We start from the raw sequence: 128,435 nt of genomic DNA on the forward strand, positions 1-128,435 counted from the left end.
GCAAAACTGATAGAGACATACCCCAAGCGACTTACAGCTGTAATCGCAGCAAAAGGTGGCGCTACAAAGTATTAACTTAAGGGGGCTGAATAATTTTGCACGCCCAATTTTTTAGTTTTTGATTTGTTAAAAAAGTTTGAAATATCCAATAAATGTCGTTCCACTTCATGATTGTGTCCCACTTGTTGTTGATTCTTCACAAAAAAATACAGTTTTATATCTTTATGTTTGAAGCCTGAAATGTGGCAAAAGGTCGCAAAGTTCAAGGGGGCCGAATACTTTCGCAAGGCACTGTATATTTGTAATAATTATACTGAACACAAATATAAGCGTAACGCGTAAATTGTTGGTCCCATGTTTCATGAGGTGAAATAAAACATCCCATATGTACAAAAAACATATTTCTCTCACATTTTGAACAAAAATTTGTTTACATCCCTGTTCGTGAGCATTTCACCTTTACCAAGATAATCCATCCACCTGACAGATGTGACAAATCAAGAAGCCAATTAAATAGCATGATAATTTTAAAGGTGCAACTTGTGCTGGGGACAATAAAATGCCACTCTAAAATGTGCAGTTTCGTCACACAACACAATGCCACAGATGTCTCATGTTCTGAGGGAATGTGTGCAATTGGCATTCTGACTGCAGGAATGTCCACCAGAGCTGTTGCCAGATAATTTATGTAATTTTAGAGAATCAGGCAGTACGTCCAACCGGCCTCACAACTGCAGACCACGTGTAACCATGCCAGCCCAGGACCTCCACATCCAGCTTCTTCCCTTGTGGGATCGTCTGAGACCAGCCAACAGGACAGCTGATGAAACTGGGTTTTCACAACTGCATAATTTCTGCACAAACTGACAGAAATCGTCTCAGGGAAGCTCCTCTGCGTGCTTGTCGTCCTCACCAGGGTCTTGACCTGACTGCTGTTCGGCATCGTAACCGACTTCGATAGCCACTGGCATGCTGGAGAAGTGTTCTCTTCACAGATTAATCACGGTTTCAACGGTACCGAGCAAATGGCAGACAGTGTGTATGGCGTTGTGTCGGTGAGCCGTTTGCTGATGTCAACTTTGTGAACTGAGTGCCCCACGGTGATGGTGGAGTTATGGTATGGGCAGGCATAGGCTACGAACAGTGAATGCAATTGCATTTTATCTATGGCAATTTGAATGCACAGAGATACCTTGACAAGATCCTGAGGCCCATAGTCATGCAATTCATCAGCCGCCATCACCTCATGTTTCAGCATGATAATGCATGATAATCCATCAACTCTATGCGAAGGAGATGTGTCGTGCTGAATGAGGCAAATGGCGGTCACACCAGATACTGACTGGTTTTCTGATCCACGCCCCTACTTTTTTTGATGGTATCTGTGACAAACAGATCCATATCTGTATTTCCTTCTCGCTGTTTGTTGTCTGCAGCTGGCTCTGATCATAGTTTAGGCTAATGAAACAGGCAGCGAGAGTGAGCTTGTCCGTGTTGTTCGGCGAACCCAAGTCGATTTCCACGTTTTTAAACACAGGGTTGCTACAGTACAGGGACAGCCGAAGAACCCTTAAAGGTTCTAGATGGCACCTTTTTTTCTAAGAGTGTACTGGCAAGTGACAATATGTCTAAAGATAAGCAGTTAGCTACAATTGCACTGCCTTCAATATTATGGGATGAAGATGTAACATGGCAAATTGATGAACATATTTGTGAGTAAGAACAGAGCTACCCAGCTGGCAATGAGCAATGTTCAGGCAGGCTGCCCTCAAAAGTGATGGTGCGGTGCAGACAACATGCTTTCCATCAGATCCTGCAACCTCTGCTACAAGTAGGTCATATGATTTTGCTTGCTCTGGACACCAGAAAAGTGACATGATATATCCCTAGTTGATAGTGACTGCTAACATAAATAAGTTGCAGCTCCAGTTGCAGTTGTAAAACACAGTTTATTCATCTAGTATATCTTGCCTTTATAAAGTCTCAGTTTATGGCTGTAATGACAGGCTACATTTGCACGGTGATTAGTGTGTGCACGTGTGTGTACACTTGCACATGCATGCGCGGGGGTAGCAAGTTCTGTACCACTCCTTTTTGAAGGTCTCAGGTCAAAAAGTTTGTATGGTCAAAAAGTCTATATGGTAGCTACAGATGTAGCTACCAGTATTTCTTAAATCTATTTTGACTGGAATTGTGTTGGTCATTGCGAATTGGAATTGTGTTGGTCATTGCGAATTGGAATTGTGTTGGTCATTGCGAATTGGAATTGTGTTGGTCATTGCGAATTGGAATTGTGTTGGTCATTGCGAATTGGAATTGTGTTGGTAAGTGCAGCATTTATTCCAGTTCAAAAATAGTTTTGTTAAATACTTTACTCATCAGATTGTGCGGCTTTCCCCTCTTGTAATAATTGCTCAACTAGTTTGTGACTGCAGTTACAGTTCAGGTGAACTTTTTTTTGTTTGAGCACATGCCCCTCAAACGGTCTGTGCATGGCCCTGGACAAAATGGTGTTCTAAGAGGACCTGACTTGTGAGTTATTTTAATAATACCTCTATAAGACTAAAATGTATAATAATAGTAAGAAATTGATTAATCTGATGGTATGAAATATTTGGTGTTCTTTACAAAAATAACAAAATACTTTATTTTTTATTCAATCATCATTTAATAATGCTAATGAAGAAGTAGGAAATGGAATGAAAGATAAGAAGAGACCTGGAGATATCTGACTATTAGGATTGTTACACTCAATCGGTGAGGAAAGTGTTTGTTCTCTATGTGGCCAAGTGTAACGGATGTGAAATAGCTAGCTAGTTAGCGATGGTGCGCGCTAAATAGCGTTTCAATCGGTGACTTCACTTGCTCTGAGACCTTGAAGTAGTGGTTCCCCTTGCTCTGCAAGGGCCGTGGCTTTTGTGGAGCGATGGGTAACGATGCTTCGTGGGTGACTGTTGTTGATGTGTGCAGAGGGTCCCTGGTTCGCGCCCAGGTATGGGTGAGGGGACGGTCTAAAGTTATACTGTTACACAAGGATCAAAGGTTGAAGATAGCTGTTTGTGCATTGGTCCTGAGTTGAATTTCTTCTGTGCTCTTTTCCTCTCCTCGGAGTTTGGGGCTGCTTAATCCTTCTTTGGGTTGTGTCCCTTGTTTGCTCTGCATTTTGCTTACATAACAACCTAAACTAGCCTACATGCAGGGTTTGTACTTTCTAATGTAATCCGTTACAGTTACTAGTTATCCGACACAAATTCTAATCAGTATCTTTTGGATTACCCAAACTAGTAATGTAATCTGATTAATTTCAGTTACTTTTGGACTACTTTCCCTTAAAGAGGCATTAGAAGAACACAAAAAGGATCCATCAAACGCATTTGCTGTGTCATCATAGTGGTTTCAGCTGGAACAAACTTAAAAGTGCACTTTTTTTAACACTGAATTTAATTTAATTGAGAAAACAAAGGTTGCATAATTATTTTTTTTCCCCGCAAAAATCCTTTCTGAATTTAAAAGTAATCCAAGAAGTAATCATATACTTTTTCAAAAGTATCTGTAATCTGATTAAAATATTTTTGCTGGTAATGTAACAATTACAGTTACAGTTTTTTTTGTAAAGAGATTACATTACTCCCCAACAATGCCTACATGTAGCCCAGCCCTGTCTGCAAATTGCATTGGGGCAGAACAATCTGCGATTTAACAATAAATAACATACAATTGTTAGTTTGCTTCTCAGTGACCAAGCAACACTGCACTATTTGATGGACAGCACATCATTGAAATTTGCCAGAGTAGCCTACTGTTCCACCTCTGTGCAACAAGTCAATCATGTTGTTTCTTATCAACAAAAAGGTTGTTTACAGTTAGAACAGACTAAGAAGTTTGTACAACGTCAAAGTTTTTACAGCAGACAAAGAGATCATTGCCATGGGAGGTGAGGGGAACAGGAAAGAGGGGGAAGCAGCAGTGGAGGGATCAGCATCTACGTATAAAATTGTGTCCATAAAGCAGCACATGCTCAGAAAGTACGGTTGTTTAGCTATCGTTATTAATATTCAATGTGCATTTACGGTAGTATGCTATCTAATGGTAGTTGATCTTTCTTTGCCCAGAGGAATTCCTATTGAATCAGAATTCTGTACCTGCCAGATTCATGTCTGAGTGGAAGGGTCAGATGTACGAGAAGGATGTTCAAATCAAATTGAAAGAAAAGGTGAGAATGTTTGTGTGAAAACCTTCTCACCAGCAGAGAATCATGCTTTGAGATGGCCATGAGCAGGCAGGAACTCTATCAAACATGCCATAGCAATGTTTATGCAGTGTCTAGGCTTACACACTTTCACCCAAATACATGTAGTTACTTTTTATTCATAAAGCTGTAAGCATCTGCCTGTGAGGATGGTCTACTTGCTAATACAAGTAGTAGTAAGTCTGGAAATTACTTTAACCTCTCTAGGGTTTGTGGGACGCTAGCGTCCCATCTGGCCAACATCCAGTGAGGTTGCAGAGCGCCAAATTCAATTACATAAATGCTCATTGTTTAAATTCAGAAAACAAAACATATTTTACATAGGTTTAAAGATTAAGTTCTTGTTAAACCAACCACAGTGTCATATTTATAAAATGCTTTTCGGCGAAAGCATACCGAGGCCAGAACATACCTTGCCCAGAACATAGCCCAGTTGACAAATTATTACAAACAGTAACCAGCCAAGCAGAAGTGTTACAAAACTCAGAAATAGAGAGAAAACGAATCCCTTACCTTTGATGATCTTCATATGGTGGTAATCAGAAGACATTCATTTACTCAATAAATGTTCCTTTTGTTTGATGAAGTCTCTTTATATCCAAAAACCTTGTTAGCGCAGTTTCTTCAGTAATCCACAGTCTCAAACTCAGTCAAAACAATCAGAAAAAAAATCCAAATTGTATCCGTAAAGTTCATCGAAACAAGTCAAACGATGTTTATATTCTATCCTCAGGTAGTTTTTTAGCCTAAATTATATTTCAACCGGACAATAACATCATCAATATTTACCTTTATTTAACTAGGCAAGACAGTTAAGAACAAATTGTTATTTTCAATGATGGCCTAGGAACAGTGGGTTAACTGCCTGTTCAGGGGCAGAACGACAGATTTGTACCTTGTCAGCTCGGGGGTTTGAACTTGCAACTTTCCGGTTACTAGTCCAACTCTCTAACCACTAGGCTACCCTGCCGCCCCGCTCCAAAGGTAAACAAGAAATGCACATGTGCCTGAAAAAACTCTGCATCACGTTAGGGTCCACTCGTTCAGACTGGTCTTACTCCCTCATTTATAAGAATACAAGCCTGAAACGATTTCTAAAGACTGTTGACATCTAGTGGAAGCCATAGGAACTGCAAATGGATTCCTAAGTCAATGGATACTGTAATGGCATTGAATAGAAAACTACAACAACAACAAAACGACTTCCTGAATGAATTTTCTCAGGTTTTCGCCTGCTAAATCAGTTATGTTATACTCACAGACACTATTGTAACAGTTTTGTAAATGTTAGAGTGTTTTCTATCCAAATCTACCAGTTATATGCATATCATATCTTCTGGGCCCGAGTAGCAGGCCGTTTAATTTGGGCATGCCTTTCATCCCAAATTCTGAATGCTGCCCCCTACCCTAGAGAGGTTAAACCATTCCACAATCTGATTCGTCCATGGGCTATAAGAATAAGAGTTACGGAGTGAATACCACAATGATGGGTTCTCTGAACTCTGACAGTCTCGGTTCCTTTTTCACAGAGGGAGAGCTGTATTAAGGATGCAGAGGAAGCTGAGGGCATTACAAACTACAAGGAGGCTGTGACTAAGAACTTCCTGTGTACAGGAGGGACAGAAGACAAAGTTGAGGACATTGCCTGCAAAGGTACATTCAATCAATGTATCAAAGAAATGTATCACTATGGAAACTAAACACAGTATTACAGGAAAATTCTGCATTTTTATACAGTCATTTTTATATTTTCTAGCACATCCCATAGCTGTGTAACCTTTATGAATGTTCATTTACATGTATGGTGTCTCACCTGGCAGTGTGAAAATACAGGTAGGCTATATGACATTGTATTACATGTACAGTATGTGTGCATTTAAAGGTGACTCTGGTGGCGCCCTGTATCTGAAAAATCTAAAACGTCGGATTCAGGTGAGTGTACATTATATAACCTATACTTCCACGTTTAAATACTATGTTTATTTTATCAGCATCGTACTGGTTGTATCAAGATAAACAGGAAATTGCACCGGTGACATTCTCGTGAAATGTGCAGAATTAGGTTTCTCTTGAAATGTTGGACCTCTCTAGATGTTTTAAGGCCTTTTTAGTTCAAACTCTCAATTTGTGATGTACTACTATTCCTTTGAATGTGTTTTTGGGAGTTAAACTTGGCCACGTTAAAATAACAATGTCTGTATATCATTAAAGTAATCAACTTATTTTTGTCTTAGGTGGGTGTGATCAGCTGGGGGGTTAAGGACCTGTGTATGGGTAATATCCCAAAGCCTCTTTCAACTGCAACTACTAGAGATTACCACATTAACCTATTCCGAATGCAGAAGTTCCTCAAGGAGCACCTGGGAGAAAAAAAATGAAACTAATTATGAGCCATTAAAATTTGTTGACTGATAATCATATGTGTAACTTGCATACATACTTGCTAAATACAGTAGGCCTATATCAACAATTCAAATAGAATGTAGAAGTTGTGCCCATGCAGAAGTTGTGAAGAGTAGTTCGTTATTTTCAGTCAATGTGATGTTGTTTGTATGTTTATTGTAGGAATATGAAATTAATGTCTGCAACGGTTTAGATTTTTACTACAAATTAACATGATTTGGTTTAGTTCAAATGTGTGTTTGTTGACAGTTCAGTCAAATATCAAATGAAAATCTGCCGTCTTTGACCTGTTGTGTAGTTAGTTATGCATCAAAACACAATGATTGTCTTTGGACTTTACTTTGGTCAAGACCCAAAAGATAGTTTTATGGTAAGAGCATGTCCTGGTTAATTTTCAACCCAGTCAAGTGTTCCGAGAAATGATTTTGAATTTTGCTAGTGGAGATGACAGTTGTGACAATGATGTTTTGTGTGTCATTGTTAGATTACAGTGGCTTTTGGGCATGGCATATTTTTTAAATCCAATACATTTTTCATTTTTTATTTCAATCTATGTGGGTACATCTTCTCATTCTAAATCAGGGATGGGCAACTTTGATGGGGGTGGGGGCCACAAATATCCGGCACTCATCATGAGGAGCTACAGTGGTTCGTGGGTTTGCATACCCACATCCATACTCCCCCCCCCCCCCCACCTTGCGAAAAAAACATTTTAGCAGCCCCCCCCCCCCCCAATCAAATCAAATTGTATTGGTCACATTCACATGTTTAGTAGATGTTATTTGGAGGCTCTGCAGTTGTGGGCAGTGCAGTTGCCGTACCAGGTGGTGATGCAGAACAACAGGATGCTCTCAATTGTTCATCTGTAAAAGTTTGTGAGGGTTTTAGGTGACAAGTCATATTTCTTCAGCCTCCTGTCTGTGTGGGTGGACCATTTCAGTTTGTCATTTAGTTCAGTTACCTTGCGTTCTTGGTTAATGACAGGGAAGAGAAACATTTTCCGTTTTAAAGTTAATTTCCAATTCTGCACACTTGGCCATGGGGCAAAGAGAAAGTTTTTCCATTTTAAAGCAAGTTTTCTGCAATTCTACACATTTTGCCATGCGGCAGAGAGTTAAATGTGTAGTTTTACAGCTAATTTCCTGCAATTCTACACATTTTGCCATAGGTTGGAGGTAAATGTTTGCAGTTTTTAATATGATAACTGATGATCAATGGGTCCCACCCCTGTCGGTAATTCTGCCATGCTTACTACAAGTTTAGATAGCTGGCCGCAAGACTAATTTACCAATCTAAAAATGTTTTGCTGACATGGGCTAAATAAGTGACTGCTGATGCACAACCAAATTTCGAAATTGCACCTTGTGTATTCTATTATTATTGAATAAAATAAAATGTGTCAAATTGGTCCACGGGTCTACAAAAGGGATAGGCCGCCAGTTGCCCATCCCTGTTCTAAATCAACTAATATGGCAGTTGAATTTCTCTAAGTCATTTCTACCATTATGAGAACATTGTGTCACCAGCAAGATTAGTAACACCAATGATGGGAACACCAATGACAAATCTGCGGTAAATTTAGTAACTCCAACAACACGTTAGATTTAGACATATCAAAATGTCACGACATGATATGAAAGCATGCGATTTATTGGGCTACAGACAAAATAAGTTAGGATGAACTTCACAGGGTGGTGAAAGTGCACAGTGATGAACTGGATGCTCCTTTCAATAAATATTAAGGGTCTTATTCTGGTACCATGAGGATTGATGCTTGGCTGCTGTTTGACAAATAAAGATAATCTCGCACTTTTGTCCATAATAATCTCATCATGTACAGTATACCGCACTGTATCTGCAAGCTGTTGGCTATTTAATTTTTTTTTTATTTAACCTTAATTTAACGACGCATGTCAGTTAAGAACAAATTCTTATTTACAATGATGGCCTACTTGTAAAGCCCCCCCCCCCACCCCGGCCAAACCCTCCCCTAACCCGGGCAAAGCTGACAAATTGTGTCCATAAAGCAGCACATGCTCAGAAAGTACGGTTGTTTAGCTATCGTTATTAATATTCAATGTGCATTTACTGTAGTATGCTATCTAATGGTAGTTGATCTTTCTTTGCCCAGAGGAATTCCTTCCTTCAAATATTATTTAGCCCATGCAGAAGTTGTGAAAAGTTGTGAATTATTTTCAGTTTGTGATTTTGTTTGTATGTGTATTGTAGGAATTTGAAGCAAATTTCTGTAACAGTTAAAATTTTTTATTACAAATCAACATTAGGATTTGGTTTGTTGACAGCTCAGTCAAATATCTCATTGAAATCTGGCATCTTTGACCTAGTTGATTGTGTGTCAAAACACAACGTTTGCCTTCGGACTTTGCTTCGGTCAATAACCAAAACATAGTTTTACGGTAAGAGGCATGTCCTTGTAATCATTATCCCAAGTAAGTATTGCGAGAAATAATTAGGGATTTGGCAGGTAATGACAGTTGTGAAAATGATCTTTTGTGTTTTACAAGCATCTTATTATGTATTCTACTGTGGAAATTGGATAAATACTTCTGTGTCATTGTACATCATGACACTGTACTCAACTTAGTGAAACCCACATTGCAACCAGTTACAAATAGGCCTTATACTGTAAATATATAATTACGTTGTCAAATAAACTGTGAGAGAGAGAGAGAGCTGCTGCATCATTTGGGAGATTTGGATTTGGGATTATACTTTTTGACAATCAAAAGTGATTTTTGCAGTATGCGGTTGATAGAATGAATCCATCAGATTTAATTTTTGAACACGTGAGATTTTTTTTTGCAATTGTTGAAAATTGGGGTGCGTGTTTCTGTCTGTCTGTCTGTCTCAGTCTGGTCCAGGTCATTGTTCCTTTGCTATGGTAAACAGTCGTAGGTTAGGTCCTCACTCCAAGTTAAAAATTAACACTGACTGAGTACATTAGAGGGGACTAGGCACTTCATCTGGACAGTGGTTTCATTGCTGACAACATGGGGTATTCAAAGCTCCTTGCAGCTTTCCTTCTCATCCTCTCCCTCTGCCGTTCATCTCTGGGTCAAACGTAAGTCTCTAAACCTGGTTTTGTCTCTCGGGTAACTGGTTACATGATGACTTAGTTATGATCTTATACATTTCTATAATATATTAAAAACAATGTTTTAAGTGAGAATAGGCATTGGTCTGAAGCCGAAAAAGAAATCAATTTTACACGAGCACCACAATGCCTACCAAAGTTTTCCAGCACACAGCTTTGACCTATACAGTAGCTATGTTGGTATTGTATTTCAAGCTATGTGTAAGCATGTTGATGAGGATTCAAACCTTCTCAAACAGCCTAATTCATACTCTAAAGATTGATAATGGACTTTACAGTGTCGTGCTATTAAAATTATGTATACCGGTGTGTGTGTGTGTATATGCACACACTACATGACCAAAAGTGTGTGGACACCTGCTCATCGAACATTTCATTCCAAAATCATGGGCATTAATGGTACCCCTTTTGATGTTGGAACATTGCTGTGGGAACTTGCTTCCATTCAGCCACAGGAGCATTAGTGAGGTCGGGCACTGATGTTGGACGATTAGGCCTGGCTCACAGTCACCATTCCAAATCATCCCAAAGGTGTTCGATGGGGTTGAGGTCAGGGATATGTGCAGGCCAGTCAAGTTCTTCCAAACCGATCTCAAAAAACATTTCTGTATGGACGGGGACATTGCCTTCCTCAAACTGCTGCCACAAAGTTGGAAGCACAGAATTGTCTAGAATGTCATGCTGTAGCATTAAGATTTACCTTCACTGGAACTAAGGGGCCTAGTCCAAACCATTATTCCTCCTCCACCAAACTTTACAGTTAGCACTATGCATTCGGACAGGTGGCGTTCTCCTGGCATCCGCCAAACACAGATTCGTCCATCGGACTGCCAGATGGTGAAGCGTGATTCATCACTCCAGAGAACGCGTGTCCACTGTCCCGGAGTCCAATAGCGGCGACCTTTACACCCCTCCAGCCGATGCTTGGCGTTGCGCATGGTGATCTTATGCTTGTGTGCAGCTGCCCGTCCATGGAAATCTATTTCATGAAGCTCCCGACTAATAATTATTGTACTGACATTGCTTCAAATCAAATTTTGTTTGTCACATACACATGGTTAGCAGATGTTAATGCGAGTGTAGTGAAATGCCTGTGTTTCTAGTTCCGACCATGCAGTAATATCTAACAAGTAATCTAACCTAACAATTTCACAACGCTCTGGATAAGAGCGTCTGCCAAATGACTTAAATGTAAATGTAAACTAGCTTATACACACAAGTGTAAAGGAATGAATAAGAATATGTAGATAAAAATATATGAATGAGTGATGGCCGAACGGCATAGGCAAGATGCAGTAGATGGTATAGAGTACAGTATATACATATGAGATTTTTTATTTATTTTAATTTAATTTATTTCACCTTTATTTAACCAGGTAGGCAAGTTGAGAACAAGTTCTCATTTACAATTGTGACCTGGCCAAGATAAAGCAAAGCAGTTCGACACATACAACAACACAGAGTTACATATGGAGTAAAACAAACATACAGTCAATAATACAGTAGAAAGAATAAGTCTATATACAATGTGAGCAAATGAGGTGAGATAAGGGAGGTAAAGGCAAAAAAATGCCATGGTGGCGAAGTAAATACAATATAACAAGTTAAACACTGGAATGGTAGATTTGCAGTGGAAGAATGTGCAAGGTAGAGAGAGAAATAATGGGGTGCAAAGGAGCAAAATAAGTAAATAAATACAGTAAGGGGGGGGGGGTTGTGGCAGAATAAGAATTAGTTAGGTAACATTGATAAATAAGATGTTTTATCAATTTTCATAAGTATGCTTATGTGGGAAAAGTTACTCGGGCCCCAGAGAGGGGAGAGGTCAGGCTTGTCTTCATATGTGAATGCATCTTTTAAACCATGTGAAGAGATGATTGAGGGGGAACCAATTATCTCTTGGCTCCACAATGTCTGTGTGCTAGTCACTCCCTACTTTTTCCATTTGGGGGAAGAGTTTGGCAGTGTCTGGAACCATTGTATGTCCCCTCTGATGTTGACCTAGTATATGACCTAAGAGGCTCACTGTCTTTTCTGATCTTGTCCAGGAGGGGGTGTATTTGAGATGGGAGTATCTAGAATTGACAATTGATATATGCCATTGGATGAGGTAATGGTTTGGTACTATGTTGTACCAAGAACGAGATAAGAACTTCGTTTTTGAAGAGCAAACCTGTGTGGATTGTAGACTCCGTCTCATGCTACCACTAGAGTGAAAGCACAGCCAGCATTCAAAAGTGACCAAAACATCAGCCAGGAAACATAGGAACTGTGAAGTGGTCTGTGGTACCACCTGCAGAACCACTCCTTTATTCGGGGTGTCTTGCTAATTGCCTATAATTTCCACCTGTTGTCTATTCCATTTGCACAACAGCATGTGAAATTTATTGTCAATCAGTGTTGCTTCCTAAGTGGACAGTTTGATTTCACAGAAGTGTGATTGACTTGGAGTTACATTGTGTTGTTTAAGTGTTCCCTTTATTTTTTGAGCAGTGTATAACTCTGACTTGTGTGTGGTTTGCTCTCTCAATGTTTAGTAATACAGGAAATTACCACGACAGGAGGTAGTTGTTTGGGCTAAATTATAGATGGGCTATGTACAGGTGCAGTAATCTGTGAGCTGCTCTGACAGTTGGTGCTTAAAGCTAGTGAGGGAGATAAGTGTTTCCAGTTTCAGAGATTTTTGTAGTTCGTTCCTGTCATTGGCAGCAGAGAACTGGAAGGAGAGGCGACCAAAGGAAGAATTGGTTTTGGGGGTGACCAGAGAGATATACCTGTTTGAGTGCGTGCCGCAAGTGGGTGCTGCTATGGTGACCGGCGAGATGAGATAAGGGTGGACTTTACCTAGCAGGGTCTTGTAGATGACCTGGAGCCAGTGGGTTTGGCGACGAGTATGAAGCGAGGGCCAGCCAACGAGAGCGTACAGGTCGCAGTGATGGGTAGTATATGGGGCTTTGGTAACAAAACGGATGGCACTGTGATAGACTGCATCCAATTTATTGAGTAGGGTATTGAAGGCTATTTTATAAATGACATTGCCGAAGTCGAGGATCAGTAGGATGGTCAGTTTTACAAGGGTATGCTTGGCAGCATGAGTGAAGGATGCTTTGTTGTGAAATAGGAAGCCAATTCTAGATTTAACTTTAGATTGGAGATACTTTCCATATACTACCCGCTCTCGTTGGCTGGCCCTCGCTTCATACTCGTCGCCAAACCCACTGGCTCCAGGTCATCTACAAGACCCTGCTAGGTAAAGTCCAACCTTATCTCATCTCGCCGGTCACCATAGCAGCACCCACTTGCGGCACGCACTCAAGCAGGTATATCTCTCTGGTCACCCCCAAAACCAATTCTTCCTTTGGTCGCCTCTCCTTCCAGTTCTCTGCTGCCAATGACAGGAACGAACTACAAAAATCTCTGAAACTGGAAACACTTATCTCCCTCACTAGCTTTAAGCACCAACTGTCAGAGCAGCTCACAGATTACTGCACCTGTACATAGCCCATCTATAATTTAGCCCAAACAACTACCTCCTGTCGTGGTAATTTCCTGTATTACTAAACATTACGGATGCAGGCAATGAGGCAGTGACCGCTGAGATCTTGGTTGAAAACAGCAAAGGTGTATTTAGAGGGCAAGTTGGTTAGGATGATATTTATGAGGGTGCCCGTGTTTACGGCTTTGGGGGGGTACCTGGTAGATTCATTGATAATTTGTGTGAGATTGTGGGCATCAAGCTTAGATTGTAGGATGGCTGGGGTGTTAAGCATGTTCCAGTTTAGGTCGCCTAGCAGCACGAGCTCTGAAGATAGATGGGGGGCAATCAGTTCACAAATGGTGTCCAGAGCACAGCTGGGGGCAGATGGTGGTCTATAGCAGGTGGCAAAGGTGTGAGACTTGTTTTTAGAGAGGTGTATTTTTAAAAGTAGAAGTTCAAATTGTTTGGGTACAGACCTGGATAGTAGGACAGAACTCTGCAATATAGCTAGCTAGCTTTCCTTGTTTGTTGGTTAGCTACCTAGCCAACGTTAGCTCTCATCTGACTGGTATAATGTTACGTTTGCTAGCCAGCTACCAAGCTAAATAATCAAAACAAAAGCACATTCATTGGCTTATATGCCTGTTCGCTAGTAGCTAGCTTTCAGGTGACTGTTGTTTGCTAGCTACAGAGGCGAGCTGCTGGACTTTCTACTAGCAAGCTAACGTTCGCTAGTTAGCTACCTAGCTAATTAAAATATATGCTTGCATTTATTAAATTAAGCTTGAATACCACCATATAGCTAGCTATATACAATAGCATAGGTTTGTTCGCAAACAATTCTTTCTTTTTTATAATATGTTTATTATTTTACAATAAAAAATCAAATAAAAAAGACAGCAATACTAACAATGACATTCATTGTACTGTTGAATGGGATAGCCAATTTAGAGGACAAAACAAAACTTAACTCACAGATACACAAAATAAAACAAAATCCTATTAGGTGGTACATGTATAAGAAGACAGCATATAGTCATTACAAGCAGTGTAGTTAAGCCAAAAATAAATATTGAGTGGAGTACAGCATAGAGTAGCAGCGGATCGTCAACCCAGTTATGAAGCGGGACTAGACCATTTATCCAGTATCGGCTGCCATATTTTGTAAAACATTGGACTTCTATTGGAGGTATTGTATCGAATCTTTTCCATATGTATTACATTCCCTAAATCCCGTAACCACATTTCAAAGGTAGGTACAGTCTCCAGTTTCCAAAATTGCAATATGAGCCTTTTGGCTAATAGAGTACAAAGAGAGACAGCTTTCCCTTCGTGGTTATTCCCATCAACTGTACCAAACAGAGCGGTCAATGGGTCTGGGGCTAGAACTCTATCAAAGGCTCTAGATAAGTAATCAAAAATGAGAGCCCAGTAAACATGTCCTAAGTTACATGTCCAGAATAAGTGTGTCAACATCCCCTCATCCTGCTTGCACCTCTCACACAGTGGTGAGGTGTCCGAGAATATTTTATGCAGTTTTACTTTTGAGTAATGTAACCTGTGTATCACCTTAAACTGTACAAGGTTGTGTCTGGCATTCACTGAACTGTGGTTTATATTCCTGAGAGCTTCTACCCAGTCCTCATCTGAGATTTCTGACCCAAGTTCTTGTTCCCAAGCCCTTTTAATGGTGTCTGTGGATACCTCTATGTGGGCCTGTAGCACATCATACAGTCTCGAGACCGACCCTTTTGAATGGGGCTTGACAAGGATCAAGCTGTCTAATGTTGGACTATTTGGCTTCATGCCATACTGTGGGATATGTGTCCTTACAAAATTCCTGATTTGGAGGTATCTGAAAATATGTGTTGTTGGCATGTTGAACTTTACCTGTAGTTGTTGAAATGAAGCTAACTGACCATCTATGTATAGATTATCAATTGTTGTGAGCCCCTTCTACCTCCACTGTGAAAACACCACAACATCCAATGCAGGGTGGAAAGCATGATTCAGGCAAATCGGGCTGTCAATGTATACAGTGGGTATGTTAAGAAAATACCTAATCTGTTTCCAGATCCTAAGCGTATGACAAATGACTGGGTTAGAGTCATAAGTGGATTTTTTCACATATGATGGGCTATTAACAAGTGCAGGGAGTGAGGCACGTTGACAGGAGGCCTGCTCAATCAAAAGCCATGCAGGCATATCCTTCTGTCTCATCGCGGGTAAACTTTTCCTCCAGAAAGACACAAAGTTCAGATTAGCAGCCCAATAATACAGTTTAAAGTGAGGAAGGCCAAAGCCCACCTCTATTTTGTACTTGCATAAATGCTTCTTTGAAATTCTGGCTGCCTTGTTATCCCATAAAACTGGAGTTACTATTGAATCCAGTTTCTTAAAATAGCTTTGTGGTATGAAATTGGGTAGACATTGGAAGAGGTAAAGAAACCTGGGTAGGACAACCATTTTAATAGCGTTTATACGACCAACCAAGGAGATGGGCAGACTTTTCCAAAAATCTATATTTTGTTTAAGCTGATATATTTTCATGTCCCAATTCGCTTTCAATAGCTGATCAAGGTCTCTTGTCACTACAATGCCAAGGCTTGTGAACTTGTCCCTCACTGTTCTAAACGGGGTAGATTGCAGAAATTGCATATCCACAGGCCGTGATATTGGCATCAACTCACTTTTTTGCCAGTTTATCTTGTAGCCAGAGAAGGAGCCAAATGTGTTTATCAAGTTAAGTAAGGGTGTAATAGAAGTTTTAGGCTTGGACAAAAACAAAATAACATCGTCGGCATATAGGGAAATTTTGTGCTGTGTGTCCTTTATTTTAACAGAAGCTATATCGGCACATGCCCGAATGCGAGTAGCAAGGGGTTCCATGGCTATAGCGAAGAGAGCAGGCGAAATAGGGCACCCCTGTCGGCATCCCTTGAACAAGCTGAATGACTGCAACATTTCTTGATTGGTTACCACGGACGCCATTGGGTGTGCATAAATAATTATTATCCAATTAATAAATTCCTTTCCGAACCCGAAGTGCTCCAGAACCGACATCATATACTTCCACTCAATCCGGTCAAACGCCTTCTCTGCATCAAGAGCTATTACCACTGCCTCAACCTTATGATCGTGATACATTACGTTGAAAAGACGTCTCAAATTGTAGTGTATATGTCGGCCAGTGATAAAACCTGTCTGGTCAGGGTGTATGATGTCAGAAATATATGTTTTCAATCGGTTTGCCAATATCTTTGTCAACACCTTGTTTTCTATGGGGAGTAAAGACACGGGGCGATAAGACGACATCTCCATGGAATCTTTTTTCAAGATCAGTGCTGTTGTAGCCTCATACAGTGTTTGTGGGAGTTTGGCATTTTCTTTGGATTGTCCTCTTGGAACTCCCCATCCCGGATCCGGGATCGTGACTAAAGCCTCAGGCTCATTAGCATAACGCAACGTTAACGATTTCTGAAAATCGCAAATAAAATGAAAATAATGCGTCTGCTCTCAAGCTTAGCCTTTTCTTAACAACACTGTCATCTCAGATTTTCAAAATATGCTTTTGAACCATAGAAATTGACTAATTTGTGTAAGAGTATGCAAAGCTAGCATAGCATTTTGAGTAGCATTTAGCACGCAACATTTTCACAAAAACCAGATAACCAAATAAATAAAATCATTTACCTTTGAAGAGCTTCTGATGTTTTCAATGAGGAGACTCTCAGTTACATACCAAATGCGCAGTTTTTCCTGAAAGCGTCTGTGTGTAGGAGAAATCGTTCCGTTTTCTACATTGCATCTGGCTACCGAAACGAAACGAAAATTCAGTCACCTACAACGTAAAACTTTTTCCGAATTAACTACATAATATCGACCGAAACATGGCAAACGTTGTTTGTAATCAATCCTCAAGGTGTTTTTTCACATATCTCTTCATTGATATATCGTTCGTGGAAGCTTGCTTTCCTCTCTGAATCGCATGGAAAAATACTGGCAGCTGACTTTGCGCACCAATTTCGGCGCAGGACACCGGGCGGACACCTGGTAAATGTGGTCTCTTATGGTCAATCTTCCAATGATCTGCCTACAAATACGTCACAATGCTGCAGACACCTTGGGGAAACGACAGAAAGGGTTGACTCACTCCTCTTGCATTCACAGCCATATAAGGAGACAATGGAAAACAGAGCCTCAAAAATCCTGCTCATTTCCTGGATGCCGTCTCATCTTGGTTTTGCCTGAAGCTCACGTTCTAGGGCACGCACAGAAAATATCTTGGTAGTTCTGGACACGTCAGAGTGTTTTCTTTTGAAAGCTACCAATTATATGCATAGTCGAGCATCTTTTTGTGACAAAATATTGCGCTTAAAACGGGCACGTTTTTTATCCAATAATGAAATAGCGCCCCCATAGATGTAAGAGGTTAAACATTCGCAACATAAGTGGAGATAGACTGGCGCAGTACTTCTTATAGAATTCTATTACATATCCATCGGGCCCAGGGGCCTTGCTGTTTGGAAATTGTGCTATCGCTGTGTTAATTTCCTCTAAAGTTATCTCTGCATCGAGTGCAGAAGCTGCCCCCCTGTCTAGTTTAGGAAGTTCACATTCAGTGAGAAAGCGTTCCATAGTTTGTGGATCAGTAGCATCGCATTTTGATTGGTATAGCTCTGAGTAAAACTGCGCAAAGCATTTATTAATATCCTGCGGGTCTGTTACTATTTTACCCGTCTTGTGTTTTATTTTGTGAATAGCTCTAGATGCCTGTACATGCCTTAGCTGTCTTGCTAATAATTTATGTGGTTTGTCACCCAGTTCAAAATAACTTTGTTGCGTTCTAGCAAGTAAAGAGCCCACCCGTTTCGAAAGGATGGTATTGTATTCATATTTTAACTTTGTGATCTTCTCAAGGACTGTATATGAGGAATTCGTCCTAAAAACGTTCTCCTGTTCCCCTAACTCTCTTTCAATTTCTCTCAGCCTAGTATTGGCGCGTTTCTTCCTCTCTGATGTATAAGAAATAATGTAACCTCTAATCACAGCCTTTAGAGATTCCCAAAGGGTGGAGTCGTCAACATCCCCCGTGTTGTTAGTTCAGAGGAAAAAGGCAATCTGCTCCCTCAAATACTGACAAAAAGCCTCATCTTTCAGCAGGTATGCGTCTAAGCGCCACGGTCGCCCACCTGTCGACATAGTGTAGAGTTTCAGCACCATGGACACAGGAGAGAGGTCCGTAATTAGAATAGGGTGATAGGTAACCGACTCGGCTGCTGAAATTAGTTTGGAGTCCAACATAAATAGTCAATCCTGGAATATGATTTATGAACTGATGAAAAGAAAGAGTAATCCCTGTCTGTTGGGTGCGTCAGTCTCCAAATATCAACAACGTTAAGGTTTGTCATCAATGTATTTAGACAGACACTGGCATTTGATTGTTGAAGTGAACTTGATAGCTGTTTATCTAAAAGAGGATCTAACGTACAGTTAAAGTCCCCTCCAACAATAACACTTGTATCCGAGATATTTGGTATGTCCTTAAATACCCTTTGAAAAAATAATGGATCGTTGAAGTTGGGTCCATATAAATTGACTAAGGTTACTGGTTTAGAATTCAGTGTACCAGCCACAATAATATACCGACCATTAGGATCTGAAATCGAGGATGAGTAAACAAACGGAATGTTTTTCCTTATCAGGATTGCTACCCCTCTCGCTTTTGCATCAAAGTTAGACTGGTATATCTGACTGGTCGAGCCGACTCGTAGCTTGACCTGAGCAGAGCGTTTAATATGAGTTTCTTGAAGAAACACTATGTCAGCACCCAGTGATTTAAGATGAGAAAAAACCTTAGCTCGTTTCACCACATGCCCTAAGCCATTACAGTTCCAGCTGACTATCTTTATTCCACCTGGTCTACTCTGTGCTCTGTCACTATGTGGCATTTCTTATTTTAGAGCAAATTGTTGCTGTCATACAAAACTTAGAAGAAAAACGTCCCGCCGTGCGGGAGCCTTTCATGCCACCTGTACTAATAATAAACATAAAACACATACCCCATCCACCCTCCCGTCCCTTTTCTGAGTGACTTCCCCAAACGAAGCACTCCTTGGCTAACACACAAACCTTAGGGTGTCTAGACATACAGCTTGAACTAACTCGTCGTCTATAGATGCTCTGCATATATGCTAATATTAAATAACACTTAACACTTAACTCTCACGTTAGGAGGTGAATGTGGCTAAAAAAAAAATTGAATTGTGCCAAACAAAGCTATATTAGCCACAACATCTCACCAATCATACGTCCCAAATTCTGATCTTCTAATCGAAAAGATATAGTCCGGAAATCCAAACACTTTCCTGGCCTGTATTTGGTCATTTAGCCGGCTGACACAGCCGTTCTGTATCCTCAGCCAGGGAGCTTGCTTGTCAAGAACAGATCGGCCTCTTTTGGGTTGTCAAACATATGTGTTGATCCTTCGACTGTCACCTTAAACTGGGCTGGGAAGAGGAATCCATATCGGATGTTGGCTGCCCTGCATTTGTTTGTGTAACTCATCATACTCCTTCCGTTGGTTCCTCACCTCCAAGGTAAGATCTGGGTAGAAAGACACCCTGGCTCTGTTGAAGTTAAGGGGGAACTTTTGACTAGCCAGCTTGAGGATGAGATCCCTGGTCTGGGGATAGTGCAGCCGTACAATGAATGGCCTTGGTGGCCCGCCCTTGGCCGGCTTCGTTGCCTGAGATCTGTGTGCGCGGGTGATCCGGATGGCCGTTTTGAAGCGTTCACACCCCAGCAGGGCCGGTATCAGCTCCGAGACAAATTCAGTGGGTTTCCCTTTCTCAGTGTCCTCCTGGATGCCACATATTCGGATGTTCTGGCGTCTTGAATGCGACTCAAGCATTTCCAGTCGGGCTTTCAGGGTTTTGTTGTCATTTTTGAACGTTGCGCACTGTTTCTCTATGTCCTGTAGCCTGGCCTCGTGATCGACTGTCGTCTGCTCAACCTCATGCACCCTTCTCTGAGTTGCCTTCACAGTTTCGGCCAAAGTCCCAATACTCTTTGAGATATCAGCCAACCTTGTGTCCACCTTCTTGCTTAGTGAGTTTATGGCAGCCAGTATGTCACTTTGCGTAGGCTCTGTGGGGATCTCTTGGAAGCTAGCCTCTTCAGCTAACTCCTCGTGGGTTGGCGACGTTGAAATTGGTTCGTTGTCTATCTCATTCAAATTATCTTGTTTATCGCTCCCTTTTCTGGTGCCTTTTCCCTTTGTCATATTTGTTTGAAGTTATAGGTCGTGAGAGGTTAAGATAAATGCTAATTTCTTTCAAAATGGAGCGGAGCTCTAGCAAAGCACGTCTACTCCATAGCACGCTCTCTAGCGCCCCTCCGCAAACAATTCTTAAGACTGGCGGCATGGTGCAAGCAGCTCTGTTGTTGCCAAGCAACCTACCCGGTGTTCGAACTCTGAGATTCAGCTGAAAATATGTTGGTATTGTAAAGAAACTTATAAACCCAGGGTCGTTACAGTATCATCAGAAATGCTACATAAAGGTAACACATTCTTGGTTCTTAACAGACAAAAATGAGAGAGAAATTATAAATGTAATCAAAACTACAAACATATTCAGTCCTAAAGCTGGCAAGTCTAATGGTCACTTTATGGATGTTGTCGTCTCCACCGAGGTAAAGACAGATTCAGGTTGGTTATTCGCCTGTAGTTTTCCTTACGCCCTCCAACAGCAGTTAGGGACCGTCAACAGTGACAAATCTAATTTTTCAAATTTCATTATCTATAGCAAACCCGATGGCATAGACACACATTGCACACACTTTTTTGTTGTTGATCTACACCTCGCACTATTTAAAATAATTTATTTAAATGTTTGAATTTCAATAGCTCCTTGGTCATTTGACCTACTAACTTCAAACAAGGTTCAGAATGTACAATCAGTGGGCCTACACATTGTTTGTCCATTTTCTTCTCATGCAATTTACAAACTTTCGAATTTCAATTGCTCCTTGGTAATGTGACTTACCTACCTCAAACAACTTTCAGAATGTCCATGGAGTGGCGGTCACGGGCTCACGAGGCATCCAGTGCGGTAATGTGACCAATCCTGGAGAATCTGGCGGGAGCCCCGGGGAGAGTTCTCTTTTCTTTGTGAAGGGCAGGGCGCCCTGGAATGGGTTCTCCCCGAGAGAGTGTCCCAAGCCCTGGAAAGCGTTGCAGTTTTGGCGGAATCCGATGAGCTCTCCCTGGCCCTTGAAAATCCAGGGGAGATGGTTTAAATCTCACGCAGGGCCGTACCCATATCCGCAACAGGTCTCCAGGGTGAACAGCCTCTGGCATGTTATAACAATGTAGGTAAGGGAAGTTGGCAAAAAAGATCCATAACTTCAGGATAAGGATTGTCTAAGGGCTGGGTCGGTTGGGCTGGTGTGCGAAGCGGGGCTGGGACCGTGCCGCGGTTAGGGGAGCAGTCGCTCCGTCACCCTCCTCTCACCACCATTGGAAGTTTGTTGTGCAGCCCATCTCGCGGTCTCTCGTGTGTGGTCTCGCAAGGGACTGTATGCGGGGGTTCATCGAGGTGGTGTCTGTCGGCGGGCCGAAGGCGGACCGGTGGGGGATTGGCGGCGGCAACTCTGGACGCACGCCAGGCCCTTATCGCGGATCTCCCCAGCTACGGCGCTCGCCGACCCCACACAATGTAATTGGGAAGTACTCCTCTACGCTCACTAGACTTAATGCGGAGACTAAACCCATTGCCCCCACAGTGATAAGGCATTGCATGGATCTGGCTCATGCCCTACAACGTGGGGAGAGGCATCTCCAGCTTGTCTGGGAAGGGAGGCCTACATCTGATGTGGGTAGTACCATCCACGCCCATTGATTTGCTGCTGAACCATAAAACGGACGGAAAAAGCCTAGGTGTCCACTGGGCACAGATCACTAAATGTCAACTTGAAATTCAAAGGAGCGTACCCACCTGTTGCGGTCACACTCAAATCACCCATGGGGTGACTTTGACCCCCCCCCCCACCCCCCAAAAAGTGAGGAATATCGATGAAGTGCTGGTAAAGGTGGTTCCTATGGTTCTGGGCTAAGTGCATGCTTTTCAACCGATCGCTACCAGCACCTGCCCGCCCGTCCAGCATCACTACTCTGGACAGTTCTGACTTAGAATATGTGGACATCTACAAATACCTAGGTGTCTGGTTAGAGTGTAAACTCTCCTTCCAGATTCGCATAAAAAAAAAAATCTAGAATCGGCTTCCTATTTCGCAACAAAGCATCCTTCACTCATGCTGCCAAACATACCCTCGTAAAACTGACTATTCTACCGATCCTTGACTTCTGCGATGTCATTTACAAAATTCCTTGTTTGGCCGCCTTTCCTTCCAGTTCTCTGCTGCCAATGACTGGAACGAATTGCAAAAATCACTGAAGCTGGAGACTCTCTATCTCCCTCACTTGCTTTAAGCACCAGCTGTCAGAGCAGCTCACAGATCACTGCACCTGTACATAGCCCATCTGTAAATAGCCCATCCAGCTACCTCATCCAAATACTGATAATCCAAATAATATTATTTATTTATTTGCTCCTTTGCACCCCAGTATCTCTACTTACACATTCATCTCCTGCACATCTATCACTCCAGTGTTTAATTGCTAAATTGTAATAATTTTGCCACTGTGGCCTATTTATTGCCTTACCTCCCTTATCTTACCTCGACTGTATGTTTTGTTATTCCATGTGTGACTCTGTGTTGTTGTTTGTGTCGCACGGCTTTGCTTTATCTTGGCCAGGTCACAGTTGTAAATGAGAACTTGTTCTCAACTTGCCTACCTGTTAAATAAAGGTGAAATAATGTTATTTAAAAAATAAATAAAAGCTTGACTGGGCAAGCAAATGATTGAAAGGGGATGATTATTTTCTTTTGCTTCTTCCGACACCCGGTTGATGGTGTCGCTAGATACCGAGAGGGGTATTTGGTTCTCAAGCTTATAAGTATTGCGCTGGCACTTGATGTCGATTGGGTGTAAAAACCCAGTTAAAGTCTGCTGAAGGTTAGTAGCGGCAACTGATGTCCAGTTTGTAAGACAGAAAAGCCTCTGATGATACCACCAGGTTTTACTCGGGCTGGGGGCAGCACTCAGGTTGTGGAGGTTGGGTTGGGGAGCGGATAAAAGCGGAAAGGTCACCAGGTGCACAGAGCTTGTTTCAGGTTACCAGGTGCACAAGGAGGCCAAGCAAGGGCAGCCGGACTCGGGCTCAGGCCATGGAGGTTGGAGTGGGGACTTAGACTGTGATCAGAAAAATGCAGGCGGGTCACCAGGAGCACAGAGCCTGTTACGGTCAATGGGGGCCTGCCTGGAGGTCAGGAAGGCCCCAGGGAGAAGGGCCAAGTGAATAGGTGTGTGAGTGACACTGTCCTTCAGGGGGGCAAAGCAGGCAAATTAATGTAAAATCGTGTGAGGTGAAAATGGACAAACTGAAGGGTGTGCAATTTGTAGGCCCACTGAGTATACATTCTGAACTTTGATTGAAGTCAGTAGGACACATGACCAAGAAGCTAGCTATTGAAATGTTAAAGATTTAAAAATTCATGTAAAATCATGTAAGATGAAAATGGACAAACTAACTTGTGTGCAATGTGTAGGCCCACTGGTTGTACATTCTGAACCTTGTTTGAGTCCAGTAGGTCACATGACCAAGAAGCTATTGAAATTCTAAACTTTGAAAAATTAATGTAAAAACGTGTGAGGTGAAAATGGACAAACTAAAGGGTGTTCAATATAGAAGGGTAATCAGTGGACATTCTGAACCATGTTTGAGGTCATTAGGTCACATGAGCAAGGAGCTATTGATTTTTTTTTAAATGTATGTAAGATTGTGTGAGTTGAAAATGGACAAACTAAAGGGTAGGCCCACTGAGTGTACATTCTGAACCTTGTTTGAAGTCAGTAGGTCACATGACCAAGGGGCTATTGAAATTCAAATGTAAAAAAAAGTTTGTACTTTGTTTACGCTCCCTAACTAATTAAACTAGGAATACAAAATGCTGCTCACATTTCCGCATGTTTATTAGCTTTGCAAAGGGAATTAAGGTCCAAATCATGAAAATATGACCTGTGCAATTTTTCCAACATCATGACACTTATTTGGAGTCTGTGGCTCAAGTGGTTTGAAAGCGCGAATATCCGTCTGGCTTTACCTCGGTGTAGTCTCATTCTTATCCAAGGCTAGATATTGAGCTCATTCTGGGCAAAACATTGTCTGACAACCTTAATGCTAAGGACTCTGTTTAAAAATCCGGTATTTGGTTCTCGGTAAAGGACAGAAGGTTCATGAGGAGATGCGAGGAGTGTGTTTTGTATCTCTAATCAAGTTGTCACCGAGATTGGTGTCATATTGGTTTAGATATGATGGTAGGGAAATTTGAGCACTGAGCTTCAACCAATGCCTATATTGTTCACCATAAAGCAATGCTGAACTGATCAATGGTTTGCAAAAAAATAAATAATTGACAACATCTGTAAAAATGTTGCAAATATTTAGCTGTTTTAATATTTTATTTCAAGCCCACCTACATTATAAACTATGAGTACTATTTTGGTAATGTGTCCGTTTGTTGCAGGTACATAATGGTGGCCCCAAACATCCTTCGGGTTGGCAGTGAGGAGAACATATACTTGGAGAGCTCAGTGGGTGGTGAGGTGAACCTTATTGTCATGGACTTTCCTTTGAAAAGATTGAAGCTTTATGAAAAAAAACAGATCCTTGGAGACAACAACCAGGCTCTGCATCAGCTAAAGGTAACACTTTGCATATTTTTGTGGTGCAAGTATGCAGGGAAAACATTTTGTATGGCTGTGTTCTTACATTATGTACTTACATGATGTATACCTTATTATTTTAAATTCCATGCATTGTTTACAGTATATATATATATATATATTTTTTTTAACACTTCCCTTCTCTCAAGGTAATACAATTTAGATTTAGATTGGGGTAAAAATCTCAACCATCCCTTTAATTGTCCCTGTAAGGCTTTGCAGTAAGGCACCCTTTATAAAGGCTTCATACAAGATTTATAAGTGGTTAATAGATTGTTCACTATTCTCATTTATAGTTTATAAATCAGTTATAAAGCCTTATTACAGTGATTAGCAAACTCCCCAATGGGTGCTCATTTTGGGGTTTGCAATAGCACTACACAGCTAATTCAGATAATCAAATCGTGATGAGTTGATTATATAAATCAGCTGTGTAGTGGTAGCCCTTTGGTGTCCCCAGAACCGAGGTTGGAGAAACGCTGCCTTATTACATATTGTTAAGGTTATTAACAAATGTGTGCTTGTCATTTTGGTCCTTTTGAAATAGGGAGATAAAACATAATAAAGGGTATGTTACTGTAATTTAATTATACCAATATGTATTCATTAATAGAATTCCCTTCATCTATTTTATGAGAATTTGTAAGATTCTTGTTTGCATAAAATAGACGGAGACCAGTCTTTTCAATAATAGGTAACAGAATTTATTCTCGGAGCGCGCTGCCACGTTACCACGAGCAACAGTTTATATACAATAACATGACGTCATTTCATTGCTTCAAGAATGAATCCCCTCCTCCCGACCTAGAATCAAGTGAGGTTAAAAGTTAATTCTAACTCACTAACACACTCACAGGACACCCAACATAAGTGAATTAACTTTTGACCCCTCAACATTATCCATCACCACTTAGCTGACAGTTCTAATTAACAGAAAACCTAGGAATGCACTCACTGTCTTATCTAAAACACCCCAGAGCTAAGTTTCGTCAGTTCAACCATAGGTTAACTACCTTATCTGTTTACTTAATCCACAACCCATTTCTTTCTTCCTAGTTGGAATGCTGTTCATTAACTTTAATTACTCCTTGTCCATGTCACACAATCCCATCTTATGAACTCATATTGTTAATCAGATATAATAAAACAGAGTATAAGTTTACTTAGTTACAGTTCCATTTAAAATGATTTGTTCAGTCATTTAATCATAATTTTCCTAACAGGGTACCTTATGTGTAGTGCTACTGTTACCATTGTGGAAAAATGTTTTGTTAGCTATTAATAATTATCATGCCTTTGAACAAGCTTCACTAACATCCATTCTCTCTCCCTCGCTCTCTCTCTCTTGGAAGCTTGATCAAAAATACTTCAAAAGCAATGTTAGAGGCAATCAGTATGTGCACCTGACAGCAGAATTCAGAGGCAGACATTTGGAGACAGTTGTTTTGGTGTCCTTCCAGGCAGGTTATGTCTTCCTCCAGACAGATAAACCTATCTATAACCCTGGAGAGGACGGTAAGTATGCAGCAAACCTATCCCATGCCTCATTCAAAGTGCTCCATCATTTTGCATATACAAAATGTGTTTTTTAGTGTATTCAGTCAACAATGGCAGAATGTCTTAACACATACATCACCATATTATTAAGGTGCAATGCATACAAAAAATAATCATAGGCAGTTATGAAGCCTACAAAGGTAATTCATATCAAGAGAGCTTCACATTAGGTTTAATTTGAGACTTTACTTGAGTAATCCTCCCATTTGTGCATAATAAAAATGTGGTTTCCCCTTTTCAGTTAAGTACAGACTATTTGTCACAAACCTTGACGCAAAGGCAGCAAAAGGTATTGTTGGTGTTGGTTTAAAGGTAAGATAAAATTATGCAATAGCCTACTTTACAGGTATCACATATTTGGAAAAGCACAGTGAAATATAGATCAACACAGAACAATTTTTGAAAAAAATCAGATGAATGTAGGATAACTTTATGAGAGCGATTTTGTAAGTCACTGTTGTTACTTCTAAAATATGTTGAATCAGTTGTTTGGAATTAGAATAACAATTGATTATCTAATTAGCAACTACTTAGCTCTAATCTGATTGGTCAGATGTTTGTTAATTGTTGCAAGAGAAAAGGAAGTAGGGCAGTTAATTCATGACTGTAACAGGGTATTGACTAGATGGTAGTGCTGAGCGATAAATGCTTTTTCAAGTCAGTATGGTTTAGGTTCAATTCAATAAAAAGATCTTGGTTTTCAGTTTCCGTTTAGATTAGTATTTTTTAAAAGAAAACGCATTATCATAATAATTATAATTAATAAAAGTCCCATGATGGTAGTGACTGCCCATTACTGCTAATCACTTATTAACCATCATTTATTCACATTATTTTACTGTACTTTAATCAAATATTTCAGTTGTGTATATTACTTTTTTTTATGACTTTATTTAATTCCAAGTCATCTTATCTCTGTTGAGCTGCTGCCTATGCTGGCTGAAAATCAATATTTTATAAGTTGTTCAAAGTAAATAAGGCATACTTGACTGCTAAATGAATATCAATCACTTCGATCATGTATTTTCAGGTAGAGATACCTCCGAAGCAACTGCTCTCTATCCCTCTTGATTTAAGCGTTCTTCTGTCTCCTCTCTGTGTCTGCCCCACACAGACCGGACAAGAAGAAGCACAATGGAGTTTGGTCTTTGTAGTTAATTACCACATTTTTTGCACTAAACTATGGATACTATTAGCCTGTTGGAAACTACAACTCCCTACTACATCGCTCAGATCGGGCTTAATCTGATTTACAGTGAGCTCTAAAAGTATTTGGACAGTGACACATTTTTGGTTGTTTTGGCTCTGTACTCCAGCACTTTGGATTTGAAATTATACATTGACTATGAAGTTAAAGTGCTGACTGTCAGCTTTAATATGAGGGTATTTTCACTCATATCGGGTGAACCGTTTAGTCCACCCATTTTAGGGGACCAAAAGTATTGGGATAAATTAACTTATGTCTATTATAGTAGTCAAAAGTTTAGTATGTGGTCCCATATTCATAGCATGCAATGATTACATCAAGCTTGTGACTCTACAAACTTGTTGGATGCATTTGCGGTTTGCTTTGGTTGTTTCAGATTATTTTGTGCCCAACAGAAATTAATGTAATGTATCAGTTTGGAGTAACTTTTATTGTAAATAAGAATAGAATGTTGGGCCTCCCGGGTGGCGCAGTGGTTAAGGGCGCCGTGCTTTAGCGCCAGCTGTGCCATCAGAGACTCTGGGTTCGCGGGATGTCCTTGTCTCATCGCGCACCAGCGACTCCTGTGGCGGGACGGGCGCTGTGCGCGCTAACCAAGGTTACCAGGTACACGGTGTTTCCTCTGGCATATTGGTGCGGCTGGCGCTGTGTTAAGAAGCAGGGCGGCTGGTTGGGTTGTGTATCGGAGGACGCATGACTTTCAACCTTCGTCTCTCCCGAGCCCGTATGGGAGTTGTAGCGATGAGACAAGATAGTAGGCACTACAACAATTGGATACCACGAAATTGGGGAGAAAAAGGGGTAAAATTCAACACAAAAAAAAGAATAGAATGTTTCTCAACACTTCTACATTAATGTTGATGTTACCATGATTACGGAAAGTCCTGAATGAATCGTGAAAAATTATAAGTGAGAAAGTTACAGACCCACAAATATCATATCCCCCAGTTATGCTAACCTCTCACCATTACAAGCAAAACATTTTTTGGGGGTATGATATTTATACCGGAGTAGCTTTCTCACTCATCACTATTCATGATTGATTCAGGAATTATCCGTAATTATGGTAGAATCCATGTTAATGTAGAAGTGTTCAGAAGCATTACATTCTCTGGTGGACATCCCTGCAGTCAGCATGCCAATTGCACAACATTTTAGAGAAATACGCTTTTTGTGCGTATGGAAAATGTGTCTGGGATATTTTATTCCAGCTCATGAAACATGGTACCAGCACCTTACATGTTGAGTTTGTTCAGTGTTACATGAATATCACGACACAATTGTTCTGATCTCTGAACATTGTAACTGTCGGCCTACTGTCGGCCGACATATACAGTGGGGCGAACAAGTATTTGATACACTGCCGATTTTGCACGTTTTCCTACTTACAAAGCATGTAGAGGTCTGTAATCTTTTATCATAGGTACACTTCAACTGTGAGAGACGGAATCTAAAACAAAAATCCAGAAAATCACATTGTATGATTTTTAAGCAATTCATTTGCATTTTATTGCATGACATAAGTATTTGATCACCTACCAACCAGTAAGAATTCCGGCTCTCACAGACCTGTGCTCTCCACTCATTACCTGTATTAACTGCACCTGTTTGAACTCGTTACCTGTATAAAAGACACCTGTCCACACACTCAATCAAATAGACTCCAACCTCTCCACAATGGCCAAGACCAGAGAGGGTGTAAGGACATCAGGGATAAAATTGTAGACTTGCACAAGGCTGGGATGGGCTACAGGACAATAGGCAAGCAGCTTGGTGAGAAGGCAACAACTGTTGGCGCAATTATTAGATAATGGAAGAAGTTCAAGATTACGGTCAATCATCCTCGGTCTGGGGCTCCATACAAGATCTCACCTCGTGGGGCATCAATGATCATGAGGATGGTGAGGGATCAGCCCAGAACTACACGGCAAGACCTGGTCAATGACCTGAAGAGAGCTGGGACCTCAGTCTCAAAGGAAACCAGTAGTAATACACTACGCCATCATGGATTAAAATCCTGCAGCGCACGCAAGGTCCCCCTGCTCAGGCCAGCGCATGTCCAGGCCCGTCTGAAGTTTGCCAATGATCATCTGGATGATCCAGAGGAGGAATGGGAGAAGGTTATGTGGTCTGATGAGACAAAAATAGATTTTTTGGTCTAAACTCCACTCGCCGTGTTTGGAGGAAGAAGAAGGATGAGTACAACCCAAAGAACACCATACCAACCGTGAAGCATGGAGGTGGAAACATAATTCTTTGGGGATGCTTTTCTGCAAAGGGGACAGGACGACTGCACCGTATTGAGGGGAGGATAGATGGGACCGTGTATCGCGAGGTCTTGGCCAACAACCTCATTCCCTCAGTAAGAGCATTGAAGATTGTTCGTGGCTGTGTCTTCCAGCATGTCACTGACCCAAAACACACAGCCAGGGCAACTAAGGAGTGGCTCCGTAAGAAGCATCTCAAGGTCCTGGAGTGGCCTAGCCAGTCTCCAGACCTGAACCCAATAGAACATCTTTGGAGGGAGCTGAAAGTTCGTATTGCCCAGCGACAGCCACGAAACCTGAAGGATCTGGAGAAGGTCTGTATGGAGGAGTGGGCCAAAATCCATGCTGCAGTGTGTGCAAACCTGGTCAAGAACTACAGGAAATGTATGATCTCTGTAATTGCAAACAAAGCTTTCTGTACCAAATATTAAGTTCTGCTTTTCGGATGTATCAAATACTTATGTCATGCAATAAAATGCTAATTAATTACTTAAAAATCATACAATGTAATTTTCTGGATTTTTGTTTTAGATTCCGTCTCTCACAGTTGAAGTGTACCTATGATAAAAATTACAGACCTCTACATGCTTTGTAAGTAGGAAACACTGCCGATTTTGCAGGTTATCAAATACTTCTTCTCCCCACTGTATATTGTTTACCGGATCAGCTGGTGTAAGAATAATTTCAAAAAATATTTTTATAATGTTAATTATTTTATTTTCTGCTTTTCAACAGAGTGTTGATGGCACTATAGTCTCGCAGAGCAAAATGAGTCTGAGTGTCGATGGACTTTATGCCCACCAATTTTTGCTCCCAGATATCGTCAAGTAAGTTTAATCACCTTTTTGTGTGTGTGTGTGTGCAGGGTTACTATACTATATATATTTTTGACAACTTTTACTTTTACTCCACTACATTCCTAAAGAAGATAATGTATGCTTTACTAAAATTTTCCCTGAATTACTTGTTACTTTTCGAATGCTTAGCAGAACAGGAAAATGGTTCAATTCGCACCTTTTCAAGGGAACACCCCTGGTCATCCCTACTGCCTCTGATCTGGCGGACTCACTAAACAACAAATGATTTGTAAATTATGTCTCAGTGTTGGAGTGTGCCCATAGCAGCTATCCGTAAATATATATATATATATATATATATTTTGTTTACAAATAATGCCATCAGTTGTTGAATCTTATGTTCATACAATGTTAAATTTGCTGAAATTAAACGTAGTTGACAGTGAGAGGACGTTTCCTTTTTTGCTGAGTTTATTTTGCTGGGTGACTTTTACTTTTACTTGAGTCATTTGCTATTAAGCTAACATGTGGAATTTTAAGATGGTCATACCAAAGATCATTTACATTTACATTACATTTAAGTCATTTAGCAGACGCTCTTATCCAGAGCGACTTACAAAACAATCACAGCCAAACCCGGACGACGCTGGGCCTATGGGACTCACAATCACGACCGGTTGAGATACAGCCTGGATTCGAACCAAGGTGTCTGTAGTGACGCCACAAGCGCCTTAGACTGCTGCGCCACTCGTAAGCCCAGGTAAAGTACAGCGGGGGATCTGGACGGTGCTGTAGGGGGCTCGGGACCCTCGGTGCTGCTCGGCGATAAAGGAACGTCTTCATGCAAGAGGACGATTTCGGAATCCAGGGGTTCCATTTCGTGCCATAGGAGTGGTGTCGCCACGGGTGTTATCGGTGACAGCAAGGCTCGCGACAGGAACTCTTCAAATTCCACAATGGTCAAACTTATCCCGGAGTCATGACCCTCAACGGTTGATGGTTCTGGGGTGAACTTGCCTAACTGCATCTCACGCACTTGGTCAGCTAAACTCATGTAAGGCGGTAGGTCTTGGAGTTGACAAATCATAGCGTTCATACTCCCACTTGTATTTTTTTATAGCCCAACAGTCTAGTGTCTGATAACGATCAGAATGTCCCAGAATAAAGAACGCTGGGTCTGAACTGAACTCATCATTTAGCTATTATATTTTCAATTTTAAAACCCCTCAAGTTATAAAAAAATACATTAGAAAATGATTGTATGCAACATTGAATTTGGCATTACTGATATTAGCCAATAGAAACACATTGAATAACAGAGTCACCACATGGGAAAACAGATAGTCCCCCCCAAAAAAATCTAAAGGAAGTATGTTCTGAAGTATCTTTCCTATATCACAGAGATATAAGATCAGGAAACAAAAATATATATTTTTCAAAATATATTTATCCCCTTATTTTAGTGCCTAAAATATCTCCATTTATACTTCCATTCATTTTTAGACTGGTACCTGGACCTTCAGATTAGGCTTGTGGGCGTCCTAGTGCAAAATGGAGAACCCCATCGTGTTCGTGAGAGTCTCAGCTTTCAATAGAGTGGTCATTGTAGGCAAAAGCGTTTGTATGCTACAGATGTGTTCGTGAGAATAAACGATTTTCGGGATGTCTTATGTTTTGACAAACGCCGCTCTAGCTCTGCCACCTTTCACCCCAGATGTGGAAGGGCAATATTGGCGGATGAGATGGATTGAGACGCAACCCATGCAAAAAAAACATATCTCTCACTTAAACAGACAGATTTTTAGGGGGATTTTTTTGTATTATGTTAATTCAATTTCCCGCCGTGCGCGACCATTGTATGCCAATGGTTAAGGGTATCTTTACTTTTACTGAAGTATGACAATTGGGTAGATTTTCCACCAGTGTGTGTGTGTGTCTGTGCACCCATGAATGTGGCCAAAAAGTGTTCCATTTATTTTGTTACTCCACATTGCAAATGTGAAATTAGAAGTGGAACATTATTTACAATGTGTAAATAATCTCATGTATTCTATTCCCTTCAGGGAGGAAGGAACGTGGACCATCGAGGTGAAATTACAGAGTGAACCTGACAGGGTCTTTAACACCTCATTTGATGTGAAGAAACATGGTGAGACATCCATTCAAACACAACAGTATAGATTATCCATCTAACGGCAGGATTTTTTATTTCATTTTTTTACTGTCCGCTGTCATTATGTCATTGTATTTTTTGTTTTTGTTATAGTGTTGCCAACATTTGAGGTCACATTGAAAACCAGGAAGCAGTATTTACATGTTCTGGACGAAGACTTTCAAGTGGATTTAGAAGCTAGGTGAGTTTGAAAAACAATATCCAGCCTGGGGTGCTTGATCTGATGCCCTCTGGGAAATGTATTTTATTTGACATTTAATTTAACAGATAGTGAGCAAAGATGATAATGGGGAGAGAGAGAGGTTGTGTCAAAGGGCAGTAGGTGAGATTTGAACCGATGCTTACACTGTAGATATGTCAGAGACTAATATACAGTGCATTTGGAAAGTATTCAGACCCCTTGAATTTTTCCACATTTTGTTCCGTTACAGCCTTATTCTAAAAATGTGTTAAATTGTGTTTTTCCTCATCGATCTACATACAATAACTGATAATGACAAAGCAAAAACAGGTTTTTATTAATGTTTGCAAATGTTTTTTTAATAAAAACTGAAATATCACATTTACCTAAGTATTCAGACCCTTTACTCAGTACATTGTTGAAGCATCTTTGGCAGCAATTACAGCCTCAAGTTTTCTTGGGTTTGACGCTACAAGCTTGGCACACCTGTATTTGGGGAGTTTCTCCCATCCTTCTCTGCAGATCCTCTCAAGCTCTGTCAGGTTGGATGGGGAGCATTGCTGCACAGCTCTGTTCACATCTCTCCAGAGATGTTCGATGTTCGGGCTCAAGTCTAGGTTCTGGCTGGCCATTCAAGGACATTTAGAGACTTGTCCCGAAGCCACTCCTGCGTTGTCTTGGTTGTGTGCTTAGGGTCATTGTCCTGTTGGAAGGTGAACCTTTGCCCCAGTCTGAGGTCCTGAATGCTCTGTAGCAGGTTTTCATCAAGGATCTCTCTGTACTTTGCTCCATTCATCTTTCTCTCGATCCTGACTAGTCTCCCAGTACCTGCCGCAGAAAAACATCCCCACAGGATGATGCTGCCACCACCATGCTTCACCGTAGGGAGGGTGCCAGCTTTCCTCCAGACGTGACGCTTGGCATTCAGACTAAATAGTTCAATCTTGGTTTCATTAGACCTGAGAATCTGGTGTCTCATGGTCTGGGAGTATATTAAGTGCCTTGGCAAACTCCAAGCGGGCTGTCGTGCCTTTTACTGAGGAGTGGCTTCAGTCTGGCCACTCAAATTAGCAACATGTTTTTTAAAACTGTTTGTCATCTTTGTTATCATGGAGTATTGTGTGTCGATTGTTGAGAAAATGTTTATATTTAATCTATTTTTGAATAAGTCTTTAACGTAACTAAATTTGGAAAAGGTCAAGTGGTCTGAGTACTTTACGAATGCACTGTACGTTTTATATTTAAATAATCTGGTCAACAGTCATTTCAAATCTTGATATTTACCCCATTGATTTAAAAAATAATCATAAACTTGCCATGAGCTTAACACACATTTCTTTCTCCATCATAACCCAAAATAAGTCTTTACAACAATATGCCATTGATAATATCTTGAAATAAACATTGTTAATATTGAAGTATACATTACATAAAGCATTAAAATTGTATTGACTTTAATGAAATTCTATAATAAATAAAATATTGACATCCTATAGTATGTACTCTATTTCCATTTTAATTCAAGAAGTAAATCTCAATTGACCCTTCACTAAGCCCCACCCCAGACCTTTGGGAAACTAATCGCAGTGCTCCAATGTATACCAACTCTTGTCTAGTCCGACACCTCGGACAAGCTTATGTTTAAATCGCATGGAAGCTAGTGAGGGCTATGGCAAGAATGGAGTTTCCTTCAAAAAAATAAATGTTTAAATTACTAAATAGTCGAACAGTACATGTTGTGGAAAATCTTGAGTCAAATATTTACACAGATTCCCGGAACTTGTGAATTCAATTTAGACTTTATTACACACGTAACAGAGCCGAGCCCTTCCATGGAAAATATTAAATTCTCATGTTACAGAGTCCTGCCTTTATAGTATTCTGTCTTTGCATAAAGTATGGAGTCCCCTCCCTCTATATGAAAATAGTTTCCCTTGACCTTTCTCCACCATTATCTTTTCATCTCAGTTCTTGCTTGTTAATGCCCACATCTGACAGCTGTATAGGTTATAATGGTAGCGGGGCCCTGGTCCTGTATGTTCCATTCCTTATATAGCCATCTGTCTCCGCTCTTCAAAGTGGACAGCCTAGATGCTGCTAATAATGGAAATGTAATCATAGGCATGAGTTTTGCTCCCACATGCACCATAAGCACTTGCTCCTGTGATTCCTGAAATGCAGAGTCTTTTGGAGTATTTTTGCAATCCAAAATTATACTTTTGTTACTTTGCTTGCTAAGTCAGCTGGTTATCTAGCTTGCTCCCAGTCTCATTGACCTCCAAACATTTCAAACACTAGCCAGCCACTTAATATAACTTGTTTTCTCAAAATGTATGTTGGCTAAGTTAGCAATGCTATGAATACAACTCCCATCTGCTGTCAACATCTGGATACGATTAGAGAGCACTAATTAGCTCCTAAATTGTTATAGCTTTGACTGCATGCATGCTGAAGGTGAATTCAGAGCAATTCAGTGGCTAGCCACACAACAAACATAATTTGACAAGGTTCCCGTGAATATATTGTAATGACAGTCCACCACAACATAAGCAAAAGTTTCCTGATTAGCAAGAGGTAGTCTGTTTAATTTCATTGTGTATTAAAAACACAGTTTGAGATCATTGGGGAGGGCGATTCGCCAATGGTTGAATGTGGAATTGGGTTTCCCGGGGAAATGTCTGAGGTTGCAACAGTAACTAAGGGCGGCGGAGCTTAGCGAAGATTCAGTTTAATTTATAAGACTGCTACACACTTTTTCTCAGGTACTTCTCTGGAACGGAGGTTGTAGGCTTTGCATATGTCATGTTTGGATATGTGTGCAAAAATGGCACAAAAATCCAGTTATCCACCTTACTACAAAGGCACCAATTACAAGTAAGTTTTTCTTGAACTGTGCTTTACTGATGATGCCCTTACAGCAAAGTTATTATGATCACTGGAATGTTTCCACAAGGTATGTTATGTATTATTTGGCAGCATATTATTGATCAAGTAATTGTACAATCTCTCAGCAATTCAAACTCAAATTCAAAGCAGTGACTTAGGGCAGGATTTACAATGCCATGATAAAGTATTGCCCCCTTTCTGATTTTCTGTGTTGTTGTATATTTTTGATACTGAATGTTTTCAGATCTTCAACCAAAACCTAATATTAGGTAAAGGGAACATGAGTTCACAAATAACACAAAAAAAGTATACTTATTTTATTTATTTAATTAACAAAGATATACAACACCCAATTTCCCTGTGTGAAAAAGTAATTGCCCCTTTACACTCAATAACTGGTTGTGCCACTTTTAGCTGCAATGACTCCAACCTAACGCTTCCTGTAGTTGTTGATCAGTCTCTCACATCGCTGTGGAGGAATTTTGTCCCATTCATTCATGCAGAAATCCTTTAACTCAGAGACATTTGTGGGATTTCAAGCATGAACTGCTCGTTGGTAGACATTTGGTGAAAACCAAACACTGCATTCCACAGTAAGAACCTCATACCAACGGACAAGCATGGTGGTGGTAGTGTCATAGTTTGGGGACGGTTTTCTGCCTCAGGACCTGTACGACTTGCCTTAATAGAAGGAACCATGAATTCTGCTCTGTATCAGAGAATTCTGTGGGAGAATGTCAGGCCATCCGTCTGTGAGCTGAAGCGCAGCTGGGTCATGCAGCAAGACAATGATCCAAAGCACACAATCAAGTCTACATGAAAATAGCTAGAAAGCAACAAATGTAAAGTTTTCGAATGGCCTAGTCAAAGTCCAGACCTAATCCCAATTTAGATGTTGTGGCAAGATTTGAAATGAGCAGTTCATGCTTGAAAACCTACAAATGTCGCTGAGTTACAGCAGTTCTGCATGCAAGAGTGGGCCAAAATTCCTCCACAGCGATGTGAGCGACTGATCAACAACTACAGGAAGTGTTAGGTTGCAGTCATTGCAGGTAAAGGTGGCGCAACCAGTTATTGAGTGTAAGGGGGGCAATTAACTTTTTCACACAGGGGAATTGGGTGTTGCATACCTTTGTTTATTAAATAAATTAAATAAGTATGTAATTGTTATGTTATTTGTTCACTCAGGTTCCCTTTATCTAATATTGGGTTTTGGTTGAAGATCTGATTACATTTAATATAAAAAAATATGCAAAAGTAGAGAAAATTAGAAAGGGGGTAAATACCTGTTCACGGCACTGTACCCTTAGAATACAGATTTGTCCATATTCTACATTTAACCATCTTTTTGATTTTGTCTCTCAGACAGGGACAACCACAGCCATACTGACAGTTGCTCAAATCATTGCTGCCGCTAAAGACGTTAATAGTATTGATGATATCCTTGAATGTTCTCTCTATGCAAGAGCTACTGTCTTCACTAGCTCAGGTGTGGTAATACCTATTGTGAATGCTATATGGATTAATCCATTCATATCCATCAGACCAAGGTCAAATACTTATGCAAAATACTTCAAAATTCTTGAAAGTATTTGAGGTGTGCTTGAATTAGCTTTGTGTATGCATTTTTGGAGCTACTCTATTGGTTCCATGGAAAACTAAATCAAGCACAGCTCAAGTATTATATAATCATTGTTGTGTGTTCATAATCCCTTTATTACTGTTGCATGTTCAGTTTAATAGATTAAAAAAAGAACATGGAAACACTTAGTAAGGCCGCATTGGGTGTCTTTGTTTTTGGACGATACATAATTCAAAGAGCATCTTCAATCCAGCCTGTGATGGGCTGTTCTACTAGTGACTTTTACTAGTGACACCCATCTTTTTTTCTGTAAATATACATAAGAGCATTTGGAATGTGTATTTGACCCTAATATCCACAGATTATATTTGTTACATCCCATATAACACCTTGTTTTCTCCTGGTCCGTCTCTTTCCTAGGCAGTGACATTGTAACAGCAGAACTCACAGGCATCAAAGTGGTTAAATCTCCTTACTCAATTTATTTTACCAAATCCTCCAGATTCTTCAAGCCAGGCCTACCATTTAATCTTTATGTAAGTTGCATACGTCACAAGGGTCAACTTTTGTCTTTAGAAAGAAGCAGAATTATACCCTTACCAAGTCCTTAAATGTATATTGTATGTTAACTCTAAAAAACTAGAAACAACACATTTACTTATTATATGTCTAGCAAACACTTTACTTGACACCCAGCGTCATAACACGCTATGACACTGTCATAACCATGTCATAATATGTCATAACAGCCTACCTGTGTAATTACCTGTTATAATATGGCCATAACACTGTCATTACATATTTAGACCTGTTGTGACATATATTTCATTATTATATGGCTGGTTATGACAGCTACATAAGAGTGTAAAAACCCACAAAACCTACGATTGTAGTTATTTTGTAGCTGGTTATGACACCTATATAAGAATGTCAAAACTCACAAAACCTACCACACAAGTCAAAACATTCCGTTACACCATAGCCTACGTATCAACAGTATGTTTGTTATATATGCTTTTTAGAAATTGACCATGTTAAATTATAATTGTAATTGTGCAAACATTGATGTCAGACATGCACCTACCCCAATGCTCTGCTGCTGATGACTGGGATGAATGCAGGAGCAGGTTTCAGGAGCAGGACAACAAACCCTCTTTCTTACTGATGACTGATATAGGGCATGTACGTGATAGGCCTATCTGGGTTATATGGTTATGATGGTCATAATGCTTCTTGACATTAACATAAATTGTATTTTCTTAGTCCAAGTAAAAGTGACACATGATGGTCATAATGTTTCATAACAGGGGCATGAAGTTATTTAAAATACAATGAAAAAAGTGTGACTAATGAATTCATTATAACAAAAACTAAAGATTAAAAAGACAAACTTTCAAACAAAAGGGAACTTATTGTCAGGGAAAAAACTAATTTGAATAACTATGGGTTTTGAGACTTATGTAAGTGTCATAACCAGCCATAAAATAATGCAATGTATGTCACAACAGGTGTAAATATATGGGTCATGACAGTGTTATGACCATATTATGACATGGTTATGATCGTGTCACAACTTACACTGGGTGTCAAGTAATGTGTTACCTATGTTTATTTCTCTTTCAAATATCAAGGAATATATTACTTTCGCTATAAAATTGTGTTTTCATGCACTTTAATGTTGCTAAAACTTCACTCTGAAAAAGTTAACTTGGAGCATAGTTTTTCTATATTTAAACACATACTGTATACTTTCAGTATATTATTGAAGTATACCAAATTATTCTACAAATTAGACAGTGTGTGGAATTCTGAAAAACATGCATTTTCAAGGACACTTTTATTTGTTATGTATTATGTGTATGCATAAACGATATTATTCAAAATATTAAAAAGAATACATATGAACAAAAAATACACTAAAAGTAATCTATCTTAAGACATGAAGTACATATAAACCAAAAAAGTTCAAAAACACTTATTTAAATAACATTTCAAGGACTTTTTATTTAAGCAAAATGATACATTAAAGTACAGTATATATTTTTTTTATTAACTTAATTTACATAAGGGTAACTCAAACACATTAACACAAACGGTCATGCAACCTTTCTCACACTCATGCCCTCTCAACCCCTGTTAAACACACCCTCTCTCTTTCTCTCTCTCCAGGTGTACTTGACTGACACTTCTGGCTCTCCTGTAAAGGGCATTGAAATAGAGCGTGAGGGACTGAAATACTTCACAGACAGCCACGGAATAGCTGTCATCACCATTAACACTGTTCGCACAGACAAAACAAAACATGTCCAAGTGACAACCGCTGTCTCTGGTTTACGTGATTCTAGTCACCAGGCACGAAAAGACATCACACTTTTAGCGTACGAGACAAAGACAGTCAAAGAGTACATCCACCTTTCTGTGGACAAATCTGTTGTGAAGAAGGATGAGTCCCTCTACGTTGCCATTAACTTCCTTGGAGAAAATGGGGCCAAGGTTTTTCAACATGATTTCATTTCATACATGGTAAAACAACTGTAAATTAACTGTTTTTCTTTATCGTTTTGCAATTCTATATTTTTTATTTTTATTACAGTCCGGTTTAAATGTTATATTAGGTGGTCAGCAAAGGGCGGATCATTGAAATGGGGAAGTGGAATTCAAAGGACAAAGCTCTCCTCAAAGAAACCTTGAAAGTAACTCCAGACATGCTCCCTTCCTTCCGCCTGGTGGCTTTCTACATCGTGCCATTGCAAGGTTATGACGTGGTGGCTGACTCACTGTGGGTGGACGTGGAGGACCAGTGCATGGGACAGGTAAACTCTAAACTATAACTTTTTTAACAATATTTTAACATATTTTTGTTGTTTTGGAATTGAAATGATACAATGACTGAGGTTAAACTGTCAGTTTTAATTTGAGGGTATTTCCATCCATATCAGATTAACTGTTTAGAAATTACAGACCTTTTGGTACATAGTCCCCTCCATTTTAGTCAGAAGTTTACAAACACTTAGGTTGGAGTCATTAAAACTTGTTTTTCAACCACTCCACAAATTTATTGTTAGCAAACTATAGTTTTGGCGAGTCGGTTAGGACATCTACTTTGTGCATGACACTAGTAATTATTCCAACAATTGTTTACAGACAGATTTAATTTATAATTCACTGTATCGCAATTCCAGTGGGTCAGAAGTTTACATATACTAAGTTGACTGTGCCTTTAAACAGCTTGGACAATTCCAGAAAATTATGTCATGGCTTTAGAAGCTTCTGATAGGCTAATTGACATACTTTTAGTCAATTGGAGGTGTACCTGTGGATGTATTTCAAGGCCTACCTTCAAACTCAGTGCCTCTTTGCTTGACATCATGGTAATATCAAAAGAAATCAGCCAAGACCTCAGAAATAATTGTAAACCTCCACAAGTCTGGTTCATCCTTGGGAGCAATTTCCAAACACCTGAAGGTACCATGTTCATCTGTACAAACAATACTATGTAAGTATAAACACCATGGGACCACGCAGCCGCCATACCTCTCAGGAAGGAGATGCATTCTGTCTCCTAGAGATGAACGTAGTTTGCTAACAAGAAATTTGTGGAGTGGTTGAAAAACGGGTTTTAATGACTCCAACCTAAGTGTATGTAAACATCCGACTTCAACTGTATATTTATATATGTGTATATATACATGTGTATTAAAGTAGTAAAAAGTTAAGTATTTGGTCCCATATTCATAGCAAGCAATGACTACATCAAGACTGACTCTGCAAATGTGTTGGATGTATTTCCTGTATATTTTGATTGTGTTTCAGATTATTTTGTGCCCTATAGAAATTCATGGTAGATAATGAATTGTTTCATTTTGGAGTCACTTTTATTGTAAATAAGAATAGAATATGTTTCTAAACACGTCTACATTAATGTGGATGCTACCATGATTACGGATAATCCTGTAGGAATCATGAATAATGATGAGTGAGAAAGAGGAATAAATATCGTACCCCCTGTCGTGTCTTTGGCTATGCCGGATTAAGTGATATGACATGCTATTCTATAAAATAATTTCTCCGTAATTAATATCACCTGATTGAGCTAATCATGTAAATGTAATTAACGAGAGTCGGGCACCACAAAATAATATTTATAGAGCTGTTATCTTCCGAATAAACTCTTAAAGAATTAGTAATATTTTACATCAATAGCAGTCAACATTAATCTTTATCTTACTTCAATCTCATAATCTGAAAGTTGTAAATTATTTTATCTGCAAGAACCCTGGCTAACAATTTGAATCAGCAATACAAAACTGGGTTTAATTATTTATTTACTAAATACCTAACTAATCACACAGAATTCACATACACACAATTCATCATAACTTGATTACAAATTACGTCATAAAGGAAAACGGCCCTGGCGGGCGGAACAGATATGACAGCTGGTTACACAAAGGAAAAGGGGCTGGGTTGAGTGAAAGAGCGGGAAAACAGGAACAAAGGCGAAGCTGTGCTATCGTAAATACAGTATCTTATGCATTCTAAATTACCGCCCATTTGGAAAAGGAAAATGCAATAAATATTTACTCTGAGCTGTGCTTCAGTAGGTTGGTGGTAGATGGAAGGCCGTGTTGCCAAACCAAGTCCTCTGTCCTTTGAAGAATGTATCTGGTTGTCAATTGGATACGTTGTAGTAACGTTGTGTGTGATAGACGGGATACTCTGTCTGTTCCTTCCGAACCTGCGTTTGCAGCTGTGGTCGCTAACTCAACAGCTAGTAGGTATCACTTCTGTAGTGAATAAGAGTTCAAAAGTTCATACCATTCGCAACCAAAGCTCATGCTGATGTTGGCTTTGTTCTGTAGTTATTATCTGAACCATTCTGACATAGGAAGTTATGTTGTCGTCAAGGGCTTATATAGGAAGGGAGAGGAGGGTTTGTTTCAAAAGTTTTATAGCCCTTGTCCCTTCACAGGGGAGGGCCACTGATTGAGCAGCCCTATCTTATGAAAACCCAAATGTCACATTTTAGAAGCTAAAATCACATTTTATCCCATCACAAATAATTTCATATTCAAACATTTACATTGAACAACAATTCCATGTGAATCCGATAACTCCGATGTGTAGACTTTCCACTGTAGAGTTTATGTCATCTTAACATTGATGAGAATGTCTCAGATGACAACCAAACTGACATCATATTCATTAAGTACCACCGCATATGTTCAATTGTTCGGATTACCAGAATATACAGTGGGGCAAAAAAGTATTTAGTCAGCCACCAATTGTGCAAGTTCTCCCACTTAAAAAGATGAGAGGCCTGTAATTTTCATCATAGGTACACTTCAACTATGACAGACAAAATGAGAAGAAAAAAAATCCAGAAAATCACATTGTAGGATTTTTTTATACATTTATTTGCAAATTATGGTGGAAAATAAGTATTTGGTCAATAACAAAAGTTTCTCAATACCCTTTGTTGGCAATGACAGAGGTCAAACGTTTTCTGTAAGTCTTCACAAGGTTTTCACACACTGTTGCTGGTATTTTGGCCCATTCCTCCATGCAGATCTCGTCTAGAGCAGTGATGTTTTGGGGCTGTTGCTGGGCAACACAGACTTTCAACTCCCTCCAAAGATTTTCTATGGGGTTGAGATCTGGAGACTGGCTAGGCCACTCCAGGACCTTGAAATGCTTCTTACGAAGCCACTCCTTCATTGTCCGGGCGGTGTGTTTGGGATCATTGTCATGCTGAAAGACCCAGCCACGTTCATCTTCAATGCCCTTGCTGATGGAAGGAGGTTTTCACTCAAAATCTCACGATACATGGCCCCATTCATTCTTTCATTTACATGGATCAGTCGTCCTGGTCCCTTTGCAGAAAAACATCCCCAAAGCATGTTGATTCCACCCCCATGCTTCACAGTAGGTATGGTATTCTTTGGATGCAACTCAGCATTCTTTGTCCTCTTATATTTTGGTTTCATCTGACCATATGACATTCTCCCAATCTTCTTCTGGATCATCCAAATGCTCTCTCGCAAACTTCAGATGGGCCTGGACATGTACTGGCTTAAGCAGGGGGACACGTCTGGCACTGCCGGATTTGAGTCCTTGGCTGCGTAGTGTGTTACTGATAGTAGGCTTTGTTACTTTAGTCCCAGCTCTCTGCAGGCCATTTACTACGTCCCCCCGTGTGGTTCTGGGATTTTTGCTCACCGTTCTTGTGATCATTTTGACCCCACGGAGTGAGATCTTGTGTGGAGCCCCAGATCGAGGGAGATTATCAGTGGTCTTGTATGTCTTCCATTTCCTAATAATTAATTCAAACCAAGCTGCTTACCTATTGCAGATTCAGTCTTCCCAGCTTGGTGCAGGTCTACAATTTTGTTTCTGGTGTCCTTTGACAGCTCTTTGGTCTTGGCCATAGTGGAGTGTTTTTTATACTGATAACAAGTTCAAACAGGTGCCATTAATACAGGTAACGAGTGGAGGACAGAGGAGCCTCTTAAAGAAGAAGTTACAGGTCTGTGAGAGCCAGAAATCTTGCTTGTTTGTAGTTGACCAAATACTTATTTTCCACCATCATTTGCAAATAAATGCATTAAAATTCCTACAATGGGATTTTTCTGGATTTTTTTCTCATTTTGTCTGTCATAGTTGAAGTGTACCTATGATGAAAATTACAGGCTTCAGTCATCTTTTTAAGTGGGAGAACTTGCACAATTAGTGGCTGACTAAATACTTTTTTGCCCCACTGTAGTTCATTTCCCCCCACATTCTGACGTTCCCCGAATCTCTATGTTAACCAAGGGTTTTGCAAATGTAACCTTAGTAGGGTAGAGAGAGGGAAAATGGGGGGAGAGGTATTTATGACTGTCACCAACCCCCCCAGGCCAACATCATGACACCCCCAAAAAGCTAACCTCACCTGTTATTGTAATGGTGAGAGGTTAGCATGTCTTGGGGGTAGGATATTTGTGCGTCTAGCATTCTCACTCATCATTATTCACGAAACATTCAGGACTATCCATAATCATTGTAGCATTCACATTAATGTAGAAGTGATCTGAAATATTTATATTATATTCTTATTTACTTTAATAAGTGACTCCAAAATTACACAATACATTGTTTTCCATTCATTTCTATGGGTGGACTATGTACAAAAAGTGCTGTAATTTCTAAATAGTTTACCCGAAATTGATAAATACCCTCAGTTTATAGCCGACAATCTGCACTTTAACCTCATAGCCATTAACCATTTCACATCCAAGGTGCTGGAGTACAGAGCCAAAACAACAACAAAATTGTCACTGTCCCAATACTTTTGGAGTGTACTGTACATTCAATATGTCACATCACATTTTTTTGTTCTCATTAATGTTCTTTGCATCTGTCCACGTTCTGATTTTTAGCTAAAACTATCCATAAAGAAATCTAATAAACGTCCAGACTTCCGCCCAAGAGAAGCGTTCTCTCTGAACGTGGAGGGAGACCCAGGTGCCAAGGTTGGGCTGGTGGTGGTTGACAAGGCTGCTTACATGCTGAGTAAAAAGGGCAATCTCACGCAGGCCAAGGTGACTCACTGAAATCTTGTTACATTTTTATTTTCTGCTGCTTGAACCATTTTGACACGCCCCTTCTACCTCACTTTATTTCAGATCTGGGATGAAGTAGAGAGGAGTGACAAAGGGTGCACAAGGGGAGGGGGGCGAAACAACATGGCAATTTTCTCAGATGCTGGCCTCCTGTTTGTATCCAATCAAGAAAAAACAGCACCTAGACAACGTAGGAGCAATCTGCATAATATTATTTTATATACTATTACTACATTCCAGATAAGCATACGCTTGTTGAGATGCACTGATCACTGCAGCATTTGAATTACTAAGCTGCTGGACAAATACTGCAGTTGATGTTCTCTTGGTTTCTTCAATTATGTTAGTTAAGATTAGACCCTTTTATCAGCTTCAGTTGCTTTTCAATCATCTCTTAGGATTCAGTTGTGACACAGAGGTACCTAAAAGGAGGCGACGGGCAGAGTCTTTACAGGAAGCCAAATATGAGCTAGGTGAGTAAGGGCTGATGTATCAGATCATAAATAGAATGAGGGTGAATTAACCGATATAGCTGCGTTATGGTATCTACTTCCCAAGCGAGACAGTATGAAGAGAATACGAAGAGATGCTGTCATGATGGCATGATGGACTTTCCCTTGGACTACTCATGTGAGAAGCGCTCGCACTACATCACAGAAGGGCCGAAGTGTGTGGAGGCCTTTCTACACTGCTGTCAAGAAATCCAGAAAGATAAGATACGCTTCACCACCCCAGAACTGATCCTCGCTCGCAGTAAAAGCATTTTTTCTCTCTTTTTTTCAGTCTGTCTTTGTTTGACATACATTTCATAGGCAAATTGATAGATTGTGTAAATATAAATGTCTATCGAGTTCTCTCACTCTCTTTCTCTTCTTCAATCTTGTTTAATTTTTCTGAAGCAAATGAATATTTCTTTGATGACGATGAGGAGGACATTATTATCCGCTCTAAATTTGATGTCAGCTGGATGTGGACCACCATACTGCTGAGTGATAAAGAAACGCATGCTGGGTAAAGACAACATTTAACAGACAGTAACACATGATTGTTCCTCATGTGTTACTGATTATGTAAAATTGATGGATTTAATCAGGTATGAGTTTCAGAATTTGGGAACCAGGTAGGTATCTCACATACTCAAGATCTGACCAACCAAAGATAAGATATTCAAAGGGCTTTCAAATGTAAGTGAAGTCCCAGTTCAATGCAATTGCAAGCAAATGTTCTGTTTTCTATTAGACTACAGCATGATGCATTGTATTCTAATGATGTGGAGGAAGTAGTAGTTTAGATACTTTTGATAATATAATAATAATTTCCCACTGGTTCTGCTAAAGCAATCCCTCACATGTTAAATGCATCCAGCAGATAGAAATGTATATCATTCTCTCTCGCTCCCTTATTCAGTATTGTCACATATGAAAAGACTAACATGGTTCTTCAAGACTCCATCACACAGTGGATGATCCTCGGTATCAGTACCTCTGAAACCAAAGGTGAGTGGCTCCAAGTACCATCTCAATTTCTAGCATGATAGTAAGGTAAACATTTCAGATGGAGACAATGTTTTTTCAATGGGAGTCATCCATTATTGATGAATGACAACCGAGATGATGTCCAAAACAAATCCACAATATATCTGCCTTTAAAGGGTCAATCTGGTTATGCTACATCCATTTTTGTACTTGGTAAAAAACATATGTATGAAAATACACTAGATTTTTACATGCATTTTTACTTATCTTATTTATCTTTCATTAGCCTAAAAATCAATGGTATGCCTATTTCTAACAATAAAGTAAATTATCATCTCTCAAGGTTTTGATTTAAAATTGTTATTTAGTCACAGCATAAAATAAATGAAATATGAACCACCATGACTACACAAACGTGGACTATATAATACAATTAAATAAACAAGTTATTAAGAACCCAGCAATTATTATTTTCGATTATTACTGTTCTCCATGAGAATTAGAGTGAAAAGTGGTTGATCAATCCCCTTAGCCCTCATAGGTAAACATGCCTGTTACATGTTAAGTACACTCAGCGACTTTAAAACATCCAAGTAATAAAATAAACCATCATATCATAAGAGACTATCATATCCATCACATTACCATCCTGCAACCTCTAATCATGGTCACAATGATGTAAAAACAAAACAAATAAAATACGTCAATACCATTGACCCTCTAATTCACATATTAACCTTCAAGAGCTAACTTTCTGCTGATTCATTATCTCAATCAGTCTTGACACTGGTTTAAATAGTCTTCCTGCCCTTGACCTAATATGACCCAGAGTACCTTCAACTGCATAAGGAGTAACAGTGTTGTGTAATGTTGCAATAGTGGGTCTGTCAACACAGTCAGTGCGTAACTGATCAGGTAAGGAATGGTCTGAGTTTGGTAGGTCAGTACGGATATTGTAAGCAGACTGGTCAATTAGCTCACTCACGACACTGTTACGGTCATGGACAGATTCTTGAAGACTCTCTGATCGAGGCAGACCTTCCAGCTGCAGTATATCTTCCACAGAATGCAAAGGTGGAATTTCCTAAACATCCAAGGATTGCACATTACCCTCCAGGCTTGTGTCACCTGTTCCTTCAGAAGGCAACTCCGACACCCACACTTTTATTCTGTACTCAGCATCATCATCCACTGCAGTGTCCATGGCAGCTGAGACCAATAGGCCGTCATTCATGTCCTCAGACTCTGTTAATCCAGACATGTCTGTTCCATCATCAACGGCAGCATGGGGAAGAGGAAGAAAGTTGACTGGCATTATCAGGTTGCGATGTACTGTCTTCTCCTGTCCAGTGGAGCTGTTCTGAATCTTAAAAGTGTGACTATCAGCATTCAATCCAGTGACAAGGTAGACAGTATCCTCCCAACGGTCAGCGAGGTTCCGCTTTCCGCGCTCCCCCTTGTTAGCCAGCAACACTCGATCACAAATCTCCACTGGAGCTCCTCTGACTTTCTGTCATAGAGGTCAGCATGCCTCTTCAACTGCTTCTTCAACTGCTTCAACTGCTTCGCTTCAACTGCTTAGCCTCTTCAACTGCTTCGCCTGTGCTGTATTCATGGCTTCTTTCAGATCTCTCCTCAAGGACTGAACAAACTGGTCATAGTCGACATCTTCTGGAATCTCTATGACAGAGCCAAACTCTATGTCAACAGGCAGTCTTGGCTTCCTCCCAAACATTAGCAGGAAAGGGGCAAAGCCTGTGGTCTCATGGATTGTAGAATTGTACGCAAACGTGAGGGACTTCAGCGCCTGAGTCCATCTGTGCTTTGCTTTCGTCGGCAGGGCCCGGATCATGTTTCCCAACGTCCTATTCATCCTTTCGCAGGACCCATTCTCCATCAGATGGTACGGCATGGTGTGAGACTTCTGAACACCTGCAACACTCAACAGTTTGTCTATTAAAGCACTCTCAAAGTTGGGTCCCTGATCTGAATGTATATGGTGAGGCATCCCGTAGACACAGAAATAGTTGTTCCTCAATTGATGAGCTACAGACTTAGCAGACTGGTTCAGACACAAGAAGGCATGAGCCAATTTGGTAAAGTGGTCAGTAACAACGAGCACATCCAGGGACTTGTTTGAAGAATCTTCTGCCGACCAAAAGTCTATGCACACTAGTTCAAGAGGCTCAGTTGTTATTATGCTCTCAAGAGATCTTGCTTCCGGATCAGGAGTCTCGATCACGACGCATCTCCTGCAACACTTCACATATGCTTTAACCTCCCTATCCAGGCCATGCCAGAAGAACCTCTGTCTTGTCGGGTAGACTGTTCTCTGTTGGCCCTGGTGGCCAGCTTCATCATGGACACCCTTCAACAGCGTTCATGGAGGCTGGAACCACATACAGTTACTTTCTCCTCTTTGTAACCACATTCTTCGAAACACGATACAGTACACCCATCTTCATGGTCAACTTGTCCCAATTTCTGAGAAGACACACGACCTCAACACTCTCATGGGCACGCCATCTCCGGGATGGTCTTCTCCCCCTTTTCACAAAGAAGATCACTCTGCTGATCACGTTGTCATCATGCTGCTTACTCATCAGTAGGTTGTGTGGCATTCCACATTTTGTTAGGTTACAGCCTTATTGTATTTATAGACATTTTTACCCCTCAATCTACAAACAATACCCCATAATGACAAAGCAAAAACAGTTTTTTTTTGCTAATTTATTATGAATAAAATACTGAAATATAACATTTACAAAGGTATTCAGACCCTTTACTCAGTACTTTGTTGAAGCACCGTTGGCAGCGATTACAGCCTCGACTCTTGGGTATGACGCTACAAGCTTGGCGCACCTGTATTTGGGAAGTTTCTCCCATTCCTCTCTGCAGATCAAATCAAATGTTATTTGTCACATGCACTGAAAATATCAGGTGTAGACCTTACAGTGAAATGCTTACTTACAAGCTCTTAACCAACAATGCAGTTTTAAGAAAAAGAAGTGTTAAGTAAAAAATAGATAAGTCAAAAATTGAAATAAAAAGTAACAAATCGGGTTGGATTGGGTTCAAGTCCGGGCTCTGGCTGGGCCACTACATTTACATACATTTACATTTAAGTCATTTGGCAGACGCTCTTATCCAGAGCGACTTACAAATTGGTGAATTCACCTTATGACATCCAGTGGAACAGCCACTTTACAATAGTGCATCTAAATCATTTGAGGGGGGGGGGTGAGAAGGATTACTTTATCCTCTCCTAGGTATTCCTTAAAGAGGTGGGGTTTCAGGTGTCTCCGGAAGGTGGTGATTGACTCCGCTGTCCTGGCGTCGTGAGGGAGTTTGTTCCACCATTGGGGGGCCAGAGCAGCGAACAGTTTTGACTGGGCTGAGCGGGAACTGTACTTCCTCAGTGGTAGGGAGGCGAGCAGGCCAGAGGTGGATGAACGCAGTGCCCTTGTTTGGGTGTAGGGCCTGATCAGAGACTGGAGGTACTGCGGTGCCGTTCCCCTCACAGCTCCGTAGGCAAGCACCATGGTCTTGTAGCGGATGCGAGCTTCAACTGGAAGCCAGTGGAGAGAGCGGAGGAGCGGGGTGACGTGAGAGAACTTGGGAAGGTTGAACACCAGACGGGCTGCGGCGTTCTGGATGAGTTGTAGGGGTTTAATGGCACAGGCAGGGAGCCCAGCCAACAGCGAGTTGCAGTAATCCAGACGGGAGATGACAAGTGCCTGGATTAGGACCTGCGCCGCTTCCTGTGTGAGGCAGGGTCGTACTCTGCGGATGTTGTAGAGCATGAACCTACAGGAACGGGCCACCGCCTTGATGTTAGTTGAGAACGACAGGGTGTTGTCCAGGATCACGCCAAGGTTCTTAGCGCTCTGGGAGGAGGACACAATGGAGTTGTCAACCGTGATGGCGAGATCATGGAACGGGCAGTCCTTCCCCGGGAGGAAGAGCAGCTCCGTCTTGCCGAGGTTCAGCTTGAGGTGGTGATCCGTCATCCACACTGATATGTCTGCCAGACATGCAGAGATGCGATTCGCCACCTGGTCATCAGAAGGGGGAAAGGAGAAGATTAATTGTGTGTCGTCTGCATAGCAATGATAGGAGAGACCATGTGAGGTTATGACAGAGCCAAGTGACTTGGTGTATAGCGAGAATAGGAGAGGGCCTAGAACAGAGCCCTGGGGGACACCAGTGGTGAGAGCGCGTGGTGAGGAGACAGATTCTCGCCACGTCACCTGGTAGGAGCGACCTGTCAGGTAGGACGCAATCCAAGCGTGGGCCGCGCCGGAGATGCCCAACTCGGAGAGGGTGGAGAGGAGGATCTGATGGTTCACAGTATCGAAGGCAGCCGATAGGTCTAGAAGGATGAGAGCAGAGGAGAGAGAGTTAGCTTTAGCAGTGCGGAGCGCCTCCGTGATACAGAGAAGAGCAGTCTCAGTTGAATGACTAGTCTTGAAACCTGACTGATTTGGATCAAGAAGGTCATTCTGAGAGAGATAGCGGGAGAGCTGGCCAAGGACAACACGTTCAAGAGTTTTGGAGAGAAAAGAAAGAAGGGATACTGGTCTGTAGTTGTTGACATCGGAGGGATCGAGTGTAGGTTTTTTCAGAAGGGGTGCAACTCTCGCTCTCTTGAAGACGGAAGGGACGTAGCCAGCGGTCAGGGATGAGTTGATGAGCGAGGTGAGGTAAGGGAGAAGGTCTCCGGAAATGGTCTGGAGAAGAGAGAAGGGGATAGGGTCAAGCGGGCAGGTTGTTGGGCGGCCGGCCGTCACAAGAAGCGAGATTTCATCTGGGAGAGAGGGAGAAAGAGGTCAGAGCACAGGGTAGGGCAGTGTGAGCAGAACCAGCGGTGTCGTTTGACTTAGCAAACGAGGATCGGATGTCGTCGACCTTCTTTTCAAAATGGTTGACGAAGTCATCTGCAGAGAGGGGGAGGGGGAGGAGGATTCAGGAGGGAGGAGAAGGTGGCAAAGAGCTTCCTAGGGTTAGAGGCAGATGCTTGGAATTTAGAGTGGTAGAAAGTGGCTTTAGCAGCAGAGACAGAGGAGGAAAATGTAGAGAGGAGGGAGTGAAAGGATGCCAGGTCCGCAGGGAGGCGAGTTTTCCTCCATTTCCGCTCGGCTGCCCGGAGCTCTGTTCTGTGAGCTCGCAATGAGTCATCGAGCCACGGAGCGGGAGGGGAGGACCGAGCCGGCCTGGAGGATAGGGGACATAGAGAGTCAAAGGATGCAGAAAGGGAAGAGAGGAGGGTTGAGGAGGCAGAATCAGGAGAAAGGTTGGAGAAGGTATGAGCAGAGGGAAGAGATGATAGGATGGAAGAGGAGAGAGTAGCGGGGGAGAGAGAGCGAAGGTTGGGACGGCGCGATACCATCCGAGTAGGGGCAGTGTGGGAAGTGTTGGATGAGAGCGAGAGGGAAAAGGATACAAGGTAGTGGTCGGAGACTTGGAGGGGAGTTGCAATGAGGTTAGTGGAAGAACAGCATCTAGTAAAGATGAGGTCGAGCGTATTGCCTGCCTTGTGAGTAGGGGGGGAAGGTGAGAGGGTGAGGTCAAAAGAGGAGAGGAGTGGAAAGAAGGAGGCAGAGAGGAATGAGTCAAAGGTAGACGTGGGGAGGTTAAAGTCGCCCAGGACTGTGAGAGGTGAGCCGTCCTCAGGAACTCAAGGACATTCAGAGACTTGACCCGAAGCCACTCCTGCGTTGTCTTGGCTCTGTGCTCAGTGTCATTGTCCTGTTGGAAGGTGAACCTTCGCCCCAGTCTGAGGTCCTGAGCACTATGGAGCAGGTTTTCATCAAGTATCCCTCTGTACTTTGCTCCGTTCATCTTTCCCTCTATCCTGACTAGTCTCCCAGTCCCTGCCGCTGAAAAACATCCCCACAGCATGATGCCGCCACCACCATGCTTCATCGTACGGATGGTGCCAGGATTCTTGCAGACATGACGCTTGGCATTCAGGCCAGAGTTCAATTTTGGTTTCATCAGACCAGAGAATCTTGTTTCTCATGGTCTGAGAGTCTTTAGGTGTCTTTTGGCAAACTCCAAGCAGGCTGTCATGTGGCGTTTACTGAGGTGTGGCTTCCATCTGGTCACTCTACCATAAAGGCCTGATTTGTTGGAGTCTTGCAGAGATGGTTGTCCTTCTGGAAGGTTCTCACATCTCCACAGAGGAACTCTAGAGCTCTGTCAGAGTGACCATCAGGTTCTTCATCACCTAACTGACCAAGACCCTTCTCCCCCGATTGATCAGTTTGTCCAGGCGGCTAGCTCTAGGAAGAGTCTTGGTGGTTCCAAACTTCTTCCATTTAAGAATGATGAAGGCCACTGTGTTCTTGGGGACCTTGAATTCTCAGAAATGTTTTGGTATCCTTCCCCAGATTTGTGCCTCGACACAATCCTGTCTCGGAGCTCATTGGACAATTCCTTCGACCTCATGGCTTGGTTTTGCTCTGACTTGCAGTGTCAACTGTGGGACCTTGTATAGACAGGTGTGTGCCTTTCCAAATCATGTACAATCAAATTATATTTTTATATACATTTGCCAGAAAAAAACTGTTTTTGCTTGGTCATTATGGAGTGTATTTTGTGTAGATTGATGAGGATTTATTTTTATATAATCCATTTTAGAATAAGGCTGTAACATAACAAAATGTGGAAAAGGTTAAGTGGTCTGAATACTTTCCAATGCACTGTATATTTCCTTATTGAAGTAATGCAATTAGAACAATACTGAATGCAAACATGTTCAACATATTTAGAAAATATGGGTCAGGCTATTTAACGAATGAGGCTATAGGCCTAACGGACTAACATTGAAATTGGAGTTTATGACAATGCAATACATAAAAGACTGTAAATACACAACTTGAAGCAACCACAGTGGTGTAGTAGAGGGTATACGTCATATACCTACTTATTTTGCAGTAGTGATAGCATATATACTCTCTTCTTAATCCCCACAATGCGTATCAAAGTAGTGTAGGTAAACACTGTATCAATTAATAGGCTGATGGAACAGATCAGAATGTTGAGCTTAAAATGTTGATAAACTATTATTTATTCACATTTTTGGAGCAGCAATGGAAATATCAGTTTGAAATTTAGAAAGAGAGAAGACCTAAAGATACAACTATCATGAGTTGCTAAAATGACTAGGATAATGCCTTTGTCTGCTAGACAATGAAAGAAGGTTGAAAGAAAACCAATAGAACAGGAGAACGCATATGAGGAAGTCTTTATAAAATAATTTCCTCCATGTTTCTATGGTCGAATTTTGGCTATAGGCTACTTTGAAGCAAGGAAAGACATGCCTCATAATATGAACTAAAATGTCCAGGTTTCAAACAACTAAGAAACAGGAAAAATATAACGATGCTAATAATAGGCCTAACCGTCTTCTGGTAGATGAAAAGGCTTTCCCAAAAACCTTCTCAATTAAATGTTAACTTGCTACGAAAGCCTTTTGCAAACTCAATATTATGTGTAGGCACATGCATGGAAAAAGTACTCAATTGTCATACTTTAGTAAAAGTAAAGATACCTTAATAGAAAATAACTCAAGTAAAAGTGAAAGTCACCCAGTAAAATACCACTTGAGTAAAATACTAAAAGTATTTGGTTTTAAATATACTTAAGTATCAAAAGTAAATGGAACTGCCTAAATGTACTTTACAAATTCCATATACAGTGGGGAGAACAAGTATTTGATACACTGCCGATTTTGCAGGGTTTCCTCATTTTTATCATAGGTACACTTCAACTGTGAGAGACGGAATCTAAAACAAAAATCCAGAAAATCACATTGTATGATTAAGAAATCATTTGCATTTTATTGCATGACATAAGTATTTGATCACCTACCAACCAGTAAGAATTCAGGCTCTCACAGACCTGTTAGTTTTTCTTTAAGAAACCCTCCTGCTCTCCACTCATTACCTGTATTAACTGCACCTGTTTGAACTCGTTACCTGTATAAAAGACACCTGTCCACACACTTAATCAAATAGACTCCAACCTCTCCATAATGGCCAAGACCAGGAAGCTGTGTAAGGACATCAGGGATCAAATTGTAGACCTGCACAAGGCTGGGATGGGCTACAGGACAATAGGAAAGCAGCTTGGTGAGAAGGCAACTATTAGAAAATGGAAGAAGTTCAAGATGACGGTCAATCAATGATGAAGGTGAGGGATCAGCCCAGAACTACACGGCAGGACCTGGTCAATGACCTGAAGAGAGCTGGGACCAAAGTCTCAAAGAAAACCATTAGTAACACACTACACCGTCATGGATTAAAATCCTGCAGCGCACCCAAGGTCCACCTGCTCAAGCCAGCGCATGTCCAGGCCCGTCTGAAGTTTGTCAATGACCATCTGGATGATCCAGAGGAGGAATGGGAGAAGGTCATGTGGTCTGATGAGACAAAAAGAGATTTTTGGTCTAAACTCCACTCGCCGTGTTTGGAGGAAGAAGGATGAGTACAACCCCAAGAACACCATCCCAACCATGAAGCATGGAAGTGGAAACATCATTCTTTGGGGAAGCTTTTCTAAAAAGGTGACAGGACGATTGCACCGTATTAAGGGATGGATGGATGGGACCATGTATAGGGAGATCTTGGCCAACAAACTCCTTCCCTCAGTAAGAGCATTGAAGATGGGTCGTGGTTGGGTCTTCCAGCATGACAACGACCCGAAACACACAGCCAGGGCAACTAAGGAGTGGCTCCGTAAGAAGCATCTTAAGGTCCTGGAGTGGCCTAGCCAGTCTCCAGACCTGAACCCAATAGAACATCTTTGGAGGGAGCTGAAAGTCCTTATTGCCCAGCAACAAACATAATATTTGGTACAGAAACCTAAGTTCTGCTTTTCTGATGTATCAAATACTTATGTCTTGATAAAATTCAAATGAATTACTTAAATCCAGAAATGTATGTATGATTTTTTTGTTTTAGATTCCGTCTCTCACAGTTGAAGTGTACCTGTGATAAAAATGACAGACCTCTACATGCTTTGTAAGTAGGAAAACCTGCAAAATCTGCAGTGTATCAAATACTTGTTCTCCCTACTGTATTAAGCAAACCAGATGGCACAAATTGCTTTTAAAATTTTTGACAGATAGCCTGCGGCACGCTCCAACACTCAGACATAATTTATAAACAAGGCATTTATGTTTAGTGAATCCGCCAGATAAGAGGCAGTAGGGATGACCAGGGATGTTCTCTTGATAAGTGTGTGAATTGGACCATTTTCATGTCAAAATGTAACAAGTTATTTTGGGTGTCAGGGAAAATGTATGGAGTAAAAAGTATAATACCACAAAAAACTACTTAAGCAGTACTTAAAAATACTTTTACTTAACTACTTTACACCAGTGGTAGAGCACATGTCTCTTTGCCATTCCAGTCTCCAAAATGCACTTTTCGGTGGTGGTATAATTTCCACAAAAATGTTAAATGGTTTGTCTACATTTTTTGTCATTGTTGTTCTGAACCCACTGCCCGCAAGTCATAGTTAAATTCTCATCTATGCTTCAGAAGCAAAACGTTGTGTCATTGTGTCTTTGGGTTATATGACCACGTATCCTCCCCGTCAACTTCCCTCCTTTTGTTTCTGTCTTAAGTAAGTATACCAAACATAACATATCATAGGAATTGGAAGGACACAAAAAACTACTAAAAAAAAAGGAAAATCTACTCAGAGCAACCAGGCTGAATATTTATGTATTACTTAATTTACAACACCGTAGTTAAATAAACACCACTGTATAAATTATAATCCACATTGTCGAACAAAAGTTTAAAATTATGTCACACTGTGAGATTACAATGAGGTTAAAAGTATTTGTTGCACTTTGCACAATTATTTTGCACTATGACAATGTTTCACTTGTTTTATTTTGAAACCATACAGTGCTGGCTTAAAGGACAAGTTAGCATTTTTTTTTTAACCTAATCTCAAATTTTTTTAATGTGAATGGCATGTTATATAAGTGTCCAGATTTTTTTTTTTTTGGCAATTTCACTTGGTTTTGAGAAATTTAGCCCACCAGCGATAGACTTCCTCAGGCTTGTTCTGCTGTGCCAGTGCACAGATAAAACATGTTCAAAGGCTCCAAAAACACAACATTTCATCCTTTTAGAAACGTCAATGCACTCAGTATAGTGATGCAGGTATGTAGGTGTTGTACACATGAAATTGTGTCCTTCTGAACTTTATCTGCAATGTTATATTCCCTTTTGTTGGAAAGAGCGATACTTTTCCTTGTGCGAGCAGGAGAGTGCTTATAGATAGCACGTGCATGCTCGCTCACAGAAAGTATCGCCAGTATTACTCGCTGGTGGGGTGTCTGAGCACTTCTATAACATGCCATTTACATCAGAAATAGAGATTTGGTTAAAAAAAGCTAACTGTCCCTTAAGGTTGCATTTGGGCCTATTTTAATTATGGTTTATTCAGATGTTAATTGCACCACCAAAAACGTAGGTAAATGTTTGCCCAATAGGTTTGAGTTATGATGAAGTAAGACAGTTATACTGCATAAGCTCATGGGAGACTTATGTTATATTTTTCAAGAATCAAAGGATTCATTGAAATGACCATCGAGCAGCAGAAAATATCACAGGTTGTACCTCTTTGGCCATTATCAAACAACCCCAGATGACAATTAACAACTTGTTATTTATCATGACATGATCAGTCTGAAACACAGTCGTTAAAACTATATTTTTCTGTTTGCAGGTGTATGTGTAGCAGAACCTGTAGAAATGACTGTTGTAAAGAACTTCTATGTGGACCTGCGCCTACCATACTCTGTTGTAAACAGAGAACAAGTGCAGATCAAAGTAGTTATACACAACTACGATGAAGAGTCTCAAAAGGTAGATGTCTTGTTTAAAGTCGCTTGATCAGTAAGGCAGTCACTTTAGGCCGATGACTATATATATATACTGCTCAAAAAAATAAAGGGAACACTAACATTTACATTACATTTAAGTCATTTGGCAGGCTAAAATATCACATCCTAGATCTGAATGAATGAAATATTCGTATTAAATACTTTTTTCTTTACATAGTTGAATGTGCTGACAACAAAATCACACAAAAATGATCAATGGAAATCAAATTTATCAACCCATTGAGGTCTGGATTTGGAGTAGCCCTCAAAATTAAAGTGGAAAACCACACTACAGGCTGATCCAACTTTGATGCAATGTCCTTAAAACAAGTCAAAATGAGGCTCAGTAATGTGTGTGGCCTCCGCGTGCCTGTATGAACTCCGTACAACGCCTGGGGATGCTCCTGATGAGGTGGCGGATGGTCTCCTGAGGGATCTCCTCCCAGACCTGGACTAAAGCATCCGCCAACTCCTGGATAGTCTGTAGTCTGTGAACCTGCTTTCATCTGTGAAGAGCACAAGGCGCCAGTGGCGAATTTGCCAATCTTGGTGTTCTCTGGCAAATGAAAAACCTGTGGACATCGGGCCCTCATACCACCCTCATGGAGTCTGTTTCTGACCTTTTGAGCAGACACATGCACATTTGTGGTCTGCTGGAGGTCATTTTGCAGGGCTCTGGCAGTGCTCCTCCTGCTCCTCCTTGCACAAAGGCGGAGGTAGCGGTCTTGCTGCTGGGTTGTTGCCCTCCTACGGCCTCCTCCACGTCTACTGATGTACTGGCCTGTCTCCTGGTAGCGCCTCCATGCTCTGGACACTACGCTGACAGACACAGCAAACCTTCTTGCCACAGCTCGCATTGATGTGCCATCCTGGATGAGCTGCACTACCTGAGCCACTTGTGTGGGTTGTAGACTCCGTCTCATGCTACCACTAGAGTGAAAGCACCGCCAGCATTCAAAAGTGACCAAAACATCAGCCAGGAAGCATAGGAACTGAGAAGTGGTCTGTTGTACCCACCTGCAGAACCACTCCTTTATTGGGGGTGTCTTGCTAATTGCCTATAATTTCCACCTGTTGTCTATTCCATTTGCACAACAGCATGTGAAATTTATTGTCACTCAGTGTTGCTTCCTAAGTGGACAGTTTGATTTCACAGAAGTGTGATTGACTTGGAGTTACATTGTGTTGTTTAAGTGTTCCCTTTATTTTTTTGAGCAGTGTGTGTGTGTGTGTGTGTGTGTGTGTGTGTGTGTGTGTGTGTGTGTGTGTGTGTGTGTGTGTGTGTGTGTGTGTGTGTGTGTGTGTGTGTGATGTATGTATGTGTATATATATGAATATATGTATGAATATATATATATGAATATATATATGAAAATATATATGTATATATATATGAATATATATATGAATATATATATGAATATATATATATGAATATATATATATGAATATATATATATGAATATATATATATATATATATATATATGAATGGACAAAGCCATCGATCACGTGACACCATTCATTCCTATGTGAAGACTCAATAGCGCATTGAAGCCAAATGAATTCAGTTAAGGTTAAGATGGTGACATAACATACGCAGTTTGACCTAGTCCAGGAAGTGATGTTACAGGCCATCTCAGTGCTGCCTCCTCTCATTGAGTAACTCAAGTTGAAGGCCGACTGGGGTAATGCAGAATGCCATTATCAACTGAATGATCCTGTATGTGATTTAAAAACAATCCGTTCAAGGACAAACATCTGGTGTATTAGAAGCCATTATTGGTACCATCATTGTCTTCAATTTGTATTTTTACACAGATTGTCATTTTTCCATTCACTATAATGGGGGATCCTATTTACTGCAAACAAGGCCTGCAGTACCGCGGTCGGCATTGAACTTTCGTGGCTTCAATGAGAGGGGACACTCTCCCCTGATTTAGACACAACTAAAATAACTTCTCATCTCTATTTGTAGGTCACAGTTTTGTTAAAGGCCAGTGAGGATCTTTGCACAGCAACGAATTACAGAGGATCCTACAGGGAAATAATTAATGTGGACAAAAATTCACAGAAAGTCCTGTACGTCACTGTCATTCCCATGAAACCAGGCAAACACCAAATCACTGTAACGGCCCGGAGCGAGTATTATAGAGATGGCATAGAGAAACAACTTCTTGTTGTGGTGAGGCTGCCTACACCTGCTCGTGATGCTCACAGTTTAGTTGAGGACACATAAAATATTTCTTTAAAATGTTTCTCTCTCTCCCCGTTTCTGCTCATATCATAGCCAGAAGGAGTGGAGATTGCCGAACTAGAGGAAAGGTTGTTGCATCCAGATTTTATGAATGGTTTGGACCAAAACAGCTGTTTACCCTCCATTAGATCTTAAAAAATAACATGGCTTAAAGGAGTGGTTCAGAACTTTACAACTTGATGTGAGATGGTTCCTCACCTTGAAAATATTGTATGGGCGAGAGAAAGTGTAATCCATGGTTCGGCTTACTTTAAACAGCCACTACAAAATTCAGCTAACTTCAGCCACTACAAACTAACAATCAATGGAAGTATGGCTAATGTATGTTTTTACATTAAAATGGCCATATCACCTGTAAGTAAGATCAAACCAAATATGGAGTTGATTTGAGTTGATTTCAGGCGATTTGTTCTGACAAAAAAAAACATGCTCAAATGCCTTCATCACATCCATTGATTGTTAGCTTGTGGTGACTAAATTTAACTGAAGTTTGAAGTGGCAGTTTATTGAAAACCGAACTATGGATTACAAGTTATAAAATCCTGAACCACTCCTTTCAAATGTATTAAGGCCATTGTCGAGAATGTGCCAGAATGTCCTCCTGAGATTACACAGAGGCCTAAATCTATGATATCAACAACATTGGTTGATATTATGTAGGTGTGAACATATAATTGGTTATTTTTGTGTTGTTCCCTCTCAAATGAAACAGGCAAGCAGACAGGAAAAGTTGACATTAACCTGAAGAAGAAGCTTCCAGACACAGTGTCAAGTACTTACATCACTATAGAAGGTATCCTCAACCTAAAAGATTGCTTATTCTAATAAAAATAAGTGTGTTGTGACTACTATATATTTAAAAGAAAACATTAATGAAACAATCCAGTAGTTTTTGATGTTTTGCTGTCAGTGTGTAGCCTGGTGGAACCAGCCTCATTGCTGAATTTACCATTCTGTTTCACGTCATGTATCAGTCTGGCCTTCCTCCAATAGATGGGTATTTGGAATAAGTTAGCAAATGACTGATCAAATCACCATCCTCTCAGAAGCAATGGATGGGTTTATGACAAAATGCCACGTGGCCAAACACTGCTTTGAATTCGGCCGTCCTCTGATTGGTTGATGGTGATCCAATTGCAGACAAGTTCGTTTTGAATAATGCCCCTCATTACAGACGTTGGCTCAAAACAGAAGTAGGCCAGACTGATATGTGAAGAGAAATGGAGTGGTGAAATCCAATCAAATTTTATTTGTCACATGCGCCGAATACAACAGGTGTAGTAGACCTTACAGTGAAATGCTTACTTAGAAGCCCTTAACCGACAATGCAGTTTTAAGAAAATACCAACAACAACAAAAAGTAAGAGATAAGCGTAACAAATAATTAAAGAGCAGCAGTAAATAACAATAGCAGGGCTATATACACGGGGGTACTGGTACAGAGTCATAGTCAATGTGCGAGGGGCACAGGTGTCGAGGTAATTGAGATAATATATACATGTATGTAGAGTTATTAAAGTTAGAGTTATTAAATCAAATTTATTTATATAGCCCTTCTTACATCAGCTGATATCTCAAAGTGCTGTACAGAAACCCAGCCTAAAACCCCAAACAGCAAGCAATGCAGGTGTAGAAGCACGGTGGCTTTCTAGGGAAAACTCCCTAGAAAGGCCAAAACCTAGGAAGAAACCTAGAGAGGAACCAGGCTATGTGGGGTGGCCAGTCCTCTTCTGGCTGTGCCGGGTGGAGATTGTAACAGAACATAGCCAAGATGTTCATAAATGACCAGCATGGTCAAATAATAATAATCACAGGCAGAACAGTTGAAACTGAAGCAGCAGCACGGCCAGGTGGACTGGGGACAGCAAGCTTGTTATGCATAGATAATAACAGAGAGTAGTAGCAGCGTTCCGGGAGCGGAGGTGGGCCTATGAAAATAGTCTGGGTAGCCATTTGATTAGCTGTTCAGGTACCGCTTGCCATGCAGTAGCAGAGAGAACAGTCTGACTAAGGTGGCTGGAAACTTTGACAATTCTTAGGGCCTTCCTCTGACACCGCCTGGAATACAGGTCCTGGATGGCAGGAAGCAAGCTTGGCTCCGGTGATGTACTGGGCTGTGCGCACTACCCTCTAGTGCCTTGCGGTCGGAGGCCGAGCATTTGCCATACCAGGCAGTGATGCAACCCTTTTGAGGATCTGAGGACCCATGCCAAATCTTTTCAGTCTCCTGAGGGAGAATAGGTTTTGTTGTGCCCTCTTAACGACTGTCTTGGTGTGCATGGACCATGTTAGTTTGTTGATGTGGGTGCCAAGGAACTTGAAGCTCTCAATCTGCTCCACTACAGCCCCGTCAAAGAGAATGGGGGCGTACTCGGTCCTCCTTTTCCTGTAGGCCACAATCATCTCCTTTGTCTTGATCACGTTGAGGGAGAGGTTGTTGTCCTTGCACCACATGTTCAGGTCTCTGACCTCCTCCCTATAGCCTGTCTCATCGTTGTCGATGATCAGGCCTACCACTGTTGTCATCAGCAAACTTAATGATGGTGTTGGAGTCATGCCTGGCCGTGCAATCATGAGTGAACAGGGAGTGCAGGATGGGGCTGAGCACGCACCCCTGAGGGGACCCCATGTTGAGGGCCAGCATGGCAGCATGTGTTGTTACCTACCCTTACCACCTGGGGGCGGTCCGTCAGGAAGTCCAGGATCCAGTTGCAGAGGGAAGTGTTTTTAGTCCCAGGGTCCTTGGCTTAGTGATGAGCTTTGAGGGCACTGTGGTGTTGAACGCTGAGCTGTAGTCAATGAATAGCATTCTCACATAGGTGTTCCATTTGTCCAGGTGTGAAAGGGCAGTGTGGAGTGCAATAGAGATTGCATCATCTGTGGATCTGTTGGTGCAGTATGCAAATTGGAGTGGGTCTTAGGTTTCTGGGATAATGGTGTTGATGTGAGGCATGACCAGCCTTTCAAAGCATTTCATGGTTACAGACATGAGTGCTATGAGTCGGCAGGCTACCTTAGTGTTCTTGGGCACAGGGACTATGGTGGTCTGCTTGAAACATGTTGGTATTACAGACTCGGACTGGGAGAGGTTGAAAATGTCAGTGAAGATACTTGCCAGTTGGTCAACGCATGCTCGGAGTACACATCCTGGTAATCCGTCTGGCCCTGCGGCCTTGTGAATGTTGACCTGTTTGAAAGTCTTACACACATCGGCTGCGGAGAGCGTGATCACGCAGTCATCCGGAACAGCTGCTGCTCTCATGCATGTTTCAGTGTTACTTGCCTCGAAGCGAGCATAGAAGTTATTTAGCTCGTCTGGTAGGCTTGTGTCACTGTGCAGCTCTTGGTTGTGCTTCCCTTTGTAGTCTGTAATAGTTTGCAAGCTCTGCCACATCCAACAAGCGTCGGAGCCGGTGTAGTATGGTTCGATCTTACTCCTGTATTGACGCTTTGCCTGTTTAATGGTTAGCCGGAGGGCAATGCAGGATTTCTTATAAGCTTCCGGGTTAGTGTCCCTCTCCTTGAAAGCAGCAGCTCTTCCCTTTAGCTCAGTATGAATGTTGCCTGTAATCCATGGCTTCTGGTTGGGGTATGTACGTACAGTCACTGGGGTGACAACGTCCTTAATGCACTTATTAATAAAGCCAGTGACTGATGTGGTGTACTCCTCAATGCCATCGGACGAATCCTGGAACATATTCCAGTCTGTGCTAGCAAAACAGTCCTGTAGTTTAGCATCTGCTTCATCTGACCACTTCTTTGACTGAGTCACTGGTGCTTCCTGCTTTAATTTTTGCTTGTAATTTTTGCTTGTACGTATCTCTGTGTGTGGAGTAAATGTGGTCTAGAATTTTTTTCTCCCTCTGGTTGCACATTTAACATGCTGATAGAATTAAAACTGACTTAAGTTTCCCTGCATTAAAGTCCCCGGCCACTAGGAGCGTTTTCCTGCTTGCTTATGGCCGTATACAGCTCATTGGGCGTGGTTTTAGTGCCAGCATCGGTCTGTGGTGGTATGTAGACAGCTACGAAAAATTCAGATATACCTAGAGTTTATGATAAGCAGTAGACCACACTACCTCAGGCGAGCGAAACCTTAGATATCGTGCACCAGCTGTTGTTTACATATATGCATATGCGCGCGCCTTGTCTTACCAGAGGCTGCTGTTCTGTCCTGCCGATGGAGTATATAACCCGCCAGTTGTATGTTCTTAACGTCGTCGTTCAGCCACGACTCGGTGAAACACAAGATGTTACAGTTTTTAATGTCCCGTTTGGAGGATGTACGTGCTTTCAGCTCGTCTCATTTATTTTCCAGCGATTGAACATTAGCTAGCAGGACGGAAGGCAAGGGCAGATTAGCCACTCGTCGCCTGATCCTCACAAGGCACCCGGATCTTTTTCCATGAAATCTGTTTCCTTCTCCAGCGAATCACAGGGATCTGGGCCTGGTCGGGTGTCTGTAGTAGTATATCCTCTCATCCGACTTGTTGAAGAATAACCTCAAAATCAAATCAATCTTTGTCCAGTTTGAGGTGAGCAATCGCAGTTCGGATGTCCAGAAGCTCTTTTTGGTTATAAGAGACGGTAGCAGCAACATTATGTAAAAAAACAAGTTTAGAACAACAGGGAAAAAAATAAAAATAATAGCATGCTTGGTTGAGAGCCGATAAGATGGCAGCCCTCCCCTCCGGCGCCATTGTGAATGCAGCGATCGTTCTGGTTCTACCAGGCCCAGTGTATATATGACAAAATAATTTACATGTGGGCTAATAAGCATCATCCGGTATAGGCTGCATATATCGGGTAAACCCGATCATTACAATTTTGTAGCTAGCATGAACGGTGTCAAATAGATTACAGTATTTGGAATTTGCCTTTCTAAAACAAGAAAACACAAGTTTAAAATGTTGTCTTGGATTAGGGGACTCCCTGGCAGATACAGTAATCAACTCCATTGGTGGCGCAGTGCTGAGTAAACTCATTAAGATGCCGGGTGGCTGTGTCGAGCAGAACCTGATTTCAATGACTGCCCCCATCATCGCCACACACTACCTGGACCACGCCAATGCCTGGGAGGAGGTGGGAGTGGAGAGGAGAGCTGAGGCGCTTGAATATGTAATGCAAGGTGAATATACTGTACCATAGAGGCATCACCTGCTTTCTTTGGTGGACATGTGTACATGTTATACCCCTGAAAGGAGGAAATAGATCACATGGAGATGTAGCTTCGGCTTCAAGTTGTTTGTAATGAGTGAGCTGGGAAGCCCTGTGCACCCCTATAAGAATTCCTAGGTATAACCAATCGAACGCAGAACAGACATCAATTGGGTACACAGATCGCATTATCAACATTCAGATAAATGAATAGCTTATTACATACTGGTACGCATTATGATTCTCTATTATTATTTTGTTATTATTAAGGCACTTTTAATTCTATCACATATAATCAAACGTCCTTTTCTCTTCCTCTCTTTCTCCAAATATCGCCCCCACTCTCTCATGTTGTTGATTTCCATAGGCTATCGAAAACACCTTGGTTACAGAAACTCTGATGACACGTATCCTCCATATGAAAATGCTAAAATCCCAAGCACATGGTAAGTGAATTTATCAGTTTCGTCTCACTGGGCCTCAATTGTCATTGGTGTATGCAGTTGCATGAATGGTTGTGTATCATTGTAGATTTACCTGCATTATGGTGGTTAGTTACAATTGTTAAACACATCAGCCTTCTCTTGTGAAACAGAGAGCCACACATCAGCGTTCTGATTCCTAAACTTGTGAAAATCAACCCTATGGATAATCACATTTTAAAACAACATGATTTTCAAGTTTTTCAGTTATTTTAAGAATGTTAATACAATACAATTTAGTTCTCAAATGTAAGCTCTTACAAACTGAGCCATACAGGACTGCTTACATCAGACTGACTGTATGATATGACTCATCAGGCTCCAGAATAGACAATACTGTGTCTTGGTCCCCAGGGTGACAGCTTACACTGCCAAGGTGTTTGCAATGGTGTATATGTTTGGGGACGTGGAGGATATTAGAGTGTGCAAACCTTTGGAGTTCCTTATAAAAAAACAGAACTCTGCGGGAACTTTTCAAGAAGACGCTCCAATCCGAAATTGGTGGCTCACAGTAAAGTTGTTTATCTCATTTATACTTTTTGTCCACTATTATAAATAGAAAACATAAAATCATGTTAAGCAAACATGTTTGGTAAATCCCTTTGAAATGTACTATTTGTCCTGTAGACTTTTGTATGTTTCAGGTTATGTAAGCACAAGTTTTAGCACTAATATTGTACTATGTTCAAAGCTATAATTTCCTTGACTAAAAGCTGTTCTTCCATCTCCACTCAGGGTGGGATACATACGGAAGGAGATGTGGCAACAACTGCTTTTGTTCTGATAGCCATGCAAGAGACCCTCGGGATCTGTAAGGATATACACACGGTAAATTAGGATAAATAACTTTAAGGGGATGCATTGTTGATGGTTTGAGTAGCCTACGTTTTGACTTAGTGAAAATTAGTATTGATCACTACATTTGTAAGTCTGTTAGATGGTCTGAAGAAAAATTACATCAGTTTTTTTCTGCAGTGGACAATTGGGGCGAGGCTGTAATAGTTGGGTACACGGTAGCATCAGTGAAGACTACTGTGCTGCTCAGTAATGGGGACCTCTATTCTGCGATGAATATGGAATTCTGGTTATTGTTTCAGATTTAAGAGGTCAAACTATTAACAAATTATTAGTTATTAATTATTAGTCTCATTATGGTGTCATTCTTCTTCTATGTGTGTGTGTTTCCCATAGGACCTAGATAGAGCCATGAAGAAATCCTTAGATTACATATTTAATGCACTTCCTGCTCAATCCAGTCCCTACTCTGTAGCCATATCTTCCTATGCCCTGGCACTGACTAAAAAACCTGAATGGAAAGAGGAAATCTTAAAACAATTGGATCGAACAAGCACAGGTAATATTTTCAGTGCTAATGTTAGTGTTTCTTTCATCCATTGTTTCCCCCAGTTATCTCTTAAAGCCATTTTACTGTGTTCTCTCAAATACACTGAGTCTACAAAACATTAGGAATACATGTGTAGGCCGTCATTGTAAATAAGAATTTGTTCTTAAGACTTGCCTAGTTAAATAAAGGTAAAAAATAAATAATAATAATAATTCCATGACATAGACTGACCAGGTGAAAGCTATGATCCCTTATTGATGTCACTTGTTAAATCCATTTCAATCAGTGTAGATGAAGGATTTGTAAGCCTTGAGGCAATTAAGACATGGATGTTGTGTGTGAGCCATTCAGAGAGTGAATGACCATGACAAAAGATTTAAGTGCCCCTGAACAGGGTGTGGTAGTGGGTGCTACGTACACTGGTTTGAGTGTCTAAAATTGCAACGCTGCTAGATTTTTCAGGCACAACAGTTTCCTGTGTGTATCAAGAATCATCAGCCAAAGTACATTCAGCCAACTTGACACAACTGTGGGAAGCATTGGAGACAACATAGGCCCGCATCACTATGGAATGTTTTCGTCCACGCCACGTTGAATTGAAACTGTTCTGAGGGTCAAACAGGGTGCAGCTCAATATTAGGAATATTAGTCTTGTCTGAAATGCCTGTTAGTCTTATTAGTCTTGTCTGTAATGCCTTTTAATCTTATTAGTCTTGTCTGTAATGCTTTTTAATCTTATTAGTCTTGTCTGTTAGTCTTATTAGTCTTGTCTGTAATGTCTTTGACCCCGGTAAGACTAGTTGTCGCCATTGGCCGTCAGCTATTTTTTTTTTTTTTACCTTTATTTACCAAGGCAAGTCAGTTAAGAACAAATTCTTATTTACAATGATGGCCTACACCGGCCAAACCCGGACAATGCTGGGCCAATTGTGCACCTCCCTATGGGACTCCCAGTCACAGCCGGTTGTGATACAGCCTGGATTTGAACCAGGGTGTCTGTGGTGACGCCTCTAGCACTGAGATGCAGTGCCTTAGACCGCTACGCCACTCAGGAGCCCAATAATGGGGATCCTTAAACATCAAATTCTTATTTCTTTGATATTAAATCTCTCTTTGTTAGTAATTTTTCTGTACCTATCAGACTTTCACCCTGTACCTGTCTCTTTCCATCTTTCCTCAGAGGGCACTCATTGGGGTGGAAATGATGATAAAGGGGTGGAGGCAACAGGGTATGCACTTTCAGCACTCGTGACACTGGGTGAGCTTAAGAGATCAGAGGCTGTGAGTGACTGGCTGGTGGCCAAGAGTCAAGCAAATGGCCAATTTGGGAGCACACAGGTAACAACAGTAAATGGTACTACTCATGGAAGTAAACACAGCCTTTCATTTCAATGGTTTACGCTCTTGTCTCCCTCCCCCTCATCCCCACCCCACTCCCTTCTATCTCCTCTACTTGCTTCGTGTTTCTCTCTCCAGTGCACCATAGTGGTGTTCCAGGCCCTTTCTCTGTTCCAAAAACAGAAGCCTGCCCCACCGGGTAATGACATAAGATTAAGCCTTTCTGTCAACAGCCCTGTCCGCACGGGCAAAAGCAGCTCTATCGAATGGAATTTAGACCAGAGATCCAGGTTTATGTCACGATCTGAAAGGGTGAGTGAGTTACATTGGATGAGCAAACCAATTTGAACAACACAGGCAAATATGGTGTAGTGGCTTTTGCATTCTAGTGGCTTTATTTTATATGCACTTGATTACTGCAGATACCACAGCTGACGGATTTCACTTTCGAAGCAAAGGGGTCAGGGAGAGCAAAATTAAAGGTGTGTGGATCATTCCAGCTGTATTTGGATATTTGTGCACAATAAATATTTCAGTTAATGTAGTATACTCGATGTGTTTGAATATTCTTCCCATACTCATGATAAAATGATATCTATGACATACTGTAAGAATTCTGATACTGTCATCATTGTGCTCTTTTCAGGTCCTGACAACATACTACGCCATGCTTGTGAAAGAGCAGTCAGTTTGCAAAGGATTTAACATGAGCCATTCAATAGAAAAGATTAGTATGTTCCTGTTTTTCTGAAGAATAGCTTTACTCAACCCCTTTTGTCCAAGTGTCTTTATGTTATCACTGTTATTTGATCACACCATATTTTAATTACAACCATTTTTTTGCCAGTACACTTTGGATGTAACTGCTCTGTTTTTATGCAGATGAAGCACAGGCTCCAGACGGTGTTGTCGGTGTCTACAAACTGACCATATGTGTTAGGTGAGAACTAAGGGAAGTTACAGTATACTGTACGTACATGTGGATGATATGATCCTGTTATGTTAGCAGACAGTGAAGAGCAGACAGTAGAGAGGAAAACTACATAATTACACATTTATCTGCAGCTATATACAAAATATAGATTGAGAACACACATATTTGAGGATCTCAGAATTTCCCTTGTTGTTCCCTTGTGCATATGCTTACAGTATGTATTGTGGTAGAAGTTTTGGAAGTGACTGATGGGTATCAAAGTACTATATGTAAATGTATTTACAGTAGTGTTGGTGGTGTGGAAGATCTGAATTAACATATTACATATGTATCTCTCTCTCTAAATGTAGGCCTCTTGAAGGGACCTCCAACAAGATGGCCATTCTGGATGTATCTCTTCCTTCAGGTTTTGTGCCTGACTATACAAGTCTTAATGAGGTACAGTCATCAAAACAAAGTAGCAGTATGTATAAAGTATCATTTCCATGTTTGTATCTACACTATACACAATAAAAGGATATACTCCTTCACTAATTGATCATGGAACTCTGAGCTACAGATCATTCCATATGTTTCTGTGTTTGTAGTTGTTGTCTCGCAGGGACAAGTTGATTCACTTCTACCAACTGGACAAGGAGCTTTCTGATAAAGGATCTCTCATTATTCACATATACGATGTAAGTAATTTGGAAACCTATTGAGAACACTGGCAAAGGTAGAGAGTAAGGGGCATTCTAAGTCAGATAAAAAAAAACTATTCCTTATTTTTAAACAACCTGCGTTAGAACTACAACAACTAAGAAAGCACCATAGAGCATTATGGATGTAAAAATGTGTGTAGTGGCTTGCAAATTGGAAGGTACAGTTTACTTGACCAGGAAAAGCACTGGGCCCTAAGGTAAGACAAATTTTTCCTGACCTTGTGAACTGATCAGTCGAAAACTTTGTGTCATAACCATAGCCTATACACTGAGTGTACAAAACATTATGAACACCTGCTCTTTCCATGACAGCCTGACCAGGTGAATCCAGGTGAAAGCTATGATCCCTTATTGGTCACTTGTTAAATCCACTTCAATCAGTGTAGATGAAGGGGAGGAGACAGGTTAAAGAAGGATTTTTAAGCCTCGAGACAATATTAGGAAGGTGTTCTTGATGTTTTGTACAGTGAGTGTATGCCTTTTTTCCCATTCTCTTCAGCTATCTCCTAGTCCTAATTCTGATTACTGCGTACCAGTGACTCTGTATCAAGAATTTACTGTGCGCCTTCTACAGCCTTCTTCAATTAGGGTGTATTCCTATTACCAATCAGGTAAGATCCTTTCAATGTATGGGTTGTCCTTGATTCGGCCCACCATTGATTTGGGAGTTCAACACAACTGTTTCAAAAAATGCTCTGAATTTCTATTTGAAGTTCTTGTGTCCAACCACTTATGTATCTTTATATTCCCATTTTTTATATATAAAAACACTAAGTGGACTGTGTGCCCGCCCCACCAGTCAAAAACCTGGAATGTGCGGCTACTTTCCACCGCACTGATAGAGGACTTTTGAATCCCCTGGAATTTATGTAAAAAATCTTTATTTACAACATCGTGTCAACATTTGAGTCTGATGTCAAATTTAGACTGTACAATTATTAAAGGTGCACTGTACAGAAATCGCTCTGCCATTCCTTGGTTGCTAAAATTCTAATAGTTTGCCTAATTTCTGTTTATGTGACAAAATATGGAAGTACGTAAGTATCATTGTACCATCTAAACCTCTGTGAAATATATTTTCCATAACCAAAAATATTGTTTTTTCAACTATTTAAAGCTGGTGTAAAAATCAAATTTGGTTGGGTCGCCCAAAAAAGTTGCATATTGTAACGTCAATAAAACGCTTTCACTTATAGTCGTACAGCCCAGCAACAGATATGGAACCCGAACAATATTGACGGAATGATATTCCTCTGTGTTTCAGAAAAGAGCTGCACCAGATTCTACAGCCCCTTTAAGAATAGCACAGACGAGGACATTATCTGCAGCAAGAATGGATGTGCCTGCATTGACAGTAAGATGCTTCTGGTGGATTTTTCAGGGATCTACTGTAAGATAACTATTGAGTGGCCATTGTTTAGCTATACAACTGTACAAAATTAAATTAGCAACATAATTGTTTACATTTATTTTATTTAACCTTTATTTATGTAGGCAAGTCAGTTAAGAACAAATTCTTATTTACAATGACGGCCTACCCCGGCCAAATCCTAACCCAGATGATGCTGGGCCAATTGTGTGCTGCCCTATGGGACTCCCAATCATGGCCGGTTGTAATACAGCCTGGAATTGAACCAGGGTCTGTTGTGACGCCTCTAGCACTGAGATGTAGTCCCTTAGACCGCTGCGCCACTCAGGAGCCCAAATTATTACTACTAACATTTTTTTTGCAGCCATTCCTTATTTTTATAGTTTCATAAATTTCACGGTGGTGATTATTTTGCTTTTGTAGTATGGACATGTACTATGTTTTCACTTCATGTTTAGCATCTCTGCCTAAGCTTGACTTTTATGTTGCCTGCTTGCCAGTTCTCTTAAGCATTGGGAAACTCTATTGTTTTGTCGCCCCAAGATTGTTTCCAACCTTAAATTTTATCTGACAGAAAATTGTCCATCCGTGAAGAAGGCTGAGTCGATAACAGCTTCTGACCGTGAAGAAGAAGCCTGCGTTGGGACTAACCCTGGTAAAACAGCACTCACATTTCTCTGACTTCCAATAAACCCTTCTGACACATACTACAACCACAGTCGTGGGAAGTAGAAGTGCTGAGGGTGCTGCAGCACTCCCTGATCAATCAGAATAATTTATAGGAAGAAAAACAATAATATATACAGTGGGGCAAAAAAGTATTTAGTCAGCCACCAACTGTGCAAGTTTTCCCACTTAAAAAGATGAGAGAGGCCTGTAAATTTTCATCATAGGTGCACTTCAACTATGACTAACAAAATGAGGGGAAAAAATCCAGAAAATCACATTGTAAGATTTTATAATGAATTTATTTGCAAATTATGGTGGAAAATAAGTATTTGGTCACCTACAAACAAGCAAGATTTCTGGCTCTCACAGACCTGTACCTTCTTCTTTAAGAGGCTCCTCTGTCCTCCACTCATTACCTGTATTAATGGCACCTGTTTGAACGTGTTATCTGTATAAAAGACACCTGTCCACAACCTCAAACAGTCACACTCCAAACTCCACTATGGCCAAGACCAAAGAGCTGTCAAAGGATACCAGAAACAAAATTGTAGACCTGCACCAGGCTGGGAAGACTGAATCTGCAATAGGTAAGCAGCATGGTTTGAAGAAATCAACTGTGGGAGCAATTATTAGGAAATGAAAGACATACAAGACCACTGATAATCTCCCTCGATCTGGGGCTCCACGCAAGATCTCACCCCATGGGGTCAAAATGATCACAAGAACGGTGAGCAAAAATCCCAGAACCACACGGGGGGACCTAGTGAATGACCTGCAGAGAGCTGGGACCAAAGTAACAAACCCTACCATCAGTAACACACTATGCCGCCAGGGACTCAAATCCTGCAGTGCCAGACGTGTCCCCTGCTTAAGCCAGTACATGTCCAGGCCCGTCTGAAGTTTGCTGGAGAGCATTTGGATGATCCAGAAGAAGATTGGGAGAATGTCATATGGTCAGATGAAACCAAAATATACATTTTTGGTAAAAACTCAACTCATTGTGTTTGGAGGACAAAGAATGCTGAGTTGCATCCAAAGAACACCCTACCTACTGTGAAGCATGGGGGTGGAAACATCATGCTTTGGGGCTGTTTTTCTGCAAAGGGACCAGGACGACTGATCCGTGTAAAGGAAAGAATGAATGGGGCAATGTATCGTGAGATTTTGAGTGAAAACCTTCCATCAGCAAGGGCATTGAAGATGAAACGTGGCTGGGTCTTTCAGCATGACAATGATCCCAAACACACCACCCGGGCAACGAAGGAGTGGCTTCGTAAGAAGCATTTCAAGGTCCTGGAGTGGCCTAGCCAGTCTCCAGATCTCAACCCCATAGAAAATCTTTGGAGGGAGTTGAAAGTCTGTGTTGCCCAGCAACAGCCCCAAAACATCACTGCTCTAGAGGAGATCTGCATGGAGGAATAGGCCAAAATACCAGCAACAGTGTGTGAAAACCTTGTGAAGACTTACAGGAAATGTTTGAACTCTGTCATTGCCAACAAAGGGTATATAACAAAGTATTGAGATAAACTTTTGTTATTGACCAAATACTTATTTTCCACCATAATTTGCAAATAAATTCATAAAAAATCCTACAATGTGATTTTCTGGAGAAAAAAAAATCTCATTCTGTCTGTCATAGTTGAAGTGTACCTATGATGAAAATTACAGGCCTCTCTCATCTTTTTAAGTGGGAGAACTTGCACAATTGGTGGCTGACTAAATACTTTTTTGCCCCAGTGTGTGTGTGTGTGTGTGTGTGTGTGTGTGTGTGTGTGTGTGTGTGTATATATATATATCTCTTGTATGAGTGGACCTAAATATCCATCAGCAGCACAGGGAGTATCACGCCCTGACCATAGAGAGGCTTTTATTCTCTATTTTGGTTAGGCCAGGGTGTGACTAGGGTGGGCATTCTAGTTTCGTTATTTCTATGTTTTCTATTTATTTGTTTTTGGCCAAGTATGGTTCCCAGTTAGAGGCAGCTGTCTATCGTTGACTCTGATTGGGAATCATACTTAGGCAGCCTTTTTCCCACCTGTGTTTGGTGGGTAGTTGTTTTCTGTGTAGTTTATTGCACCTTACAGAATTGTTTGGGGATTTTCCACTTTGTTATTTAGTTCAAGTGTTTTGGTTAATAAAGAATCATGAACACTTCCCACGCGGCCATGACTATACCTACAATAGAATAGGGATAGCCACAGATGTATGTTTACCAAAAAATATTTGGTCAAACCCACTTATTTTCACTCTGTTTTCCATCTGCAGTTTACAACATTCAAGTAAAACATATACAAGAGGATGAGAACACCCTGATCAAATATAAAATGGAGATTCAAAAGGCCTATAAACTTGGTAAATACTACAGTTTTTCCCAAAATCATTATTTGTGTTGCCTCGAGAGAATAAAAAAGTAAAGAGAGAGTGATAGAGGAATCATGTAATGGATATTGCTTATGATGTCTTACAGGGAATGATTTAAAAGTGGATGTTAAAACGGAGAGAGATTTCTATGCCCACCGCATGTGCCAGACGTCTCTTGGTTTGAAGAAGGATAAATTGTATTTATTCATAGGCAACCCAAAAGACATAATACTGGGTGATGATGGCAGGTTAGGATCACAATTAATCTGTTTGATTTGTTTCTTACATTACATGCCACATTTCATTTTGAATTAATGATTTGTTTGATTAAACCATTTCTGTTGTTTTTAAGTTATTCTTATGTCCTGTCGGGAAACACATGGCTGGAGGATTTTGAATCTGGGGGAGAACAGGCGACTTTCCTGAATAAGCTTGAGACGTCTGGCTGCAGCACTTGAACACAGTGGTCCAGTTTGCTGGTTCATCCCACATCTGTGCATGTAGATGACCCACACAGTTAACTTAACTAACTTTGAGACATGATGTTTATCCTATATTGCAAAATAAATGAAAATTAAACTGAAATATGCTATGAATTTTATGAATAATGACTAAATGATGTATACATTTAACGTAGAACAATAACTAACAGAATTCTACCATGTCACTGTATGATTGTATGACATTTATTAGAATCATAAATCTAAATCTCATGTGTGTAGTTCTAGTCAGAATTAGAACTAGGAATTTTTGTTCCTTTTTAGTATGTAAGCAGGGTGTAAGTGTGAAACAAATGATAAGAGGAGCTATCGAAAGACAAGCTGTACTACTGTGTTCCTTACAGGACATTCTGTCCCCACCCAGGGAGGGGAGAGATCTTGGGCTTGTAGTATATTGTATAACAGGTGGCAGACAATGTATGAGTAGGAGAAGACTTATGAACTATATTGTCGTTGTTTCTGAGAGGAGGAGGTACATTTATGACGAAATGTGAGGTATATAGACCAATGTACAGGAAATTCTAAACTGCTGACTATGGTAGACTGGCCTCTGACTGTTTTCATTTTAATAAAAACCTTACAAATTCTTAGTAACAGACAGAGTATGTTAATTGAAGTTCAGTTTATGAATATTGAGAACAAGATTCTCATAACACATATCACATTATTATAACAAACATATGTCCTTGTTTTACTTGATCACAATTTATGACATGGTCAGTAGGCTACAAATTTATTACCATTTAGAAAAGGAGAAGTCATGTGTCATACACCAGTTAATACATTTGCACTGTGGGCGTCAATCAATATACTGTGTGCAGTTCACAACCTTTTTCAGAATTTTCAACTGCATGAATGGCGAAAGGGCGGGCCAGCAAGGCAAGTTATTCTGCGTTCATGTGCTAGTCAGAACTAGGAAACTGTAGTTATGCACATTCCACATTCAACCAGATATCATGTCGGAAAACGCGTCATAACGCGTCATAACTCCAGGTAACTCTGGTCCTGGAGAATGGCATAGGTTGACCAGCAAAACTTTTGAGGAACTGAGGACCCATGCCAAATCTTTTCAGTCTCCTGAGGGGGAATAGGTTTTGCTGTGCCCTCTTCATGAGTGTCTTGGTGTGCTTGGACCATGTTAGTCTGTTGGTGATGTGGATGCCAAGGAACTTGAATCTCTCAACCTGCTCCACTACAGCCCTGTCGATGAGAATGGGGGCATGCTCGGTCCTCCTTTTCCTGTAGGCCACAATCATCTCCTTTGTCTTGATCACATTGAGGGAGAGGTTGTTGTCCTTGTACCACACGGTCAGGTCTCTGACCTACTCCCTATAGGCTGTCTCATTGTTGTCGGTGATCAGGCCTACCACTGTTGTGTCATCAGCAAACCCAATGATGGTATTGGAGTCATGCCTGGCCGTGCAATCATGAGTGAACAGGGAGTACAGTAGGGGGCTGAGCACGCACCCCTGAGGGGACCCCGTGTTGAGGATCAGCATGCCGGATGTGTTGTTACCTACCCTTACCACCTGGGGGCGGCCCGTCGGGAAGTCCAGGATCCAGTGGCAGAGGGAGGTGTTTAGTCCCAGGGTCCTTAGCTTAGTGATGAGCATTTGAGGGCACTATGGTGTTGAACGCTGAGCTGTAGTCAATGAATAGCATTCTCACATAGGTGTTCCTTTTGTCCAAGTGGGAAAGGGCAGTGTGGAGTGTAATAGAGATCGCATCATCTGTGGATCTGTTGGTGCGATATGCCAATTGGAGTTGGTCTAGGGTTTCTGGGATAATGGTGTTGATGTGAAGCATGACCAGCCTTTCAACGCATTTCATGGCTACAGACGTGAGTGCTATGGGTCGGTAGTCATTTAGGCAAGTTTCCTTAGTGTTCTTGGCCACAGCGACTATGGTGGTCTGCTTGAAATATGTTGGTATTACAGACTCAGACAGGGAGAGGTTGAAAAAGTGATAGGAATTTTATGAATAATGACTAAACAATATCTACAATTAAATAGAACTGTAACTAATTGAACTCTACCCTGTTTTACAATATCTGATTCATAATGTTAATTCATAAGGAACGGATTATGTAGCATGAACAAGGAGTAATTAAACATAATAAACACCATTTCAACTTAGTTGGAGAGGTATGTGTGGTGTGTTTGAAGTAAGCAAAGGGGCTCATTAACCTATGTCTGAACCCACTCAGCTATAACTCTGTGGCAATTAAATAAGACAGCGAGAGCCTCCCTAGGTTTTCGTTATCTGGAACTGTCTGCTGAATAGTGATAGATAATGGTGAGACTTCAGAAGTTAATCTTGATGTGTTGTGTGTGTCAAGAGTGGGCTAGTGGGTTGGAATAAACTTTTGAACCTGCTTTGTTTTGGTCGAGAGGAGGAGATTCATTCTATAACCAATGAGGTCATATTTTGGATATAAACTGTTGTTTGTGGTTCAATCTGAGCGCGCTCCGAGAATAAATACTATTATCTAATTTTAATAAGACTGGTCCCTGTCTATTTTATGCAAATAAGAATCTTACAAATTCTTAGAAACAGACAGAATTATTTTAATTAATGAACACATATAGGAATTATGAAATTCCATTGACAATTGGTCCTTTGAGCGGATTTCTAAACCTGCCTCTGTCGTCCGAAGGTAGTACGCCGAAAACCGTGCAGCGGCTGGTCTGGACCCGCTATTTAAAGACCTGGCGTCTGAATTGAGGTTCAAAGAACAGGCCGGTATATATGTATATTGTAGCGACCCGCACAGACAGCTGTGTGTTATGTGTTAGGCTAGGAGGTGGTTGTGTTGTACTGACCAGTACCAGGTGTTCGCGGGGTCCGACATGTCAATCTACCTGCTATCTGCCAATCACGGGAATGCCTGGAATGTTCTGATGCCGGGCATCCTGGTGGTTGGCGGAGTGGCGTGGAGGGGGGTTGGGCAGGGTTGGTGGAGCATTGGAAGTTAAGACCAGGTTCAGCCTTTGTTCTCTCTCTCTTACGTCTGGGCTTCCCAAGAGAAGGTCACGATTGGCTTGTGGGTTATCTGTCATCTTTTTGGCGTGTGCTACGGCCCAAACAGTAGCCTGTGTAAAGTTGGTTTAATAAACCGTCAATTCGCAAACTCAAGCCTCTGTCTGGACAATTGTTCATTTATGATCTAGTCAGGTCATTACATTGGTGTCAGAAGTAAAAACGTTGATACAAGTTAGCCAGCTAGCTAGCTGACTTATGTGGCTAGCTACCGTAGGTGAGAACGGGGATTGAAAATGCGTCGAGGGAATCCGAAAGTGAAGGTGGAGGTAGGGGACGATTATGGCCAAGGAGGTGCGTGTGAATGGACGTCGGGGGTTCTGTCTGAGGAGATCGCCAGGGCGTCGGAGCACAGAGGCCGCTTGAGGGAGGACGTTAGAGCGATGGCAGCTGAAGCGGGCATGAGTGCTTCGTCGACTGTATTTCGCGCGGATTCTGGTGGGCGGACCGAAGTGGCGACGTCGACGTGGCGTGCCGAGGAATCTGGGGCTCAGGATGTAAACAAACATGGCGGCGCCCAGTTCCCGGCTGCGTCCGTATCTGTTAAGACCCCGAAGTATTCCGGTAAGGCGGATTGGGAAGCTTTTCATGCTCAGTTTGAACTGTTAGCTCATTTTAGGGGGTGGTCGGATGAAGAAAGGGCACTGCAGTTGGCTTTATGCCTCACGGATGAAGCTCTGGCCTGTTTGATATTGATTAGCCCCGAGGACAGGCATGATTATGGTGCTTTAGTGGGAGCACTGAGGAGGCGCTATGGACAGTGTGTACAGCCCGGGCTACTGCGCTCCGAACTGAGTAATAGACGCAGGCAGCCTGGAGAGCCTCTACGGGTGCTAGCTAATGACATTGAGAGCCTCTCTCGGCGGGCATATGCTCACATGCCCCCCTCCGTGCAGAGCGAGCTAGCACGGGACCAGTTCATTCAGGCGCTCTCTCCTACGGAGCTGCGCATACAGAACCAGCTGGTTCATCCTGAGTCATTGCAGACAGCCTTGGAGATGGCTTTGGAGAGGGAGCTGGTGTGGGCTGGGGCTTCAGCTGGGGCTTTGGTGGGGGTGCAGGGAGACACACCCTCTGTGCGAGCTGGGGGGCAGAGCAGCCCGGAGCCAGAAAAGCCTGCTTGGGTGGCCGAAATGACAAAACTCATTCGGGCTGTGTCGCTACAGGCGGCACGAAACACAAGCCCTGGTCCCAGGGTCTGCTGGGGTTGTGGCCAGCCAGGCCATCTGCGCCGAAATTGCCCCATGTCCCCCAGAGCTCAGGGAAACGGCTCGGGGTCCGCATAGACCGGGTAGTGCGGACCCCTGGCTTTCTATCCCAACCACCATCATCTTCAGGAGGAGCCCACCGGCACAGACGGGGAAGCAAGGCTCCACTTCCCCCAGAAGCAGACGAGGGCAAGCGGATGGAGCCTGTTGTTGTGGTGGGCCGGACCTGTGTTGGGGACTTTTGTCATGTCCCTGTCACTGTGGAGGGGGTGCCCTGCTCCGCCCTGGTGGACACTGGGTCCACAGTAACCCTGGTGAGACCAGATATTGTGCCAGGTTGGACTCAGTGTGAGCCTGCAACTGTGCAGCTCCGCACAGTCACAGGTGAGCTGGCACCCATGAAAGGGAAGGGAATAATGACTCTGACAGTAGGGGGCAGGACTGTGCGTCATCCTGTGTGGGTGGCGGCTGTGCAGGACCCTTGTATCCTGGGGTTGGACTTTCTTAGGAGCACAGGCTGCCAGTTAGACCTAAATAGGGGCACACTGAGCTTCCAGGGAGGGACGGAAGTCACCATGGCTCCCCCTAATGTCACATTCACTCAACCCAACAAACCCTTTACTCCAACAGTTAAAGCAGCAGAGACTCATGGCTGCGCCCCCTCCCCCACAGCTGTGTGTGACTTTTCCCCAGTCCCCCTGTCACCTACGGCGGTGTGTTACATTCCCCCAGCTACCTCCATGACACAGCTCTCTGTGAGCCCGGGCCGCAACCCCCCAGCCCAGCTACCCCAGATGGGAGAGGAGAGGACACTGTCTGCAGTGAGGGAGATATGGGGGAGGAACTGTGTTGGTCTTGACCCCGAGCAGCAGGAACGGTTGTGGCAGTTGCTGTTTGAATTCAGAGACAGCTTTGCGTTGAGTGAGGAAGAGGTGTGTCAGACTCATCTGGTGCAGCATGAGATCGACACAGGTGATGCTCGACCCATCAAGATGCGTCCCCGCCGTATCCCGCTGGCACGCCAGGAGGCGGCAGACAAGGCTGTGTTGGAGATGCAGCGGGCAGACTTCATTGAGCCCTCAGACAGCCCCTGGGCGGCGCCAGTCGTCATGGTTCCGAAGAAGGGGGCAAGCTGAGGTTCTGTGCGGACTACAGGCGGCTGAATGAGGTAACCAGGAAGGACTCATACCCCATACCACGTATCGATGAGTCGCTGGACCTGGTTAGGGGGTCCTCCTGGTTCTCCTCACTAGACCTCCGCAGTGGCTACTGGCAGGTGCCCCTCTCCCCAGAGGCCAGAGCCAAAACTGCGTTCTCCACTAACAGAGGACACTGGCAGTTCAAGGTCCTGTGCTTTGGCCTGTGCAACGCTCCAGCTACTTTTGAGCGTTTGATGGACAGGGTGCTGGATGGCATCCCCCGACAGCAGTGTCTGGTATACCTCGATGACATCCTGGCCCATGGCAGCTCCTTTCAGTCAGCCCTGGGGCGCTACGGCGTGTGCTGGAGAGGGTGGCTGCCGCAGGTCTGAAGCTCCACCCCGAGAAGTGCCACTTCATGAGGAGAGAGGTGTCCTTCTTGGGCCACCGAGTGGGGAAGGAGGGGATCAGCACCATGGAGGACAAGGTAGGGGCTGTCAGAGACTGGCCCACCCCCACCGACCAGCGTCAGCTGAAGAGCTTCCTGGGCCTGGCCTCGTACTACAGGAGGTTTGTACGGGGCTTCTCAAGCGTTGCTGCTCCACTGAACCGCCTGCTGCCGAAGGACAAGGCTTTCACTTGGACAGTGGAGTGTGAGGAGGCGTTCAACACCCTCAAACGTGCACTGATCGAGGCCCCCGTGCTCGCCCACCCTGACCTCACCTTGCCCTTTATCCTGGACACAGACGCGAGCAATGTGGGCATGGGTGGGGTGCTGGCCCAGGTGGGGCCAGAGGGGGAGAGAGTGGTGGCGTACTTCAGCAAAACATTTGACAAACATGAGCGCCGCTACTGTGTCACCCGGCGGGAGCTCTTGGCTGTTGTGGCTTCCGTCAAACACTTCAAGTACTACCTGGGTGGTCTGCCCTTTACTGGAAGGACTGACCACTCTGCTCTCCAGTGGCTCATGTCTTTCAGAGAGCCAGAGGGGCAGGTGGCACGCTGGTTGGAGGAGCTTCAGCCGTATGACTTCACGGTGGTGCACAGGGCAGGGGCACGCCACTCCAACGCCGACGCCATGTCCCGTCGGCCCTGTACTGCAGACGGCTGCCGCCACTGTGAACGGAGAGAGGGACGGGAGAGAGAGCTGTGGGCAGTGGAGGGTGTCTGTGCCACAGTGTGTCGGGCGAGCGGGCCTGTCTGCTGCGAGCTGCAGACTGTCGACGTGGCTGAATGGCGGCAGCAGCAGGGACGGGACACAGACCTACAGCCAGTGCTACAGTGGGTAAAGGCGCAGGTGAGGCCACCATGGGAAGAGGTGACAGCGCTCTCACTCGCGACCAAAGGGTTGTGGTCGAAGTTTGAGAGACTGCGGCTGGCTAATGGCGTGCTACAGCGGGCATGGAAGGAGTCAGCTACGGGAGAGGAGAGGTGGCAGGTGGTGGTCCCAAAAGCATTGCGGGAGGCTGTGCTCCAGAGTACTCATCTCATGGGGGGTGGGGACTGGACACTTTGGGGTCACAAAAACACTGCGCCGTCTCCGTCAGGGCTTCTACTGGGGGCAGCACAAGAGGGATGTGGAGGACTTTTGTCGCCGCTGTGACAACTGCACAGCGAGAAAGGGCCCCCCAGGCCGCTCTCATGCTCAGCTCCAACAGTTCCCAGTGGGGGCTCCCATGGAGAGGGTGGGAGTGGATGTAGTTGGGCCGTTCCCCACCACAGACAGTGGAAACCGCTGGGTGCTCACGGCCATGGACTATTTCACAAAATGGCCCGAGGCCTATGCTCTGCCTGACCAGGAGGCAGAGACCATCGTCGACAGCCCTGACAGCGGGGATGTTCAGCAGGTTTGGAGCTGCAGAGTCCATCCACAGCGACCAAGGCAGAAACTTTGAGTCCCTTGTGTTCGCCACCATGTGTGAGAGGCTGGGTATGCACAAGACCCGCACTACTCCTCTCCATCCTCAAAGTGATGGCCTTGTGGAGCGCTTCAACAAAACGCTTGGACAGCAGCTGGCCATCGTCTCTTCCAAACACCAGCGTGACTGGGACAAGCACCTGCCTATGGTCCTCATGGCATGCCGCTCCGCTGTCCAAGACTCCACCTCCTGCACGCCTGCCCTCCTCATGCTGGGGAGAGATCCGCACCCCTGCGGAGATGGCGTTGGTCGGCCCCTGGATAGCCCTCATGTTCCTCCGGGGCCGGAGTATGCCCGGAGACTCCAGGACCGCCTGGAGACAGCCCACACCTTCGCCAGAGAGCAGCTGGTGAATGCAGGTGTGAGGCAGAAAAGGAACTATGACGTGCACACCCGGGGAAGGCACTTTGTGGCTGGGGAGCTGGTCTGGGTCTACAGCCCCCTAAGGAAAAAAGGCAGATGCCCCAAGTTGGACAGTCACTGGGTGGGACCCTGCAGTGTCCTGGAGAGGGTAGGGGAGGTTGTGTATCGGGTGCAGCTTCCTCCCAGGGGGAGAAAGGTGGCACTGCACCGGGACAGGTTAGCCCCATACAGAGGGGCCTCTTTTCCCCAAACCCCAGGAACCCCCACAATTCCCCTCTCTGGCAATGACATTCTCCAGGCACCCACCCTCAGGTGCCGCAGACAAGGCTCCAGACAGCCCACTCCCCCTGTCTCCCCCCCTGTGTCACCGCGTGGTTCCCCAGAGCCACGGACTGTATTACCCGTTCCCGCTTCCTTGTCCCCCATATCCCTGCCTTCATCCCCTGGTTCCCAGAGGGGCACTCTGCGACCATCACGGCCACGCAGGCAAAGGAGACCTCCGGGTCGCTTCAGAGACTTTGTTTGTTCCCTCGGGGACGAGGGACTTTGTGGTGGGGGGGGCTGTGTAGCGAACCGCACAGACAGCTGTGTGTTATGTGTTAGGCTAGGAGGTGGTTGTGTTGTACTGACCAGTACCCGGTGTTCGCGGGGTCCAACATGTCAATCAACCTGCTATCTGCCAATCACGGGAATGCCTGGAATGTTCTGATGCCGGGCATCCTGGTGGTTGGCGGAGTGGCGTGGAGGGGGGTTGGGCATGGGGGTGGAGCATTGGAAGTTAAGACCAGGTTCAGCCTTTGTTCTCTCTCTCTTACGTCTGGGCTTCCCAAGAGAAGGTCACGATTGGCTTGTGGGTTATCTGTCATCTTTTTGGCGTGTGCTACGGCCCAAACAGTAGCCTGTGTAAAGTTGGTTTAATAAACCGTCAATTCGCAAACTCAAGCCTCTGTCTGGACAATTGTTCATTTATGATCTAGTCAGGTCATTACAATATATATCTAAGGTCGACAGAGACGGTGACGGAATCTCATGAACATTGCTTTTCCCAGTCTGCAAGACGACGGTAAATAGTCTTTATTTTCGAATTTGGGGGCAATGATGTAAGTTATCTTTGATTTGATGTTCTAAAAATGTTTAGGATTTATCCATAATAGGAGCTTCGCTATTCCAAACAGATGTGGTGGGTTACCTGTATGACCAATATACAAGGGTTTGTGTGTGGCAGGTCCAAAATGATCTGAGGTAAGGTGCGCTACCATAAATAAAATAACTTAATAGATCCGGGCTTTGCGTGCCGTGAGGGTTATTAAGGGTGGGATATAGTAAGTGTTGTTAGATAGGACGGTTGTTTTGTACAAATAGGACAGCCATTAATTCAAAAACATACCTAAATAAAGTCCTAACCTTTAGTAGGAAATCAGGTGAGGATATAAATTAGGCTTGGTGAGAAGGCAAGGTAATTATATGCGAACGGAATAACTGCACCTATTCAATACTGAAATAAATAATATCCAAAAAAGTATGAGGGAAACTTAATGTAGCGGAGTGAGATTGGATAAAACAACCTGAGGTTAACTAGGGATGTATGGCCCCTGGGTAATAACTGATAGATATGCAAGTGAGATCTAATGTCTGATCGATAGCAACGCTATAGATAAAGTTTCCAGGGAAGAGAAAACATATAAATCCATACACATAGATTGTAACTAGGTAACGGTAAACAGCACATGCATAGATCATAGAAATATATACACCTAGATTGTGAGAGCGGTAGAAAGTGGGAACACACACATAGAAGGCAAAAAATACATACACATAGATAAGTGATTGATACCATAACTACTAGTAATGGCAAGGATTTATCAAACATGGGTAGTAAATCCTCAAAGGAGGTTCTGGGAGACCAGCGTTTTATGGAACAGACATATAAGAGAAACATAGATTTCTGTCCAAAATGGAGTAAGAAGTATGAATTTGATGGGAGGCTGAATGTTGAAAAACTAGAATTGCTAATAAAACAGATACATAAGGAATGTGGCAATGATGTGAAGAAGCAGAATAAACAGGGGTTGTATACAGCTAGGGTCTGGCTTTTGGAAGCCAGGAAAAGAGTAGAGGGGGATAAGAAAAGAAAAAACAAAGAGAGCCAAGATACGCTGCCCTCCGCTCCTGCCGCTGAAAAAGTTAGCCAATTGGGCGGGATTGAGAGTAACAAACTATATCCTTCTCTAGTATACCAAGCATACAGAGGTAATCCTGTCGATTAAATAGTGGTGGTGAGAATACGGCTGGAGGAGCTACGTGCACAACCACCACCCACATATGTGGAGCCTGCTGGAGCCGAAGGAGGGATAATAGAGGTAGAGAAAGTTGAGAAAAGTGGATAGGGTAAGTCAAAAGAAAAAAGAGAAAATGTTTCAATTGCAATAATTTAGGAAATCTCGCCCGGGAGTGTAATACTCCTTGCAAACATTGTGACAGGTTAGGACATAATCAAGAGATTGTCTCGCCTGACCTTCCCCTTAGTTAAATCACAATCGGGAGAAAAAGAGAGAGTCAGAAACAACGAAAGCGAAATTAATGAAAATACTCGCTGAGGAAAAGCTTGGGCTTTTAAATTAGGGCTATTTTTGTTGTCTCGGTGCCAGAGTTACGAATACAGATAAATGTAAAGTGGGTTTATTTACGGAGAGTTTTTAGTTATTCACATAGCTTTGGTTGTTCAGTGGAAGAATACTCGCCTGCAACACAAGAGGCCTGGGTTCGGTTCCCGGTAAATGCTTTGACTAAAATCTGAGTTTTTGATTGTAATTAAACTGAACTTTTTTAATAGATTGTTTAGGTTAAAATTGGGAGACAATTAAAAAAAAAAATTATAATGACGAAATGAATTTCGATGCAAGACGGTGTCTGTTGCCTAAATGATCTGTTTGAATAACGTATTGGGTATGGAGTTGTATTTAAAAATGCTGAATCAAAGAAGAGACAGTTACCTAAATCTAACGAATTCTAAATAATAATGAAGAGACAATTACGATAGATTTGTGCCCATCGAAATGTTCTTATATATTTAGCGAAGTACATGGTACTTTTACATTTTGGAGTAGGGAAAGTTTGATTTACTTTGACGATAGAATTAAAGCAAAACTCAATCGAAAATAGGAGATATATTTTTGACTAGAGGCAGGAATAAAAGAGTTAGTTGCTGTGTTGGCTACTAATTTTCAGGGTAAATTGCTAGAGGTAGGTAGATTTGTTGTGGAAAACGTAAAACTGCGCCATTACGTTGGATACACAATAACGTTACTCAAATTGCTTTGACCGTTGTTCAGGTAACACTCTTTTCTGTACTTCTGGCAGTACAATTTTGATTGAGAGATGTTGATTGATGTTGTAAGTTCTATTCAAGGTCCAACATTTGTGATAAATTGGGGTTTGGTTTATCAAACCCGTACTACTGCTGCTGCAGTCAGCCAACAATGTTTTGCAATTCGTTGAAAGTCGCTGTGGCTTGGGGACGGGTTGAGCGCCTGTTACTGACATCACTCAGAGAAAATTGTTTGTGTCGTTTAGAAGGAAAATGCGTGCATTATAGCTTTGAGTCACTTTTTCAGAAGTTGATAAAAGTTCCAAATACATTTTTAAAAGTAGCTGTATATCGCCAGGGTAGTCTGAAAAGATGCTGAAACTAGCAACAAAATCGCTAAGTGTCCATCACTGATTGGTGGCGTTTACTGGGCTATATTTGGCTAAAAGAGAGGGAGGTCTGAATAGTTGAATCGTAAAAGTTTGTGATAAATTCCCGGTTATTGATTTTTGGTTTGATTGTTTAGGTTACACCAGTGAATTTGAACAAGAAGTTAATGTATTTTAAACATGATCTTTTTTCTCATTACGGGGAACAATGAAAGGTCCGCAAAGTTTATTGCTGGCTGAGTTTACTTTATTTTAAAGGGACAGTGTACGTTTATCACATTTGTGTGAGTCCAATGGCAGGGTGTTCCTATAAAGTATTTGGAGAAAGACTGAATGAGTTACATGAAACATTGAGGAAATCTTAAAGGGGTACACTCACATATGGAATATTAGGAGTTTTATTTTCTGAGTTTTAATTACACAAGGGATTTTTTTTTAGATAAGGGGTTCTTTATGTCTAATATGGTATGGAACATGACTATAAAAGGGTGGTATAATCTTTGAGCTTTATCATGGCTATCTCTTGTGGTCTGATCAGCCTCATGGGAGGGCCATTTGGATAATGAATTTGTGGTCATTTGGGATACTAGTTTTAAGGTAAATTAATTATAATGGAGTTTATAGCTCTTGGACATAATTATAGTTTGAACAACAGAGGAGAAAGTGGAATTGAGGCAGGACAAATTATGACGAACGTTGGAATAAACTCTAGTGAGGAAGAGGATGGTTCAGGATTCTGTTTTTAAACATTTGCTGTAAAGGTTTTGAATGGGCTATTATTGATTTGGTATTACAACAGAAAAAAAATCATATTTATCTTCAATAATAAATAGGGGAAGATATGGTACATTGAGGTTTGTACAGGATATATTTTAAACCAATAGGGCAGGAAAATACATAGAAAAATAGTGATTTTATAAGCATTACAATTATTAATGAAAAGAAAAATGTTTCAGTTCTTAGGGGTGGTAAATTACTGTAGATAAGGTATCCCACACTATGCAACATATTAAATTATTGATGAGACTGATTTTAAGGTTAACCCATGGTATTGTTAGATAAATTACTGTGACCCTGAAGGAGAGAGCTTATTAGTACAGAAAGGATTTGATATGGTTAGCATTTGTTTTGGCTTTATTTGACCATGAGAATATTTTTATTTTAATAGTATTAAAGTTGACAGGGATATATGACATCTGGGATGATTTAGGATTATTGATAGGATCGAGATAACTTTAATCAACCTATGTAAGGACTTTAGAGATTGCCACCATAGACATGTGTTTTCTCAAATCAATGATTTTAGATAAAGCAAAACAGTGAGACGCTTAGTTAATATTTGGAAGATAGGAGAGAAAAGGGTTACTGTTTAAATCGATAAATATATATGTATTTAAGAACATATATAAGCAGCTCAGATACCTCTTAAAGTAGATAAGACACTTGACAGAGGATTGGTACATGGTACAGGATAGATGAGAATTGGACATGTGGAGAATGAAAGGGGTGCTCCTACATGATAATGTCAGACATAAGGATAATTTACTAATCTTACCTAAGTCATTGTTTAGAGTAGGCAAGGTTATTACCTGGGCAGAGCCAGGTATCAAAGGGGGGATGGGTAAATTGTGGTCTAGGAGAGGATGTGGCCGTTTGGATAATAAACTAATTTTTTAAAATGTAGCTAACAAGTAGACATAGAAGTTAAAGATATAATCAGAACAAATGTGAAACTGTTTGTTAACCAAACCTGCATGTCCAAGATTTTATAATACAGCGCTTCATCAATTATACCAGAGATGTAATGAATGGCTTGGCAGAATAGAATAGTCTTGGATATATTGCTGGCTGAAAATGGTGGGGGGTGTATGGGGGTAATTTGATCCTCGATGACAGAGCTCCAGACAGATCAGTGGCCAAGGCCCTGGCAGAGGACTTTGGGGTAGATAATGCTCTAATGATTTTTTGATAGTGTGTTTGAGAAATGAAGAAATGTCATCATCACTGTGTTATGGGCTACCTTCACCTGTGTGCCTGTGTTAGTTTTGTGCGGATGTGGTTTGGTTCCGTGTGTGAAAGTTCTCATTTCTAGGACTCTGGAGTATTCGATGACAACAGATGGTGATATACGGACCAATCCTAAGCTCTGACCAGTGGAATGATGAATACATGGCTCCAGACCGAGTAGATGAATCCAGATCCTTTCACTCATGAGGAGACCATATTTGATGTTTAGGGAATTTAGATGGTTTATTGTTTCAATGTATAGACTGTTTTTTTGATGAAGATTGTAACGGAAAATCCTGATAAGAAGAGTTATGATTCTGAGGTAGACTAGAACAATCATTGATGATGATCGAGTGTAAATACATGTATTGTTTTGGTTTATTCTTGTATAACATTGATGTTTCCATATAGTGTTTGATATGTTAGTATGAATTGTTTTGTCATTTAGGGTTGATTGATAGGAATTTTATGAATAATGACTAAACAATATCTACATTTAAATAGAACTATAACTAATTTAACTCTACCCTGTTTTACAATATCTGATTAATAATGTAAGGGAACTCCCCCCTGAAATGGACAAAAATGAATGGGAACATATTGGCACTGTAACAACCATATACACGGTGTCCAATACCACTCAATTCGTTGTTGTTTCATTCAAAGTTGATTGCAAATGCCATATGGCAAATGCCAAGTGTAACACTTTAAAAATCCAACAGTTGGTGAGTAGGCTCCACCGTGGTTTTTCATATTGCAAATGTAACAAGTCAAGACCCAAGAGTACATTTTTAAAAATCTGGAAAAAAATCTAAACTTATCACCCCCTTAAAAAAGTGCTTTCTGGACCGTTTTTCGAAAGTCTTTCGATTTTTTTTGTTGTCAATTACACATGTGTAAGAACTGTATGAATATACTTTTGTCCAATTGTATTATCATTACTATTATATATTTTTTTACTTGTGCATAAGGCATGTGTTTTGTCCATTTGCAATATGATTTCATAGGAAGTCAAAAGTCAAAAATAGCAAAACATTTGAAAAAACTTATCACCCCATTAAAAAAGTGCTTTCTGGACCGTTTTTCGAAATTCTTTCGTTTTTTTTTTGTTGTCAATTACACAAGTGTAAGAACTGTATGAACATACTTTTGTCATATTTGATTATCATATTTTTTTGTTTTTACTTGTCCATAAGGCATGTGTTTTGTCCATTTGCAATATGATTTCATAGGAAGTCAAAGTCAAAAGTCACTTTTTTTGGGCCAAATGCCATAAGAAATGTCCAAATGCAAAATGAAAGATTTGAAAGTGCCAAATCAGGATGTTATGTCCATTTGCCATGTACCATCACGTATTTTACATGCTCAAAAATACTGCAGAAATGCAACATTGACTGGCCTGATGAACTCGGGATGGCCGGGCAGTGATAATGGTTCCTCTCCTTCGCTCGTTGTGTTGATTTCATCATGTCCATTTGGTGATGTTTTTTTCACTGTTGAATCATATTGCAAATGCACGTGCATTTGCAATATGTTTCAATGGGCATTTACCATCATGAATTTGGCAAGCTCAAAACTCCTGCAGAAATGCAAAATTGACTGGCCCGATGAACTAGGGATGGTTGGGCAGTGATTCTGGTTCCTCTCCATCGCTCATTAGGGTTGATTTCAGAATGTCACTTTGGTGATGGTACCTCACTGTTGAAACATATTGCAAATGGACAAAAGTCTCCAGCAAGTCACAGTCCATCAGTCAATTAGATATCATTCTGACACCAAACTGATACAAACTGACACCACACCCACTTTTTCCAACTCGTTTAGAAGCCATCTATCACATATTTCAGAGCTGGCCCAAAATTCACAGCGCCTTCTGTTCAAACCATAATAAAAATGTAAAATATGTAGTTACATTCTAGTTGTGGGTCCAGTTCTGACATTATGTGTAGGCCTAGCTAAGGCGACCCCAAATCACAAGTTTCGGCTCGATAGGTAATTTGGTGCCCGAGCAAGACCTTAATTGGTGCTGAAAATCCACTTTTGCTACGGGGTCCTTGAATGAGTTATCAGACCGAAACGTTGGGGTCCGTCTATATGGGCCGAGGCAGTTACAACGCACCTAGTCTTGCGACTCTGGGACATTTCTAAATGTCGTCATTTTAGTGATGTAAAAATGAATTGAAGTTATTGCAAATGTACGACGCTGTTTCTCGGTCCGAGAACCTTCTAGAGCCACATAACTCACCAAGCACTATCGACCTGGGCTCTAGAACAGGTTTATAACGTTCCAGAACTCTAGGTCTGACGGTTCTTTAATAGTTCGAACAAAGTTAACTATTGCAGGCTCTGTCTGTCTCTACGCACCACACTGTGTCCCTCCGTCCAAGCTGTGTGTGTGTGTGATTGAGTTTTTCTTGGACATTTTATGGGAGACATGACTGATTTACAGTTCATGAGGGTTGCCTAATCGCACATATGAAGTTTTGGAAAGATCTGACTTTTCTAACCCTTCGAAACCAATTATGGCACTTCCGGTTGGCACAGGAAGCTATAAGTAAACACATATCCTGATTGGAGTATGCTTTTACAGAATCCTGAGTTTTAAGTGTTTACATTAAGAACTGACTGATCTACACAGGGTTGGATGCAGTCATTTTCACATTTGCAGGTTATGTACATCAAAACATCTTTTGGGTGAATTTAACCACTTCCGGTTGCTCCAGGAAGCTTAGAATCAACACAGGTAGACTTCATAGTAGCCTGATGGATTGTCATTGAAGACGGGTTCATAAGACATTCATAACCCACATAGGCTTCAGGTTGAATTTAGGGGTGCAGGCAATGTATTCCTATGGGGAGAGAAGTCAGAGAAAACTGTTTGATGTAGACACCTTCTTTTAGGTGAGCTACGGTCAAGCGGGGCATCTCATTGAACTCGGCACAGTCTACAGACTATGGTAATGCCATTGCAGGCTCTGAGTGTCTTTAAGCACCACACTTTGTCACTCAATCCTTGCTCTGTGTGTGTGTGAGAGAGAGCTTTTCTTTTACATCTGTTGGGAGAAATTACTGATTTACAGTTCATGAGGGTTGCCTAATCACACATTTGAAGTTTTGAAAAGATCTGACCTTTTTAACCCTTCAAAACATCCCCTATGACACAATTTTAAGGCACTTCCGGTTGGTACAGGAAGCTATAAGTAAACACATATCCTGATTGGGGTATGCTTTTACAGAATCCTGAGTTGTAAGTGTTTACGTTAATAACTAACCGATTTACACAGGGTTGAATGCACTATTTATCACAAACTGCTGGTTGGGTATGGAAAAACACTTTTAGGGTGGTTTTAACCACTTCCGGTTGCTCCAGGAAGCTTAGAATCAACACAGGTAGACCTCATAGTGGCTTGATGGATTGTCATGGAAGACAGGTTCATAAGACATTCAGAACCCACATAGGCTTCAGGTTGAATTTAGGGGTGCAGGCAATGTATTCCTATGGGGAGAGAAGTCAGAGAAAACTGTTTGATGTAGACACCTTCTTTTAGGTGAGCTACGGTCAAGCGGGGCATCTCATTGAACTCGGCACAGTCTAGAGACTATGGTAATGCCATTGCAGGCTCTGAGTGTCTTTAAGCACCGCACTTTGTCACTCAATCCTTGCTCTGTGTGTGTGTGAGAGAGAGCTTTTCTTTTACATCTGTTGGGAGAAATTACTGATTTACAGTTCATGAGGGTTGCCTAATCACGCATTTGAAGTTTTGAAAAGATCTGACCTTTTTAATCCTTCAAAACAACCCCTATGACACCATTTTAAGGCACTTCCGGTTGGTACAGGAAGCTATAAGTAAACACATATCCTGATTGGGGTATGCTTTTACAGAATCCTGAGTTGTAAGTGTTTACGTTAATAACTAACCGATTTACACAGGGTTGAATGCACTATTTATCACAAACTGCTGGTTGGGTATGGAAAAACACTTTTAGGGTGGTTTTAACCACTTCCGGTTGCTCCAGGAAGCTTAGAATCAACACAGGTAGACCTCATAGTGGCTTGATGGATTGTCATGGAAGACAGGTTCATAAGACATTCATAACCCACATAGGCTTCAGGTTGAATTTAGGGGTGCAGGAAATGTATTCCTATTGGGAGAGAAGTCATTGAAAACTGTTTGATGTAAACAACTTCTTTTAACTGTTAAGGGTTAATGCCACATGGTCAAGGTTTGGCTTGCACAGATCGGGAGGACCTCAGGAATGTTCCTGAGGTCTCATTGTGCTTCTAACCCTAACTGTTCTCCCGCTGTCACCCAAAAGCACCTGCAATTTAGGGCCAGGCTTCATTATGAGCTCAGACCGAGCAAGCTACGGTCAAGCGGGGCATCTTGTTGAACTCGGCACAGCCTAGAGATTATGGTAATGCCATTGCAGGCTCTGCGTGTCTTTAAGCACCGCACTTTGTCACTCCATCCTTGCTGTGTGTGTGTGAGAGAGCTTTTCTTTGACATCTGTTGGGAGAAATGACTCACTTTGAAATTAATAATATAAAATATTATTTGTGATTTTTATTTTATTTTAGAAGCAATATAGAACACGTCATGAAATGTGAGATGCGTGTGTCTGCCGCCCCACCCCAACCCACATGAAATAGCCTATTTGAGGCTGTTGAGGGGAGGGCAGGCCCACAACAATGGCCAAAGTGAAATGGAGACAGTAGATACAGCTGGTCTGTTGTAATATAATAAAAACAGTAGATCGAGCTGGTCTGTCATAATATAATAGAGACAGTAGATCTAGCTGAAATGTCATAATATAAAAGAGACAGTAGATCTAGCAGGTCATTGTCACGTTCTGACCTTTATTTCCTTTGTTTTGTCTTTATTTAGTATGGTCAGGGCGTGAGTTGGGGTGGGCAGTCTATGTTTGTTTTTCTATGATTTGGGTATTTCTATGTTTCTGCCTAGTATGGTTCTCAATCAGAGGCAGGTGTCATTAGTTGTCTCTGATTGAGAATCATACTTAGGTAGCCTGGGTTTCACTGTGTGTTTGTGGGTGATTGTTCCTGTCTCTGCACAAGATAGGACTGTTTGGGGATTTTCACATTTCTTGATATTTTTTTTTTGTAGCCAGTTGTTCATGTGTACCGTTACGTATTAAAAAGAACCATGGACAAATACCACGCCGCATATTGGTCCTCTGATCCTTTTCGCCTCTCCTCTTCGGAAGAAGAGGAGGAAATCCCTTAGTCATAATAATATATTCAACCTTATGTTCCCTGTACTCTCTCTCTATATATGTTTATTATACTTGTTGATACAGGGCTCATATGTGAAACTATTCTAACTGAACATTTTCTTTCACAGTGACACTGACTCCGAATGGGGGTCTCATCTGGTGTCCTGTGTGAATTTAAGTATGCTCTCTCTAATTCTCTCTTTTTCTCTCTCGGAGGACCTGAGCCCTAGGACCATGCGTCAGGACTACCTGGCATGATGACTCCTTGCTGTCCCCAGTCCACCTGGCCTTGCCGCTGTTCCAGTTTCAATTGTTCTGCCTGCGGCTATGGAAACCTAAACTGTTCATTTTTATTCTTGAGGTGCTGTCCTGTTGCACCCTCTACAACCACTGTGATCTCCATCCGGCACAGCCAGAAGAGGACTGGCCACCCCTCATAGCCTGGTTCCTCTCGGTTTCTTCCTAGGTTTTTGCCTTTCTAGGGAGTTTTTCCTAGCCACTGTGCTTCTACACCTGCATTGCTTGCTGTTTGGGGTTTTAGGCTGGGGCTATAGAAATAGATTTGATTTGATAGAGGACTGAGGGTCTTCCAAATATTGAAAGTGTGTAAATACTTACCCATGTTATTTTGTAAATGTCTATATATAGATATTTTTTTTCTACATCGATTTTTTTTTAATCAATAATTATTTTTTTATTTTTTTTGGGGGGGGGGGTGTTAGAATACCATTTTGGTATTTTGTATATAGTTATATACCTTCACCAATTTGGCCACTTGGGTACATTTGGGCTACTTGTATGGGACACCTGGGTGACGTCATGATAAATGTCATGTAGCCCCCTCATTTTGGAAGTTATCATTCTGAAACTTTGCACAAGTACTGTTGCCTTCTTATATTTTTCACTGAAATTGTCCCCATCATCCTATCTGAATGTTTGTTTTATCTTGTTCATTTTAAAGATGATACAAAAATAAAAATGTTTTTTTTTTCATTGTTTTATCTAAACCAGATCTATTGTGTTATATTCTCCTACATTCAATGTACACAAACTTCAGTGTTTTCTTTCAAATGGTACCAAGAATTTGCATATCCTTGGTTCTGTGCCTGAGCTACAGGCTGTTAGATTTGTGTATGTCTTCAGGCGGAAATTGCACACAATAGGGGGGGGGGCTCTAAGATAGAAGTGCTCGGCAGGCGGGGCGGTCGAAGGACAATGTTTATCGGTATCCCCTAGCCTAGCTAGCAGCCTCCTCCTTCGGTGTGGTTTTTCGGCTAGGTGAACCAAAAAAGTGTGCTTGCCTTTTCCCTTGAAAGACCTTAGCGTGGAAAACAGTGGCAATATCACAGTTTGTCCATTTTGAGACACGTAGCCTCAAAATAGTCCGAATTATTCTAAGATTAATTTTGACATTTTTGCAGAGGAGATCTTAGTTGCTCAATAATACATCTAAGATGTTTGGTGCAGTATTTCTCAATTAAAAAATGTGCATGAAAGTGAGTTGGCTCTCGTTGAATAACAAACTTTATTGAAGAATCCCTACTGTTGACCAATCACCGACGAAGGGGCGTAGACTTCAGCTACCAACTTCGGCTTGCCTCCCCAAAAAATGTGTGCCGAACAGCCGGAAAAAAACCTTACCTATCTCTAAAATGAAGCTCTTCACAAAATAATTTCATAACATATGCAAGAACTCTTTCGAACCGTTTCTGCTGGAAATCATGCGGATGCCTTAAGGCGGAGTTAATACAAGTCTTGGCTTCCGGGGGGAGTAGTGATGAGAAAATGGCGGAGTGAGTTGGTGCGTTGCTAGGTATGTTATTGATCTAGGGTCGGGAAGCATGGAGAGGCCAGAGATAGCCAGACTTTTAAATTGGTCTAGGGAACGGAAGTTGGGTTTTGGGGAAAAAAAGCCATCACTGCGTGCTCTGCAAGCAATACAGCGGATGAAGGCACGGCAAGAGTGTGGTGAACGGATAGATGTGGTTATGGACAGCAAGGAAGAAGAAGATTCGACTGCAAATCAAATCAAATGTATGTGTCACATACACATGGTTAGCAGATGTTAATGCGAGTGTAGCGAAATGCTTGTGCTTCTAGTTCCGACAATGCAGTAATAACCAACAAGTAATCTAACTAACAATTCCAAAACTACTACCTTATACACACAAGTGTAAAGGGATAAAGAATATGTACATAAAGATATATGAATGAGTGATGGTACAGAGTGGCATAGGCAAGATGCAGTAGATGGTATCGAGTACAGTATATACATATGAGAGGAGTATGTAAACAAAGTGGCATAGTTTAAAGTGGCTAGTGATACATGTATTACATAAAGATGCAGTAGATGATATAGAGTACAGTATTTATGTATACATATGAGATTAATAATGTAGGGTATGTAAACATTATATTAAGTAGCATTGTTTAAAGTGGCTAGTGATATATTTTACACCAATTCCCATCAATTCCCATTATTAAAGTGGCTGGATTTTAGTCAGTGTGTTGGCAGCAGCCACTCAATGTTAGTGATGGCTGTTTAACAGTCTGATGGCCTTGAGATAGAAGCTGTTTTTCAGTCTCTCGGTCCCAGCTTTGATGCATCTGTACTGACCTCGCCTTCTGGATGACAGCAGGGTGAACAGGCAGTGGCTCGGGTGGTTGTTGTCCTTGATGATCTTTATGGCCTTCCTGCGACATCGGGTGGTGTAGGTGTCCTGGAGGGCAGGTAGTTTGCCCCCGGTGATGCTTTGTGCAGACCTCCCTACCCTCTGGAGAGCCTTACGGTTGTGGTCGGAGCAGTTGCCGTACCAGGCGGTGATACAGCCCGACAGGATGCTCTCGATTGTGCATCTGTAGAAGTTTGTGAGTGCTTTTGGTGACAAGCCAAATTTCTTCAGCCTCCTGAGGTTGAAGAGGCGCTGCTGCGCCTTCTTCACGATGCTGTCTGTGTGGGTGGACCAATTCAGTTTGTCTGTGATGTGTACGCAGAGGAACTTAAAACTTACTACCCTCTCCACTACTGTCCCATCGATGTGGATAGGGGAGTGTTCCCTCTGCTGTTTCCTGAAGTCCACAATCATCTCCTTAGTTTTGTTGACGTTGAGTGTGAGGTTATTTTCCTGACACCACACTCCGAGGGCCCTCACCACCTCCCTGTAGGCCGTCTCGTCGTTGTTGGTAATCAAGCCTACCACTGTTGTGTCATCCGCAAACTTGATGATTGAGTTGGAGGCGTGCGTGGCCACGCAGTCGTGGGTGAACAGGGAGTACAGGAGAGGGCTCAGAACACACCCTTGTGGGGCCCCAGTGTTGAGCATCAGCGGGGTGGAGATGTTGTTACCTACCCTCCCCACCTGGGGGCGGCCCGTCAGGAAATCCAGTACCCAGTTGCACAGGGCGGGGTCGAGACCCAGGGTCTCGAGCTTGATGATGAGTTTGGAGGGTACTATGGTGTTAAATGCAGAGCTGTAGTCGATGAACAGCATTCTCACATAGGTATTCCTCTTGTCCAGATAGGTTAGGGCAGTGTGCAGTGTGGTTGAGATTGCATCGTTTGTGGACCTATTTGGGCGGTAAGCAAATTGGAGTGGGTCTAGGGTGTCAGGTAGGGTGGAGGTGATATGGTCCTTGACTAGTCTCTCAAAGCACTTCATGATGATGGAAGTGAGTGCTACGGGGCGGTAGTCGTTTAGCTCAGTTACCTTAACTTTCTTTGGAACAGGAACAATGGTGACCCTCTTGAAGCATGTGGGAACAGCAGACTGGGATAAGGATTGATTGAATATGTCCGTAAACACACCAGCCAGCTGGTCTGCGCATGCTCTGAGGGCGCGGCTGGGGATGACATCTGGGCCTGCAGCCTTGCGAGGGTTAACACGGTTAAATGTTTTACTCACCTCGGCTGCAGTGAAGGAGAGTCCGCATGTTTTGGTTGCGGGCCGTGTCAGTGGCACTGTATTGTCTGCCTGGGAGCAAGACATCCTGGTCCGTGACTGGGCTGGTTTTCTTTTTGTAATCCGTGATTGACTGTAGACCCTGCCACATACCTCTTGTGTCTGAGCCGTTGAATTGCGATTCTACTTTGTCTCTATACTGATGCTTAGCTTGTTTGATTGGCTTGCGGAGGGAATAGCTACAATGTTTGTATTCGGTCATGTTTCCGGGTCACCTTGCCCTGATTAAAAGCAGTGGTTTGAGCTTTCAGTTTCACGCGAATGCTGCCATCAATCCATGGTTTCTGGTTTGGGAATGTTTTAATCGTTGCTATGGGAACGACATCTTCAACACACGTTCTAATGAACTCGCTTACCGAATCAGCGTATTCGTCAATGTTGTTGTTTGACGCAATACGAAACATGTCCCAGTCCACGTGATGGAAGCAGTCTTGGAGCGTGGAATCAGATTGGTCGGACCAGCGTTGAACAGACCTCAGCGCGGGAGCTTCTTGTTTTAGCTTCTGTCTGTAGGCAGGGAGCAACAAAATGGAGTCGTGGTCAGCTTTTCCGAAAGGAGGGCGGGGGAGGGCCTTATATGCGTCGCGGAAGTTAGAATAGCATTGATCCACGGTTTTACCATCCCTGGTTGCGCAATCGATATGCTGATACAATTTAGGGAGTCTTGTTTTCAGATTAGCCTTGTTAAAATCCCCAGCTACAATGAATGCAGCCTCAGGATATGTGGATTCCAGTTTGCAAAGAGTCAAATAAAGTTCGTTCAGAGCCATCGATGTGTCTGCTTGGGGGGGAATATATACGGCTGTGATTATAATCGAATAGAATTCCCTTGGTAGATAATGCGGTCGACATTTGATTGTGAGGAATTCTAAATCAGATGAACAGAAGGACTTGAGTTCTGCAGAAGGAAGATGTGTGTTGAGGAAGAATGGCGCCAAGTACAAACCATATTCTGCTGTCTCTGATGGCTCAGAAAGTGAACCTGACAATAGTGAGGATGAATTACCTGTGGTGGCAGGTGTTCGTCGAAGACCTCAGAATCCGAGCCTTGCCCTGATGGTCATGCAAAGGATGATTCGGGCCGAGTGGGAGTGACATTTTTGGAGAAAGTGGATCACTGCGTTTTGGCTGATCCATATGTGGTCTCAGGCTGGATAAAAACAAAGTTGAGTACTGTGAAATAGGTGAAGGTAGCTTGAAGAGGACTTCTTCTATCCAGAGGTAATGGGTGCTTTCTGTCACGCGATTTGGGACAAGACCTGTGACTTGCTCTCCGGAGCAGGGCGCCTTTGAAAGTAGTGATTACTAGAGTGGCGTTAAGTGTTGAGGTGGAGCAACTGAAATTAAAAATCCTCTTGTCCTTGTTGCCCGCTATTTAGTGAGATGCAGACCTGGTGGCGAGCATTGTAAAACTGAAAAGACATTGTCTGTCTGTTAAAACGGCCAGCTCATCACCTTTCCAAGACTCCAACTTTCTTTTGGATTTCCTATTGGAATAAGTTCACGCCAATCATTATAATTTTATTAGCCAATAAGCAGCCTTCTTTCCCAGGACTTAGGGTAATACCCGACCAGGCAGGGCCTCAGGCAGTGTATTGTTTCCATTAAGATGATCAACCTGTTTTTCTCCTGCTTAGAAGAAATTGCTTTTCTTGCTGATGTTATTGTGCGTGCAGCTAAATGTAAGTGCCAAAATCCTGATGTCTTGTTGTTTGGAGCTAAATAGTGTCTGTTGTAAATATGTACTATTTGTGTTACACTTGCTAGCTTGCGTACTCCTGCTAGCGTTAGCATTATCATCCAGAATGCATTACTATTTAGCATGCGTATTAGCGATTAGCATGTGTTAGCATTTGTCTGTGGTGCTAGGCTATTTTCAGATGTAGATCGCTCATGCTTATGTTTTAAAATGTGTAGATATTTCTACATTGCTCTATTGTTCCTTGTGCATCTAGCATGTTTTTGGGTCCACATAGCCTGTTTAGTTGTTGACATGCAAATAGGCATATATTTTCCCATGCTGTGCCATAGCCTAAGTTCTCCTCTTTTCATTACAGAACCACAATTAGTATCAGAGAGAGTGGTGTTGTGTGTAACAGTATAACTTTAGACCGTCCCCTCGCCCATACCCGGGCGCGAACCAGGGACCCTCTGCACACATCAACAACAGTCACCCACGAAGCATCGTTACCCATCACTCCACAAAAGCCGCGACCTTTGCAGAGCAAGGGAAGCTACTACTTCAAGGGCTCAGAACAAGTGACGTCACTGATTGAAACGCTATTTAGCGCGCATCCGTTACATGTGGAACTTCATTAAATCTTTGTACTGGAACAACTGCTTTCTCGTGTTCTGAACGGGCACCTGGTGGTGGTTGCTACCGGCCTAAATGTTTTTATTGGTCCTTCGAATTCATAAAGAACCCATATTTTACACTGTCCTTTTGAGTTTTGAAGCAGTCTTTACCTGATAAAGTCATGTTAGGATATGTCAGTTATCCAGGGAGAGCATTTGTGCCGAACCCACTAAGATTTTCAGATGCCTAGTTTATGGTCATGTTGCAGAAGTGTGTAGGAGGGAGATTCCGAGATGTGAGAAGTGTGCAGGAGGGCATGGGACAAAGGAATGTGTAGTATCGGTGGAAAAACTGTGCGTCAATTGTGGGGGTGTCCTGTGCGAGAGGTTTAGGCAGTGACGAGAGTAGAGGATGATGGGTCAAGAGTGAGTTGTAGGCCTAGGCCAATACAGAATGTTACAAATTTGTGCTTCAGTAAGATTCTTACTTTTGCATTCATTGCATTGGTTATCATCTGTACTGCAGAAATGTAACGTAAATCATAGAAAATAGATGTTGTGGTGGCAGCTGCAGAGAATTACTTGGGCTATTGGAAGTTTTACTGCAGAAGAGTTACAATGTGTGTTGAACGAAGGACTCCCCTCCTTTTGCGTCACAAAAGGTAAGGTGATTCAATACACACTACCGCACAGTAGGTGGCAGCATGCATTAACAAAATGTGCGAACGCCTTTATACCGAAGTAGAAGGAGTCTTGGCTACCTCCCCTTTGTTGGGTGCTGCGCCATTTCGTGCAGGGTTGAAAACAGCTTATTTTAGCCGCAAGAAGACGATCGTAGAACTAGCACTAATGACTGATTTAGCTGTAATATAAGCCATTTAAATCTTTAAGCTCCCGGTGAGTATTTTTTTCCTCTGACTTTGCAGTATCTTTGGATTTATTTTTTTAAATGTATTTTTCTATTTGAGCGAGCGGCTAGCTAACTCATTATGGTTCCATTTCTTAAAGCTAGGTAGATGGCAAGTTGGCCCAACAACAGCCTAGCTAGCAGGATCCCATTACTTTTTATACAGTTTTTGCCAGCTTTTGTTGTCTTGCAAACTGAGTTGTATAAGCCGAGCTTTTTGAGACAATAACTGCGAAGACTGCTTTCTTTGGACGATAACTACAACACGGCTGCAGTTCTATGTGTTAACTTTGCTGGTTGGCTAACATGTAAGCTAACTAGCTAACCTTGTGGATTTTATCTCTAGCGTGCTAACCTAGTTGAATTTATTTCAATTTTGACCATTTTTTGTTAGATATCCATAACATGTTGCACATACGTTTAGGCTTGTGGTGTATTTTATTTTTGTGATTAGCTGGTTTTGGAGTCCGACTGGTACAGTAACGCTATTTTTGCGGGAATTGTTTTTTTTCTGCAAGAAATGCTGGTTGTCCATTGTTAGCGAATAGATTAATGTTATTTTAGGTTCATAACCGTCGAATTAATGAGTGACGACAGACATTTGTTATTTTTGTTACACTAATTAAAAGTTACTTTATGAATGATGCAGTTATGTACTTTGTCCTTGCTCAGTCTCTTTGCTAGACCCAAAAGCAATAACTCGCTATAGGATGCCAATAACAGTGTTTTTCCTCTGTATTTGACACATAACTGAATTATGTACTAAACCAACCAGGTAAGACTAATAACCCTGTACAATGTCACTGAGGTGTGATCTCTGTCGCCCGCCTCAGTATAAGTCGTGGGGTGAAGTTCTGCATTCTGAGGGTGCTGCTGGAGTTGTAATTTTTGCTGAGAGCACCCAAGACACCTGCCCGCGCGCGCACACTGGCCTTGCCCTCAGTGTCAAAGAACTGACAGACGACCGCCGTGCACAAAGACGCTATGGAGTGAGTGATGGTTATTTAACCCACATTGGTTGTTATTAACGCTTACTTTTGACACACTGGTTGTATGCGGTGCCATTGAGATTCTCACTCCCCAATGTCCAATTGTGCCCAACCTCCTTTGCGTATTAGCCTTCCAAAAATTACCACATGTGCCACTAATATTATGAGCACCAAATTTCTAATTTGTACACACGTGCCTTTCCCTGCCCGTAGGCTTAGAGCGCTAAATATTAGCCTGGTCCTGTTGCGTGACATCTTTCCTACTCTTAAACGCTTGTTAACTGTGACCCCTGCCCAGATTTGCAACTCGGGCAATATAAAACAAACCCTGCTCCAAAACCTGCATATTGCCCCCTCCACACCATTCTAATATCCTGTTGTCTGAACAGTCAGTGGACACTCGTGTGCATCCATTTATTTGTAAAAAATGAATTGTATTGAGTGAGTTTTGGTTTGTATATCAATTGAAGTGCGATGTACAGCCACAAGTATGACGTAATGGTGTTTTTATATATTGTGATGGGTGTTGTCTGATTATTGCTGCTTATTCAGGGTCTTTTTTACAGTAGGACCGTCTGGATTTGCACCAGAGAAGATGTACCACCGATATTAAGGATAATTACTATACTACCAACACATGGACATCTGGAGACTTTTTAAGATGCTACACAATCATAAAACAAATCATTTGTGGAGGTGACAGGGCTGGAGCATAAGATGCTTCAAAACTATTTTCGATGTCTTGGTGATGCTGTTGATATAGGACCTGAATAATGTCAACAACAGTGTTTTATTAGGAACATTCCCTGCAACTCTATTTATATAAAAAGATGGTTGAGTAGTGTTCTTGCAGTGACACAGTTGATAATTGAGATTTCATCTGTCTCCACCAGTCGGTCCCCCACCACCAGCGCCCTGATGGCCAGCAACGTGACCAACAAGACAGACCCTCGCTCGCTCAACTCCCGGGTCTTCATCGGAAACCTCAACACACTACTGGTCACCAAGACTGACGTGGAGGCCATCTTCAGCAAGTATGGCAAGATCGTGGGCTGTTCTGTGCACAAGGGCTTTGCCTTCGTCCAGTTCGTCAACGAGAGATGCGCCCGGGCTGCCGTAGGGGGTGAGGACGGACGCATGATCGTGGGACAGGTGCTGGGTAAGAACTAAAGCCAGCTTCTGGAGCTGGTGAGCAATGCCTCAAATTGGCCTCAGGGTTCTTTAGGTAATGAACAAAACTGACATTTTAGGGTATAGCATCTTGCCTGCTTTGGAGGATAACTGTTTTTAAAGGTGGCTCTTTGTGACTACTGAATATGGATAAAGATTGTATTTCCAAGACTGACTCTGTCTTCTCTTCCCCAGACATTAACTTGGCCGGAGAACCCAAACCCCACAGGTCAAAGACCACAAAGCGCTCTGCGGGAGACATGTACAGGTCCGATTCAATGTAAAGAACCACGTTTTTAAATACTTAATTAAAATATGAACACGGTGTCTTTCCTCCTCTGCATGCATGCATCTTTTTTTGACCACTAATTTTCTTCTCCCCACAGCAGTCCCACATTTGATCTGGACTATGACTTCCAGAGAGATTACTATGACCGGTGAGCCCATTGCTTTGTCTGTTCCCATATCCTGTTTTAGCTCAAGTTAAATAAACTTAATATGCAAGCGGAATTAGAGTAAATTAAAAAGTTGGTTCATTCATTACTCTATTCTCAGAGTGTACTCGTACCCGTCCCGCGTGCCCCCTCCTCCTCCACCCCTGTCCCGAGCAGTGATCCCATCCAAGCGCCCGCGGGTCAGCATGACTGGAGGGGGTAGCCGCCGCACCAAGGCCAGTTTCTCCTCCAAGAGCAGCCAGAGGGCATCAAGAACAAGTTAGTACCCAGCCCTCTGCTCTAACCACTCAACTGACATACTACTCGTAATACACTTGAGCGCTAGCAGAGTTACAGCACTCCGGTGCAGTACATGCTGTCAATGCTTAAGATGAATCACGTGGCTAATGACACTTGTCAAACAGCTTCATTAGGCAGTGTGGTCAAAAAAGCTTAAACCATTTTCTTCTCCCGCTTCCTCTCTCAGTGAAAACAGATGACCTGCAGACCATCAAAAAGGAGCTGACGCTGATTAAACACAAAGTAGACTACCTGCTGGAGAGCCTAGGCCGCATGGAGAAGGACCACGGCAAGAAGTCAGGTAGGGTGCAGGAGGGTCACCTGAATCATGTGTTCAAAGTTTAACAAACACATTCATGAGCTAGTTTGTACTGTTTATGTATCTCTGTATTCAGCAGACTTGTATACACAGATGGATTTCATCTTCAACTTTCTTTGACGACTTTTTATCTGTCTGGTTTGACCTCTTTCTCTGGGCAGAAGGGAAAGGTGCCAAGCCTGAACCTGGAGCGGTGTCCTCACTGCAGCACTCCAGCAACAAGGAGGAGAGCATCAAGAGGGAGAGGGAGAACCAGGAGCTCAACGACTCTGAGGAGGGGGACCTGTTAGAAGAGGAGGTGGGGGGGAGAAATGTAATGATGCTGCAAAAGATGAATGGTGGTGTATTTATGCTTATTGGATTGTTTGTACTCACCACCTAATCAATCATTGGTCTCTCAGGTAAAGAGTCAAGACAGGGATGATGATGATGAAGAGGAGGAAGGAGAACATGTGGATGGAGACGATGGTGACAGTGTCAACGGAGATGAGGATTCATAGACAGACGGATGCACACTTGTACAGACAAACACATCCACAACTTCCAGTGGGACCTCCGACTCCTATTTTAATTCCCACACTATGAAATGTCACTTACCTGCCCCCACTACCACCCTTCCATTGTCCCACAGGTATATTTTTTTCTTGACGCAATTTAGTTTGTCCCCATTTCAGCCCCCTCCTATCATTGTTATACATCTAGCATTGTCCTGCAGCCAATTACATTGGAACTAGCTGTAGGTAGCAAGCAGTAATACGTGATTTACTGTGCTGCTGTTCCTTTTTTTGACCTGCAGAGAGCAGAAATGGCCGTTTATTCTGACCTGGGCCACAAGTCAAATCACCACATTGGCATTACTAATCAAGAGATGACAACTTTAAAGATTGGGTTAAGGTTTGAAGAAACGGGCCCACTGAGTATGTATGTTCCTTATATTCATGTTATTATTTTTATACTAAGTTGTACTGTAATAAATTGCAATTAAATACTCTGATTAATGCTTTTTATTGAATTGAGCCAGGTTTTCTGATGAAAGCATTGTGTACATCACCACCACTATTTGGAGAGGTTACTTTGTTTGGATGTCAGATGACTGGCCCCGCAAGTGCTTTATCATGGTTACACTTAGACTCAAACAATGGTCCTCTCCTTGAAATCCAATAATGAGCTTCATGTTTAGTACACATTCAATGCATCTATTGGAGACAAACTGCCTATTTCTGGGCTTCGAGCAATTCATGTTGAAAGAATGCAATCCTTAAAGATATTCAAGTAAATAGTGTGATGGCATGTTTTTGGCTACAAAATGCCTCTTAATTTTGGTAAGCTATGTCTGAAATTAACCAGAGGACGGAGGGTATAACTATTTATTAAAGGATCCACAAACATGAAATTGGCACAGTATTGTGTTTAGCCGGAAGTTTACATACACTTAGGATGGAGTCGTTAACTTTTTTCAACCACTCCACAAATCTCTTGTTAATAAACTATAGTTTTGGCAAATCAGGACATCTTTGTGCATAACAATTGTCTTTAAACAGCTTGGGAAATTCCAGGAAATTGTCATGGCTTTGAGCTGTACCTGTGGATGTATTTCAAGGCGTGTCTCTGCTTGACATGGGAAACATTGTAGACCGACAAGTCTGATTCATCCTTAGGAGCAATTTCCAAACACCTGAAGTTACCACGTTAATCTGTACTTGCGTACCATCGTTTGTATAAACATGAGACCACTCAGGTAGAAGCGTTCTGTCTCCTAGAGATGAACGTACTTTGAGAAGTGCAAATCAATCCCAGAACAGCAAAGACCTTGTTGGAGGAAACGGGTACAAAAGTATCCACAGTAAAACAAGTCCTATACCGACATAACTTGAAAGGCCGTTCGCCAAGGAAGACACCACTGCTCCAAAAAAAGCTGAACTACGGTTTGCAACAAAGATTGTACTTTTTGGAGAAATGTCCTCTGGTCTGATGAAACAAAACTAGAACTGTTTAGAGGAGAAAGGGGAGGCTTGCAAGCCGAAGATTACCATCCCAAACGTGAAGCACGGGGGTGGCAGCAGCATGTAGTGGGGGTGCTTTGCTGCAGGGGGGGACTGGTGCACTTCACAAAATAGATGGCATCATGATGAAAGATTGTGGATATATTGAAGCAACATCTCAAGACAGGAAGTTAAAGCTTGGTCGCAAATGGGTCATGACCCCAAGCACACTTCCAAAGTTGTGGCAAAATGGCTTAAGGACAACAAAGTTAAGGTATTGGAGTGGCCATCACAAAGCCCTGACCTCGATCCTATAGAAAATTTGTGGACAGAACTGAAAAAGAGTGCGAGCAAGGAGGCCTATAAACCTGACTCGGTAACACCAGCTCTGTCAGGAGGAATGAGCCAAAATTCACCCAAATTATTGTGGAAGGCTACCCGAAACGTTTGACCCAAGTTAAATAATTTAAAAGGCGATGCTACCAAATACTAATTGAGTGTATGTAAACTTCTGACCCACTGGGAATGTGATGAAAGAAAAAAGCAGAAATAAATCACTATTATTCACATTCTTAAAATAGTGGTGATCCTAATTGACCTAGGATTAAATATTGGGAAAAACTGAGTTTAAATGTATTTGTCTAAGGTGTATGTAGACTTCTGACTTCAGCTGTACATTATGAACCAATTAATTCCTTTTACTGTAGCATACGTACATTCTAATTGTTCCCTTTCGCACACATTTAAGTTACCAAGATCCCACATTAAACAGTAGCATTGCACGTAACAGTAATTCATCTGAGATACGGAGTAAATTTTCCTTCAAATATTTAGGGTAAAAGGGTTCTCTTTCCATTGGTGTTGAAGCTGGCTAACCTTCAGGTTCTCTTCAGGAAAGACGATACATCAGCACACTGAGCAGGACCATCACAGCTGAAAGGGAAGTATGGATTGACTGGATGTTATGGACCCGACAGAACACTGGGAAGCACTAGAATAGATATGACCCCCCCAGATCTATGGTTGATGAAGGGCAACTTCTAGCTCAAGCCTGATTTGCTTACCTTGGGATGTGACTGCGCTGCTGCCTGCTGTTGTTGTTGTTGCAACGTTGCTGGTAGGGTCAGCCAGGTTCAACGGTTTATTGGTCAAGCGTATGTTGATGTCACCAATACCCATACCTGAATAAGTAGGGATGAAGCAGAAGGCAGATGTTTAGAAGATAAAATAATTACAGTGAGGGGGGGTATGTGCCTGGTTCCAATAGCAGGTCAACACTTACCGTTTGTGACATTTCCCACAGCGAGGAAGGTGACGAAGGTGGTGACGTGACTGGTCCTGGTTGTTGCATTAACCGCTGGCACCATGAATTTACACTGTATGGAAGTCCCATTGACTGAGCCAGTGATGTTTTTCACAATCTGGAAACACAAGAAAAGGTGTTACATTTGCCTACAGTCAATAACCAACCTCAATAGTGTCAATTGATTAGATGAAAGCATCTTCACCCTTTGTGTCAGAGAAATTGTGTTGTTGAGGTTGTTGCGCTGGGCAGAGCGGAAGAAGAAACTGCCATTTCTGTTCTGGGCACAGATAAAAACCATAGACGTTCCCTATTCATAGAAGAGAGGGAGAGCATGGGTTACAGACAATCATCATTACCTCTACTACAACAACAATTTAATGTCCAAAAAAAGGTCCCTTAATGTCTTGTCTTTGGGAAGAAGTCCAAAAAGTAATAATTATGTGTGTGTGCATGTGTTACCTCTGTCTCGTTGGCAGTCAGTCCTAGAGCGATGTATCCACTGGAGTCCCCAAGGAGCTCAACTAACAGGTCTACTCCATTAGGAGGAGAGGGGGCGGTGGTGGCGATGGAAGCGAAGAGGCAGCTTGTTTTTCCTGTAGGATCACATTGTTCTGGTGTCTCGACACACAGCTTAGTCAATCCACAGTCTGTCCGTGTGATATGCACCTGTCAAACCACACACAGCAAATCTAGTTCAAGTTATGCACACACACAAGTTCATTTCAATATCTAAATTTGTGGGCTGTTGACTCATTGACATCATACCAATGACTTCTAAAATCATCTGCCTAACTTTGATTTGGGAGTGAACTATGACTTTAAGTTAGGATCTGGGGCCCGATTCACAATTTTCTTAAGAAATTTCTTAACTGACCATTTTTCCATAACTATAGACTTAAGAAGAAAGTTAAGCAAAGTTGCTATTCCTCAAACTTATTGGACATGTTCTTAAGGTTTTTCCCAAGTTTCTTCCTATGAAGAAAGTTATGAAATGGGATTTTTGAAAATAATGCTTTAGGATTTCTTATTTGAAATGTACTGAACTTTAGGACAGCTAAACCCTTGTCTTGAGACGACTAGATAACGTTAATACTTAAAATGTTCTTGCACCAGATACAGTTGGCAACCGGGTATTTAAATACAGAAAGAAAACAAATTAAATGTGAATTATCTAGCTAACTAGTAATTAACAATATATTACAATATTCTAAGTGTTAAATAGCTAGCGTTATCTCGTCAATTTGCAAAGAACTTGGCTAAGTTAGCTATGTTGTTGGCTAAAATGTCGGGACGCTTGGCTAGGGGAGGGAGGTAGCTAGCTACCCAGTTTACCGGTTGCGCAGTCCCTCTACCACCTTCTCCCCCAGCTGGTCTACATTAATGGTCTCTCAGCTCCCTTCTTAGCAGTCGACTTGATGTCGGACCACTTCTTTTTTAAGGCGTCACTGTCCTTTGCCATAACCCCGGCAGCATTGACCGACTCGGCCACTCGCCCATCCTCTCTCTTCTTTTGTCTGCATTGACCCCGCAGTTATCAAGTGTCCCCAACAGCAACCTTTTCCTGGCTGCTATTTCCTCCACCATCACTTCAAGCTCTTGTTTGCTGAAAATGTTATTTTGATGTACAGTAGCTAACGCTAGTCTTCCTATAATGTGTGAGAAATAACGTTTTTTTTGTATGCGTGTATAAAGGGTTCGCGAGCTGGAGACATAAAGCAAAAAAAAATATTCTGGAGATATAAAGCAAAAAAAAGTAATAAAATGTAAACATCAACACTTATATTGGGCCAAATCCTATTATTCATGTCACATAGGCTTATTTATTAGTTTCAAGCACGTCACTAATGTCAATGCCACATAAGACGATATTTACGAAGTTCTTAAGAAATATATTTACGAAGTTTCTAAGAAAACGACGAATTCCCAGGAACATTTTGAGGAATCGCATTTACGGACCATTTTATGAACTTATTGTTTTTTTTTGTTTTCAGCAGCTTTTTATTTTTTTTTCGTAAGTAATGTTTTGTGAATCCGGCCCCTGGTCCATAAAGGTGTTGCTGGAAAGAGTAGATTGAGAACCTTACCTCCGTATTATTGGCAAACGAGAGATGTCCGTTTCCACTAACACCTGGTGCCAGGCAGCCCATCACCATAGAGGCCACAAAGAGAAGTCCTCTGTCCATTCCTACATGGTAAATGGTGGAGAAAATAGAACAATTGTCAGAAATAAAATGTTTTACATAACTTTAAAAACACTAAATTGTTATCTTTTCTGATAGTAGAGAAATACATGTCATATTTTAAGAAGCCATCAACCAAATGTTTTAAATCTAAATGCAGAGTATTCTTAAATACAAATACAAGACTTACTTGGTCCTGTATTTAGTATTCTTATCCTTTAGTCAATACACTGCCTCAGCGGGATTAATACTTTCTAAATTCTGTAATATGTTTTTTACTCCTTATCTACATGTTCATGTGGAAGGAGGCAGGGCGTGGATTACCGGTAAAGGTGTGTTACCACGCAATGGAATAATACTGTATGTACGTATGAATTAAGAAATTCAGTTCCTCGTTTGCCCTGTCACATTGTGTATTTACAAAAAGGAAACTATTAGTCGAGACCAGTGGTTCTCAATCCTGGTCCTATGGACCCAAAGGGGTGCACATTATGTTTTTTTCCTTAGCACTACACAACTTATTCAAATCATCAACTCATCATCAAGCTTTGATGATTTGAATCAGCTGTGTAGTGCTAAGGCAAAGGTCAAGGTTTGAGAACCACTGGTCCAGACCAATTGTTGACAAAAGATCTGGTCTGATTGGTCAAAAGACCAATTATTGGCAAAGGATTTTGATGCAATTGGTCAAAAGACCAATTATTGGTGTAAGTGGTGTAAGCAAACTGAGAGAACTAGTGGGCTAAGTACTGATGTCAATTCAATTCTTCAACTGACCAACCCTATATTGATAGATACAAACCTACATGCATCCTCTCCATTAGGCTTGGGCGGTATAACAATGAGTTATTGTGAAATCACACATAGAAGGAAACAATGTGCGATTAAAAAGAAACCGGTCTGATAATCAAGTCAAATCAAATGTTGTTTGTCACATGCTCTAAATACAACAGGTGTTATACATTACAGTGAAACGCTTACTTACAAGCCCTTAACTAACAATGCAGTTTTAAGAAAAAAAGAGAGAGAGAAAAAAAAGAAAGTAACACAAAATAACAAGGCTATATACAGGGGGTACTTGCTGTATGGGATGAAAACGAGACAACTTTTCAGTCTGAGCAACTGTAGGCTACTAAAATGAGCAGATGCATACAGCCTATGTTCGCTGTCCATTTGGTCAGGGTAAACTAATTGGTAACGTTATGTATTTATAGTACATCTGTATTTATAGTCCAGAAAATGTGAATGTGATCAAATTTTGTTTATATTCCAAATCGGGCTGGCTAGGCTGCCAATACGTTTTCAATAAAAAAATATTAACTGGAAATAATCAATCAACATAATAGTGATGACAGATGTGAGTAAACAATTCTATAAGGCCTACAGTTGCATAGGACTGCATGATACAAACATTCATAAAGCAAACTCAGCCCTCAGTTGATGATCAGGGCGTTATTCAATAATGTTTATTGGGCTACTTTGATATATTAAGTGGGCGAGATGCCAACTCTTGTGTTTAACTTCACAGAGAAACTTGTTCAAACCTATGATGGCGCAGCTGTAATGGAATATATCTGATATTTTTATTTCCAGCTAAGTCCCCTGCAGTTCCCTGATTTTAAGAGGTGATGACCAGTCCACTCTACTACCATTGTCAACTCTGTCCTGACATGAACTGAAGCCACGTCTCATGTGCCCGCTCATCCACTGGCACGTTGCATGTTTCCTCTCCAAGCACTGTGAGTACCCCTGTCAATTTTCTCTCATTACTCTATGTAGAGTCAATCACATATACACTTACATTATTACACATCAATGATTTTACTCTTTGCTTGGACTAACTCATTCTTTGCTCTTTTGCTTAACTTTGTAGTGTGTTGTTGTTTTTTGTCTTCCCAGGCAAATCCTGCATTGAAGTCAAGCCTGTGAACACCTCAACTCATGCCTCATACCCTCATTCAATCATTGCTGTGATCCCTTCCAAACACTGTGTAGCTAGCCCTCTCATTCCCAATCCCCATAATATTGTACTATACATATCTTTATTAAATGCTTTAGGTTAAAATAATTACTCTTTTGATGATTTTTGATACACACTTTGACATCTCTGTGCGCTCAGCACCTATATCGTGGGTCTCCCATCCTCCTCAATTTTTCAAGTCACCAGCCTCCATTGGTGCAGGAGTACAGGTTAGTTGAGGTAATTGAGGTAATGTGTACATGTATGTAGGGGTAAAGTGACTGCATAAATAATAAACAGCGAGTAGCAGCAGTGTAAAAAAAATGGTGTTGGTGATGTGGACACCAAGGAACTTGAAACCTGCTCCACTACCGCCCAGTCGATGTGAATTGGGGCGTGCTCAGTCCTCCTTTTCCCGTAATCCATTATCAGCTCCTTAGTCTTTGTTACATTGAGCGATAGGTTGTTATTCAGGCACCACCCGGCCAGGTCTCTGACCTCCTCCCTATAGGCTGTCTTGTCGGTGATCAGGCCTACCACTGTTGTGCCGTCTACAAACGTAATGATGGTGTTGGAGATGTGCCTGGCCATGCAGTCATGGTTGAACAGGGAGTACAGAAGGGGACTGAGCACGCACCCCTGGGGGGCTCCAGTGTTGAGGATCAGCGTGGCAGATGTGTTGCTACCTACCCTCACCACCTGGGGGCGGCCCGTCAGGAAGTCCAGGATCCAGTTGCAGAGGGAGGTGTTTAGTCCCCGGGTCCTTAGCTTAGTGATGAGCTTTGAGGCACTATGGTGTTGAACGCTGAGTTGTAGTCAATGAATAGCATTCTCACATAGGTGTTCCTTTTGTCCAGGTGGGAAAGGGCAGTGTGGAGTGCAATAGAGAGAGCATCATCTGTGGATCTGTTTGGGCGATATGCAAATTGGAGTGGGTCTATGGTTTCTAGGATAATGGTGTTGATGTGAGCCATTACCAGCCTTTCAAAGCACTTCATGGCTACGGACGTGAGTGCTACGGGTCTGTAGTCATTTAGGCAGGTTGCCTTCGTGTTCTTGGGCACAGAGATTATGGTGGTCTGCTTGAAACATGTTGGTATTACAGACTCAATCAAGGACATGTTGAAAATGTCAGTGAAGACACCTGCCAGTTGGTCAGCACACGTCCTGATCGCGACGATCAGTCAGCGTTTCCTTTTCAGAAGACTGTCTGGTTCACTTCCTTTACCTGATTTTCATATGAAATGCACACATTTAATTATTAACCTGCATATCGCGAAGCTCATTCTATTAAAGGTATAGTATTTTACCCAGGTCTTGGCCAGTGTGAACTATAGCAAACATAGACAACACAAACAATCAAGCAGAATAATAGCTAAAAGCACTAAATGCTTCATTCCTCAAACATGGTTTTACTGGTTGTGTTCCACATTTTCTGGGTTTGATGTCAACAGTAAAACCCATAGTCATGCCATGGAAAGAGAGGGAGGGAGAAAGAAGGGACTTTTGGTCTGCATTCTTGAATCAAGTCCACTTAGATTCGTTCCACCTAATAGCAGGTAATCATAACAGGGATCATGGGACGAAAAAACAAAACACAATCAGCTCCAGTTACTGACGCAGGTTCAGTTGACACACCTTCCTGGCTGTCGTTCATCATTTGTTACGTTGTGTCCTTTAAATTCTTTAATGGTTGCATTGTGTTTCTGGTGAAACCTACAGTATACTTCCTCCTGTTGTGAAACAGCTTCCCCTTAAACTTTTATTGGGTTCATTACCAGCAGGTTAGACTCAGGTAAAAATAACTACACATACTCAAGTTACGCTGGACAATTTTTCTGCTCAGATGCTGATTGAAAACCAGATACAAAAGGGGATCAACAATGCATGAAGTTATCGCCATTATTACTAAGGGCTACAGCATGATAAAAGTTTAAAGACAATGTTCAGCGTTTGCGGAGACTGCATTATTATTATTTGTATTTTGTCAACAATCCACACACAATAATCTGTAATGTCAAAGTGGAAGAAGTATTCTATGTTTTAATTTTTTTAGTAATGAAAAATAAAACACATATATCTTGATTAGATAAATATTCAACCCCCTGAGTGAATACATGTTACCATCACCTTTGGCAACTATTACAGCGGTGAGGGTTTTTGTGTAAATCTCTAAGAGCTTTTCATATCTGGATTGTACAATATTTACCCAATAATCTTTTAAAAATTCTTCCAAGTTATTTCAAGTCGATTGAAGTCAAAACTGTAACTAGGCCACTCAGGAACATTCAATGTTGTCTTGGTAAGCAACTCCAGTGTATACTCCTGGGGGCTGGTCCAACTCAAGTTTTCACAGAAAAAGAATTCCTCAAAGAATTAACTCAAAATAATATTTACGATCTGTGCCACAAATAACGATAACTGTATCGACCTTAAATGTAGATATCTATGCATTTTGTGGCACAGGGCACCATTTTACTGAAGAAGTTTTTTTTTAATTATTTGATTATTTTGTTTTGTTTTTGTGTACTGTTGTGTATATTAAGTATATTCATGTGTATATGGATGTGACATTTTAATGTGTTTCTTGTATTTTGATCTTTGTTGTGTTATACAGGGCTCATCTGAAAAAGAGACCTCTAGTACTACAACTCTGTCGCCCTCAAGTGGTAAGAGCATGGCTGTATCTGCTTTAGTTTTAAGCCGTATACTAAAGTACAGCGAGCATGTTTAGATAATTTGTTTTTGCCACACTGAAATTATGTTAGAAGTTAGCTCTATTTTTTTCCAGAAACCAACACCTCAAAAAACATAAACCTATGTTTATGGAATTTACATTTTAGTAATTTAGCAGACACTCTTATCCAGAGTGACTTACAGGAGCAATTAGGGTTAAGTGCTTTGCTCAAGGGCACATCGACATCGATATTTTCCACCTAGTCTGCTCGGGGATTCGAATCAGAGACCTTTTGATTGCCAGGCCAATACTCTTAACCTCTAGGCTACATGCTGCCCACATGTGAATGTGACCCATGTATCAGTAACCATTAAATAAAGAACAAATTTAGGAGTTCAGTGGCAAAAACATTACAATAAACACACCAAAATAATTTGAGGCCAGCATTCAAATTGTGCAAAAAACACCTGAGTTTGCGACACACTGATCTCTGACATTGGAAAAGTGGTCATGGCAAACATTTAAACAGAGAAAGAAAACCCTGAGGTTATTCACATGAGCAGGAAGCATTGTTCTTTTAAGTGATTTGAGTCCGTGTGAATCCACTACCAGTTTTCAAACAGAGATATATTTTAATACAACAATCTCTACAATGACCTTGTTTAAAAAAATCACTTAAAAAAAGTTTAATGACAAATGTGTATAAAAGGCACCATTTGAAGTTCCATTGCTCTAGTTTCAAAGAAGGAGCAAATATTAGCAACACAATGACTGGCTTTTGATTTGTCCCCAAATAAATAATCTAAAAACCAAACACCATGTCAATCCATTTTAGAATACTTAATCACATTTTCAGTAGTTAATAATGCAAACGAGAGCCTTGGCCCGAGAGGCTCAGCATCGCCCTCTCCCCTGTCCCTTGCATCACCCAGTCTCCTCTCCCTTTCAGCATCACCCAGTCTCCTGTCCCTTTCAGCATCACCCAGTCTCCTGTCCCTTTCAGCATCACCAAGTCTCTTGTCCCTTTCAGCATCACCAAGTCTCTTGTCCCTTTCAGCATCACCCAGTCTCCTGTCCCTTTCAGCATCACCAAGTCTCTTGTCCCTTTCAGCATCACCCAGTCTCCTGTCCCTTTGTCCCCGCTGTTCCATAAGGTGTATTTTTACCTGCTTTTTAAATCTGATTCTATTGCTTGCATCAGTTACCTGATGTGGAATAAAGTTCCATGTAGTCATGGCTCGCCTCCCATAGTCTGTTCTGGACTTGGGGACTGTGAAGAGACCTCTGGTGGCATGTCTTGTGGGGTATACAAGGGTGCTCGGTACCTTCAGCTTGTCAACACCTCTTTCGAAAACAAGTAATGATGATGTCAATCTCTCTTCCACATTTAGCCATGAGAGATTGACATGCATGTCATTAATATTAGCTCTCCGTGTACTTTTAAGGGCCAGCCATGCTGCACTGTTCTGAGCCAACTGACATTTTCCCAAGTACCTCCAAGTACCTGACCACACTACTAGATTGAGCAAAGCACATTTTGGGGGGGTGTTTTTACCTAAACATGCAAACACCATCAGATAGAATTAATAGCAAGTACAGTGGAATGACATACAGTTGAACTGGCTTTTTAAATCTGATTATATTGCTTGCATCAGTTACCTGATGTGGAATAAAGTCCCATGTAGTCATGGCTCGCCTCCCATAGTCTGTTCTGGACTTGGGGACTGTGAAGAGACCTCTGGTGGCATGTCTTGTGGGGTATACATGGAACAGTAGTCCAGGTGCGACAAAACCAGGGCCTGTAGGACCTGCCTTGTTGATAGTGTTGTGACGAATGCAGAGCAATGCTTTATTGTGGACAGACTTCTCCCCATCTTAGCTACTGTTGTATAAAAATGTTTTGACCATGACAGTTTACAATCCATGGTAACTCTAAGCAGTTTAGTCACCTGAACTTGCTCAATTTCCACATTATTCATTATGAGATGTAGTTGAGGTTTAGGGTTTAGTGAATGATTTGTCCCAAATATAATGCTTTTCGTTTTGGAAATATTTAGGATTAAGTTATTCCTTGCTACCCATTCCGAAACTAACTGCAGCTCTTTGTTAAGTGTTGCAGTCATTTCAGTCGCTGTAGCAGCTGACATGTATAGTGTTGAGTCATCTGCATACATAGACGCACTGGCCTTACTCAAAGCCAGTGGCATGTCGTTTAGTAAAGATTGAAAAAAGCAAGGGGCCTAAACAGCTACCCTGGGGAATTCCTGCTTCTACCTGGATTATGTTTGAGAGGCTTCCATTAAAAAAGTAACTCTTTATCCACATTATAGCAGGGATTGTAAAGCCATAACACATCAGTTTTTCCAGCAGCAGACTATGATCAATAATGTAAAAAGATGCACTGAAGTTTAACAAGACAGCCCTCACAATCATTTTATCTTAGCCAATCATCAGTCATTTGTGCAAATCAAATCAAATTTTATTTGTCACATGCACCAAATACAGCTGTAGACCTTACAGTGAAATGCTTACTTACGAGCCCCTAACCAACAATGCAATGAAGAAAAATATGGATAGGAATAAGAAATACAAGTAACAAGTAATTATAGAGCAGCAGTAAAATAACAATAGTGAGACTATATACATGGGGGTACTGGTACAGAGTCAATGTGCGGGGGCCGGTTAGTTGAGGTAATATGTACATGTAGGTAGAGTTATTAAAGTGACTATGCATAGATGATAACAACAGAGAGGAGCATTGGTGTAAAGGGGGGGGGGCAATGCAAATTGTCTGGCTTGCCATTGGATTAGGTGTTCAGGAGTCTTATGGCTTGTGGGTAGAAGCTGTTTAGAAGCCTCTTGGACATAGACTTGGCGCTCCGGTACCGCTTGCCGGGCGGTAGCAGAGAGCGAACAGTCTATGACTTGGGTGGCTGGAGTCTTTGACAATTTTTTGGGAGTCCTTCCTCTGACTGCTATAGAGGTCCTGGAAGTGCTGTGCTTGTTGAGTGTCCTTCCCTATATGTGAGAAAGTATGTTGTCAATTTGTTTACTGTGAAATAGCATTGTATCTGGTCAAACACAATTTTTCCAGAAGTTTAGTAAGGGTTGGTAACAGGCTGATTGGTCGGCTATATGAGCCAGTAAAGGGGGCTTTACTATTCTTGGGTAGTGGAATGACTGGAATTCCCTCCAGGCCTGGGGGCACGCACTTTTCTAGTAGGCTTAAATTAAAGATTGGGCAATATCGTCCGCTAATATCCTCAGTAATTTTCCATCCAGGTGGTCAGACCCCGGTGGTTTGTCATTGTTGATAGACAACAATAATTGTTGATAAACTTCTGGTATTTCTTTTTTTACTTCACCTTTATTTAACCAGGTAGGCTAGTTGAGAACAAGTTCTCATTTACAACTGCGACCTGGCAAAGATAAAGCATAGCAGTGGTGGGCCGTCAGGGCCAGCAAAGCCTTCTCTGCTGGCCTAAACATCATCAGAATATAATTTTTTTCCCACAAATATGTATTAAATTATTCCCCAGAGTAAGAGTTACACTCTTCATTTCATAGCGTTCCTCTTGGTTGCACTGCTTTCAGCCCCAGGTTGAGATTTGGAGGGCTGGTCTTTATGTTAGTTATTTTATCCAATCATATTCAGCCATCATGTGTTGCCAGGGCTCTAAAATCTGCCCTCAGGCCTTCAGAATCAACAGTGCGTGCGCTTGTAGCTTAAAGTGAAATGTAAATTAAAATTTTGTGTCAACCAATCAGCTTTAGAGTTGGCTATTGTACGCCTGCTGGCTGGCTCCAGTGTTACACAGGAGCCAGCTTGCAGGCGTAGTGCCTGCACGTCTTTTGATTGGATTACCAATATTGAGAGGCAGGTCCTATATGGGCAGGTCTCAGAACTAGGAAACTGAAATTGATCAACGAATTAATTTGCGTACTACAAAACTGTTTTTTCAACCCACAATGGCGGAAGGAGAAGATATCGATTTGGTCGAGGATATAATTATAACGCCATTCTCAAGACAAACTTTTCAAGAAAAGTTAGACATTGTCAGGAGAGGTAGACGCCGACGCTACAAAGCCGACGCTACAAAGACAGGCTCCGAGAAGTACTGCAAACTGTACTGTGGGAATGCCTATTATTTGCAAGTGATTGATTTGTTGTTTGGAGCCACACTGGCTTTGCAAACCTGAGTTGTCTAACCAAGGCAGCATCAAGACACCAAAGTACGGCTGGGCACTTACAAACAATGGTGCTTTTGAAAACTTTTGGGGACACCCGAGTGGATCTACAGCTCTAGTGGATCTAGAGTGGATCTACAGCTCAACGAACAAGCGCGCAGGGCAACGAAGCTGCACAATAAAAATTTCAATTTCAAGGTGACGCAACGCCTGGTTATACTGCGTTTCTGTCTAAATGTATAGTGTCTAGAGCCATGGCATCATAATGATGGTAATAAGAGGTGGATTAATTCGGGTGGGACTGTGTAGGACTTCACTGAAGGCCCAGGCCCCAGAACCACGGCACGCTACTGAAGCATAGCAGTGTGAACAGACAACAACACAGAGTTACACATGGAGTAAACAATAAACAAATCAATAACACTGTAGGAAAAAAAGAAGGAGTCTATATACATTGTGTGGAAAAGGCATGAGGAGGTCGGCGAATAATTACAATTTAGCAGATTAACACTGGAGTGATAAATGATCAGATGGTCATGTGCAGGTAGAGATACTGGTGTGCAAAAGAGCAGAAAAGTAAATAAATAAAAACAGTATGGGGATGAGGTAGGTAAATTGGTTGGGCTATTTACTGATGGACTATATACAGCTGCAGTGATCGGTTAGCTGCTCAGATAGCAGATGTTTAAAGTTGGTGAGGGAGATAAAAGTCTCTAACTTTAGCGATTTTTGCAATTCGTTCCAGTCACAGGCAGCAGAGAACTGTAAGGAAAGGCAGCCAAATGAGGTATTGGCTTTAGGGATGATCAGTGAGATACACCTGCTGGAGCGCGTGCTATGGGAGGGTGTTGCCATCGTGACCAGTGAACTGAGATAAGGCGGAGCTTTACCTAGCATAGACTTGTAGATGACCTGGAGCCACTGGGTCTGGCGACGAATATGTAGCGAGGGCCAGCCGACTAGAGCATACATCATCTACGTGCTTTAGTAACAAAACGGATGGCACTGTGATAAACTGCATCCAGTTTGCTGAGTAGAGTATTGGAAGCTATTTTGTAGATGACATCGCTGAAGTCGAGGATCGGAAGGATAGTCAGTTTTGCTAGGGTAAGTTTGGCGGCGTGAGTGAAGGAGGCATTGTTGCGAAATAGAAAGCCGACTCTAGATTTGATTTTAGATTGGAGATGTTTGATATGAGTCTGGAAGGAGAGTTTACAGTCTAGCCAGACACCTAGGTACTTATTAAAGATGTCCACATATTCTAGGTCGGAACCATCCAATATGCTGATGCTAGTCGGGCGTGCGGGTGCAGGCAGCGAACATTTGAAAAGCATGCATTTGGTTTTACTAGCGTTTAAGAGCAGTTGGAGGTCACAGAAGGAGTGTTGTATAGCATTGAAGCTCGTTTGGAGGTTAGATAGCACAGTGTCCAAGGAAGGGTCAAAGGTATACAGAATGGTGTCGTCTGCGTAAAGGTGGATCAGGGAATCGCCTGCAGCAAGAGCAACATCATTGATATATACAGAGAAAAGAGTCGGCCCGAGAATTGAACCCTGTGGCATCCCCATAGAGACTGCCAGAGGACCGGACAACATGCCCTCCGATTTGACACACTGAACTCTGTCTGGTGAACCAGGCAAGGCAGTCATTAGAAAAACCGAGGTACTGAGTCTGCCGATAAGAATATGGTGATTGACAGAGTCGAAAGCCTTGGCCAGGTTGATGAAGACGGCTGCACAGTACTGTCTTTTATCGCTGGCAGTTATGATATCGTTTAGTACCTTGAGCGTGGCTGAGGTGCACCCGTGACCGGCTCGGAAACCAGATTGCACAGCGGAGAAGGTACGGTGGGATTCGAGATGGTCAGTGATCTGTTTGTTGACTTGGCTTTCAAAGACCTTAGATAGGCAGGGCAGGATGGATATACAGTGGGGCAAAAAAGTAATTAGTCAGCCACCAATTGTGCAAGTTCTCCCACTTAAAAAGATGAGAGAGGCCTGTAATTTTCATCATAGGTACACTTCAAATATGAGAGACAAAATGAGAAGAAACAAAATCCAGAAAATCACATTGTAGGATTTTTTATGACATGATACAGGATGCAAATATTTGCTTGAACCAAGGGCTATATCTGTTCTTAGTTCTGCATTTTTTGAACAGAGCATGCTTATCTAAGATGGTGAGGAAGTTATTTTTAAAGAATGACCAGGCATCCTCAACTGACGGGATGAGGTCAATATCCCTCCAGTATACCCGGGCCAGGTTGATTAGAAAGGCCTGCTCGCAGAAGTGTTTTAGGGAGTGTTTGACAGTGATGAGGGGTGGTCGTTTGACCGCGGACCCATAGCGGATACAGGCAATGAGGCAGTGATCGCTGAGATCCTGACTGAAGACAGCGGAGGTGTATTTGGAGGGCCAGTTGGTCAGGATAATGTCTATGAGGGTGCCCTTGTTTACAGATTTAGGGTTGTACCTGGTGGGTTCCTTGATGATTTGTATGAGATTGAGGGCATCTAGCTTAGATTTTAGGACTGCCGGGGTGTTAAGCAGTCCCAGTTTAGGTCACCTAACAGAACAAATTCTGAAGCTAGATGGGGGGCGATCAATTCACAAATGGTGTCCAGGGCACAGCTGGGAGCTGAGGGGGGTCGGTAGCAGGCGGCAACAGTGAGAGACTTGTTTCTGGAGAGAGTAATTTTTTTAAATTACAAGTTCGAACTGTTTGGGTATGGAAAGTATGACATTACTTTGCAAGCTATCTCTGCAGTAGACTGCAACTCCTCCCCCTTTGGCAGTTCTATCTTGACGGAAAATGTTATAGTTGGGTATGGAAATCTCCAAATTTTTGGTGGCCTTCCTAAGCCAGGATTCAGACACGGCAAGGACACCAGGGTTGGCAGAGTGTGCTAAAGCCGTTGAGTAAAACAAACTTAGGGAGGAGGCTTCTGATGTTGACATGCATGAAACCAAGGCTTTTTCAATCACAGAAGTCAACAAACGAGGGTGCCTGGGGACATGCAGGGCCTGGGTTTACCTCCACATCACCCGCGGAACAGAGGAGGAGTATGATGAGGGTGCAGCTAAAGGCTATCAAAACTGGTCGCCCAGAGCGTTGGGGACAAAGAATAAAAGGAGCAGATTTCTGGGCGTGGTAGAATATATTCAGGGCATAATGCGCAGACAGGAGTATGGTGGGGTGCAGGTACAGCGGAGGTAAGCCCAGGCACTGGGTGATGATAAGAGAGGTTGTATCTCTGGACATGCTGGTGGTAATGGATGAGGTCACCGCATGTGTGGGAGGTGGGACAAAGTAGGTATCAGAGGTATGAAGAGTGGAACTAGGGGCTCCATTGTAAACTAAAACAATGATAACTAACCTGAACAACAGTATACAAGGCATATTGACATTTGAGAGAGACATACAGCGAGGCATAAAGTAATCGCAGGTGTTGATTGGGAGAGCTAGCTAAAACAACAGGTGAGACAACAACAGCTAATCAGCTAACACAACAACAGCAGGTAAAATGGCGATGACTAGGCAGAGCCTGAGTTCGCGGCTGGGGCCGACAGATAAAAAATAAATTAACAGAATGGAGTACCGTGATTGATGGACAGTCCAGCAGGCATCAGCTATGTAGCCAAGTATCATAGTGTCCAGGTGGCAGCAGTAGATGAAACAGGGAAGCCGCCACTACGCTAGCACGCGGGCGATACAGCGTTTAAAGTTAGTAGCCCAGGGCTAGTAGGAGCGTCTGTTCCGACGTAGGCCGGTTGAAGGAACAGCGGATGGAGTATTTGTCGGCATGACCAGTCGTGGTGGTGCGGGGGGCGCCGTGTCGACAGAGAATCCAAGCCAGATGGCGAAAGAGGTATTGTAGAATTTAGTTTGCTAGCCGGGAGATGCGCCTGGCTCACGGCTAACTGGTGCTAGCTTCGTGGCAGTGGCATTAGCCACTATAGCCAATCGGTAGCAATGGTGATCCGGTGCCAAGGTCCAGAGTTTACAGCAAGGATGCGGTGGAGTATTGGGCTCTTGCCGTGTATGAGTGGGGTTCGGGTGAACAGCTGAGTAGGCCGGGAGGTGGGCCTCAGGGATAGCTTCGGTACTAGGTGCCACGGTGAGCTAGCTAGCTGCAAGCTAGCTGTGAAGATCAGAAGTAGTGGTCCAGGGATAATGGCAGGAATCCGACGTTGTTGTGGAGAGACAGTCCGATACTGGTAGACTAGCAAGTATTATCCAGGCTAAAAACAGGTCTGGTATCTGTGCAGAAGGTAAAAGCCGCTAGCAGTGGCTAACAATGGCTAAATAGCTTGTAGCTGATTAGCTGGTTAGCTTCCGGAGGTTCTTGAATGTGTTCTAAAATTGAAAAAAATAGCGATTCCGTATCACATTGGGTGAGGCAGGTTACCGGAAGGTATAATTGAATTAAAAATCGATAAGAGAATGAAAATAAATTGAAATATATATACAAAAAAATACAAAAGTACACGAGAGGACAAATAAACACGTCTTCACTGCTACGCCATCTTGGTTTCACTTTACGGAATTCAAAAGTACAATTCTTGTCTTTCATAATTTGCTCAGATATAAATCCCCTATCAGTCTCTGCTCTCCAGTTCTTAACCCCTCTCTCTATCTCCCCCTTTTCAGTCTGACACCTTTTCACCTGTTTTTTTGTTTTGCTCCCTCGCTTCAGGTCTTTACTGTGTCTTATCCCAGAGCAATCTCTGGTATTTCGTCTCTACTGCTACCTCTATCCCTCTCACTCCTCCTCTGGTTTTGCTCTTTGTCACTTTAGCTGCCATGCCTGCTTGCTTTCCCTGTCTATCTTTTTTCAGAAGTATTCCCCGCTACCACCTCTTGTTTCTTGGGGCATGATTCAATCAGATCCATCTTAACCAAAATCTGTATAGCTGATGTTTGATGGTATCTGAGGTGGAACTGCTTTAGAGCTGTCAAATCCACAAGCAGCTCCCGGTGTCACGCCCAGGCCTTAGTTATCTTTGTTTTCTTTATTATTTTGGTTAGGTCAGGGTGTGACATGGGGGATTTGTGTGTTTTTAGGGGTTTTGTAAGTTTATGGGGCTGTGTCCTTTCTAGGTAATTGTATGTCTATGGTTGCCTAGATTGGTTCTCAATTAGAGGCAGCTGTCTATTTTTGTCTCTGATTGGGAACCTGTTAAGGGATTTTTTATCAATATTGACTAATTATGTATACATTTCAATCAGGACTGACTAATCAGAATACTATTATGTTACTGTATAGATGTATGAATTTTCTTTTAACCCTAGTACTGAATATAATGTGTGTACATATAATCAAGAAGTAGAACAATGACTGTCTGTTCCTTGGTAGAAATGAATGAACTTATAGCCAGACTGGCTAGAATGCTTATCTACACAGGCAGACCTTGGCTTGCATCGTAAATTATCTTAGTAGGGAGAGACGATGTGGGAAGGCTTGAGAACTATACAGCCATTGTACTGCTGGTTGATGAAACAGGGTGTTACGAAAACTAATGACGTCATTTTCAGTTTATAATCTGTGGTAAACTGTATCATGTTCAGTACTCTCAAGAAAAAACGCAGCTGGTTGATTTTTTGAGACTGGTCTCTGTCCATTTTATGCAAATAAAAGTCTTACAAATTCTTACCAGGTGTCGGCAAGGCACTTTTGTCACCACGGAAATAATGTCGTGACTGCGGTTAACGGAGAAAATTGTTTGTGTCTTTTAGAAGGAAAATGCGCGCATTATTGTTTTGAGTCACTTTTCAGAAGGTGATAAAAATGTCCAAATACATTTTTAAAAGGAGTATGTAAGTCGTCAGGAAAGATGCTAAAAACTAGCAGCTGATTCGCTAGGTGGGCATCATTGATTTGTGGCGTTTATTTGGACTGTATTAGGCTATGAGAAAGGGAGATTGAATGTCTGAATCGTAAAACATCGTGATAATGGATTCTGATGGTTATTGATTCCTGGTATGATTGTTTATGTAACACCAGTGAATTTGAGCACTGTTTCCATTATGTGGAACAATGTTAGGGTATTAATGTTGAAAAGCAACATCTATAGTACAACATAATTGCATATGTTTCGGGAAACTAGCTAGGTTGAATTTGGTTATTTGAGCTTTTCCCCTGATACGTAGACATCTGTAACAGGGGCAAGTTGTTTTTTCTTGAGGAACACGCAGATGATATTTTGTTTTATTGAGATGTAAACGTGAGTCTGAGTAATTTTGTCATCTGAAGCATTATAGTAGTGAGTTTTTGTATAGTTTGTTTTTTGCTGATAAAAGTGGTTTGTTTATTTGGTTACTGATGATCGTTTATTCTATGAGTTGATTTAACTTAATTAAGCATTTGTTCTGGTGTGTTTAAGTAGGATTCTTTATACCAGGACGGATGGAAGTTATCTAAAATATGTGAGTTGAAGGAGCCAAGGGAAAATACGTTTACATTTTTATTATATCTGGGATTAAATTACGGATTTCTTACACTGAGAAATGTACGACATTTGCGGCAGAGGGAAAAAGTAATACATTGTATAATAATGTTATCAGGTTAATTGTATCTAAGGGTAGCATGTTCATTTAAGTAAACATATACATAGGCGTTGTTTAAAACTTATGATTAATGATTTGAGTCAAAGGGGAACTATCATTAGGTTTAGTTTATAGTTCACTTTTGAGTTTCTGAATCGAAGTAGCATAGTGAATGCTAGTTCGGCGTGTTGTGTTCTTCTGGAAAAATTGATGTTTAGGTGTCTCACTTTTAGATGTTTCCTGGGATTATAATCTTGGGGAGAATGAGGCCATAAATGTCCAAATTGAAAAAGGCCTGGAAGTTTTGATTAATCATTAAGGTTTGCAAATACATACACATAAAACATTTGTTAGGACTATTTGTTTTAGTGCAAAGGTATTTTAAAGAGGCAAGCTCACATATGGAACTTTACAAGTTTTTATTTTATGAGTTTTAATTACACAAGTGAATGTTTTTGATTTTAAGGATAAAGGGTTCTTTAATATGTCTAATGTAGTATGGAACATGACTATAAAAGGGTGGTATGACCTATTGACCTTATCATGGCTATCTTTTGAGGTCTGATCAGCCTCAGGGGAGAGTCATTTGTATAATGAATGTGGTCATTTGGGTTAACAGTTAAGGTAAATTAATTATAATGGAGTTTTGGTTAGGGGTTTAGAATTATTGTTTGAATCACTGAAGAGAAAGGGTTTCAGGATTCTGATTTACAATATTAGCTGTGAAGTATTTGAATGGGCTATTATTGATTTGGTATTATAACAGAGAAAAAAAATCCTATTTATCATTGAGAATAAATAGGGGAAGATAAGATACATTGAGGTTCTGATAGGAGATATATTAAGCCAATAGGGCAGGGAATTACATAGAAAATTAAGTTTCAGTTCTTAGGGGTGATAAATTACTGTAGATAAGGTATTCCACACTATGCAACATATATTAAATTCATGTTATTGTCAGATAGAATACTGAGGGTCCCTGAAGGAAAGAGCTTGTTAGTATAGGAAGGATTTTGATATGGTTAGCATTTGTTTAGACTTTGTTTGACTATTAGGAGGTTTTTTAAATAGTATTACATTTAACAGGAATATAGGACATCTGTGATGATTTAGGATTATTGTTAGGATTAAGATAGATTGATTAAGGAAATTAAAGGACTTTAGAGATTGCCACTCATAGACATGTTTTTCTAAAATCAATGATTTTAGATAAAGTCAAACAGTTAGAAGCTTAGTGGTATTTGAGAGATATGAGAGAAAAGGGTTACGGTTTAAATCGGTAATATATATATATTTAAGACAATATATAAGTAGCACAGATACTTCTTAAAGTAGATAAGAAACTTGACAGAGAATTGGTACAGGATTGACATGAATGGACGCCAAAGGGAGAATTGGACATGTTGAAAATTAAAGGGGCTCCTACATGATGATGTCAGACATAAGGATAATTTACTAATCTTACCTAAGTCGTTGTAGGCAAGGTTGTTACCTGGGCAGAGCCAGGTAACAAAGGGGGATGGGTAAATTGTGTTCTAGGATAGGATGTGACCTACGGGATAATTAACTGATAAAAAAAGCTAACAAGTAATATTGACATAGTTAAACAAGGAGAAATTAGTATTAACCAAGCATAAGAGATAACTTGATCTGGATAAACAGGAATTGAGAGTAGGATAGGGAGGGATGTCTCAGTGGAGTTCTATGTAGACCAAGTGGTGTCTCTGACTCCTTGGCAGTTCAGGACTAAGAGTAGCTATTATGGAAGACATCTATGCAAGTCTCTGTGTAGTTCATGGAAACATGTTATAGCTCACATCATGTGAGAAGGCTACAAAATCTACATACCCAGCATGGAAGGAGATGGAGTGTAGTGAAAGTAAGGGTTTCAGTTGATAACCTAGTGCATTCCAGGTAGAAAAAGTTAGAGCAGCTGATTGCTCTATAGTCAGCAGAATACAAGCACAGTCCCTGACAAAGCAGATACTGACTGTGGAGTTGTCCAGAGCCAAGAGCCGGTGTGGATAGTTCAGAAATGGAATTATTCATCTAAGGGAACAGCCTGTATGGTAAAGCTATTCATGGAAGCAGGAAAGCCAGATAATAAGTTGTATGGATTTGCACTATTTATATCCACATGTTCCTCTGAAATCTGAGCTTCCTCCTTTCACAGAGGCAACGGGAGACTGTTTATTGTTTGATTCAGTATAGTACTCCTGGGAAATATGTGGGGCAAAATCAGTACTGCAATAGGATAGATAATGTTGCTTCTGATGTGACCAATGAGTGATTTGGCAGGCTGGTTGAGATCTGGGGATTTCAGTAAGATAAGGAAGCCCGGGGCTCACATCTGTTGATTGTGTGGGAGAATGACATGATGGCCGAGTATTACTGGCTAATTGAACAGAGGTATGTGTACTGGTACATTTGAGAATGCCTTTCACACTCATTCAACACCATGATATGGTGTTGACTAAACGGGAGAAAAGAAGTACTCCGACTGGGTCTTTTGATGATAGGGTTTGTATTAATAACATTGTGGTTCCAAGGGTGGCAGATGAGATCAACGCTATAAATTAGATCCTGGCAGGATTAGAGTCAAGTATTTTTTGGTGGTCCACTCTCAATGAGAATGTGGATTGGATCAATTATATTTAATAAAAATCCACAGTGCTTCACCAATTATATTAGAGATGTAATGAATGACTTGACAGAATAGAATAGTCTTGGATGTTTGCTGGCTGAAGAGGGTGGGAGTGTATGGAAGTAATTTGACTCTGGGGATATACAGTTAGGATGGATCAGTGACCAAGGCCTTGTCTGGTTTACACACCCTAGTTCACGAGTTGGTAATAAACTCAGGGGTGGATACTTCTCTGACTAATTGGGTTGACAGTGTGTTTGGAAGATGGAAAAATGTTATGATTACTGTGTTATGGGCTACCTTCACCTGTATGTGACTGTGTTAGTTTTGTGCGGACGTGGTTGATTGCGTGTATGAAAGTTATCATTTCCAGGACTCTGGAGAAATCGATGACACTTCAGATGGTGATATATGGACCAATCCTAAGCTCTGACCAGTGGAATACAAAATACATGGCTTGGACGTAATAGAAGAATCCGGATCCTTTCACTCGTGAGGAGACCATATTTGAGGTTTCGGAAATTTAGATGTTTTCTTGTTTCAATGTATAGACTATTTTTCATGAAGATTAACAGAAAATCCTGATAAGTAGAATTAAGATTCTGATGTAGGATAGAACAGTCATTGAAGTTGATTATGTACATACAGTGCCTTGCGAAAGTATTCGGCCCCCTTGAACTTTGCGACCTTTTGCCACATTTCAGGCTTCAAACATAGAGATATAAAACTGTATTTTTTTGTGAAGAATCAACAACAAGTGGGACACAATCATGAAGTGGAACGACATTTATTGGATATTTCAAACTTTTTTAACAAATCAAAAACTGAAAAATTGGGCGTGCAAAATTATTCAGCCCCTTTACTTTCAGTGCAGCAAACTCTCTCCAGAAGTTCAGTGAGGATCTCTGAATGATCTAATGTTGACCTAAATGACTAATGGGGGCCGAATACTTTCGCAAGACACTGTACATGTATTGGTTGTCTTCTTTTAGTATATCATTGATATTTCCATGTAGTGTTTAATGATGGTATGAGTTGTTAAGTCATTTTGAGGGTGGATTGTTAGGAAATGATGATTAATATGACTGAACAAATCATTTTAAATTGAACTATAACTAAGTAAATTTAT

The 128,435-nt window shown here is 41.8% G+C and overlaps 4 protein-coding genes across 10 annotated transcripts; 3 read left to right on the plus strand and 1 right to left on the minus strand.

The window, feature by feature from the left end:
* Nucleotides 1-4,038: 4,038 nt before the first annotated feature.
* On the plus strand, nucleotides 4,039-8,461 carry LOC135511525 (complement factor B-like). The gene is made up of 4 exons (XM_064933019.1): nucleotides 4,039-4,213; nucleotides 5,779-5,902; nucleotides 6,132-6,181; nucleotides 6,484-8,461. Exons 1-4 carry the CDS (start codon nucleotides 4,154-4,156, stop codon nucleotides 6,625-6,627), a joined length of 378 nt encoding a protein of 125 aa, XP_064789091.1. The 5' UTR covers nucleotides 4,039-4,153; the 3' UTR covers nucleotides 6,628-8,461.
* Nucleotides 8,462-9,601: 1,140 nt separating this feature from the next.
* LOC135511536 (complement C3-like) lies at nucleotides 9,602-75,439 on the plus strand. The gene is made up of 40 exons (XM_064933026.1): nucleotides 9,602-9,734; nucleotides 24,898-25,075; nucleotides 26,449-26,611; nucleotides 26,895-26,965; nucleotides 30,863-30,954; nucleotides 32,988-33,073; nucleotides 33,191-33,278; nucleotides 36,041-36,152; nucleotides 37,530-37,653; nucleotides 38,167-38,282; nucleotides 39,916-40,269; nucleotides 40,362-40,559; nucleotides 45,165-45,326; nucleotides 45,411-45,537; nucleotides 45,746-45,820; nucleotides 45,906-46,100; nucleotides 46,247-46,358; nucleotides 46,755-46,843; nucleotides 57,575-57,714; nucleotides 59,709-59,915; nucleotides 60,021-60,081; nucleotides 60,700-60,780; nucleotides 64,912-65,115; nucleotides 65,512-65,590; nucleotides 65,981-66,137; nucleotides 66,362-66,454; nucleotides 66,818-66,980; nucleotides 68,152-68,309; nucleotides 68,448-68,621; nucleotides 68,732-68,791; nucleotides 68,956-69,040; nucleotides 69,192-69,249; nucleotides 69,594-69,681; nucleotides 69,831-69,920; nucleotides 70,444-70,555; nucleotides 71,209-71,298; nucleotides 71,888-71,968; nucleotides 74,248-74,334; nucleotides 74,450-74,591; nucleotides 74,696-75,439. The coding sequence occupies exons 1-40, from the start codon at nucleotides 9,664-9,666 to the stop codon at nucleotides 74,799-74,801; spliced, it is 4,929 nt and encodes a 1,642-aa protein (XP_064789098.1). The 5' UTR covers nucleotides 9,602-9,663; the 3' UTR covers nucleotides 74,802-75,439.
* A 25,021-nt stretch (nucleotides 75,440-100,460) lies between these two features.
* Nucleotides 100,461-104,816, plus strand: LOC135511548 (heterogeneous nuclear ribonucleoprotein C-like). Of its 7 annotated transcripts, none has more exons than XM_064933065.1 (9): nucleotides 100,462-100,600; nucleotides 101,444-101,599; nucleotides 102,493-102,758; nucleotides 102,965-103,049; nucleotides 103,156-103,206; nucleotides 103,325-103,482; nucleotides 103,691-103,804; nucleotides 103,984-104,135; nucleotides 104,224-104,816. In XM_064933065.1, exons 2-9 carry the CDS (start codon nucleotides 101,595-101,597, stop codon nucleotides 104,320-104,322), a joined length of 930 nt encoding a protein of 309 aa, XP_064789137.1. In that variant the 5' UTR covers nucleotides 100,462-100,600; nucleotides 101,444-101,594; the 3' UTR covers nucleotides 104,323-104,816. The 7 variants fall into 7 exon arrangements, 6 of the variants coding, with proteins under 6 accessions (XP_064789145.1, XP_064789137.1, XP_064789117.1 ...); XR_010451264.1 differs by lacking the exons at nucleotides 100,462-100,600; nucleotides 101,444-101,599 and adding an exon at nucleotides 101,633-102,295 and having other exon boundaries at nucleotides 104,224-104,453; nucleotides 104,619-104,816; XM_064933073.1 differs by lacking the exon at nucleotides 101,444-101,599 and having other exon boundaries at nucleotides 100,461-100,600.
* A 359-nt stretch (nucleotides 104,817-105,175) lies between these two features.
* LOC135511590 (putative ferric-chelate reductase 1) lies at nucleotides 105,176-109,593 on the minus strand. The gene is made up of 7 exons (XM_064933083.1): nucleotides 109,481-109,593; nucleotides 109,195-109,295; nucleotides 107,570-107,776; nucleotides 107,313-107,417; nucleotides 107,087-107,225; nucleotides 106,869-106,985; nucleotides 105,176-106,737 (listed from the first exon to the last, which is right to left on the minus strand). The coding sequence occupies exons 2-7, from the start codon at nucleotides 109,291-109,293 to the stop codon at nucleotides 106,694-106,696; spliced, it is 711 nt and encodes a 236-aa protein (XP_064789155.1). The 5' UTR covers nucleotides 109,294-109,295; nucleotides 109,481-109,593; the 3' UTR covers nucleotides 105,176-106,693.
* Between the last annotated feature and the right edge of the window lie 18,842 nt (nucleotides 109,594-128,435).

The sequence above is a fragment of the Oncorhynchus masou genome, chromosome 3 (assembly GCF_036934945.1).
Source record: "Oncorhynchus masou masou isolate Uvic2021 chromosome 3, UVic_Omas_1.1, whole genome shotgun sequence".
Taxonomy (NCBI): Eukaryota; Metazoa; Chordata; class Actinopteri; order Salmoniformes; family Salmonidae; genus Oncorhynchus; species Oncorhynchus masou.

Coding starts and splice junctions, on each gene's coding strand:
- LOC135511590 (XM_064933083.1), bottom strand. CDS start 109,293: ATGGACAGAGGACTTCTCTTTGTGGCCTCTATGGTGATGGGCTGCCTG. Junction 107,418..107,569: donor TGACTGCCAACGAGACAGAG/GTAACACATGCA, acceptor TTCTATGAATAG/GGAACGTCTATGGTTTTTAT. Junction 106,986..107,086: donor TGTGGGAAATGTCACAAACG/GTAAGTGTTGAC, acceptor CTACTTATTCAG/GTATGGGTATTGGTGACATC.
- LOC135511548 (XM_064933035.1), top strand. CDS start 102,237: ATGGACATCTGGAGACTTTTTAAGATGCTACACAATCATAAAACAAAT. Junction 103,050..103,155: donor ATGTACAGGTCCGATTCAAT/GTAAAGAACCAC, acceptor TTCTCCCCACAG/CAGTCCCACATTTGATCTGG. Junction 103,207..103,324: donor CAGAGAGATTACTATGACCG/GTGAGCCCATTG, acceptor CTCTATTCTCAG/AGTGTACTCGTACCCGTCCC.
- LOC135511536 (XM_064933026.1), top strand. CDS start 9,664: ATGGGGTATTCAAAGCTCCTTGCAGCTTTCCTTCTCATCCTCTCCCTC. Junction 40,560..45,164: donor AGGACCAGTGCATGGGACAG/GTAAACTCTAAA, acceptor TCTGATTTTTAG/CTAAAACTATCCATAAAGAA. Junction 69,682..69,830: donor ACTATACAAGTCTTAATGAG/GTACAGTCATCA, acceptor CTGTGTTTGTAG/TTGTTGTCTCGCAGGGACAA.
- LOC135511525 (XM_064933019.1), top strand. CDS start 4,154: ATGTCTGAGTGGAAGGGTCAGATGTACGAGAAGGATGTTCAAATCAAA. Junction 5,903..6,131: donor TGAGGACATTGCCTGCAAAG/GTACATTCAATC, acceptor GTGCATTTAAAG/GTGACTCTGGTGGCGCCCTG. Junction 6,182..6,483: donor ATCTAAAACGTCGGATTCAG/GTGAGTGTACAT, acceptor TTTTTGTCTTAG/GTGGGTGTGATCAGCTGGGG.